This window comes from Conger conger, chromosome 9 (genome assembly GCF_963514075.1).
Source record: "Conger conger chromosome 9, fConCon1.1, whole genome shotgun sequence".
Lineage (NCBI taxonomy): Eukaryota > Metazoa > Chordata > Actinopteri > Anguilliformes > Congridae > Conger > Conger conger.
Window position 1 is genome coordinate 12596652 of NC_083768.1, and position 144179 is coordinate 12740830.

The 144179-nt window shown below is 45.2% G+C and overlaps 5 protein-coding genes across 11 annotated transcripts; 1 reads left to right on the plus strand and 4 right to left on the minus strand.

Moving 5' to 3' along the window:
* Nucleotides 1-18438: 18438 nt before the first annotated feature.
* On the minus strand, nt 18439-24151 carry ttc19 (tetratricopeptide repeat domain 19). 2 transcript variants are annotated; one of them, XM_061255433.1, is made up of 10 exons: nt 23635-24134; nt 23212-23297; nt 22748-22858; nt 22428-22466; nt 22288-22344; nt 21445-21506; nt 20521-20615; nt 19777-19931; nt 19272-19434; nt 18439-18887 (listed from the first exon to the last, which is right to left on the minus strand). In XM_061255433.1, the coding sequence occupies exons 1-10, from the start codon at nt 23915-23917 to the stop codon at nt 18739-18741; spliced, it is 1200 nt and encodes a 399-aa protein (XP_061111417.1). In that variant the 5' UTR covers nt 23918-24134; the 3' UTR covers nt 18439-18738. The 2 variants fall into 2 exon arrangements, with proteins under 2 accessions (XP_061111417.1, XP_061111418.1); XM_061255434.1 differs by lacking the exons at nt 18439-18887; nt 19272-19434; nt 19777-19931 and adding an exon at nt 19944-20272 and having other exon boundaries at nt 23635-24151.
* A 1104-nt stretch (nt 24152-25255) lies between these two features.
* Nucleotides 25256-39284, minus strand: abcf2a (ATP-binding cassette, sub-family F (GCN20), member 2a). Its single transcript, XM_061255165.1, has 15 exons — nt 39168-39284; nt 37139-37317; nt 36189-36401; nt 34438-34620; nt 33448-33619; nt 31846-31941; nt 31137-31239; nt 29862-29957; nt 29508-29627; nt 28548-28637; nt 28307-28417; nt 27984-28046; nt 27736-27864; nt 26621-26824; nt 25256-25820 (listed from the first exon to the last, which is right to left on the minus strand). Exons 2-15 carry the CDS (start codon nt 37272-37274, stop codon nt 25704-25706), a joined length of 1833 nt encoding a protein of 610 aa, XP_061111149.1. The 5' UTR covers nt 37275-37317; nt 39168-39284; the 3' UTR covers nt 25256-25703.
* Nucleotides 39285-43146: 3862 nt separating this feature from the next.
* On the plus strand, nt 43147-57391 carry chpf2 (chondroitin polymerizing factor 2). The gene is made up of 5 exons (XM_061255918.1): nt 43147-44979; nt 47904-48204; nt 48712-48975; nt 52777-52959; nt 55527-57391. The coding sequence occupies exons 1-5, from the start codon at nt 44702-44704 to the stop codon at nt 56802-56804; spliced, it is 2304 nt and encodes a 767-aa protein (XP_061111902.1). The 5' UTR covers nt 43147-44701; the 3' UTR covers nt 56805-57391.
* Nucleotides 57392-58055: 664 nt separating this feature from the next.
* LOC133137588 (SWI/SNF-related matrix-associated actin-dependent regulator of chromatin subfamily D member 3-like) lies at nt 58056-121266 on the minus strand. 4 transcript variants are annotated; one of them, XM_061255928.1, is made up of 15 exons: nt 102653-102725; nt 98668-98826; nt 87176-87363; nt 85441-85530; nt 80833-80875; nt 78551-78673; nt 77531-77653; nt 75118-75213; nt 68067-68168; nt 66441-66602; nt 65695-65792; nt 65448-65583; nt 64750-64872; nt 64083-64184; nt 58056-63840 (listed from the first exon to the last, which is right to left on the minus strand). In XM_061255928.1, the coding sequence occupies exons 3-15, from the start codon at nt 87334-87336 to the stop codon at nt 63787-63789; spliced, it is 1413 nt and encodes a 470-aa protein (XP_061111912.1). In that variant the 5' UTR covers nt 87337-87363; nt 98668-98826; nt 102653-102725; the 3' UTR covers nt 58056-63786. The 4 variants fall into 4 exon arrangements, with proteins under 4 accessions (XP_061111912.1, XP_061111909.1, XP_061111908.1 ...); XM_061255925.1 differs by lacking the exons at nt 98668-98826; nt 102653-102725 and adding an exon at nt 121118-121266; XM_061255924.1 differs by lacking the exon at nt 98668-98826 and having other exon boundaries at nt 102653-102772.
* Nucleotides 121267-123445: 2179 nt separating this feature from the next.
* Nucleotides 123446-138412, minus strand: tmub1 (transmembrane and ubiquitin-like domain containing 1). Of its 3 annotated transcripts, none has more exons than XM_061255932.1 (3): nt 138300-138412; nt 129950-130576; nt 123446-124814 (listed from the first exon to the last, which is right to left on the minus strand). In XM_061255932.1, the coding sequence occupies exons 1-3, from the start codon at nt 138323-138325 to the stop codon at nt 124463-124465; spliced, it is 1005 nt and encodes a 334-aa protein (XP_061111916.1). In that variant the 5' UTR covers nt 138326-138412; the 3' UTR covers nt 123446-124462. The 3 variants fall into 3 exon arrangements, with proteins under 3 accessions (XP_061111916.1, XP_061111918.1, XP_061111917.1); XM_061255934.1 differs by lacking the exon at nt 138300-138412 and adding an exon at nt 137875-138254; XM_061255933.1 differs by lacking the exon at nt 138300-138412 and adding an exon at nt 137415-137568.
* Nucleotides 138413-144179: the final 5767 nt, after the last annotated feature.

The following is a 144179-nucleotide window of genomic DNA, read 5'->3' on the forward strand; positions in this document are numbered from 1 at the left end:
GAGCTTCCTCCTTTGTAAGACTAGGACCTGGGGACACGTAGGACTTTGTGGTGGTCAGTGAGTTGCAGGGAAGGGTCTTGGGCCGGTAGCAGGCGTAATAGTCTCCATCTTCCTTCTTCCTGTACTCACAAAGGGGTCTGTCTGAGCTCAGCCGAAAGGCACACTTAGACGTCTCCATTTTTTCCCCACTGATAAAGGTTCCCATGTGCGTGGCCTTACTGTAGTCAAGCATCCAGTCTCTCTGGAGGATCTTAACTGACTCAGATGAGTGGATCAGCCGCACAGAGACTTGCACCTCTCCGGACCAAAACAAGCGGAAACGCACGCGGTAGGAGCCATTGAAGAAGTCGGTGACATCTCCCGATGCGCCTGCCTTGAGGTTTGGAGAGTAGATCCGGGCCAGGATGAAATCACCGCCATAGGCTTTTGGATGGCCTGCATAGTTCCTCATCTCCACCAGCACATTCAATGTATCCCCCACACAGTAGTGAGCCCTGGGCTGCTCTAGTCTGACCACACTGTGCTCAGCACTGGAAGAGTTATTGAAAGAGCTGAAGTTGGAGGTTGAGGGAGCCCATACTAATGACAATATGACTTCATCAACTGTCATTTCTTTGTGAGGGGTTTTAAATTGTTCCTGCAATGACATTACAAGGGAGATTTAATTCATAGTCGTCATTTCCATATCTAGTAATTTCCAGCACACACTGTCATTATGAAAACACACTCACATTCCTGCCACAGATTTAAAAAAATTCAGTTAAATATTAATTCATTTTTTTTATGGAAGTTATGAAGGCTATGTCGTTTTCCCCATGATAATATTAATTACATAGATGTTCATAAAAACATCTTCATGAACATGACTCTGTACTTGGCCAAACTGATAAAATCACAGATAACAAATAATAAATAATGAATACAATTAATAAAATGTACTGCAAAAAGTAATATACGAACACAATTTATTTCATTTTTATGGAATATACCTGTTCCATACCTGTGGCTTCATTCCCATCACAATTGCCACAATCCATCTAAATAAAGCTATAGTTAAAATAAACAGAGCTCTTCCATGTTTCACTTTGTGCAGTTATCGTAGCTCTGTATCCCTGATTCGGGGAGCAGGCCACGTGTTGACCAACACATGTTGTAGTCCAACAATTTTCACAAATATTATTTATTTTTATTTTTAGTTAATGTCCCTTGTAGTGCAGGTTTCAGCATAGTAGAATATATGGTTCTTGAGAGTAAGACCAGATATAGGGGACAAAAATTGATTACTTGGCGGTTAAAGTAACCATGAGTGCACACAGATATCACTGGGGCTGCATCTGTCAGTCAGGATGCTCTGCACTCACAGACTGTGGCACCAGTAACTACAGGGCTTTGCCGCTCAGTGCATCAGAACAGGAGCAGTTAGTCAGAATTGCATGGTACGGTATGGTACTGCAGTATGAGTGGTATGGTATGGTACACAAAATGTACAAATCCTTGTCGCTGGGGTGGTACCATATAGGTATAAAATTGTACCCATAGCTAGCAATATATAATTAATTTGCTTGGAAAACATACTCATTTGCACCCAAAGAGAACATTACTGTATTTTCAGGGTACATTTGTGAAATTTGATACTTTTTTTTCAGTGACACCCAAACTCTGTGTGAAAACAATGCACCATATACATCAGATTTAGTGCAGCTGTGCACAATGGTGTGCAGAAGCCTACATTAAACCATGGTGATGAAAATGTTTGCAGATCAGCAGCCTGGGCAGTCAGGCATAGCCTTCCAGTAAAAGGCTATCAACAGCCAGGAAGGCAACAGCAGCAACAGCCACAGGAAGTGACACCTTTCCTCAGTGTCTCCACACAAAGGAGACAAGTCAAGCCCCATCACATACCAAGTCAGTCATCCAGGACGACTGAAAAATACAACTCTGTTATTGAAAAGCCTTTTTGAGATTTTACTGTGTTGGCTGTTCAAAGCAGATACTTATCTTGAAAGGAAACTGAAACATAAATACCCCACCCCAATATAAATATAAATATAAGACTTATCCTAAAAATCCCTTTCATAAGTGATAGTATTAAACGAGTAACATGGTGGTTGGTCACACTTTCTTGGTTTTATATGCAATTTGCACAAGAGGACATTGAAGAAACACGACGAAAGTATTAAATATGTCCGCTCTTTAGTTTTGAAGAAGCGGGCGTTTTTTTAAATATATCGTTCTATTTTCAAACCGGTGATAATGTTCTCATCGTTGTGTGACTCGAGGATAACCACTTCCCTATCCACGCAGTTTGCTCCCCTGGCCTCCAGGCAAGACGATGCAAATGTTTGACAAACGTTTATGTTCACTTAAATTAGAGTTCCTTTTAAGGACTCAGACTATTTCTGGTTATATTGATTTCGCTAGCTAGCTAACGTTATCTAGCTAGATAGCTTGCTTTCATAAGGTGACGTTATCGATAACGTTAGCTAGCTAGTTTGCTTTCATAAGGATGTTATAGTTGTGCTTTTATCTTAACTTTGCTAGCAAAAATTATCATTGGATAAGTTAGCTATCGATAGCTGATATACTAAATTAGCTAGCTTGTGCTAAATTCAGTCTCCCAAGAAGAGCGCGTATCATGGAAATAAGTGGTAACAAACGACAATGTGTGGAAAGTGGGAGAACGGTCTGTCAATCATAGCTCAGACAGTTTGTGCGAACTTAGTTTTATTGTGGGAAAATTAGGCTTGAAAAAAACGTTTTAAAATACCTTTAAATGACTGAATAAAATTCTGTACATTTGTTTTGAGTCGTCTAAAGAGAACTGGCTTGTGTCACATTCAACCACCATGTTACTCCTTTAATTCATGCAGATTGAATGCCCTTGTATTTCTCTCTCCTTCTCTATTAGGTTCCAATACAATTTTGAATGAGTCATATCATCTCATGTAATTGCATAAACTTTTAATGAATACAAGGTGTATGTCGTAAACAGTGCCCTCTACTGCTCTGCTGGTAACCATTTGTATTACTTATGATTCCTTCACATTACAGCAAGAGAACAGCTGGTTTCTCAGCTACAGATGTTTTGCATTGGAACTTTATCAAATGTTTTGACATTATCTGTTTTTTGTTGTTGTTGTTTTTTTTCTGTTCATGTTTAGTACTTGTACACCCTTATGCACCGTACCTACCTTCAGATATAAAAATGTTTGCTGACAGAATATCCCAATTTTACTGATGGTGACCTACATTGGCATGGTTGCCCCTCGTCTATCAAATTTCCATTTGACCAACAGGACTTCTACAAGTAATGGGTGTGCAACAATCTTTTAAAAATCTTTTTTAGCCATTTAACGAGTTGCTGCCACATGATTGGCTGATTTTTGCATCATCAAGCGAGTGTACAGGTGTACGCCACTGAGTATATATAATATAGCCTGTCCTACATGCATGACACATACTCTTTGTATGGCCCCACCTCCCTCAAAATGGGCCCCCGCACATAAGAAAGGGATACTGCACATGGACACAATCTTCCCTCCCAAACAAACCCGTACCCCCGAGTCCACCATTGCAGTCTCTCCCTGATGCGCATTTGCACCTCGAGGAGAGAATGCAATGGTGGACTCGGGGGTACGGGCACCCCTCATGGTGACTACATACAAACCATAACACTGGCACAAAATGCTTTGGAAATAATGAATAAACTTGAATTGCGAAATCCTAACATGGACAGTGAACTGCTTAAAATCCATGAGAAATGAAATTTCCATTACCCATATTGATGTCCATATGTATAGTTTGGAAAAATACATGGAGAAAGAAAATATTGCACAAATGAATAGAAATTTCTGTCTTGAATATTTGCATGCCCATTTTGTAACACGATGCATATGAACTGATGGAAGGTCTGGTGATGTGCTCTGTAAGGCAAATGAAGAAAATTGATATTATTATACACTTTATAGACATTATAGACTCAATAAGTGCTGGAAATATAGTATTTGTGCCCTGACATCCTGTCTCTATGGTGAAGCAGCGGGATGAGAATATATGGGCAGCAATGAGTCAGAAGAAGTAGTATTAGTCGTGGTCTTTCCCACTCACAGCAAACTCTCACATGGTGTGAATTAACCCTTAAGCGTGATTCATACTTTGTCACACACACTTGCGACAAATGTGATCCGTGTATGTCTTGTATTTATGTGTATTTGTCTAGAAAATGGCTAAGACATCGTGGACAGGTGTTTCACTTGCAATACAGTAAAGCGCAGAGACAAATAAGAAACGGGCAACGGCTGGGTTATCAGTCAATTGTAATATTATTGTGTCCCGATTGATTTTCTAAATATTCCGTTTTAACGCTTTCATGCATTAACTCCATTCTGGGTTGGTTTACTATGGTTATTTTCTTCAAACCACTTGAGGGCAGTGTCAGTAGATTGATCGCAGTATTGTTTGTTTTTGGTTTAATTTTTTAAATTTTTTATTTTTTTTATTATTATTATTATTATTATTATATTTTTTTCGTGGGGGGGGGTTACTTAGCCATTTTATCAGTATTATTTTTATTTATTATTATTATTCATCAAAAAATAAATGTACAAGCTGTCATTACATTCAACATTTGTACAAAACCATGTGTAAAAAGAAAGCGGTAAAGAAAAAAATTATAATATAAGAGAAAATAAAGACATGTTTCTCTTTTCTTTTCACTCTTGATAAGTGAAAAAAAAACCCTCCCTATTAAATAACTTATCCACTAATATAATATTATTATGAAACCAATATTCCAAGAAGAGAGACTTATGTTTATACAAAACATTACTTTCCAGTTTTAGGACTACGGTGTCCAACAAAACCAAGAAAGAACTATGGTTAAACATCGCTCCAGCACACAGCGAGAGTGGGAAAACGTCAGTTTATGAATATAATTTAAAAGGCAATTAGGCAACATGTTCAATAAAGTGCAACATGCATCCTTTCAGAGGCTTGTGGTCGTAACAGTGGTGGCCACTAGCGGAGTGAGCTGACAACATCGCTAAGGTATAGCTAAGAGTGGTCCAGACCAACCTTAACGAAAGTACGACGTACAAAAGTTATACATAGCTAAGAACATTTCGGGAAACACGCTGAAACGTTAAGTTAGAGCTTAAGGAACAATTTACGAACGACGTAGCGTTAAGAAGGCTTCGGGAAACGCACCCCTGGGCTTTTTTGTGATAACGTGGTAAGCCCAATGATTATATTTGGCTCTTCCTCTCTTCTGGATTTGGCTCTGAGACTACCAGATTTTCTCAAGAATTTTCCAACCTCAAATTTGAAGGGTTCCCAGTTAATTCCTTTAGACCTAAAGTATAAGTTCTGTGACTTCTTTTTTAACTTCATCAATTAGAAATAAAGAGTTTCCAGTATACTGCTTGAGTAGAACAATTTTCAAGGGTGGTTAGTTTTATCTTAATATATATGGCCTGTAAGAGGAGCGACCCATATATCCACATCAATATCATTTTATTTTTGTTAAAACTCTGGAGTTATCCTTGATTGCTTTGAACCCAATTTATTGCTCCATGTAAATGAATTATTATTGGGATATTTAACTCTCCATATATCCTCAAGGCTAAATCTATTAATAAAGGCTTTAAGGTAATTATTGGTTCTATTTGTTTGAGGCCATTTACCCATATTGCCATCCATAATGTTTTTGAAATCCCCCCCACCCCTCAACAATAAAGTAGCATTTGGGAATTTATTGAAACAGTTTATCAATATGTTTTCAATAGACAGTATACGATTATCGTTTTCCATTTTTGTGTTGTACCCATAAACATGAGTTATTATGAGTCAAGTCAAGCCCCATCACATACCAAGTCAGTCATCCAGGACGACTGAAAAATACAACTCTGTTATTGAAAAGCCTTTTTGAGATTTTACTGTGTTGGCTGTTCAAAGCAGATACTTATCTTGAAAGGAAACTGAAACATAAATACCCCACCCCAATATAAATATAAATATAAGACTTATCCTAAAAATCCCTTTCATAAGTGATAGTATTAAACGAGTAACATGGTGGTTGGTCACACTTTCTTGGTTTTATATGCAATTTGCACAAGAGGACATTGAAGAAACACGACGAAAGTATTAAATATGTCCGCTCTTTAGTTTTGAAGAAGCGGGCGTTTTTTTAAATATATCGTTCTATTTTCAAACCGGTGATAATGTTCTCATCGTTGTGTGACTCGAGGATAACCACTTCCCTATCCACGCAGTTTGCTCCCCTGGCCTCCAGGCAAGACGATGCAAATGTTTGACAAACGTTTATGTTCACTTAAATTAGAGTTCCTTTTAAGGACTCAGACTATTTCTGGTTATATTGATTTCGCTAGCTAGCTAACGTTATCTAGCTAGATAGCTTGCTTTCATAAGGTGACGTTATCGATAACGTTAGCTAGCTAGTTTGCTTTCATAAGGATGTTATAGTTGTGCTTTTATCTTAACTTTGCTAGCAAAAATTATCATTGGATAAGTTAGCTATCGATAGCTGATATACTAAATTAGCTAGCTTGTGCTAAATTCAGTCTCCCAAGAAGAGCGCGTATCATGGAAATAAGTGGTAACAAACGACAATGTGTGGAAAGTGGGAGAACGGTCTGTCAATCATAGCTCAGACAGTTTGTGCGAACTTAGTTTTATTGTGGGAAAATTAGGCTTGAAAAAAACGTTTTAAAATACCTTTAAATGACTGAATAAAATTCTGTACATTTGTTTTGAGTCGTCTAAAGAGAACTGGCTTGTGTCACATTCAACCACCATGTTACTCCTTTAATTCATGCAGATTGAATGCCCTTGTATTTCTCTCTCCTTCTCTATTAGGTTCCAATACAATTTTGAATGAGTCATATCATCTCATGTAATTGCATAAACTTTTAATGAATACAAGGTGTATGTCGTAAACAGTGCCCTCTACTGCTCTGCTGGTAACCATTTGTATTACTTATGATTCCTTCACATTACAGCAAGAGAACAGCTGGTTTCTCAGCTACAGATGTTTTGCATTGGAACTTTATCAAATGTTTTGACATTATCTGTTTTTTGTTGTTGTTGTTTTTTTTCTGTTCATGTTTAGTACTTGTACACCCTTATGCACCGTACCTACCTTCAGATATAAAAATGTTTGCTGACAGAATATCCCAATTTTACTGATGGTGACCTACATTGGCATGGTTGCCCCTCGTCTATCAAATTTCCATTTGACCAACAGGACTTCTACAAGTAATGGGTGTGCAACAATCTTTTAAAAATCTTTTTTAGCCATTTAACGAGTTGCTGCCACATGATTGGCTGATTTTTGCATCATCAAGCGAGTGTACAGGTGTACGCCACTGAGTATATATAATATAGCCTGTCCTACATGCATGACACATACTCTTTGTATGGCCCCACCTCCCTCAAAATGGGCCCCCGCACATAAGAAAGGGATACTGCACATGGACACAATCTTCCCTCCCAAACAAACCCGTACCCCCGAGTCCACCATTGCAGTCTCTCCCTGATGCGCATTTGCACCTCGAGGAGAGAATGCAATGGTGGACTCGGGGGTACGGGCACCCCTCATGGTGACTACATACAAACCATAACACTGGCACAAAATGCTTTGGAAATAATGAATAAACTTGAATTGCGAAATCCTAACATGGACAGTGAACTGCTTAAAATCCATGAGAAATGAAATTTCCATTACCCATATTGATGTCCATATGTATAGTTTGGAAAAATACATGGAGAAAGAAAATATTGCACAAATGAATAGAAATTTCTGTCTTGAATATTTGCATGCCCATTTTGTAACACGATGCATATGAACTGATGGAAGGTCTGGTGATGTGCTCTGTAAGGCAAATGAAGAAAATTGATATTATTATACACTTTATAGACATTATAGACTCAATAAGTGCTGGAAATATAGTATTTGTGCCCTGACATCCTGTCTCTATGGTGAAGCAGCGGGATGAGAATATATGGGCAGCAATGAGTCAGAAGAAGTAGTATTAGTCGTGGTCTTTCCCACTCACAGCAAACTCTCACATGGTGTGAATTAACCCTTAAGCATGATTCATACTTTGTCACACACACTTGCGACAAATGTGATCCGTGTATGTCTTGTATTTATGTGTATTTGTCTAGAAAATGGCTAAGACATCGTGGACAGGTGTTTCACTTGCAATACAGTAAAGCGCAGAGACAAATAAGAAACGGGCAACGGCTGGGTTATCAGTCAATTGTAATATTATTGTGTCCCGATTGATTTTCTAAATATTCCGTTTTAACGCTTTCATGCATTAACTCCATTCTGGGTTGGTTTACTATGGTTATTTTCTTCAAACCACTTGAGGGCAGTGTCAGTAGATTGATCGCAGTATTGTTTGTTTTTGGTTTAATTTTTTAAATTTTTTATTTTTTTTATTATTATTATTATTATTATTATATTTTTTTCGTGGGGGGGGGTTACTTAGCCATTTTATCAGTATTATTTTTATTTATTATTATTATTCATCAAAAAATAAATGTACAAGCTGTCATTACATTCAACATTTGTACAAAACCATGTGTAAAAAGAAAGCGGTAAAGAAAAAAATTATAATATAAGAGAAAATAAAGACATGTTTCTCTTTTCTTTTCACTCTTGATAAGTGAAAAAAAAACCCTCCCTATTAAATAACTTATCCACTAATATAATATTATTATGAAACCAATATTCCAAGAAGAGAGACTTATGTTTATACAAAACATTACTTTCCAGTTTTAGGACTACGGTGTCCAACAAAACCAAGAAAGAACTATGGTTAAACATCGCTCCAGCACACAGCGAGAGTGGGAAAACGTCAGTTTATGAATATAATTTAAAAGGCAATTAGGCAACATGTTCAATAAAGTGCAACATGCATCCTTTCAGAGGCTTGTGGTCGTAACAGTGGTGGCCACTAGCGGAGTGAGCTGACAACATCGCTAAGGTATAGCTAAGAGTGGTCCAGACCAACCTTAACGAAAGTACGACGTACAAAAGTTATACATAGCTAAGAACATTTCGGGAAACACGCTGAAACGTTAAGTTAGAGCTTAAGGAACAATTTACGAACGACGTAGCGTTAAGAAGGCTTCGGGAAACGCACCCCTGGGCTTTTTTGTGATAACGTGGTAAGCCCAATGATTATATTTGGCTCTTCCTCTCTTCTGGATTTGGCTCTGAGACTACCAGATTTTCTCAAGAATTTTCCAACCTCAAATTTGAAGGGTTCCCAGTTAATTCCTTTAGACCTAAAGTATAAGTTCTGTGACTTCTTTTTTAACTTCATCAATTAGAAATAAAGAGTTTCCAGTATACTGCTTGAGTAGAACAATTTTCAAGGGTGGTTAGTTTTATCTTAATATATATGGCCTGTAAGAGGAGCGACCCATATATCCACATCAATATCATTTTATTTTTGTTAAAACTCTGGAGTTATCCTTGATTGCTTTGAACCCAATTTATTGCTCCATGTAAATGAATTATTATTGGGATATTTAACTCTCCATATATCCTCAAGGCTAAATCTATTAATAAAGGCTTTAAGGTAATTATTGGTTCTATTTGTTTGAGGCCATTTACCCATATTGCCATCCATAATGTTTTTGAAATCCCCCCCACCCCTCAACAATAAAGTAGCATTTGGGAATTTATTGAAACAGTTTATCAATATGTTTTCAATAGACAGTATACGATTATCGTTTTCCATTTTTGTGTTGTACCCATAAACATGAGTTATTATGAATATTTGGTTGTTGTATTTAACTGCTTGGCAAATAAAGTGACCATCACATTCATTAAAAAGGACATCTCCATCAAACCTGTTTTTTTTTTTTGAAGAAGCGATCTCCAAAAGTTGGCATCATCTAAGGTAGAATGAGATTCTTGTAGAAAAAAAAAATGACCTGAACTGCTTAAAAGAAATAAAGCTTTACATTTAACATTGTTTTGTAGCACCCTAGCGTTAAGTGATACAAGAGATAAAGTTGACAGATTAATATGAACAATAATAAACAAATGTAAAAGTTATTTAAGTACTCTTAGGTAAACTGAAATCCCTCTCTACGTGCACCCGGCGGTCGAGCTGCATGTTCACGCCTGTTTTCCGTTCTGGTTCCTCAGTGGTGGAACGACTTGCCTACCACTGTCAGGACAGCAGAATCCCTCCCCCTATTTCGACACAGACTCAAAACACACCTTTTCAAACTCTACCTTAGTCCTCCCTCCTGATTTCCCCCCGCCCCCCCAAAAAAAATTCTTTTTTATGATGACAACTCTATGTTTAGAACAGCATTCAAGGTGTATTTTCCTAGTTCTGGATGTGATGCTTTGACTTGTGGTAGAACCTATGCACTTGTAAGTCGCTTTGGATTAAAAGCGTCTGCCAAATGACAAAAATGTAAAAAATGTAAATGAACTTGTCTCGAAAATTGACTGAACATCTTATTATAAGTAAAGTGTTTCTTAATAAAAGGCTTTAAACATCCTAAACATAAATTGAGCCTGAGAAGTGAAAAAAAAAAGAAAAGAAAAAGAAATTCCAAATATTCACTGCTTGATGACAACATCAATCCAAGATGGCCAACAGTGATAGCCATGTGCAAAATGCCTCAGCCATATCTATAAATAACTTTTATTCAGGTCAATTGAGGTAAAAAAATATATATTAGTATGTGCAGTAAAGTGTGATGAACGTTTATGTTTTGTAAACCAACATTTAGAGTAAAATGTAGTGTTTATACACCAAAAACCAACTGTCCACATATGTGGATGTCATGCAACAGTGGAGTCAGATTGCATGAAGTCTGATTTGTGTAACCTGCAAATCTCTCTATTGTTTTTTTCAAAGATGATTTGAATTCTCTTATATTGTAATTAAACAGACATTTAACAAATATATCAATATAAATAACCATACGAAATGACATATTCTGCTATTAAATGACAACTTTACACATACATATGTCTCCTAAAGTAAATATCTACTCCCTAATCCGGAGCCGTCTGTATTACGTGTTAGTCTATGTGCATCCAGTCCACGTTTTCATTTCCCCCTTGTTATTGTATCATTACCCTATTATGTTCTCCACCTGTTGTTAATTTGTTTAGCCCACCTCACTCCTGTGCCCCACATAGTTTGTCAACCTCCCTCATGTATTTAAACCCCAGTCTCTGCATTGTCATTTGTCAGAACGTTGATCAATATCCAGTCATAGTAAGCATGTATATTTGAGATTCAAGAATGACACCCTTTGCCATTGACACCGAGTTTGCCTTATCCTTCTGTTTTGCTTGCTATTTTGGATTATTTTGATTTCGATTTTTTCTCCTGCCTTCATCAACTTTTTTTGCCTCGCCCTTTTTGGTACCTCAGCCCTGACTTCACGGATTTTTGACCTCTGCTTTGTTTATCCTTATTCTTTTGCATCTTGATTCTGGCATTGTCGATTCTCTGATTACCTGGCTTGATTTGGACTAAATAAAGATTTTTTTGCATTTTTTGCATACTCCTGGTCTGCGCCTGGGTCCTCTGAACTGTGCCTCAAACAAGCCATGACACTTCCTCCATTATGCTTCACAGATGAGCTTGTATGTAATGGATCATGAGCAGGTCTCCTCTTTCTCCACACTTTGGCCTTTCCATCACTTTGGGAGAAGTTAATCTGGTAAAAGCTTCCTTCACCCCTGCCCTGTGGAAATTGTTTGTCATGTCACTGACTACCGTTTTCCTTGGTCGACCTGTTCAATGTCTGTTCCTAAGTACGCCAGCAGTTTCTTTCTTTTCCGGGACATTCCAAGTTATTGTCCAAGCTATCCCCAATGCATGTGCAATGGTTAATTGATTTTCCATTTCTAAGCTTCAAAATGGCTTGCCTATCTCCCAAAGGCAGCTCTCTGGTCTTTATGTTGGTTTATATTTTCTAACACAAATGCAGTCTTCACAGGAAAAAACCAAGAGTAGACATTCAGTACTATTTATTGTTTAACCAATCAATTTAACAGGACTCATCCGGGCAACAAGAAACACCTGTCAGTCACATGTTCCAATACTTTTGTTGGGTGGTCTGATACAAAAGGTGATATCTTCTAAGTTGTTTAACAAATCTAGATAAAAATACCAGCAAATAATCATCTTTTCAAAGCAACTCAACTCAATAGTCTTCAGTGTATAGCAAAAACTAAGGAATTGTCCATGCTATACCAATACTTTTGGACGGGAATGTGAATCATGCTTTAGAAAAGTGCTAAATAATTTGGGCTCAATATTATGGCGATGTGATCCTTAAGGGTCAACAACAATAACAACAATTCACTGAAAACACTTACAGCAGATAATAATCTAAATTTTATACCAATAATATTCAGCAAATAGCAAAAGTTTTGGCATTGTTAGATTCATGTGAAAACCTTGATAAAAACTTGGCACAAAAAATCTCAGACATAATACAGGAGTACTCACCTGCCCTGGGCTTTCCATGGATTTCATAACTTCCATCTGAAATAGAATGGGTTATTGCACTTAACAATAATCATAGAATTAGGCTATTCTGATCAACAGAGTTTGCTGGGAGTGGTTCAATAGAAAGTCTATAAAAGTAATACACTCACTTCCAAGTAGGTGCAATACAAAAAAATAGGAGAAAGATTAAATGAGAATTTACAAATTGTAAATCATTGCGCAGAGCTAACTAGCTAACACACACACACACACACACACACACACACACACACATCACCTCCAAATGCTTCTTCAAATCAGATGTTGAATCTTCTGAAGCAGAACTGTGACACTGCAGGCAGAGCATACAGTATAATGTCCCCATTGAAGGCAATAAATGTGAGATGGAGAATGACGGAGCTAGACACGCCTTGTGTGACTGACCTTTGTCATCAAATGCCAGAAAATGATAAAAAGATTTTACCTTTTAAAAAAAAGTTGGCATTCAAACCTTACCGCTTCAGGGAGGAGTTTAGATTCCTTGCTCAATGGCACAACTCAAAGTACTTAGAAATAACAAAGAACACAATCAAAAGGCAATTAAAAGTCTGGAACCATTTTAGTTCCATTGAAACAGCCAATGAAAGTTGCGCCAATGAAATCCTCCTGGGATTTTCACGCACACTAGTCTGTAGAGTGTGCAAAGTATTGTGCAAAAAACAAAAACAAAAATTCAGTGACCAGTCTAAAAAAATAAATCTAATAAATACCTAATAAAGGCTCACTGAGTGTAAATTTTTTGCGACACACACTTTGTCACACACATAATATAAAAATAAAGGGAAGACATTACTGGAGACGTGTCACGGCGAAAACCGGGAGGTCAGTCCAGATAAGGCAAAAGTACAAGAGCTGATCCAAAAGAAGAGTCCAAAAAGCAGGCAGGGGTCAAGAACAAGAAAGACAGAAAACCAAGGTGCAGCAAGGTGCAATGAGTGCAAACTAGGAGTGAGGGCGGTCTAACAAATAAACATCAGGTGAGACACATGAAAGGCTAATAGCACAATAACGAGGGGGATTATTTCTATTGATTAGAATTACAATTAACTAACAATAATAATAATAATAATAATAATAATAATAATAATAATAATAATAATGTATAGACCACCACAGGAATATCTAAATAGCACTTGATGATGATGGTGGACACAAGGGAGCCTGGGTTAGTTTGGAATTTTTGGGACACATCAATCCTATTCGGTTACATCCCTACTTTATAAGTAGGCCACTTTGTGTGTGCCTGGCTTTGTTTGGTCTCCCGAGTAGCTGGGTACATAACATTGTCGGGTTAATAAGACTGTCCAGCCCATTTTACTCATTACATTACATTAATGGCATTTGGCATCTTATTCAGAGCGACATACAGTTAATTAGACTAAGCAGAGGATAATCCTCCCCTCGAGCAATGCAGGGTTAATGGCCTTGCTCAAGGGCCCAACGGCTGTGTGGATCTTATTGTGGCTACACCGGGGATCGAACCACCGACCTTGCAGGTCCCAGTCATGTACCGTAACCACTATGCTACAAGCCTCTACAGGCCATATACTGTGGTAGCTCAGGGTGGGTCCTGAGGTGCAGCAGGCGTGCACAGCCGAAAACCAGACATGGGAGTCAGCAATTATCAGAAAAAATGAATCTTTACTTTTTCTGTTCCTTCATCTTTTTTTCTTTTCTTCCTGGGGTATTGGTGATAGCGTCCCCCAACAGGGCGCCACGGTACATTCAATTATAACTCAAGATAAAAGAGTTAGGGGTCACTTCCAGCTACCTTGTTAGTGGTCCAGCACTGAATACTGAACCCAGGATAACTGGAGACTACCCAGTTTATTAACCTTAAAACGTGATATTATTTTTATAGGGAATTCTCCCTCCACATTTATGAATTCAGATGTCTCTAATTAACTTTGTTGGTGGATCTGTCAGGTGTTTTGTTTCTCACAAATACAAAACATTACAGTGCCTTAAAGATAACTTCAACCTTAGTTTTTTTAACAGGTATCATCACATCAGTGAGGCATGAATGGTTCATTTGCCAAACATATCAAACCATGTTCCACACCACGTCCGTCTCCTTCCTGTGTCCCACTCCTGGCTCTGTGAAGGTTTCTGGGGTTTGCTCATTTTTACCGTAGGTTCATTCACAACTTCAGTGCCTTTGTGGCTCCCATCACCGCACTCACCCGGAACACATCTTCTTAGTTCCAATGGAACCCCAAAAGCGCAAGTGTCGTTCTGTCCCAGCGGTCACCTCTCGGCAGGAGGGTACACCCATGTGCCTCGTTTTTCTCTGACTGAAGTTATTTCTCAGGTCAATTATCCAATATTTCTGTAGGAACACATACACGCATCACCTACAAATGTTTCTTGAAATCATATGTGGAATCTTTTGAAGCAGAGTTCTGTCACTGCAGGGAAAGCATACAGTATAATGTTCCCTTTTAAAAGCCGTTTGTGTTACCATGCATTTTGATGTTGACACATCATACTAAGCAATATTTGTGAGATGGAGAATAACATGCATATTAACTAGACGGGCCTAGACACATGTGTGACTACCTTGCAATCTTTGTCATCAAATGCCAAAAAAGATAACAATACATTTGGAGGCTGTTATTGGCATGTGTCAACAAGACAAAAATGTAATGCATGTAATACAGCTGTCCTCAAGCAAGTGTAGTCTCCCTCTGATGATCTTTACAATCCTTCTCTGACTTTTAAATACAGTAAAATGCAGTAACTCAATCTCCGTCTCAAACAAATATTTAAAAAATATAAAATTCTGGTTGGCTGATGCATTCATGTCATCTCTTTCAACACAGGGTGCAGGGGTAAAATTTCTTATTAAGTCTTCTGCTGCTGTAGCCTATCCACTTAGATGTTTGACGCATTGTGTGTTCAGAGATGCTCTTCTGCATACCACTGTTGTGATGCATGGTTATTTGTGTTACTGTCACCTTTATTTCAGGTTCGACCATTCTGGCCATTCTTCATTGACCTCTCTCATCAACAAGACGTTTCTGTCCACAGAATTTGTCGCTTACTGGATGTTTTTTATGTGACATGATTTGCGGATTAGATAATCGCATGAATAAGTAATTGTGTCACCAACTCCCAAAGTATCATACAGTATACAAGTGTACACCTCTGCGCATTATCACTTAAATGTCAAATTATTCAAAATTGTATCACCTGACAATAATTTCATTACTTCCAAGTTGAACAGTCGGGTATTTGCTCTTATGTAAAATTAAAAACTAACAATTTACATTTACTATATAAAAAATATGGGCCATATAGTGTTTCTAAAGTATTTGTTTTTGATTGTTCATAAGAGGAAATTGTAGTTGTAAACTTATAAATAATGCAATTATTGAGAGGTGATGAATATTGAATCATTTGATATTTAAATGATATTGCACAGGGATGTACTCACTTCAGTTGCATACTGTATATCCTATCATATATCCTTATAACTCATCATCTATATATCAAATAATAAATTATGTAATAATACCTTTTACACTTCTCATATTCTCGAAAACAATCTTATAAATTGTGCTGTTAGAAGAATGTAAGGGATATTTCTAAGTTATAGAATAGGCTATTATATAGGCTATATAATCTCATATATTGACCATTAAACTAATTTAGATATATCGACTTAATGTAGTCGGTTCGTATCGCCATTTTGTGCTTGCACAATCCACAGCAGTGCTTCACAAGAGTCCCTGATTATTAACCTTATAAATAGATTGCATACCTAACGTGAACATTGGTTACATAGCTAGGTAATTGCTGTAAAGTTGCAACAGACAATGCTGACGATACCCTAGGGTGTGTGAGGGGTTGGACCCAAAATGCATGACTCAGACAAAGATGTGATAAAGTCCTGTCAGGGCTTTATTAGGGGAATGTCCAATGAGCATAGTCCAGTCGTTAGAATGTTAGCATTACCCAATCCTGATTTAACATTAGTAGTAAGTAGACATGGGCGGCACGGATGGTGCAGTGGGTAGCACTGCCGCCTCACAGCAAGGAGGTCCTGGGTTCGAATCCCCGTCAGCCGGCGCCTCTCTGTGTGGAGTTTGCATGTCCTCCCCCTGTTCACGTGGGTTTCCTCCGGGTACTCCGGTTTCCTCCCACAGTACGAAGACATGCAGGTTAGGCTGATTGGAGAGTCTAAATTGCCCGTACGTATGAGTGTGTGAGTGAATGGTGTGTGTGCCCTGCGATGGACTGGTGACCTGTCCAGGGTGTATTACTGCCTTTCGCCCAATGTATGCTGGGATAGGCTCCAGCCCCCAATGTATGCTGGGATAGGCTCCAGCCCCCCTGCGACCGTGTTCAGGATAAGCGGGTTAGGATAATGGATGAATGAATGAGTAAGTAGACACGGGAAAATGAAACAATTTGGGAAGCGTGAGCGATAGCAAGGGAGAGAGAGAAAGCATGAACGCAAGGTTTGCGGAAAGACGGAAAAGTGTATGCTAAACAATGAACAGGAAAACATAACTGGGCAAATGCATCTACCCCGCCTTCACTGGAAGCAGTTGTCTGATGCCACACAACAATGGCAGCACCCATGGAGGCACACATCGTAAACAGTGAACGTGATATAACATTCTCAGAACTTTTGGCAGACAGGAAATGTCACGAGCATTAACAGTTTGGCTTTACTGGAATGTTTTCCATCAGACACCACTTCCCCCACATAGATAATAGAAGCTATAGTTATAGACCAACCCATGTCTGTTTGAATACATGATTTTATATCCCTTTATGGCGTAACTCCACATTTCGCCACAAAAACTGAATGCGGTATTTAGTCTATTTCTCATCCCTAAGTAATCTGAATTTACACTAGCTTTATTGCAATATAGCTTGCTTTTGCACTGCAAAGGATTCATGCTCTTAGTTTGGCAGAGGCTGGTGGAAGAGTGCAGCCAGCCTCAGGTGAGCCGGTCAACTGTGGCGTCCTTACATTTTGGTCCGGTACTATACATTCTATACTATTACAGGTACTGTAAATACTGCACACCCATGCACACCTAAAATGCTAAACAAATATTACCCCTTGTACTCACTGTCTACATCGTTGAGTATTGTAAAATAGGTTGTTACGCTGTATATTTAGTGTAGGGATGTATTGTCATCTTCACTGTTGTAACATCTGAAATGGCAGGCTACTGAACATTACGAATAATGTAGTTATTTTGTATACGGACATGATTAGCAACATTCTTCATTGGCAGAGTTGACCCACTCACCCCACAGTGGTGGAAGAGCGCGGATGTTTACACCAGGGCAAGAAATTGGGAGTACGAAAACTGGTGAGGGCAGACAATGTCCATAACACTTTGGGAAATCCAGTATGCTGTTGAGGAGGACAACAGTACTTTCAGGAACAAGGTTCCAATCTGAACGCAACACCGAAAGTGCTCAGACATCTTCCAGTACTGTGCAAAAGTCTTAGGCACCTGTATAACATTCTGTACAGATAAGATTCTTAAGGTCCTAAATAAACGTACTATACATTACATTTAAATTTATTTATTTTTTTGTGACCACCCTTCGGCGTTAAAACTGCATCACTTCTCTGAGATAGCCAGTGCTGTCCTACAGTTCTATAAGACAATCAGCAGGGAGGTTGTTCCAAGCATATTGGAGAACTTGCCACAGTTCTTCTGCAGACTTTGGTTGGCTCCTTGCTTCTGATCTCAAGTTCTGATCTAAGTTTTTATGTAAAAAGTAGTCATGGAAGTTCCACGATCCATATTGTTACGTTTTCCTATGGCAATATATTGCGTCACAATATTTTGTCCCACCCCTAGTAACAAAAAGGAAATAATATACAGACACTGTAGACACATTTATTCCAATATTTGAACCTGGGTTTACAGCACATTGATGACAACATTTTAGGAAAGTCACGCACAGGGATACACCAGTACTGTGTCTTTTGTGCGGTAAGACCTGGGTCACTAAGCCAACACCACCAAATAGGTACTGGGCACAGCACTTCCTGTTACGCCTCCCTCACACACACGAACACTTTCCTGTGTGGGTTTCCAGAGAAGAGAGGAGAATAAACTCCAGTGGGCAGTTAATGGTGAGGGTGCCGCAGTGCGGTGGGCTCTCCCTAACACGTGGTTTCCCACCCGTTGGCCAGCTCTCAGGCCGAGTCCTCCTGCCCGTTCTTCTTCTTCTTAGTTTCCAGCTCCTTCAGGCCTTCCTGGATCTGCTCCACCGCCTCGCTGTCCCCGGTGGCCTGAGCCATGGCCAGAGCCTCCTGATACATCCGGCCAGACTCCTCCAACTGACCTGTCCACCAAGAAGTGTCAACACCATCAGTGACTGCAAACATCTTCCCTTTACTTTCCCTTTTACAGCACCTTTTGGGATTCTAATGATTATAAATAATTAGTAATTTAGCTGACGCTTTTATGGTTGATTAGACTAAGCGGGGGGACAATCCTCCCTGGAGCAATGTGGGGTTAAGGGCCTTGCTCAAGGGCCCAACAGCTGTGCGGATCTTCTCGTGGCTACACCGGGGCTTGAACCACCGACCTTCTGGGTCGCAGTCATGTGCCTTAGCCACTAGGCTACAGGCTGCCCCGGGTCTAAACAAGTGGTCAAACCATCATTCCTCATCCTTCCCAAAATCCCTGCCTCCTCCTCTGCAGAGCCACTCCCCCAGCCTCTCACCCTGGTGCAGCAAGATGCCCGCCATGTTTCCCAGCAGCACGTGCTGGTCGGGGTGGCCTGCCTCCTTGCCCAGCTCCACGGCCCTCTTCACCTGCCCCAGGGCCTCCTGATGCTGCCCCTGCATGTCCAGCACTGTCGCCAGGTCGTTCATCAGCACCAAAGTCTGAACACAGACGCCCAGCTAAATGCACTTTACACTTTACCACCACATGAACTGAAATGCACCTTAACTGCTATGGTAAGAATGTAAAAAGTCAAATCATGTCAGATAAACTTCTTTGCCCATTTACAGTCACCCCATATGAGATCACAAGTAAATGATTAGAACGCCATTAGAGGATTAACAATGGTGTGCTAGAACACGTTCTATTCCTATCTTGACGTACTTTCCATTCGATTTGCTTCAGAGGAATACAATTACGGTACGGTTTCAATTACATTACATTACATGAATAGCATTTGGCAGACACTCCCCTCCCCTCCCTGTGCACCCATGTCCCCCCACCTGCGGGTGTGCCTCCCCCTGCTCCTCGCGGCATATCTGCAGGGCGCGTCGGTAATCGCCCTGGGCCTGCTCCAGGCGGTGCATGGCGGTCCGGTAACGAGCCCGGGAGTCCAGGGTCAACCCGAGAAGCAGCCTGGTGTCCTTCCGCTCCTCATCTGTAGGGGGCAGCAGAGAGCTGTTCGCGCAGGACAAACTGGCTTCACATTTGTTCACGATCACACCTTTCTTGACTGAATAACTTCATGAATTTGTTCACTGGAGTCTCAGTTCCTTTCGTGACTGGCAAATAGATCATTGTTGTGCGTTATCCTATGTCCACTTTGAATATTTGAGTCAACACAATTACGATTTAAGAGGCTTAAGAGTAAATTCTTTAGAACAGAATAAAATCGACTACAGCTTGTGGCCACCATCCTCTGCTGATTTGCAATACAACATCTGTATCTTGTCATTCCCCGCACCATCTTGGAAGGCACTCTGAGATGGCCTACAGTTCCTATAGGGAGGTAAAGTGGATGTATCGGGAACGATACTTCCGGTAAACTGCTTCCTAGTAAATAGAGCGCAAGCTAAATATAAGCAAACTACGTAAGGTATGTATGTAAGTATGTTTTTCATGGTTTAAACACATAGCTATATACTGAATACGATGGGATTAAACAAAACCGAAGTATTAAACTACACCAAATGATAGTATACACGTATAGTGAGTAGCATTTGATTTTGGACACAGCCTCTGTGTACCTGGCAGAGCATCTTCTGGTAGGTCCTTTTGATTCTCAATCTTGGCCTCCAGGGACTCTATGCAAAACCGGAACCCATGATCAGCTAGCTCATGCCTGGGGCAGGGCAGGAAAAAAGGCATGACACATAAACCAGCAAAACAGACAACATTAGCTCAGGCGGTAAGAGCAGTCGGCTGGCAGTCGGAGGGTTAGTTGGTACCTTGCATGGCAGCCAATCGACGTTGGTGTGTGAGTCCGTGTATGAATGGGTGAGTGAGAAGCAGTAATTGTACAGCGATTTGGATAAAGGCACTATATTTACCATGTACCATGTACCTGCACTATACAACATCCTGTTCAGCATACTGACGAAAGCATCACTAAAAGGTACAATAGTTAATTTCGGACTTCTAATAGTCAAGAGAGGAATAGCAGCAACAAACCACCTTCAAACCAGAACACTGTTTATCCCTCCCCCTTCTCTATAAACGCGCTGAAGTCGGCTGTGGCAATTAAAACCAATTTTCAATGAGCTTGAATTATTGTTCAGCAATACAATGTTTTGGTATAAACCATAAACACAGGCAGAGGGTGAGTCAACATGTCACTGAGCCTTTTTCAATGATAGGAAGAGGTTTACAATGTTCTTGTAACAATGATTTAAGACAAACATCTTACCTATTGTACCTTTAACGCCTGTCACTTAATTACACTGCGCACAAAGAAAATGCTGATGCTAGCGCTAACCGTCAATCCTCCTACAAACACCGGGTATAGTCAACGTCACTGTCACTATGTACGACCTGCAGCCCAGGAAACACACACTCCTATGGAATGACATCACTTCCTGGGGCAGGAATGCTCGCTCAGGCTCCTGACCTATGTCACGCTTCACCCGATGTGTGTCCATCCCTCCCCACGGACTAACAGAGCAGCAGCTCACCTTTTCTGCGTGGCGTATATGGTGGCCAGCTTCAGGGACATCTCAATGACAGCATTGTCATCCTGCCAAGAAAGACAAAAAAGTGGCCAAGCTTAAAGACATCAATGTCCCTCACTGGGACCCCAGGCATGTATTTTTCAAAAGGTGAGAAGTCCAGGGGTCAGAAAATAAAAGTCTTTACATTTGATTACATTAATGCCATTAAAATAGTCTAATGTTCGCTAGTGAGGCAGCGAGATATGGTTCTAATAATTATAAATAATTTGTTATTTGGCAGACGCTCTTATCCAGAGCGACGTACAGTTGATTAGACTAAGCAGGAGACAATCCTCCCCTGGAGCAATGCAGGGTTAAGGGCCTTGCTCAAGTGCCCAATGGCTGTGCAGATCTAATTGTGGCTACACTGGGGATCGAACCACCGGCCTTGCGTGCCCCAGTCATGTACCTGAACAACTACGCCATCTTGTCATACGTTTCCTCCACCCATGAACTCAGTCAGCTGATTTCACAAATTAATTGCACCTGGCAAAAGGTACTTTCCTTCCCTCAGTGACAACTGGGGAGGCAGCTGCTTTTAGAACTAGTCAACGAAAAGCGATGGACTAGCAAACTAGCTAGCTTAGTAATGTATCTACAGATAGAGTCTGCGGGCGGGTCTGTTTACAGTCTTGGAAGCAGCAGCTGCCCTCCAGTCCTCGCTGAGGGAAGGAATGTACCTTCAACCTCTGACCACCAGGTGACTGTGACAAAAATCCTCAGGAGGACTGTGGTTGATTTGGGAGCCTGGACTTTTCCGCCCGGATTTTTCTCCACAACGCCCCCTCTCCCCATCTCTCCCCTCACCTGAGAAGTGCCTCCGGACAGCAGGAAGCTCATGGCTGCCTTGAACAGTTTCTCGGCCTGCGGGAGACATTCGCACAGCGGTCACCAACGTGGCCCAGAAGCAAGGGCGCCGCGGTGGACCACCGTGCCCTCATACTCACATTGGTCAGCTGGCCCTGAACAAACGCGAGGTTGGCCATCTGGAAAAGAGAGAACAAGGGCTTGAATAACAGGAGCACAGCTGCATGGCAGCTTATAGCCAACTACAGATAAAGAAGATGATAGGTTTATGTTTTTTCAGCCTAATGAAAGCAATGGCCTAACTCCTTTCTGTAAAAAAAAAGAAAAGGAAAAAAAGTGCTTATTCAATTGCACAAAGTTTGTTCACACCGAGAGGTAATGGATCTAAAACATGCACACAACGCGAAAGACCCTGGGACACACCTGTAGTGAAAATGTAACTTAAACTAAAACACAATACCAGGCTGTATGTGTAGATGATGGCTTGATTGTTGTGGCTTTGGTGGGCTAGCCTGATAGCCTGGTGCAGGTACCCACTGGCAGCCTCCAGCTCATCCTGCATAATACTGAGCTGAAACACAATTCACCACATTAGTGCTGCAATGAGCTGCAATGCACTGTGCCAGGGATGACACAGGGTAGCAAATCAGGTTCCAAACAGTTCCTAGACACTATGATAAAGTATACAATTCTTTCTCCTATAACCTAAATCAATCATTCACCTAGATAATCTACCGAAATAGTAAAGCAGGACTTGACCATACATTGTGTAATGGGCCATAGAACTAACAAAGTGGACGCTTTACTTTATCGTCGTAAATTAAGAGTGTTGCTTCAACTTTAAATCGAACCACCAGAAAACTAAATAACTTCAGAAAATATTAAATAGAGCTCCACTCTAGGTAACTGCCAGAGGTCCTATACCTTGGCTCGCTTCAACAGCATAATAATCTCATCTTCTGTCTTCTTGGCTTCATCCTCCTCGTCAGATTTGCCGAAGAATGAAAATGCTAAAACGAGAGGAAGACGTGGATGTAGCGAACACCTTTTGGTTACTTATCTTGCTCTAATTTGATGGAACTATTGGCAGACTGCATCGCGTTTGTTGCTATGGGATGCGTTGCCATGTTTAAATCATGTGATGCCTCTAACCAGAAAGTATGATGTTGTTACATGAACTGAATTTGAACTACAGAAGCATTAGAGAGAACTATCAAAACAGAAATTCTCGAGAAAAGAGAAAACGAAAACATGCAATCGTAATATTTATCTTTAGTTACCTAGGGCCGATTAAGTAAGGGACTGTTAGCTAACTGATATATAGTATTTCAAAACTATTGTGCTTACCAAAAAAACTATACAATATGAAATGCTTGTTGATGCTGTCTGTGCGGCTGTCACCGCTGCCCTCGCCAGAGCACACAGCACTACGCAGTTTACATGACCTTCCGTGCCGGGCATGCTGTTCCTCCTCCACAGACCGGGAAGTCACGGCGTTCTCCCATTTCAGTGCTCGCATCTGTACATGTGCCAGGCTCCAGAGGCATTGCGTTCGGGTCCAATCCAGAACCACGGTCTGAAAGCGAGCCCTGTGCTTTAGAAGAAGACGGAAGACACTACAGAACGCCATGCTTGTGTTTTTTTAATGCGAGATGTAAGCTGCACCGGTTGCCAAGTTGGTCTGAAATCCCAAAACATTACGTAAAATGCGCACGCGAAAGACACCGAAATCTGAAAAGATCAGACAATTATACCGTTGATTTTTGGAAAAATAGAAAAACTTGCCAATTTTATAGAGATTGTTTTCCAATCCAAAAAAGTTGGTGACGGTGTGAGATCATTCACAAACTGTCAGTTATAGAAGCCAAGACTGGCAACACAAGACTGGCAACACTGTGCGACGCTACGTAGAAAACGTGACATAACATGACGCACTGGGTAGTTCGTCATCTTAAAGATGCATGGCTCAACAGAGAAAGCGAACAAGAGGAAGTTGTGTTCATCCAAGTAGCCGATTTGTCTTTTCTGTCTGCAACTAAATAAATAAAATGTCATACAGTAACCATTTTGTACGGTATTTGCATAAACTTGCAACTCCCATTCACCATTAGCAGGGGCATTCAACGTCGGTCCTGGGGGACCTCCGTGTACGCTGGGTTTCGTTACAGCCACTATTGCAATACTCCGAATTGGTCCGTTTAAGGCGAAGGTAAAACAATTAGCCTATAAAAGACCTTAAAACTCACGTTTGACGGCCTATTGATTCACCGCAGTCCTGAATTTGATCTTGAGATTTATTACTTTTCATTTTATGCAGTCGTTGGCCAAATAGCACAATAGGCACAATGTGAAGATGGAAAATGGGTCTCAATGGCATGCATAGCCATTTCTGGCAAAATGGCTTAAATGGGCAAATGACCCCTGGAAATATGAAAAGCACCAAATTAAGAAGACACCACCTGGTTTAATTCTTGGATTGCAAGTGCAATTGGAACAAAAACCAGCATACACAGTGGTCCCCTAGGGCAGACATTGAATACCCCTAACATTAGGATTACTGCAGAAACCATGAGGTAAAAACCCATACCTCAGCTTAGTCATAGCACAATAATCTTTAGTATTCTCAGTGGTAGCATTACCAATGAATGTAGGCTATATAGCGTACTTCAGAAAGGCTACCTCTGGGAACAATGCACTTTAATTCACATGCATTTTCATCATGCCTTTGACATATTAAACATAAAAGTGGTTAACCTTCTCTCCTTGGTCAATCTCGTTAGTCGTGCCCTTTTCCTTGGCCTCAAAACTCATGGATTGGCAAAAAATTTCAGGAGCTTATACATTTTATTAGTTTCATTTTTAACAACTTAACTCGGTGGCAATAGACATCTGACAGACAAATCCTGCCAGCATTACTGTTCTGGGAGAGAATACAATGAATCAAATGAATTCACTCGGGAAGCAAGTATTCAGTTTACTCGTTTATTCAGACAAACCCATTATTGCAAATACAACATTAAATAAATGACAAAATAAAAGTTCTTTCAGAATGAGAAAGAAAACTTGATCCATTTGAAGGTTATTACGTTCCTAAGATTTGTACTGCTGTAGATATGGACATTAAAATGAATAAACTGTTAAGTGCAGAGTTGCAGTTTAACTTTTTTTTTTTTGTTTTTTTTTTTTGTTGTCATTGTTGTTTGGACAAACCGAGGTGAAAAGCACAAGGTATCCTTGCAGTCAGGTGGTTCAGGTCACCAGCCAATCAGGATGCAGTGTGAACTGGGAAGGCGGGATGGGGAACCTTTAGGCCATTTCTGCATGCTCTTGAAAAATAGCTATGAGACTGAGGGGGCAGTACGTGGATGGTAATGGATGAGTCCAGAGTTCTGGGGTGGCGTGGCGTCTGGAAGATCTTAGAAGTCATGCGTCTGCTTGTCGATTTTGGATTTCAAGTGCTCCTTGTATGCCAGGATGTCTCTGTTCCATTTGGTGATGGTCTGCTTCTCACAAACCCAGATCTCCTTCGCCACCTAGGAGGGAAAGGGGAGGAATAGCAACAGTTTTACTTTCAGGGGATTCAGATTCGAGAAGCTTGAGAGCACATGATTTCTGGGATACTTAATTAATCATTAGGCGATAGAGCAGGGGTGCACAACCCCGTTCCTGGAGATCTAGCGTCCTGTGGGTTACAACTCGAACCCTAAACAGCCACACCTCATTCAACAGCTAGAGGTTTTGTTGAGTTGCTAATCAGTAGAACGAGGCATGCCAAACTAGGGCTGGCATGAAAATAGAACTGGTAGAGCTGTAGAAACAGCCCTGCTAGAGGTAATGGAAGGATTAAATGATCACTTAACATAACATTTGCAGTTGATTTAAATGCCTTCATATAAAGTTTTTATTTTATTTTTATTTTTTAAAGATATTTTTTAGGCCTTTTTCAGCTTTATTGGACAGTATATAGTATAGAGAGACAGGAAGAATGGGAGCGAGAGAGAGGGGAAGACATGCGACAAATGTCGGACGGTCGGATTCGAACCAGCGACGTCGCGGCTCGCAATGAGCATGCGGTCAGTGCTCTACAGGCTGCGCCACCGAGACACCCTCCTTCATATAAAGTTAACTACACCTGAAAAGAACACCCCTGGGCTTTTGACCCGGGAGGCTGAGACCAGGGAGGCTGAGACCAGGGAGGCTGAGACCAGGGAGGCTGAGACCAGGGAGGCTGAGACCAGGGGGGCTGAGACCAGGGGGGCTGAGACCCGGGAGGCTGAGACCAGGGGGGCTGAGACCCGGGGGCTGAGACCCGGGAGGCGGAGAGGGGACCCACCTGCTGGATGAGCCTGAAGTCGTGGCTGACCAGCATCATGCCGCCCTCGTAGTCGTTGATGGCGTCGGCGAGGGCGTCGATGGTCTCGATGTCCAGGTGATTGGTGGGCTCGTCCAGGAAGAGCATGTGGGCGTTCTGCCAGGCCAGCCAGGCGAAACAGACCCGGCACTTCTGCCCGTCGGAGAGGTTCCTGATGGGGCTCACCTGGGGGGAGGGGGGGGAAGCAAGGCAGGAGTCAGGGGGGCAAGAAAAAAAACATCATCCCCTAGCACTCAGAGAAAGCAGCATTAAATATAGTTAATGTACTTGATTGAGTGAGATTTCTACAAACTAAATATGATCAAAAGCAAGTTTGGAAATTTAGATGCATCTAAAAGTACCAGATACAAAGTTTTAGCTTCCAGAAACACAAGTTTGCAGTTACTCTTTCAGTATGATCAGTGGATGCCCTCTCAGTGTAAAAGCTCTGCTCTCGGGCGGGGGTCGTGCCGTACGATCAGTTAAACGCTTCGGTCCAGTCTTTGTCAAGGCGCCACACTGAGAACATGTGCTCGCAGCGACGCTACAATTCGGCCTTTTGTTTACATCATGTCACCACGGCAACCCCACAGACTTTATAATTGATTAATTTATCCAATCAGGGCTGCACTAGCACAGTTCCTTCACTGCCAGGACTCATCCTGTATAGCAGCACTTGTCAAATTTGGCCCTGGTTCCCTTTTCTCCTGGGTAATTAACTGGACAATTAGTGCCATCCATTGGCCACAGACTGTCTTCACAACGGACTCCAAGGTAAAGGCAGAGTGGAAAACCAGCAGTTCAGACCTCGAGGACCGTGATTTAATGAGTTTGAGTTATTTCTAAGTTGAGCTGGTGGTCAGTTTTTTTCTCTTTTTCTTAGAGACAGAAGATACTTTACAGTGGAACGTAGCAAACATTTTTTATAACAGGCATGAACCCCAAAAGAGCACACACACACACTTTAGTGTGAAGAAACTTTCAGCAGTTCCGTAGGTAGCAGGGAGGCTGTCGTACCACTCGGCACCAGATCTGCAAACAACATTAGGGGGAAGGGGCTGGGGAAGGGGCACCCCCAGAAGCACATTCGGCCTCACCTGCTGCTTTCCCGTCAGGCCGTAGCGGCCGATGATCTTGCGCATCTCCTCCTTCTCCTTGATCTCGGGGTAGCACTTCATCATGTACTCCAGAGGGGACAGGTCCAGCTCCAGCTGCTCTGTCAGGTGCTGCGGGGGAAGGAGGGGGGAGAGGGGGGCTTCAATACAGAGCGTGTGGGGGTGGGGGGGTCCACAGGTGCCGGAGGGATATTAAACACTTCTGGCTTGCGTTAGGGGTGGCATGTTACCTGGTGATATCTGCCGATCTTCACGTGGGAGTGCTTCCTGATCATGCCGTCTGTGGGGAGTAACTGAGGAGCGGAAACAGGAGGGTTAGGACCGAAAAAGAAAAAAAAGCCTAATGAATTTTGAACTGATCTATTGACTCGTGGTCCACATTTAAAACACCATCATGGATGAGTTAGAGATGGATTAGAAGTTAGGTGGCCGTAAAACACTTGAAACCGTAGCAAACATCTCTCAGGATACAGTAATGGTGTAAACGGCTGTAGGGGAGAGCGGGGGGGGGGGGGGGGTTAATGGCTCAAGTAATTTGGGGGCCCGGCCGTACCTCTCCCGTGAGGAGCTTGAGCAGCGTGGACTTCCCGGCCCCGTTGGGCCCCACCAGGGCGACCCGGGTGTCCAGGTCGATCCCGAACTCCAGGTTCTTGTATATGTGAGGCTGGAGAAAGACGGCAAAGTCAGTCCCGATGCGCGGCACAAATGCCGTCGACCCCCCCATTCAATTATCAAAAGAGCAGCTCCGAGCAGAACCACGGGTGCTCTCCACAGGCCGGAGCGGGGAAACTCACCGCGTCGTCAGAGTATTTGAAGCTGACGTTCTGGACCATGATTACCGGAGGGGGAATCTTCCCACAGGGAGGAAAAACAAATGACAGGGTCTACCAGGAGAGAGAGAGAGAGAGAGAGAGAGAGAGAAAGAGAAAAGTCCTTTAAATCACAAATTATTATACAATTCATACACTTACAATGTTTGTACGTTACATGCTAAAAGGAGATCTGCGTCTTTAAGATGCACCTTTATGAAAAATGAAATTAACCACATTTTCAAGCTATACACAACTCTGCAAAAGTGGACACACAAATTCTTTAAGGGAGATGCAAATTCTTGATTGAGTGACATTTTTTCCTAATTAAATATGGTTCAAACCATGCTGGGGGGGGGGGGGCTTACATTGGGGGGGACCAAGATACAAAGTTTTAGCCGAAACACAAGTTTGCAGTTACTCTTTCAGTATGATCAGTGGATGCCCTCTCTCAGTGTAAAAGCTCTGCTCTTGGGCGGGGGTCGTGCCGTAGGATCAGTTAAACGCTTCGGTCGAGTCTTTGTCAAGGCGCCACACTGAGAACATGTGCTCGCAGCGACGCTACAATTCGGCCTTTTGTTTACATCATGTCACCACGGCAACCCCACATCATTTATTTTATTTATCCAATCAGGGCTGCCCTTGGCAAGTACAGTTCCTTCACTGCCTGGACTCAGTTACAGCAGCAACACATCAAATCTGTCCCTCTGATCAAAATCCGGCCCCGGTTCCGTTTTCTCCTGGGTAATTAACTGGACAATTAGTGCTATCGATTGGCCAGACTCTTCACAACTGACTCCAAGGTAAAGGCGGTGGAAAACCTGCAGTTCAGACCTCGAGGACCGTGATTTAACGCCCTCCCGCTATAGTAATTCTAAGTTGGAGCCGGTGGAATCGGGTTTTCCTGAACAGCATGCCAAGTGGCTCTGGCGGTAGTGCGCTTACCTTGTCATTTACAACACGCTCGGTCAAGCCCGATGCTACCATCTTCTGCAGGGTCTTCTCTTTGCTCTGGGCCTGTCGGGCCAGCTTCGCCGAGCCGTGCCCGAACCGTGCGATGTAGTTCTACACAGGACGGACGGACAGACCATCAGCATGCATGTGTGCGTCAGACAACACCGGTAATGGTCACACTGCGTTTTCCCCCACATAGCCTCAGGAGCTTCGACAAAGGACTGAAACTTCAGCACATCAGAACAAACCTGTGGCAACAAAGTTAATCCGCCAAGCGGGGAAACTGAGGAAAGCAGAGGAAAGCAGAGGAAATTCCATCTTTGGCCACACGGGGGCGGCGCTCACCTTCATGTGCGTGATCTGGTCCTGTTCCCAGTTGTATCGCTTCATCTGATTCTCCTCCAGCTCCTCCCTGGTCTTCACGTACTGGTCGTAGTTACCCTTCATTAAAAATAGACAGCTGTTACGACGCTGGTAACACAAACCTTTAGAACGGAATACCATCCCTTCAAGAACCGGGATCCAGCGCAGAACTGGCATCGAGGATAAAGCCCTAAAATAAGTCCTGAACAGGCCTGACCCGTTATAATACAGAGGCCATAAGGGATCCACACTCTCCAAACTGTACTCGGGGAGTGCAGATTTCACCAGAGTTGGGCAACACGACCACAGTACAGTGCGTATCGCGGTGTAAAAGCTCAGCTCTGGGGCGGGGGTCGTGCCGTAGGATCAGTTAAACGCTTCGGTCCAGTCTTTGTCAAGGCGCCGCCACACTGAGAACATGCTGCTCGGGGCGACGCTACAATTCGGCCTTTTGTTTACATCATGTCACCACGGCAACCCCAGATGAAAAATAAACAAATAAATAAGCAGGCAGAAGGCAGAAGCTCCGCCCTCACAATACCGTTTCGTCCAATCAGGAGTGCCCTCAGTAAGTACAGTTCGTTCTCAAACTAGGATTCATCCTACATATCATTCCCCATTGAAACTGGTGGAATTGCTAGTCAGTGATGGGGTTTCCTGTGTAGCCAGTTAACTGCCTCGCATATAAATTGGGCCCACTAGCTACATCTCTCCAAACAGTGCTTTACACAAGCATAAGAGATAACGGGTGCTGCACCTTATATCATTTAATCTTTCCCAAAGTTAACGCAGTAGCATTACGTTAAGGACAAGGTGGTGTATCAGGTATAGGTGGTATATACACAAGGAGGTATACAAGTTTCCTACTTGATGCCGATACTTGACTACACAGGAAAATGGTCTAACTAAAATCGTAAAATTGTGAATATTGCTGCCCTGGTTCTGCGATGCTCAGGCCTCAAGCATACAAGAGATCAGCAAATTGGGTTTTTACATGTTGAGGACGGCATATGGACACCAAAGCCTACAGGATTCATCAAGCAGGAAAGAGACACCTTGCCGTGAGCACTCCAAACACTCGAGCTGTATAAACACCCGTCACTACATATCACACTATTAGATGATTAGTGAATCATTTCAGCATTAGATAACTAGTCTAATTACTGTGTGGAGATCTACTGGAGACAGGATACCAATAACATCCCTGTATGGAGACCCGTCTTTTTTACTGGTTGTAGACTTTGAGGGTGGCCTTACCGTGTAGTACTTGAGCTTCCGTTGGTGCAGGTGGATGATGTTGGTGCACACGCCGTTCAAGAAGTCTTGCGAGTGAGAGATGAGGACCAGGATTCGCTTAAACCTGAGCACCGTACACGAAAGGCAATCAGTAGGTAAAACCGAGCAGTGTACAAACAAGACCAGCAACACATTAAACCTGAGCAAGGCACACAAGACAATCAGAAGCCCAGTTTAGCAATGAGCTGTCCACATGTTAGACACGGTATACCACACCGCATCACATTAATATGCTGCCAGTCAGCATGCAAACTGTACCACTCGCCAAAGTAATCCAGCAGCACACAGGGACAGTGTCTTTCATCCTGTACCTCCCTACGTGCTATAAAGACAGTCTATACGTGACAGACTAATCAGGAATCACTTGAGGGGGGAAGGTAAATATTGTTTGTGCAGAATTACAGAACCAGGGCGATTTTACATTTGTGTACAGGTTTGACTACCAACTGATCTTTGGCCACCGAGCAATCTTTGTACCAGTACAAATGGCGACAGTTTATCAAAGGGATGTCAAACTCAAGTCCTGGAGGGCCGCAGTTTCTGCTTGTTTTTGGGGCGTTCCAGCACAAGAGACGCATTTCAAAGTCTTTCACTGGCTAAAGAGTCCATTACCGGCTCGGCGGAAGGCGTGAAAGTGGGCGTGATGCTTGTCACAAAATGGCGGACTCACTGTCGAAGCTCCTCCTCCAGCCACACGCAGGCATCCAGATCCAGGTGGTTAGTGGGCTCGTCCAGCAGCAACATGAACGGCTTGATGAACAGGGCCCTGCAACAGAGAGGAGAGGACAGAACGGGGTCAGCTCCCAAACCTAGAAACCTACACCACACACATGGGGCGACATTGGCCCAGGGGGGGGTAAGAGCAGCCCTTTCATTGGCTCAGGGGGGGTAGGTAAGAGCAGTCGTCTGGCAGTCAGAGGGTTGCCGGTTTGCATGGCAGCCAACTTCCGTTGGTGTGCGAGTGCGTCTATGAACGGGTGAATGAGAAGCATCACAATTGCGTTGTGGATAAAAGGCGCTAAATAAATTCCCACTATTTCCCCCCCCCCCCCCCCCCCATCTACAGACATTGCTACGGCAGGAACCGGGCAGCTGCTCCGATCAGAAGAACGCTTCGGTCCGTTTTTGTCACGGCGCTGCAGCGCTGTGGACGTACTGCACGGCTGCAGCGCTATCATTCGGCCTTTCATTACATCACCTCAGAGCAGCTCCGCTAAACGGGTGGCATTTGTATTAGCGCCTTTATCCAAAGCGCTGTACAACTGATTACATTACAAGCATTTGGCAGACGCTCTTATCCAGAGCGACGTACAGTTGATTAGACTAAGCAGGAGACAATCCTCCCCTGGAGCAATGCAGGGTTAAGGGCCTTGCTCAAGGGCCCGATGGCTGTGCGGATCTCATTGTGGCTACACTGGGATTAGAGCCATCGACCTTGTGTCCCAGTCCTTTACCTTAACCACTACGCTACAGGCCGCCCCCTGATGCTGATGCTTCTCATTCACCCATTCACAGGCGCACGCCATGCAAGGCACCAACCAGCTTTGTCTGGAGCAATTCGGGGTTAGGCGTCTTTCTCAGGGGCACTTCGACACACCCAGGGCGAGATCAAACCGGCAACGGCTCTACCGGCTGAGCCAATATCACCCCCACACCCTAAGCACAGGCATCACCCTCGAGTGCATTTATGCATTGTGTGTGAGGGCCTCAATGTATGCACAAAGAATTCCTGAAATTCCTCCCCCCCGATTTATTAATCTTTACTTATGCAGGCTAGGTTGACTTGAGCATGACCATTTTTACAGCACCATCTTATTAACACCCCACTACTGACCCTATAAGGCATGTTGGGATTGTGTTCGGAAAAGGCAGTCGGGCTGTTCTTAGTAAGTCATGTTATCCGACTAAATGCTTTCCTGCGCTAACACAGCCAGAGGTTAAAGCAGGGTACTGTCCCAGAGAGGAGCCCTACCTGGCCAGCCAGTGGTTAAAGCAGGGTACTGTCCCAGAGAGGAGGTCTACCTGGCCAGCCAGAGGTTAAAGCAGGGTACTGTCCCAGAGAGGAGGTCTACCTGGCCAGCCAGAGGTTAAAGCACGGTAGTGTCCGAGAGAGGAGGTCTACCTGGCCAGCCAGTGGTTAAAGCAGGGTACTGTCCCAGAGAGGAGGTCTACCTGGCCAGCCAGAGGTTAAAGCACGGTAGTGTCCGAGAGAGGAGGTCTACCTGGCCAGCCAGTGGTTAAAGCAGGGTACTGTCCCAGAGAGGAGGTCTACCTGGCCAGCGCGACACGCATCCTCCACCCTCCGCTGAAGTCCTTGAGCTTCTTGCGCTGCATGGCGGCGGTGAAGCCCAGGCCGTGGAGAATTCGGCAGGCGCGCACCTCCGCCTTGTCAGCGTCCAGCTCCTCCAGGCGCTCGTACATCTCCATCAGCTTCTCGCACTCGGCTGCGGGGGGGGAGGGGGGAGACGAGAGGTGAGCGGGCAACGCCGAGATCAACTTCACCCCGGCACAACTGCAAACGCACACTGCGTGTAGGGCGGCAGTGTAGCCAAGAACAAATCGTCCCTCACAAATATGGCTCAAATTCAACTCGAACAGCTAATGTGGAGTTAGCTCAAGAACATATTTTTGGCAAGGATTCAATCTGCCGAAGGGGAAAGGCACAAATACAGAGCAGGTCTGTAACGGCACTCGCATGAATAGCAGGAGAATAGCCGTTTTTCTGGTTGCTATGGTTTCTTCTCATTGTTCCTCACTCCAATAAGTCATCACATGACCAGCACACGTGACGCTGAGGATATTGGAGTGAGGGATTGCTATGCCACGCCTAGGAAGGGAGTCTGCCACCATCAACACAGCTCCCATGGTAACGTGGACAACAGACAGGACCGGAACTACAGCCAATGGGGATCCAGCATGGGTTCTTACGGGAGGTGAAGGGGACAGAATATAGGATTCAATTCACGCATCACCCCTTTCCTCCAGTAAGGACATCCCTACAGCTCAATCTCTGAAACCATGACATCCAGACCAGTGATTCCCAAACCTGTTCCAGCAGGCCTACAGCAAGTTTTCATTTCGACCTGAATTCGGCACACCAGAATCTACCAATTAAGAGGCTAAACGAGGCCTCTAGCTGTTGAAAGGAGATGCGCTTCGTCAGGGTTGAGTGAAAACCTGCAGGACGGCAGATCTCCAGGAACAGGGTCGGGGGACCGCTGACCTGGACGGACAGTGCGAGTGCGCGTGTGCGTGTACTCACAGTCCTCGTGGGCGAGGCGCTCGGCCTCCTTCTCCAGTTTGATCCTCTCCTCGTCCACCTCCATCACGCACTGCAGCGCCGTCTTGTCGCTGGGCGCCATCTCGCGCGTCAGGTGGTAGATGTCGATGTGCTCGGGCACGGGAATCTCGCGGTAGCCGATCGCAGAGAGTAGCATGGACTTGCCTGCAAGACGTCGATGCCACGCATTAGACGGATGCTTTTACCCGAAAGCTACTTAGTCGATTTAGACCAAGCAGGAGACAATCCCCCTGGAGCAATGGAGGGTTAAGGGCCTTGCTCAAGGGCCCAGCATCTATGTGGATCTTATTGTGGTAACACCGGTCATGTACCTAAACGACCACACTAGACCGCCCCCACTACAAGCCAACGCATGAGAAAGGAACCCCTCCAACATGGTCACGCAATTCACAGTGAGCTTCAATCTCACCACCTCATCACAGCCACATCTCATAGGCCCAGCCCTACCACAGTACGCCTCGCAACCAATCATAAGCAAGCATGATGAGAAAAGTCAAACTCCCAACCCTACAGACTGATCGGAACGGCCCTTATTCCTAGGAAGTCTTCCTTTTCAGCAGCTGCTCTCGAAAACATGCCTCAGTGACACGGGGGTGCCGGGGGTCACATATAAATAGCCTTAACATGACAGCAGCTTATTAGCGCAGGAAAATACACTGCACAGCTCACAGGAGAGGGCTGGAATTTCAAAAGAGACAGACAGCCCAGCTGAAACCCAAGATTTGGCAACATGGATTTGGCAACTCATTATGGCTGTCTTCTTAAGCGTCTGTTACTCTGCAAAGTGTCTTTGTGACAGTCTTGTGTAAAAAGCACTGTACAAATGAATTGAATACTGGGAGAAGGGCAAGCTAGAGCTCAGGAACTAGCACGCAGTTTGGCCAGCAGCCCGCACGACCTTTCCACTGCAAGTTTTACAGGTAGAGCGTTGGCCATCGCAGGATTAGTTACGAGTGTCAATTATCCTTTTCAGTATTACTGCTCATCTTAATCTATTGAAATACACTTATGTTCTTAGGAATTAAGTTGCCCTACATGGGTGCCACAGTTATTTAGGAGTGGTAGAAGAGGTGGTTACAAGTGGCCAAAACTGGCCTTGGTTTTTTTTTTAAGCTTATTCCCCAGTCTTGAGACGTTGCTCACTACCACCACTAAGGTTAGCTCAGGTGGTTGTTTATCACCCCTTTCAATGCAAGTCAACAGTAACAACTAAACACAGAATTTCTCCCCCACAAGAAAACGCAGCCACAATCTGAATTTTACATTAATCTAATGTGTCCCTGTGTCAATGTTTTTACATTACATCATATGTCATTTGGCTGACGGTTTTATCCAAAGCGACAGAGTTGATTAGACTAAGCAGCAGCCAATCCGTCCCTAGAGCAATGCAGGGTTAAGGGCCTTGCTCAAGGGGCCAACGGCTGTGCGGATCTTATTGTGGCTACACCGTACTTTGTTGTACGTCGCTCGGGATAAGAGCGTCTGCCAAATGCCATTAATGTAACGTAATGGGTCCCAGTCAAGTATCTTAACCACTACATTACAGGCCACCCTGTAGCATAGTGGTTTGCGCAAAATTTGTCAAGTTATGCAATTACGACGACATAATACTGTGAACAAAGCCGGAAGCCGCTTGCATCACTGCTGAGTCACCATCTTGGGGAATCCATGCCCATATAAGGGCTTCCTGTTTCCCGTCGGCGGTCGGTTACCTGTGCCGTTGAGGCCGATCAGGCCGTAGCGCCTGCCGGAGTTGAGCTCCAGGCTGGTGTCGCTCAGCAGCTCCTGGCCGTGGAAGGTGAGGGAGAGGCTGCTGATGTGCACGTCGGTGCTGTTGGGATGGGACGCCAGCACGCCCGTCACCGCCCGCGCCTCCGTCTTCTTCAGCTCAAACTCGTCCAGCTCCTTGGTCAAGCTCTCCACCCCTGCCAGGAGAGAGAAATGGTTAAAAAAAAAAAAAAGGTTGGCATTTATATAGCGCCTTTATCCAAAGCGCTGTACAATTGATGCTTCTCATTCACCCATTCATTCATACACACACACACACACACACACACACAAATGGCAATTAGCTGCCATGCAAAGCACCAACCCGCTCGTCAGGAGCATTTAAGGGTTAGGTGTCTTGCTCAGGGACACTTCGACACAGCCTGGGCGGGGGATCGAACCGGCAACCCTCCGACTGCCAGATGACTGCTCTTACTGCCTGAGCCATGTCGCCCCATAAGAGAGAGAGGGAGAGAGGGAGGAAGTACAGAGTCATTCCCCCGTAACAGGAGCCCTTTCTGTACTCACTCGCACCGGTGAGAAGTGTAGAACGATTCAAAAGCAGTTCTCATTTTACTCAGCAGAGACAACCTACACCAGGGCTGCCTGAAGATCTACCATCCTGTCAGTGCGCTCATCCCAACCCTAATCTGGCATACCTGATTCGACAAATTAGCAGCTTAATGAGATCCCGAGCTGTTGAGTGAGGAGTGCGTTGAACCTGAAGTGGAAACCTACAGGAAGGTAGATCTCTAGGAACATGGTTGGCAGTCCCCAACCTCAAGACTCACACCAAATTGAGAATCATAACCACAGCCCATCACACACTCGGCCACAGGCTTCTTTTTTTGGGGGGGAGAAAGCGACAGCATCCATCGTATCATCAGCGACTCACCATTCTCCTCTCCGTTCTCCTGGCCCTCTGCCTGCTCCGCCTCGCCGTTGACCTCGTCGGGTTTCTTGGTGCGTTGGCGAGCCTTGGCGGCCTCCTTCTTCTTCGCCGCCTTCTTCTTGGCCAGATCAGACGGCATGGTCGCAGACCTCGGGTGTAGTTATGAACCAGAAGACCGCAACCTGTGGGGAAAAATTAGGCTCAATATCCACCCGTGTTAACGGAAACAGGTATACGGCAATGGACGGGGCACTAAGCCACATCAGTAGCACAGCTTAAAATAAAATACAAAAACAACCCCAGTACAGCACAGTGGCAACTTACAATCATCAGCTGCAATCATTGATGCTAGGACAGATGTGTCAAATCTCGAGAACGGGAAAGTAACAATTACGTGAACTGAAAACGGGTGCATTTACTTCGGGGTTTAGAAAAGAAAGGCTTTGTTCAAACGTCTTGCTTTGTTTAACTGTCTAACGTTGCTGGCCTATATAATAAACCAAAGGTACAAACGCAGAATGCTCTGTTGCCAGCTAGTAACGGGAACCCGCGTTACTGTATCCCAACAAGGAAAGGATGAGCCGTTGTCTGATCTAATTTCCTTCCTCCAGCCCACCGCCAATCCTTAACCGGCTATTGACGTTATACTAGCCAGGAAGCTACAGATTTCCACACCTCAAAATTCGCTTCCAAAAGAAACAGCGTTTCCGGATTAGCTATTTGCGTTAGATTTAATTTATACTTCAATCCTAATCCTCACATTTGCTTTGGAAATTCATAATCGGTCAAAAACGCCAAACTTCACTACCGCTAATTTACTAGCTAGCAGCACGTGTTTTTCTCTGCTAACGAAGCTAACCGGCTAGCATTACACATCCTTAGCGAGCAGAATAGCATCCCAAAGACGGTACTACGTAGCAAGCCGGCAAGCCGTTGATATCGTGACAAACTATAGTTTAATCTAACACCGAAAGGGTTTTAGAATTAGAATTCAGCTCTGAACTAAGCGCCCAATCATAATATCGTTACACCAAGATATGTCTAACGTTACCAACAGTCTCCATTGTCATTCGCTAATTTCAACATTTCTGGAACAGGCCTAACGTTATTGCCTAGCCAAGTCCCACTGTCCAGCCAAGTTAGCCGGTTAACAGTAGCTGCTCCGACTTGCCGTTTTGACAAGGCCACTAAACTTTAACTGGCTAACGTGCCCGGTCGTTAGCCCTGTAAAATATAATGGTAATGTACGTATTCACCATTACTTTCTAGGTCACCGATTTAACATTAGTTGGCAACATTCAGTTTGTCGATTGATCCCGAGGCCTAGCGAACTTGGACATCGTTAACGTCAGCTAAGGCTAGTAACAACGTTACAATTAAAGTACAGTATTTTTACTGTAACACATTGAAAGCGCAGTCAGTACTAAAATAATGTTGAATTACAATAGCGAATTCTGTTAGTAGGTTAAGAGTCCCGTCCAAAAATGTCCAACCCCGAGCAACGTCCACTATCCTTTTTGCTAACATTAGGCCCCACATCGGAAGCAGGCAGCAGTTAGGCTAACGAGTCAATTAGCTCATAAACAACATGTAATGTTAACCGCAATTTTGGAAATGTCTAGCCGACAGGCAAGTATAAAACTGCGGAGCTACGACAACTGCGACGATTTCAAAAGCCGGCAACAAACATTACGGTCATAACCATATTTTCAGGAAACATGTTGTACACCGTTAACGTTGGTTAGCTAGACGCTGAAGTAATCAGGGTACTTTCGGTTAGCTAGGTAGCCAAATTCTCTGCCTAAATCGAGTTCATGGGCCTCTCTGCCCAGCGTTATGTGCATCATGGTTTCGGCCCCGTTAGCTTGCCGCATTGCCACGATTTAGTCGATAGTTCACTTAATCGAGGCGCTTTCTTATAGCTACAATCGTAGAAATCTGGTAAATCACGCCACACAATTACTGCACCCATTTATAATATGAGATCCAAATACTTAAAAAGGTAATTAGCTAGCTCTTATTTTCTCCTTACCTTTCCCTTTAGTCACCGGCGACACTGAGGGACGGGGGGGAAACCAGGCAAGACAATCTCGCGTGTCCACAATACCGGTTCGACAACCAATCAAATGCCGAATATCATTGTCTTAAATATGGCGGGAGTTTGACTCCGCCTTTTCTACGGGGATGTTGGGTAAAGTAGTTTTAGGTCATCATGGTTGTTCGTCAGTACGTGGCTGATAGTAAGAAAGTACCGATTTATAACATCACGTTTAGGCACAATTCCATCAGAGTATCATTATTAGGCTACTTAAATAATGTGATCTCTAGTTCAGACTTTCAATAATAAATGTTAATTATGAAAAACGAAGAATCTTTATGAGTAAGACATGACTAGGGTTTAAAGGCTGCTTTGCCCATTTCTGTCTTAATTTTCAGTGCTTATAAAGTCTTAGACCTACATTGTTTAATTCTTATACCATCATTCAATTCGCAAGTAATGGGCACAAACATTATATATATATATATATATATATATATATATATATATATATAGAAAACTAATATTTCCTTAATTGCTTAACTTGCAAAAAGGTCCAGTTAGATCATTCAGCTCCAGATTTCAGGGGAGAATCCTCATTTCATCGGTACTCCAAAAGGTGATAATGTCATCGAAACACAAACCTGAGAAAGTGGCAACAGGAAATGTTTAAATATAGCAGCAAGCAGCGATGTTGGGGACCAAGGGGGAGCCACAGCACATTGTGACGTATGTTCTCATGGACTGCAAATCTAATCCAAATACCATTCATACCAACTTTAGTGCATATTGGATTTAAGGTACATATATATTAATTATGGCAATTTTGAAATGGTGCTGTATTTCCACCCAGGGTGGAACTGGCATGAAATTTGCTGCACATGACTGACTACAGGTCCCTCCTGAATTTGTACAAAATTTTAGTAGAGGCTGGATTTAAAAGTGGGGTCAAATATCTTTTCCACAATTTATGCAAATTTTCTGGGAGTTGGGGGCATGCTTCTCAGGACTGTTGCAAGGAAGCTGTCTGGTGGGGTTATTGTCCAATTTCATACAATTCAATCTTATGGAACAAATACAAATGAGTATTTTGGATGGTCACCTAGTATAATCAACCTTGCTCAATTAACAAGGGGGTTTAGAAACAAAGCCAAAGATAGACAACCACCTGGGTGAGGCCAGAGTGATCAATAGGTGAGAGACAGGAGTTGATTTGCATACCTCAGTGACAATGACCATTTGGTTTCCTTCCACACTACATACATATGTAAGGATGGCTATTTGTTTCCTTGTCACCCAATCAGGGACAGGGATTTTATTTCAGAATTTCCTGAATTTTATTTCAGTTGTGGGGCATAAAAACTTGTGCCCAGACAACACCACTTTGTAATTGTTCTGCACTGCTTTTACCTGGTAAGTTTCATTCTGTAAAGAAGAATGTTGCTACATTAATAAATTGCCATTGACCTAAATTTTGGAACTACAAGTTTACTTTGCAAAGGACCTACACCCTCTATAGGCCATTTTGCACTACTCATCAGCAGTATGGGTTTTATTCATCATTATATTACATGTAATTTGGCAGATGCTTTTTATCCAAAGTGACTTACAGTTGATTTTAGACTAAGCAGGAGACTCGGAGCAATGCAGGGTTATTGTTTATTGTTATTGTTATTGTTTTTTAAACCTTATTGTTTTCCATTTACGTGGCACTCCCTCGGGCATATTATATGGAAGTACGGCATCAACTTTTATTTTTATGCTGAGGATACTCAGTTGTATAAACCCTTATTCCTCCTCCCAACCTTTATACCTAGAAACATGCCAAGTTAAAATTAAAACATGGCTGTCTGTGAATTGCTCTGAATTTTGAATGTGGTGTCCAAGCAATTAACACATATTCAACCAGAGTGGAGGGAACTAAATACTGAAGCGGTATATAGCAGGTAAAAGGATTTAAATTAAATGAAAATAAAATCTGCATATTCTTGGCCCGGCGGCACGGATGGTGCAGTGGGTAGCACTGCCGCCTCACAGCAAGGAGGTCCTGGGTTCGAATCCCCGTCAGCCGGGGCCTCTCTGTGCAGAGTTTGCATGTTCTCCCTGTGTCTGCGTGGGTTTCTTCCGGGTACTCCGGTTTCCTCCCACAGTCCAAAGACATGCACGTTAGGCTGATTGGAGAGTCTAAATTGCCCGCAGGTATGAGTGTGTGAGTGAATGGTGTGCCCTGCGATAGACTGGCGACCTGTCCAGGGTGTATTCCTGCCTTTCGCCCAATGTATGCTGGGATAGGCTCCAGCCCCCCTGCAACCCTGATCAGGATAAGCGGGTTAAGATAATGGATGGATGGATGGATACTCTTGGCCCACCATGGCACATGATTTGGCACAACTGTTTTAACTGCTGATGAAACTGAGCTTCTAATAGTTAGACAGGATTGTTTGAATTGTATGAGGTGACACTGAGGGAGATGGCTCAGGCAATAAGAGCAGTCGTCTGGCAGTTGGAGGGTTTGCCGGTTCGATCTCGCCCTGGGTGCGAAGTGTCCCTGAGCAAGACACCTAACCCCTAAATGCTCCTGATGGGCTGGTCGGTGCCTTGCATGGATGCCTTGCATTGCTGTTGGTGTGTGAGTGTGTGTATGAATGGGTGAATGAGAAGCATCAATTGTACAGCCCTTTGGATAAAGGCGCTATATAAATGCCAACCATTTACCATGAATTGTTCCTTGTTAGACAGGTATCTGTCTCAACATTTGACCACCACCCTTAATGGTTGTAAGATATCACAGAGCCCTACAGTGAAATAATCTTGGTATGATCTTTGATTTGTCCCTCTCATTTCACTCACGTTAAGGCTAGGACAGCATGTTTTAAAGATCACTGAACCATATATATAAAGAGGAATCGAATCATGCTAATGCTAACGCTTGGCCTTCTAAACTTTACAAAATAATTTCCAAAGTCAAAGGCTGTGGTGCTCGGTTCCAGTAATAGGAACGCTGCGATTGACAGCTCATTGGATATGAGTCACAGCCGTTTCAGCGCTGTGAGGAGACCTGAAACTAGACTGAAAAAAAAAAAAAAAGATTGTTATTTGAATTAGAAAGTTAACGATTCTGATCAGTTAATCTGATCAGTTAATAAATTAATCTGATCATGTCCCTTTTTATTTTCCATTTTATTTTCATGCTGAGGAAACCCTTATACCGTTATACCTGGAAACATGCCAAGAAACATGCCAGGATCCTTTCCAGTATTTTGGATATAAAATGAATGAAATTACTGAATTTTGGATCCAAAAATGAAGGTTCTTCTATCGAAAATAATTGGTTTTGCACGTTCACGCCTGTTTTCCGTTCTGGTCCCTCAGTGGTGGAATGACTGGCCACTGTCAGGACAGCAGAATCCCTCCCCCTATTTCGACGCAGACGAACCTTTTGAGACTATACCTTTGTCCTCCCTCTTGATTCCCCATTCTAATATCCCTCTTGTCTAACCCTAAACCTTAATAAAAAAATGAAATAAAATGTTTAAAAAATTGCACTTACGATGACTATTGTTTTTTTTTCCTGATTTGATGCTTTTAACTTGTGGAAGAACCTATGCACTTGTAAATCGCTTTGGATTAAAAGCGTCCGCCAAATGACAAAAACGTAAATGTAATGTCTGTAATTATTAAGAACTTCCTCTTTAGATATTTTTTCAAGCAATGGTTGAGTTTTAAAGGCAGAAGCGGTGTAATTCGACTGGTTAATGATGTTGACCATTGCCATTGGCGTAGCTAAGACTAAGTAGTAGGCTACAGTATATGTATTTGTAGGGATAACAGCATTGATGCGTGTAGTAGATTTAGAGGCGTTTGTGAAGGTCTGAAAGCAGACTCCAAATTCCATAGCAAAAACGGCAAGCAATAGGACCGATTAGTTTGTGGAACTTAATGTTTGAATATTTTGTTTCCCGTGGGTCCGCCGCTGCACATGACGTGTAGCTTGTGCCTTTCTTAAAATCCGTTCACTGTGTTCAACTATTTGGAATGTCAAATATGTCCTTCAGAAAGACAACGTTAATACATTCAGTAACTGCGCACTAATACGTTTTGATGAGATAATCCAGTAAAGGGTTGAACTCCGACATTAAACAACGGGGAAACGACTACTTCACTGAGATGCAGAAAACCCACTACAGCCAATGAAAACGGGACATCGCCGAGCTCTCTTGGTGAGGAAGACGACAACGCGTTGTCACTCGCATTGTCTCAAAACATTGCGCAACGCGCAGCCTGCCAGCAAATTGTAAAGATAGCAATCTGTTTTTGTGACAGCGACAATCTGCGTGCGCGTTTCCTGCTGTAGAATGCAGAGAGTATCTGACTTTGAATGAAGATGTTCCCTTCCGTTTCTAAAAAAAATGTAACAGGATATTTTTTGTTGGATTTTTAGCTATACTAGCTCATTTAGCTTGGAGGGAAGCTTACTAATATGATGCTGTTTTTGGATAACCACAGCCGTCGTTTCAAGGGGTGAAATGACGAAAAGATGATATTGTCAAGGTTGACCTTTCATTGACTCAGGAACGGAATAGTTTTTGATTTTGACGAGGAGGACGATCTGCAAATGAAAATAATTAGAGCTATGGCAAACTGAATTTCATGTGTTCAAGAACGGTTCTATCAAAATATAGTTAATATAACGCTCCTCAGCTATGCAAACGATTTTTGTGCGACCAAATGACTTGCAGTGACAGAAGAAAAGCATGCCAAGTTAAAGGGATATAAATGCCCGTTTCACTTGAAATTGACGGTGGTTTCAATTTTAACCAGTGTGCATTACATGCTGATAAAGATTGAATGCACTTTTAACAAGCTATGTTTTTAATTTCAGGTAGCTAAATGAATGTCATTCATAAAAATGTCGATTAGAGACTGCCTTGTAGTGAGTTAGTACTGAACGCGGTAGTCACGTTAATGTAACATTTCATATTGAACATAAGCTATGATTCTTGAGAATTACATCAAAACCATTGTGTTTAAACGGTCGTGCAACTACTAATTGAACATTATCTTAGGGATCGAAGTTGTTTTCGACTTGGCATCACAGCGATACAGTAATTTGTTTTAAAGCTATTTTGACTCAAGGAAATTATCTTGGCTAGCTAGCTAACCTCTTCCGACGCAAATGTTCTGAAGGCACGCTAACGGTATCTCACCTCGTGCTAAAATGCGGAACAATCAGGACCGTAGAAGAATTGCTTAATTATTATTACTTGTATATATTTTTGACTTGGTCCAAGGCATAACAACGGATATTTAATATTTTGCCCAATCTGACGGGACGTGCAGCGATATGCAGATGACAACACAACAAAAAGAAGACCTGCTGTTTTCACCACCGACTGTAGACATTGGAATGTAGCATGACTGCCATTTGTTGACAGCTGTTGAGCAAGGATTTTACCCGGTCTTGAATCGCAAGAGGAACTGCCGTTTTTAAAGTTTCTACTTGACGTTGAGCCTGAACAGCGGGAGCCATGCGTTTGTCCTCGTTCCTTGCGCTGTTCCGGCCTGCGCTACCTCTGATCCTGGGGCTTTCGCTCGGATGCAGCCTGAGTCTGCTCATGGTGTCCTGGACTCAGGGAGACACGGAGGAACCATGTGGAGACGACTTTGCAAATGGGGGACTGTTCCCAGGCAGTCTTGGGGGGGACTCCCAAGGAGGTCTTGGAGGCGATGCCGCGAACGAAGACTTTCAACCTCGCATAGTGCCCTACCACAAGGACCCCAATAAACCGCACAAGAAAGTCCTCAGGTAAATATGCGCGATTGCACCGACATTGAATTGTTTGTGATTGTTACGCAGCACTTAGTACTTCAATTCAGTACCTCGTCAGATGTGTAATTTTAAAGTTGCTTTAGGTTGTTCTGTGGAACACCCCTTATAGTTGAGAGCCCACATTGTTGGTCTGGTCAATACAAATGACCTAGATTAGTGTTGAACCTGAGTAAGGGACTGGGGATATTACATATGCCTCCCTGGCCTAGCTAGTGAATAAGTTGCCTGACAGACTGATACCATGAGAATAAATTATGATAGCCTGAATATTTAGCCTTTTTTTAAAAATGGCCATTACTGCCTGGAGACTCTTTGTACTGTAAGTTTTTGTTAACCTGTGTTTGCATTTAACTTTTTGTCATTTTCAAAATGATTGATGTAGGTACCGGAGAAAGCATATGTGTGTCTGCTTTGCTCATTTTTTTTTCTTTGGAGCCATGTTAGGAGCAACCTTAATGGGACAGAGCCTGCCTGTGTGCTCTTGCTTGAAGGGGTGTGTGTGTGTGTGTGCTAAGCCACAGCCTTCTTCCAGCCTGGGACTCAAGTGTTGTTTTTGTGGGACTCCTCTGAAATCCTCCTTACCCAGCGAAATTCTGCATAGATTTGTGAAGACTGGGAGCCTACTTGCATTAGTGGGGGATTTTCTGGCCCATTGTACTTAACTTTGAGCAAGGATATATATTTTTTAAGTGTTAAATTTTGCATATCATGGGAGTAAACAGGATGTGGACTGTATTCAAGGTAATGGGCAGTGCTTACTGCACACCCCTCCCGTAATTAGACATACAGGGTGTAGAATGTGTCACTGTATACCTTGCACGCGCAGACCTCCTGATATCAATGTGCTTCTTTGTGTGTGAGAAGCACTCTTCGTCTCAGCAGCTTTCAGAGAGGAAAAAGATGTCTTCACGCCTGGGCTGTAATGTTTTCCTGTAGCAGCTTGTTTTTGGTCCTGCGTTCAAGCGCCAAAAATGCTCAAATTAATGCTAAATTGCACTTCTAGGCTTCCCATGTAGTGCATCCAGTAGTGAAAGTTACACAGCCCTCGGATGCAGTTAATATGCAGCATAGCTAGGGGATAGCACACTGATTGGAAATGCCAATTTTGAGACGGTCTTGTGTACTAGAATATGCCCTCTTAATGTGGGGAAAATATTGTAGCAATGGGATGAATACATACAGATACGGTTGACCATGCCCAATTGGGGAGTACAATGGGGAATTCTGGAAAAGACATTTGGCCAAGCCTTCTTTTATGAGTTTAAACATCTGTTGGTTGTTATACGGTTTTTTTCCCCCAAAAGTATGCATGTATGCAGCCCAGAATAATCCCAAAAGTAAGAAAATGGTAATGTAGATGATTATTAAAGATGCTCATTCATATCAGTGTGGTGACATGCATCTTTGCCACTTTGTGTTGGATGGTTTTACTTTAAAAAAAACCTTTCCTCTTCCTATATTCTATGGTTTTCAGGGTTTTTATTCCTTTAATTGGCTAACCCTCAATCTACTTATCTTGCTACTAACCCTCACAAGAATTTGTCTTATGCCGAAATTGGGCTAGATCTGGAACTACAGTCCCATTAGTCTACTCACAGTTGATTTGGAATCTGCAGGATTTATGTGTGCTAAGCCTGCTAGTTCAAGATATCCGCTTTACAACAGAGACTGGTAACACAGGTTCGCTTGGGACTGCTGTGTACCCGCCATCTAAGCTTGGCATTGGTCCTGTAAGCTGATTACATGCTTAGATCATTGAAACGAACACTTTTAAAGGCTGGTGCCCTTTAATGCACTTAGACACTTGGACTCAAAGGTCTGCCAACTATGTCAGGTTTAGTACACACATCCAGAAATGAGTCGTTTTAGATTTTGTTCTTGTCTGCTGGTTTGTGCTTGTGAACTTGGGGCGGCCTGTAGTGTATTGGTTAAGGTACATGACTGGGATCCGCATGGTCGGTGATTTGATCCCCGGTGTAGCCACAATAAGATCCACACCCTTAACCCTGCATTGCTCCAGGGAATCCTGCTTAGTCTAAATCAACTGTAAGTTGCTTTGGATGCAAGCCTCAGCCAAATTACATGTAATGTAATTTAATGTAATGGACTCAGCCATCTGTACTCGGTGGAAATTTAGTGATTAGTGTGGGATGTATGAGGGCTTTGATGTAATCCCATCATCCCCACTCTGTGGGTCTGTCTTAGAGTTATGATTGAAAATCTTAAAGAGAGGTATTCTGCCCACACCATTGTATGGCAAAGATTATGAGGAAAATGTTGATAAGAATCAATGTGAAAATGTATAACGTCTCATCAGATCAACAAGTATTTTTGCACACATTTTAGTTTGGGGCCGATCAAATATTTTAGATTTCTGATAATCCTCTACTGGCCAGCAAGGTGTAAAGTAAAGGTAGAATGGATATCGCTGAAATGTCACAAGCGATCCATCGCAGCATCAGCAACTCAAATGGGTTTGTTAAAACCTCTCCCCATCCCCACCTCTCCCCATCCCTCCCTACCTCCCTACCTCCCTACCTCCCTATGATCCTTAATTGTTGTCTTTGTGAATTACGTAGTGTTTCGGTATTTTTAGTTGGCTAGGTAAGCAGTATTTGGATAGTTAAGTTTGGTCACTTTTGCTTTGTTGTTTGTTTATTTGTTGTTTAAAAAAAAAATAAATAAAATACGTCTTTGTTGTACGGGTAGCAATTTGAAATTGTACTTCCCTCTAGGGTCTTTCAGCGCACTTAGCCCTGGTTATGGGTATGCACTTTGTTGTACGTCGCTCTGGATAAGAGCGTCTGTCAAATGACAATAATTTAATGTAATGTAATGTAAAACAGGTTACAGTTAAAGGTTAAAGGTTAAAGGTAGCCTAACGCCCGCCATCCCCGCAGGACCCGCTACATCCACACGGAGCTGGGGATTCGAGAGCGCCTCCTGGTGGGGGTGCTGACGTCGCGGCTGACCCTCGGCACGCTGGCCGTGGCGGTGAACCGCACCGTGGCCCACCACTTCCACCGCACGTTCTTCTTCACGGGCCTGCGCAGCCCCAAGGTGCCCCACGGGATGGCGGTGGTCGCCCACGGCGACGACCGGCCCGTCTGGCTCATGTACGAGACGGTGCGCCACCTGCACCAGCACTTCGGCAACGACTACGACTGGTTCTACCTGGTGCAGGACGACACGTACACGCAGGTGAGGGAAGGGACCGGACGTTTAACGTGGGCCAAAATGATCTCGATGGTGGCTACATTGTGATAGCTTCCATTGTGAGATTCTTAAGCAGCTTTATGGTATTATCTCTGTACAGTTAAGATGTGCTGAAAATGTTTTTAAAAAGTACCCAAACGTACTGCGGTCATTTCACCACATATCAGCGAAATCTAGAAGTCTCAGTTTGGCATAGCCTACCAGTCTGTTTGGAAACTTCCCATTTTTGAACCAAGCCTACATTGAAAAGACAGGTTCTTGAGGAAACATATTGGCGAATGTCTCAGCAACTGCCAACACTCACAAAGATATACCGTTGGGATCAGGGAAGAGGTTTTCACGAGCAGTTTGTAAATCCCAAGCTCAGACGTATCAGGAGGCGTCAGCTGTCGCCGTGGCGTTTGCGGTAACAACCGTTTGGCGCGGCGCCGTCGTGGGTCAGTGTAGAGATACGGTGACAGCGGTAACCGTCCCGTTCCCCCCTGCGCGCAGGCCGAGCGGCTGTCGGAGCTGGTGGGCCACCTCAGCGCGGGGCAGGACCTCTACATGGGCCGGGCCGAGGAGTTCATTGGCGGGGAGGAGCGCGCGCGGTACTGCTACGGCGGCTACGGCTACCTGCTGTCCCGCAGCCTGCTGGCCCGGCTGCAGCCCCACCTGGACGTCTGCCGCAACGACATCCTGAGCGTCAGGCCTGACGAGTGGCTCGGCCGCTGCATCATCGACTACCTGGGTCTGAGCTGCGTGGAGATGCACCAGGTAAGCCTCTTTATTGCTTATTTTCACCTTTAAAGGGACAATAGGTAAGATTTTTGTGTTACGACATTGTTACAGAACCATTGTAAATCCTTTCCTGGCATTGAAAAAGGCTCACCCTGTGTTTACAGTCATTTAATCCGGGTTTCAAAGTATGCAGTTGACGGCCCGACCAAAACGTTGTATTGTGCAATAATTCAAGCTTATTGGTTGAAAATTGGTTCTAATTGCCACGGCCAATGACGTTTCAACGTCAGCACACTGACAGGGAAGGGATAAACAGTGTTGTGGTTTGAAGGTGTTTATTGCTGTTATTCCTCTCTTGACCGTTGATCCCCTGGTAGTGGTTCGTAACTTTCCTTCTAACTGATGTGTGGGTTATTTCCATAAACCAACTTAAACAGGCTTCACAGACCCTCTTAAAAAAAACGGCCCCAGTGTATTCGGTGCTCAGACATGATCTAATCCCCCCCCCCACCTGCCACCTCAGTGCGGGGCAGGCTTGTCTGAAACGTGCTGTCAGCCGAGGTAGCGCTAACTGGTCTGATCTGTCATCTCTGGAAACGTGTTTATGTTCACGTTTCTCATGTGTAACACATACCTGTGCTGAGTTCATTATTTTGTAGTATACTGTAATTAGCCTGCTTAATAAGCTGGCATTTATTCTTTGAAATTTTGGTTATATCGAGGGCCTATTTCTGAAACTATAGTTCACTACTATGACCGTAATTATCAAACTTTGTGAACTAGCTCGTTAAATTGATAGTCGTGTGACTGGTGGTAGCTGAGTCCGTTCCATTTCAGCTCATCACAGCGTGGCCACATGTAGCAAGCGTAGCAGGCTGAACAGGAAGCCTGTGTGATGTTGTGGGTCGATCTGATGAAGATTGTGACACAGGAAGTACCCAGAATTTCCACCCTGCCATTTTGCGCCATTTTCCGCTGAAGCCGTTCCCTCTCGTCCCTCTCGTCATCCCCCCCCCCACCCCCCCACCCCCCCTCTCGGTTATGCAACAAACCGCAGAGCAGGCCTGCAGCACAGAGAGGCACCTCGAGCCTCGCAAACCTCACTGTTGATGTCAAACCACCTTTTTCTGGGCCTGCGGCTTGTCTGCAGGACATTTGGAAGAACATTCTGTCCCATTTTAGGGAGAATAAAGTTTTTATTATTGGGATGCTATTATGCATTTACCATTTACCATTTTTATTATAGCAAATTCTGTTGGCTGTTATGAGGCATTGGGCCCCAAGATATAAAAAAAATAATAATAATTTTATCAGATTTTTTCCATTTTTTTCCCCCCAATTTGGTAGCGAACTGGACCCCGTCTGATTCAATTAGAGCTAGTATTAGATACGCCGCCCACACCCCGTCCCTCGGCGGCCGGCAGGAGAGCGACACGCCTTCTTCAAGCCGTCTCGTCTCACAAGTCGTGACCGTGATTCCGAGGCACTCGAGGTGCTTGTTTGTGCGGCGATCTACTAACCCTGCCAAGTCCCTCCCTCTGGAGCAGCGAGCCAATTATTGCTGCTCCACGTGAGCCGGCCAAACTTCGCTTTTTGGCAGGACCGAACTGCAGCAAACTGCAACCGCAAGTCTGCTGCGTCTTAGCCTGTTGCGCCACCTCGGCCAAGATAGTTTTTTTTTATACAAAAGGGGTCACGCACATATCTTGCAAGCAGGTCCTGAGCATGCCACATCCTGCCACATTTTGCTCTAAATTCAGTAGGATGGTTTGAAAGACACAAACCAGTGGCATTGGGTGAGTGCATAATACCGTCAGTAGGCTTTACATGTAGAGAGAGAATTATATCGTGCCTCAAACAGTATTTTTCTTTTTTGTTACCAAGCATCTGGCAATGATTAAGTAGCTTAAGTAGGCTTTCGTTTGAAAGAAATGTCCTGATTGAAAAGCGCTTTACAGTTCAGTTAGATTTATATTGAAAGTGTATGACATTCCCTGTCCGTTTCTGTTCTGTTACAGTCTGTGTAGTCAAGGACCCAAGGTTTTCCATAGCAGAAGTGTTAAGTGACAGAAATGGTTGAATTACAGTTGGACAGCATTCTGTGATCACATCGCAAAACCTAAAAAGAACAGTTTCGACATTTGACATCTGATTCGTTTCTTTTTATATTGCTTCAATTATTTCTGTTTGATGTCCAATATGTCTAATGCAGTTCACATATTGAACCACAGTCAATATACAAACACTGCACTAAGAATCTCATAATTCCATCAGGCAGGAGAAAGTATAGCCCAGGAGTGCACAATTCCAACCTCAGTTTTTGTTCTCTGACAGCTGTATAAACTACATTGCTTCACTCCTGTACTTGAGCGCAGTAAAATCTTTAGGATACACTTGCAGTCTGCAGCTGGTTGCTTATATGAATGTCAGATCAAGATATGATTGAGCTACTGTAAGTAAACAATAATTAACTGAAATGGATCCATTATTGTTGTGCACCACTGTTATAGAAGTATGCATTTCTAGCAGTTCCCTAAGGAAAAAAAGAAATTTTTTCTTGAAGTTTCAGAGGATTTCTAACATCACTCACCACATGCTGTGAGAAGCTTGGACAATTGTGCCAGCATATACGGCAGTGTATTCTACCCAGAATGCAACTGCCTTAGAGTTTGTTTGCCCATAGTCCTCCCGAAGACGGGAGAGGAATTGAAATGTCCTTCCGTTCCCTTTGGTTTCACACTGAGCCCAGTTTCCTCAGTCCCGAGTGCATTTGAATGCGGCTGGTGTCTGCGAATGTGCAAGTGTTCGGGTGGAAGCCATTGAGGTTTTGGTTTGTGACGTGCTATTGTGTTAATACTATAAGTACAACCTGAATTCTCTCTATGTCAATAAGCGGCTTTGGTGTCGTGCGAGAAGTAGGCAGCGTGAGGCAAAAGGTAGCCATTAGTAGAGCTTTCTGGGTTGAAAGTTTCATTTTGTCATGGGCAGCCTGTGGCGTAGTGGTTAAGTTTCATAACTGGGACCTGGAAGGTTGGTAGTTCAAGCCCAGGTGTGGCCAGGATAAGATTTGCACAGCCCTTGTTGGGCCCTTGAGCAAGGCCCTTAACCCCACGTTGCTCTAGGGATTGTCCCCTACTTAGTCTTATCAACCTTAAGTCGCTTTGGATAAAAGCATCAGCTGAATAACAGATCATTTAATTAAATGTTTTCATCTGATTTCATAAGCAGCCTTACCGGCAAATACCAATATTATCATTAGCCCACACATGTAAATTACCTTTATGGATGTTTACCACTTTCTTAGACTTTGTTGTAACTCACAGATATAGGTCTTCACATCAGCTTTGTCCTGATCTTGATTTGATAAAAATAAATAATAATTTGTTACTTAGCTGACGCTTTTATTCAAAGTGACTTAGATTAGACTAAACAGGGGACAATCCCCCCTGGAGCAATGCGGGGTTAAGGACCACGCTCAAGGGCCTAACGGCTGTGCAGATCTTATCGTGGCTACACCGGGACTTGAACCACCAACCTTCCAGGTCCCTGTTATATACCTTAGCCACTAGGCTACATGCTGAACAGTATCATTGAAAGGAGAACCTGTAGAGTAGATATCCTTAGGACAAATGCAAAGGGAAAATTAGGAGTTCATATAAAATTACGTCCAAAATGTCAGTTGCGGTTATTACTTCAAGGTTGAAGATTCAACTAACTTACTTGTCATGTTTTGAACTCTGGGAATTTCTTATTTTCTGTGTGTGTGTGTGTGTGTGTGTGTGTGTGTGTGTGTCTGTGTCTGTGTCTGTGTCTGTGTGTCTGTGTGTGGTCTTTCAGGAGATGACGTATCGCTACTTTGAGCTGGAGAAGAACGCGGACCCCGAGCGCGAGGAGAGCCCGCAGTTTAAGAACGCCTTCACCGTGCACCCGGTCTCCGAGCCCGACCTCATGTACCGCCTGCACAAGCGCTTCAGCCAGATCGAGCTGGACCGCACCTACCAGCAGATCCATCAGCTGCAGGTGGGCGCCCCTCCTGTCCTTAGCTAAGCTTGTATGTACACTCCCTGAGTACGTTATGTGGCAGGGCGACATGGCTCAGGCAGTAAGAGCAGTTGTCTGGCAGTCGGAGGGTTGCCGGTTCGATCCCCTGCCCGGGCTGTGTCGAAGTGTCCCTGAGCAAGACACCTAACCCCTGAATGCTCTTGACGAGCTGGTCAGCGCCTTGCCTGGCAGCCAATCGCCGTTGGTGTGTGAGTGTGTGTATGAATGGGTGAATGAGAAGCATTAATTGTACAGCGCTTTGGATAAAGGCGCTATATAAATGCCATCCATTTACCATTATTAGGAACACCTGTACACCTACTTATTCATGTGATTATCTAATAAGCTGATTGTGTGGTAGCAGTGCAATGGAATACAATCATGTGGATAGGGGTGAGGAGCTCCAGTTCATGTTCACATCAACCACCAGAATGTGGGGAAAATGTGATCTAAGTGACTTTGACCGTGGAATGATTGTTGGTGCCAGACAGGGTGGTATCTCAGAAACTGCTGATCTCCTGGGATTTTCACGTACAACAGTCTGTAGAGCATCTATGAACACACAATGCGTCAAACCTCTAAGTGGATAGGCTTCAGCACCAGAAGACCAATAAGTCTAAAAATAAGTATAATAAATACCTGAGTCTAAGTGCTTACTCGTATGCTAGCTTGTTTCTCAGTTTTAGGGACATTCGAAATCTCTACAGTCCATTACTGCCATTGATTGAAGGTCATGATGCCTGTGTCCATGGGTTTGGTTCCCCCTGTTCAGGTGATGCTGTGGTGGCGTTGACACAGGTAACATGGTCTGCCACTGCAGCCTGTGCTGCTGTAAAGACAACACGGTGCAATGTGTTCACACCAGTGGTCATCAAGCTGTAACAACAACGGAATATGGTGGGGTAGTCACTTTTAATTCATGACCCCAACGTTAAATGAGTTTTGTCAAAGGACAGCTGCACGGGGGATTTTTGCGAGAACGAACGGCCTCATTTTCTTATGACTCAGCAGTTTTATAATGCATGCCAGAGCTTGCTATTGCCTGCAGCAGACCCCTTCTCTTACATGTGTTTCAGCTTAGGAACGATGAGTTCAAAGGTAAATTCCCAAGTAATCTATCTCCATGCAGTTCTAAGCCTTCATTGTGCAAATGAAAATGACAAACTGAAGTGCTTGGAGCAGAACGCATCTGCTCCTTAAACCTGACTCCATTTTTTCAGTTTTTTCAGCAGTCTGAAAATAGCCAGTGGCATCTGTCCTTAGGATTGCAAGATGGTACAAGTGGAGCGACTTCCGTTCTGGCCACTCGCGGTCCAAGGCCAAGATATAGTCTTTGTACCTAGGGAACCACTGTGAATTTAATCGGGAAGCCTCTTTTAGGAAAGGTCACGCATGTTTCCATGAAGCGTTACGACAGCTGGAGAGGCAGATGGTCTGCACTTTCTCACAGGCATACCCTCACAAATCACCAGTTTCGTCAACACTTGTAGTCATCTCTCTGTTTTTGGATACCAGATCAGTTCTGTTCCTGAATTTAAGTTTCACAATTTAAAACAGTTCCTGGAGTTTTCTCTAGATCAGAAAAAAATGTGTCTAACAAAAAGATGATGTCTGGAATGGAACTGTCTCCAACTACATCATTGGACAAATATAGCGTGCCAGAATGATGGTCTTTAGGGTTGCAAAAGTGGGAAAATGTTTCCTGGAAATTCCTGAGAGTTTAGGATTCTAAATTAAGTGATAGGATATTTTAACCTGTTTTACTTGGTGGACCAATGAGATGATTGTTCAGTTTTAAGATTCAAACATATAATTGAAAACGGTCCATAAAATTTGCTCTAAAATATACCAAATGTTCTGTTCTAGTCACGGTATGGCACTGAAGATTAACTGTAAATCTATGTTTATGTTTATCAACATGTGTTTAGAGCGACTCCTAAATTTGTTCCAGCCCTTATGAAGAATGTTTATATTCCCGATTCGGCACTTGTGTATGACTCAGACATGCAATGTTTTTGTTTTAATTTCGAAAGTAAAGAATGGTTGCGCATGAATACACGTTGAGATTTAGCATAAAACCGTACCCCTCACTAGCCATATTTACTATAAACAGAGGTTAATGTCTTTCAATTTGAGGTATTTATCAGAGAGAAAGAAATACCATTCTCTGAAATGGAATTGCATCTGAGGAGGGAAAGGAAATTTAATTTTATGACTTGGGGTATTGTGTTTAATTCTGGGATGTCTGGACTGGCGTGTACAGTGCTATGGAGATTCAAACTGTGGAAGAAAACTGCGGCAGGTCCAGATCAGTAACTCTGAATGTGTCCTTGTGTCTCCAGGTCCAGATCAGTAACTCTGAATGTGTCCTTGTGTCTCCAGGTCCAGATCAGTAACTCTGAACGTGTTCTTGTGTCTGGCAGGTCCAGATCAGTAACTCTGCACGTGTCCTTGTGTCTGGCAGGTCCAGATCAGTAACTCTGAACGTGTCCTTGTGTCTGGCAGGTCCAGATCAGTAACTCTGCACGTGTCCTTGTGTCTGGCAGGTCCAGATCAGCAACCTGAGCGAGCTCACTCCGGAGGGGAAGGAGGGCGCCACCTGGCCCATCGGGATCAACCCGCCCTTCCGGCCCAAGACGCGCTTCGAGGTCATCAACTGGGACTACTTCACGGAGGAGCACATGTACTCGTGCGCCGACGGGTCGCCCAAGTGCGAGCTCCGCGGGGCGGACCGGGCCGACGTGCTCTCGGTGCTGGAGACGGCCGTGGAGCGTCTGAACGAGCGGTACCAGCCCCAGCTGCGCTTCCGCAAGCGCCGCCTCCTCAACGGCTACCGGCGCTTCGACCCCACCCGCGGCATGGAGTACACGCTGGACCTGGCCCTGGAGGTCTTCACGCAGAAGGGCCACAGCCAGGTCATCGCCAAGCGGGTGGGGCTGCTGCGGCCGCTCAGCTCCATCGAGATCATCCCCATGCCCTACGTGACGGAGGCCACCCGCGTGCAGATCATCCTGCCCGTCACGGCCCGCGAGCAGGACTACGTGGGCAACTTCCTGGACACGTACGCCATGAACGCGCTCGACACCCACGACAACGTGCTGCTCACCTTCCTCTTCATCTACGAGCCCTTCGACGCCCAGCGGGTCAGCGAGACCGACGTCTTCGCCGGCGTCAAGGCCATGATCGGCGAGGTGGAGAAGCGGTACGGCGACACCAAGATCCCCTGGATCAGCGTGAAGACCGAAGTGCCCTCGCAGGTGAAGCTCATGGACATCATCTCCAAGAAGCACCCGGTGGACACGCTCTTCTTCCTGTCCAGCGTCTGGACGGAGGTCAACGGCGACTTCCTCAACCGCTGCCGCATGAACGCCATCAGCAACTGGCAGGTCTTCTTCCCCATACACTTCCAGGAGTACAGCCCCGCCATCGTGTACCGCGACCAGCAGCCCTCGGCGGCCGCGGCCTCCTCCTCCTTCTCAGAAGGCCTTCGCGACGGCCGCTTCGACCGGCACGTCTTCGACGAGGCCTGCTTCTACAACGCCGACTACATGAGCGCCCGCACCAAGATGGCCGCCGACATCCTGGACAACGACGAGCTGCTGGAGAGCATGGACGTCTACGAGATCTTCGTGCGCTACTCCGGGCTGCACGTCTTCCGGGCCGTGGAGCCGGCACTCGTCCAGAAGTACGTCCAGCGGGTGTGCAACGCTCGGTTCAGTGAGGACATCTACCACCGCTGCATCCTCAGCAACCTGGAGGGACTGGCCTCCCGCTCACACCTGGCCATGGCACTGTTCGAGCAGGAGCAGGCCAACAGCACTTAGGAACTACAGGACTCTTGAGTGAGTGAGTGAGCGAGCGAGTGGTGGGAATACACCCTGGACAGGACCAATCCATCACACAAGGGCACACACACCATTTGCTGGTGGGATTTACTGTTACAAATGCTGCATTAGCAGAGGGACTTGGACTCTGTGCAGCCTCACCTCATAGGACATAGGAGAGACTGTCGGGGGAGAGGCTGGATTGGATGGACTGAAGACCCCACCTACTTGACTCGGACATACTTGACTCCGATAAACGGTTGAACTCTGAACTGTCCGGCTCTGGCTCTCCATTTTGTCACATTCAGTTGTGGAAACTTTGTCGCGTGAAAGGGTGGTAAGTGCAAAGCGGTGTTTCTGCTTCTGTCACCCAAGTTGTTTTTGGTTTCCCGGAGTTCTGAACGGGATTCTTTCATGGAATTAAAAAAAGAAAAGAATATGAATATGAAGTCCAAGTGGAAGTAGTACGTACGTGTTCTGTTTACTGTAACTTTTGTCTCTGAAAGTGGCCGTCCGGATCGCCCTGACCATTCTGAGCCATTGACCTCAGGCTGATTGTATCTTTACATTAAAAAGCTTCCAGTGTTCGTGTGGGTCTTTCTGACGTTTCTTCTGGCACATTCTCATTAGGTCCAGTGAATGCAGAGTAGACTCAGTTCATTAGTGTCAATCATGTCCCTGCCTGTAAAATAAAGGTCTGCCTTTTTCTGTTTTTTTTTTTTAACCCCTTCTCAACTCAAAGACCTTTCCTTTAAACCGCTTGCAAATACATCTTTTCACACATTGCATATTTGGATGCAGGGTGGTAATATAATACAGAATTTTATTTAAATCATGCCAATTGATTTGAGGGTCAATGGTACTGAAAGAAATTTCAATTTTACCCTTGGGGTGGGAGTTACTCTTCTGTTGTGTATGTCCCACTTAAAGAGTATAGTGAGATACATGTTGGCATACCATTGGCCAGGGATCTCTGTAAAAGCCCTTTGAGGGTTCACAAGGGTGGACCAATACAGTTTTCTACTCCTCACCCAGTAAATTTTACAATTGGAATATTCCTAATGAATCATGAAACAGTCCATCCAATGAGATATTGCTTCACGATGACAAATTAGATCTATGCCTTCGAGTTAACCGAATGAGCAAAACCACTCTAGAAATCTCTGGTGTTGGCCAGTGTAGACTGCGCCTATCTTGGACGGCCCCAAGAGGACGAATGGAATGGACATCACTCACGAACAGCCGAGCCACTGCATATTTAGAAATGTTTTATTACATGTTCTGTACAGCCAGCAGGACAAAGTTACAGGCCACTGTTCGATCTGCAGCGGCGGCCAAACGGAAAAGAATTAATGGACGAAAAGGATCACTTTCCTAAAACAACGGTGAGGACGGGACGCCCCGTCACGCTACTCAGCTGGGCTCTGAGAAACGCCCAAATAAAACACAATGGTGGTTCTTTATGTGGTTCTGAGGCGCCCTGTGTTTCTATGTACAAGGTGGAACTAGACTTGACCTACAGCACGAATAAAAGGAACAGCATGCAGCTCTACGAGTTGTTGCAAGGGGTAGGACATGGATATGCCAGGTTAGTGACTACATTTCCCATCATCCCAAGGGAACAAGGCCAAGAAGATGATTTTTATTTTTTTTTGCTGATGTTGTCGTTTTGCTTCTTTTTGGTCTGTTAGTCCTACAATACACACCAGTCCTCCCTGTCTAGAAGGAAAGCTGTCTGTACTAAATGAACAGATAACATGGATGTTAAAAAAAGTCCACCCTACACTCCCACATTCCTAGTCTTTACCTTCAGAAGGCATTTCAACCTCAGCCCGAGTTCATCAAAACGAGCTTGGGCATATTCCCAAGGTTATTTGTCTCTGACAACATTTATTTTACTTTTGAAGTTACCACATTAAAAACAATCTTGAAACAAGTATTTGCAAGTCGTGATACAACACCACAGTTCTTTTGTGTTAAAACATTTCTTTGTCGACATCTTTCAGAGTAACAGTAATGTCCTTACTGATACACTCATAAGGTCATTAACCCCTCAAAGAGGTTTTTTTTTTTGGTTAGACATTAGCCAACATTTTTTTTTCTTGTGACTTACCTAGTTTAGCCTGTGAGGCTGGCCATTCTTTAGATTTTTCGCACAGGAGAGAACCCAGATATGAACGTCATAATTGGCTGGGCGGCAGAAACCAAACCAGGAACTGAAACCAGTCCAGACCAGCCCGACTGACGTCACACGGACACACCCTCTAACATGACAGCCTCGCAGGCACAAACTTTGGCAAATGCTACTGTCCTTCACACACAAGTCTAAAAAACAAAACCACAGTCACATTTTAATTTACCCCCCCCCGCACAAACACCAAGTGCCATTACATTAAATATAGATCTCTATAGTGCCTCCTAGAGGCCAGGCACTGTACTGTACAGATTGTGAATTCTGGATCCCTGTTTGGGGAAGGGGGTTTGTCTGAGCTCCAGGAGCAGTCAGGAAAGGGGCAGCTTGGAGTGAGATGGGCACAGGAAGGGTGGAGTGAGTCTGAAGCGTATTTCAGTTCTCTGACAGTGTTGCTGAACAGTTGTTTCGGGCCCCAACAGGCGACAACGTTGGAACGGATTCTGGTCCTCATTTTTTGTCGCACAGGAAGTCATTACAGACCGATCTGAGCGCCACTCAACTCCCAAATCACAGGGGCCCAAACGTGTACTTGTCTCACAGTCAGAATTCAGTGTTCATGGTTACGTCTTCATGCCAAAAAGCATCCTTTAAAAAATATAAACTGTAATGTCCATGCGGCATGCATCAGTTTAGAAAACAAAGCAAAGCAGATCTTTTTAGAGGCAATGGGTTTCTTTGTCTTTTTTTCACAGGCATTTTCACAAAGTACAAAAAAAAAAAAAAAAAAAGCGCTCCATTTTTTTCCCATGGGTACCATGATGAGACGGACAGCTATGACATCCAATCGGGAGCTGAAGATGCAAATTCAGTGACAGGCAGTGCTACATGATGATCTTCATAAATTCTGTGGGTATTAGTGGACTTAAAATATATTGCCCCCCCTCCCCATGTCAATAGAAGCAAAGCATAACAGCCTCCCATTTCATTGCACTTTCATAGTCCCTTATGAAACATGTAATTGAGAGGAACCTGATGAGATCAGCTAGTTCAGATCCAGATGCTGGATCCTTAAAAGGCTGAAGCCCTTCTGTGTCTGTTGATTACTGAAGTCCACTGAATGGAGGTATTGGTTAAATTCAGGCAAATTATGAAACTGGGAATTAAGGATCTATCTGTGTTTCGAGTCGCTTCAAAGCTTTCACATCCTAAAACAGCAAAACTGAAACACAGGGCAGTTCTTCACAGATTAAAATAACATGCACCCTAAAAGTACCCAGAATGTACAAAATCCTATGAAATGAATTGCCCTATGAACAACATATTTATGACACTAACTCATTTTCGTCAAATATTTCAGTTGGAACCGAGAAGGTCTCACAATGCTTATGTGATTAACACTTTCCATTTTTAAGAGCACAGACATCTGTGTGTAGGGAGCTATTTAGGGAATACTTCACTTCCTGTGTTATACTTTGTAACGTATACAGATGAATCACCTTTTGCTTTTGAGCACTGGAAAATTTACCACTGCCATTTACAAGCAGCCTGACTGCATATTTATGACCATGTTTGTTTCCTGTGAAAACATGCCATTACATCATGTTTCTGCGGCAGCCCTGTGACACGTTCTGCTGCCATTGGCTCCTGCACATTTCCAGCTGAGAAGTGGCCACTCCAGTACAGAGACGGAAATTGCTAGAATGGTTCTCATTAAGAAGCCCAGGCAGTCACTTCCAACAGGGCCGAATCCAAACATTATTCTTTATGGGACCGAAAAAAAAACCAAAAAAAAAAAACGTCCCTTCAGGGAGGAAAATTGGAGGGGAATGTTTTCATGTTTAAGTTTTTTTTTTTTTTTAACAATTCCAATAAATCTAGTCAGTGGCAACCCAACCCAATTCTGGTCAAGCCCAACTGTCCTGCCTGTCAAATGTTCCTCGGCTGTTATGTCCTTTTGCTGTACAACACATGAAACTCCTGAAAATAACTATTAAAACAAAAACAAAAAACTTGCGCAGGTGTACCACAAAACAATGCTATGCTATGGCACTTTAAAATGTGAATGCTTGACATTTTCAAATCAACACTGTGTGCGGCTTGTACCCTATCACTCTTGAGATAAGGACTGGTAGCTGCTGGCATTGAAGGGGAGTTTAAGAAATGCAGGCCTTTTTTTTCTCCACTTTCAGAACTAGAGACTAGACAGGCACTGCCGTGGAGTTCAGAAATGGGCAGTGTAAAAACACCCTGCCATTTAGAAGTGGGTGTTTCTCCACTTGTAATGTAAAACTAAGCGATTCGGCTACCACACAGTGTTATAAGCACTGCCTTGCTAACATGCTTTGTTAAATTCACCTGTTGGATTTGGCAGGAAGTAATTATTTTCCTTCATGTAAACCTGGGGGTTGCTGTCGGTTTCTGGCTGCAGATTAACACTGATCATATTTCACTCACATACACTCAAAACACTGACAACTGCAGACAACTGCATTTGTGTCCAGAGTGGACCAGCAATTTGATAAAAATTCACATCTGAGGTTTCTCTTGCTCTGACGTTGATTTAACATAATAAAACTCCCATCAACTTTCTATTAGCGCTGTGAAAATGTTATTGTTCACCTGGGTGGATTATGGCCCATATTTACAGTATTTGAATCCTGCTTGAAAATGGGTCACGGCACTCTGGTTCCATATTATGCACAGTAATGGAACTGGACACTTACATATATACACCGATCGGTTTTCCATATGCTTTGGAAACATTTAAGATTTTCTGTCCAGTTAATGTGACAAGCTGTCAAACGATTACAACCCAGTCCAAAGACACATAGTACAGTGAGCGACACCTCAAGGCTGTCAGCTTAAGTAAACAGTACATTTTCACCTGCAACAGTGAGAGGGCTCTGAACACCTGTTTGATAAGGTACACTGTGACAGCTGTAAGGGATATGATCACAAACATGTGAGTAGAATGTTCTTAACCCAACATTCTAATGCTGATGATCACTATTGGTAATTGAAACCAATGGAGTTCTAGAACACTGACTTAGAATATTGAAAAAAAAAAAAAACATTCTAGAAAGCCCACTCTTAAAAGGGTTAAGAGTGCCCTAATCCTAGTACCACTTGTTGGGATTTTGAAAGACATAAGTGTCCTTTGACATTTCTCTAGATTTACTTTTTTGTGACAGCTATGATTCCCAGATATGGATGACCAACACCGTCAGTGATTTCTATGACATCAAACAAATTTCATGTAAAATCAGATTGCTCTGACTGAACTGAAGAGATGTGGGGTTTAATCTTTGGTTTGTGGTACACAGTCCTATGAATTGACAACCATAGGACAGGATGTTCTCAATTAAAGTTTTAGGATTGGGTTTTACCACATAAAAATGTCACTAAATATAACTTCACGGTATGTGTGGGATCTTAGTTTACTTACTTTACTGGCAAATAGCTGTGCGTACTGTGCAGCACCAGCTCAGGGAAAGAACACAAAGCCCCTACAGATGAAGGGAGCATGGACGCACAAGCGCCCCCCTGTGGTCTACAGCAAGTACTGCACTCTCTGCACACACATTGTCATATCGCACCTCTACTCACAGAATGGAGCAAAAACGTCTCTCTGTGTCACTGGTTCCCAACCCTGTTCCCAGAGATCTACCGCCTGGTAGGTTTTCACTCCAACCCTGACAAAGCACACCTCATTCAACAGCTAGAGATCCTGTTGAGCTGGTAATGAGTAGAATCAGGTGTGCCACATTCGGGTTGAAATTAAAACCTACGGGACAGAAGATGTCCAGGAACAATGTTGGAAACCACTGCTCTCTCTATTTTCTAATACAGGCAGTGTGACTCTGTGGTCTATGGTTTAAGGTGATATACCCACCAGTGTGTATGCTTCCAAGGGAGGACGTGAAACTGGAACGTGCAAGCTTTTAGCTTAGGTTCTTCAGCTTAGGCTAAAAAAATAATGTGAGACTACATAAAATTAACAGCATCCGTCTTGTGTCGGGTTACAAATGTGTGGCGAGTAGAACAGGGCATTTTGTTTTGCACATCTGTTCAGGAGCTCTGAGAAAATCCAAAGACGCAACAGGATAGGCTCAACCCCGACACCAAAGTGGAAAACGGACGATTTCAGGCCCCAGACTGACACTGTGAAATTAATACTGATGATTAACAACCAATGCTGCGGTTGAACACTGAAAATCTTGACTGAAAAAACACTGGGCCCGTGTGGAGCCCCCTAGTCCTTCCCTCCGTTTCTTCCACCTCCTTCTCCTCCTTTCGACCTCCTTTCGACAACCTTTTCCTGCGTTCCTGACCATGTTTCAGCTCCGTCTTTAGTTCAGTGTGGAGATGCATCAACCCACTTCACGGGGGAATGAGGGAACTGAAAGTCTGGACCCCCGGGACACCGAGGAAACCCCACAGCATATACAGGGGCTGCACTGGGGTAGTTAGTGACATCCATTGTGGCTCCACTGACAATACAGGCAGCTGGTTTTTAAAAAAAAACATCCAGATGTGCACTGCTTAGAAATTCAGGACATGCTGAAGGGTGGGGGGGGATGGGGGTCAGAGGTCAGACAGTGTTCTGTTGTCCTGTGAGTTGGAGAGATTGGGTTTGACGGCCTTGATGTGGCACTTGCGTGTAACAGGTAACAGCTTGATTCCAGAACTGGGCTCAACGTGTAGGGCGTGTGCAATTGGTCACCAGTCACAGGTCAGAGGTCAAAGGTCACAATAACAAATGAGTATGACATCAAATTAACATCACAGACGAGGCGCGGGCATCTCATTGACTCAGGAGCGTTGAAAGGAAGGGAGGTGGGGAAGGATTTAGGTGTTGCGCACAGCCAGAGCCTGCTCCAGCTCTTGTCTTCGTTGCTGGATCTGTGGGGACAGAAATTGATTGACCGTCACGGGACAAACCACCCGATTCTGCTAATCAGCCAGCAAAGACCCCGGTCAGGAGAATCGGTTGTGTTACCGCTTTGGTGGAACAAAAGCCTGCAAGCTCTCAAATTCATCAAAACTTTAGCTAAGAACAAACAAACCCGTCAACCCTATAGCTCTAAGCACAAGTGTAGTGGAAAGACCTAGAGCCACAAACAACCAAGCCGTTGTTTTCTCACCTTACAGTAGAAGTAGCGACTGACGGCCTCCTGGGACCAAGGCTGGTGGTAGAACTCCGCCCTCCTCTCCTCCTCCGGGTTTCCCACCATATCTGTCATCATCTGCAGCACAGACCATCGATTAACCCGGCTCGCAATGGGCCTGACCCACCTCACGACGGGACTGCACCTGCTCATCGTGGGTCTGATCCTTGCAATTAATCATTCACACACGTCAGAGAAGTAGAGAGGTTGTTTTAAGCACCAAACAGTCCGCTGGTGCTCGTTTGAGAAATATTTAGCTGGCTAAAATGCCCAGCTGTGGAACCTAACTGGCTGGGAGGAGCACCAGAGGAGTGTATTAGCGAGTGAAACCTCACACTGTTTGACAGACTGTTGACGAGTGAACGCATGGATGACCCCAATCCAGGCCCTGCTTAGGAACATTAGCTACAGTGCATCTGAATTCATGCATACACAGTAAAAGGTTCAGTGTTAATTAAACTCAAACAGAGGGTACATATGAGTCCAATAGAGACCACATGTAATAGTTGACATTTTGCTCTGTACAATTCTTGTGACACTGTAGACTCCAGGTAAGTCTGTGTTGCAGTGTTGCAAGAGAGATGCAGTACAATGTCAGGTTCCCTCCTGATCTTGGCTGGCGTGCAATGTTCTCCTGACTCACCTTCAGGTCTCGGGTCTGGGATTTGAGCCAGTCCTGGATGTAGCCTTTGGGGTCCTTGGAGAAGCTCAGCATGAAGTCTCTCTGGATCTTCAGCTGGTTGATGGACTCGATGGTCTCATGGATCTAATAGAGGCCAGGATGAAGGGATGAAGGGTGAAGGCTCAAAGCAAGTGAACCAGATCAGGCAGGCCCATTACCTTTCTGAAATCTAGTGTGATAAAGAATCTACTAATCTATCGCAGAGCAGATCAACAGAAAACCTCACACATAGCTCAGAGCTTTCAAATGCAGTCCTGTTGACCATTGTATAAGCTATTTTGTGCCTCTATGGGGCCTTTAATGGAGTTGTAGACTTCAAAGCAGCAATATTAATGTAAATATTAATATAATATTATGTCAATATAATATAAATCAATGATTATAGCTCATTGATTGACTTGACTAATTTATTTACTGACTGACAGGCAAAATCATATTAGAATTTCAAATGCTGATGGTGTAGACAACTGGTGACTTGCCAAGCAAAGGAAATGCTTGGATGGAAGGATTGGCTTGAACAGAAAAGCTAACACCTGGCTTTTCCTGAAAAGCGTGCACAATTGCATTTCGTGCCCATTGGTTCTTCTTCAGAGTGGTACAGTGAGTGTGCCACTGTGATTGGCTGTGCCGGTTACAGTCCGCAGCTGCGATTGGCTCACCTTATTGTCCAGGGATGCAATCTCCTGCTGATTGGCCGTGGAGAGCAGGAAGCTGCTCATCTGGCCCTTCAGAGGGTCCTCCACCTCCACGTCGATGTCGTAGCAGGCTGTCTTCTTCTGGTCGTTAGGGTCCACACTGTCAATGCCCAACATTGAGGTTCAAAAAGATGTTCCAAGCCCAGCCCCCCCCCCCCTTACACCAGGGGTGTTTACCCCTCACACACAGGCCCCCCCTGACCCTGTTCACCTGATGACGTGGTTAATGACGATGGGGTCTGGGGGCAGGAGCAGGTTGGTGAGCCTCTGGGGAATCTCTGAGAACTTCAGCCGGGGGCAGTCGAAAATCTAGGAGGGGGGAGAGAATTAGCGCACATAGGCACACACACAAAGCCAAACAAATCCATGGTCTACCTCACCTCACACTCACTCCCACTCATCACTCTGAACTCACGTCGAGGCCCCCAGAATACATGGCTTCCCTTCCACAGATAACTATGGCCGCCAGAACCAGTCCTGAACTACTTAAATACTGTTTCTCTGAATAAGCAAACAACAAAACTGCCTGTTCTTCTAAAGCAAATGGCAGTATCGCTAATATTAAAACTACTTAAGTAAAATGACAGCATGGGAAACTTCTACTTATGTTATCAAAGTAGTATGACAATGTCATAATAGTACTAATTATAATGCTAGTTATGATGGTGCTAATGATAATATAAATTATAGTAACAATAGCAGCATAGCAACTATACAGTACAGCCTGTAATTACAATCAGTGTACGTCTTGAAACAATAATTATCATCATCAAGGTTGCATTGAAATGACTGACATTTATTGGCGGTAATGGGATGGAGACAGCGATGATCATCAGAGAACTATCTGCTAGAAATACTGATCACGGTTGACGTAACTCTTCTAACGCAGCTTACACCGATCGTGATGCTCACGATGGAGATGACGACGATGACGGCGGTCAGAGGCGGTGGCTCTACCTGCTGGAAGTACTTGTCACAGTTGATGTACTCCTTGTCGTGGGCGTCCTGAAGCTTGTTGGTCTTCACGTACTGCCAGAGGGCCTGGATGATGGCTGAGCGGGTCTGGGTATGGATGCCCAGTAGCCGGGCCAGGCGGGGGTCCAGCTTGAACTGGGGGGGCTATGGTGGGGGGGGGGGGGGACACACACACATTTCAACTGAGCACCTCCTAAATGTGTTTTTACTGCATTTATCCTGCTCTTTTACCTCACAGAGAAGTCCAAGTTCCAGCTCTTTTTCTCATTGTTAAATGCGCTGCACTTGAATGAGGTTTTGTTTACGCTGTAGTCACACATTACGTATGTCTTTTGAATCTCCTGAGCATCTTCTCACCGTATTGAGTTGTTTAGATTTTTACCAGAGCCTGGACAACAACAAATGCTGGCAACCAATGTCATTTAGCGTTTTAGCAATTAAAGCATTTTCTGTTGCTTTTCTGTTGATGATACAAGGTTGTTGTTGCATGGATACAAAGAATGTTGTTTTCATTGTCCAAAACCGTTCAACAAAAACACTGAAAATGTAGTGTTGCCACAATGTTCACAATGATTCTGTCCTGGAATTGTCTTTTGCGAAACCAATGCACTGACATCAAGCGCAAGCAATAATCCTATGGCTTCAAGGCATCAGATGAGAATGACAGCAGCAGCCTTGGGCGTTTTTTCCCCCCCCCCCCTTCGAAAGCCAATTCAAAGCCCAAGGCAAACCAGCCCAGCCTTTCAAACCTCAACATTCCAACGGACTCAGGAAACGGGGATGAGGAGGGGTGGGGGGGGCGATTCCAGAACATTCTGTGAGCTCAACAGAACAATTCTTAGCTCATTTACTGTTGTTCTCTTGGTTGGAAAAATATTCCCTCCTCATTAGGGAGAGGGGATCTTTGTGAACTCCGGGGTCTGTTGTTGGGGGCAGCAACACCTCGGAGGTGACGCCCGGCCTTACTCTCATAAAGGCCATTATCACGGATCAGAACGGTGAGGTATTTTGCCTGCAGTCAGAAATAAAGGCATCCCTGATAAAGGCCCCTAGAACAGAACACCGACTGCGTTGGAAAAAACACTGGCACTTTTTCAAACTAATGCTAGACCATTGGAGTTTGCCTGCCTGACAGACACATACATATACACTCAGTGAGCACTTTATTAGGTATACCTGCACACCAGCTTAATGCGTTAATGCAAATATTTCCAAATATCAGCCAATCATGTAGCAGCAACTAAACGTATAAAGGCATGCAGGCATGGTCAAGAGGTTCAGCTGTTTTTCAGACCAGATGTCAGAATTGGGAAGAAATGTGATCTAAGTGGAACGATTGTAGGTGCCAGACAGGGAAGTTTGAGTATCTCAGAAACTGCTGATCTCCTGGGATGCTCACGCACGACAAGTCTCTAGAGTTTGCAGAGAATGGCGCAAAAAAAAACATCTAGCGAGTAGCAGTTCAGCTGAAACGCCGTGTCAATGAGAGAGGTCCGAGGAGAATGGGCAGACTTGGTCAAAGGTGACAGGAAGGTGCCGGTAAAGCAAATCAACCACACACTACAACAGTGGTATGCTGTGGCCCTGCAGGCTCTCTGGCGCCCTCACCTGGTAGTCCAGCATGAGCAGCAGGGTGCAGCGCACACTCACATCTCCGGGCCTCTTTACCTGGAAGCCGTCCGTCTCCTGGGTGGTCGGGGTGCGGTGCCACTGCGGAAGGCATACAAAACTTAACGGGGTGTGGCACGCACTATATCAGCACTTTATGCCCTACTTGTCAGCGATCGTATAGCGCAGGGGTACTCAATCTTTCCCAGAAAGGGCTGGTGTGGTTGCTGGCTTTTGTTCCAACCGAGCAGTTACACACCTGATTGTACTAATCAACCATTTGTGTCTTTTCGAAAGAACATTAATCGGAGCAGGGGTGTAACTGCTTGATCGGAGTGGCAAGATTGAGTACCCTTGATATAGAGAATAACTCCATTGGCACTCTATATGAGGGCTGTCCGACCCTATTCCTGGAGATCTACCGGCCTGTAGGTTTTCACTCTGACCCTAACAAAGCACACCTCACTCAACAGCAAGAGATCTTGTTGGACTGCAAATGAGCAGAATCAGGTGTGCCAAATTAGGTTTGGAGTGAAAATGTACAGTACAGTATATCTCCAGGAACAGGGTTGGGCAGCCCTGATATAGATAATAAGTGCACAGGCACTATATCTACACCGTGTCGTAGCCTTTTCAGTACATAAAGCATAGGTGCTCATTTATCCCTCCCCACATTTACCAGGCCCCAATAGACTCAGGAGTATACAGGCATTGTACAGACACTCCATTCCTCCATTACAATAAACACGCACTTGCTCCATCTCTCCCCTTACTTATGCAAAGCTCCCTTAGCTTCATTTAGCACATTTATACCTGGCTCACTCCCTCAATTCTTCTCCCACACATACACACACACGCACACACCCATACACAACTCACAACCCACAACCCACACACACACATAAACACACAATCACACAACCTGTTACCATTCATGGCCAGTGCTTCTAGTCCTTTAGGGCTAAACAGGAATATATGAGAGGAATAAAGCATTCTGGGTAAAAATGACGCATTTGTCAGGGTAAAAGAAGACGCTCTTTGAGACGATCATCGTCAATCATTTTTTCATTTAGGGAGTAATGTCCTGCACCATTACCCTCCCAAAAAATAAGGTAATAAACCCAAAGATTATGTGAAATGAATGGGATATTAAACAAAAAACAGGACAGAGTGGACTTGACACAGATTGGACGCTGACTGGATTCCAGGTGAGTATGCCTGCATTCTCCTCAGAATGGGGACTGCTACAAAAACACGCTGACCTTGTTCCTTTTCACAGAATCACGCGTGCTTCTCGTGATTGAATTTCCTTCTCTAAATGAATTTCTTTCAGCTTCAAAAGGATGCCATTTTAGAACAACTTCCAATGTCAGGAAAAGTATTTAAAGACAACGAACGAGCAAAAAAACGAGGAGGGGACTGACTGCAAGAGAAAGGCAGCCATTAGAAGAGCCGCATTTTCATTGGTCAACAGCCGTCCTTGTCCGCATTTCCCCTCCGCTTGGAATCACCGCATTATCCGCGGGGTGTTTAATTGCCACTCATTACTATCGCTCTTGAATTGCACTTGACCAAGTTGAAATTCTCTGCGCCAGCGCGTGCAGCACATCAAATTGTTACATGGTACAAATATAACTTGGAGGTTAAGAGTGTGACTTTGAGTGAATATGAATTTCAGCTGGTGTGAATGCGACTTGAAGAGTTTATGATCATGATGGATTTTGAGATTGACTATATATATATATATATATATATATATATATAGTCAATCTCAAAAAAATCTTTTTTTCTTTTCTTTTTTTGTCCTTGACTAATTTCATGATTTTATTCAAAGATAACCCACCTTCCTATTTCCGGTCCTCTTGTGATCTTTTCATTGAAAATCTTTGTACAAGATTGAGGGAAAACCATTGATGTTGTGGCTTTCAAAACAATAGAGATAAATAAATAAAATTAAGTAAGCTGTCAGAAGGCTGAATGCAAGTGGAGAAAAGGCAAATGGCAGATTCAATTAAAAGTAAATATAATAAAATATTCATTCAAAACCTCCAGGTAAGCTTGATCTGCAAAAACGAAGATGATCCTCACTTCCATCATTTAATTTCTCCTCATCCTCCTGTGGATCATGAGCTATTCTCTACTCTCAAAAGTGATGATTTTGCAGTGTTTTTCAGAGGCAAGATAGCAAATATTAGGCATATCCAGGAAATGTAAGAGAGCATATTTTAACCAGTGGCACTTTTTCGACTCAGGTCACCCTATGCACCCTTCAGTGCTATAGATGCTGATCAGCTATTTAGAGTATTATCTAAACTAAAGCCATCATACTGTGCCCTGGATCCCAGCCCTCACAGTATTTAAAGACTGCTAACCGGCTAGCCGATGAATAACTATATATTATTCATCTCAGTAACTTCAGACCCATCTCCAAATTGATGTTCATGAGTAAAGTGGTCAAGAACTGCAACTGCATATTCAAGAAATTCCAGTCTGGCTTCCGTGCCAAGCACAGCACCAAGACTGCTCTGACCAAGGTTGAGAATGGTCTCAGGCTTGATCTCGATGCCAAGAAACCAATTCTTGGTACTCCAATATCTGAGGGCCACCTTTGATATGGTTGATCACAATATCCTAATTGACAGGCTGAATAAGTGGGTTGGTCTCTCTGGCATGGCCCTGAAATGGTTTCAGTCTTACTTGACTGGACATTACTTTGTCTCTGTAGTGAATACTCCTATCAAAGAGTAAATACCACATGTGGTGTGCACCATGGGTCAATTCTCAGACCTGTACAGTTCAGTCTTGACATGCTGGATTTTCAAAAAACATGACTTAAGGCTTAATTCATGATCTTTAATAGCTAACTCCTCAGGCCAAAAACTTGGGTGATATTTTTTACAGTAATTTAAATTTTGAGACACTTGCCACCAAATCTTGATTTTATCATCTTAGAAATGTAACCAAGGCCAGCATTGTCCTCAAAGGATGATGCTGAAAACCTAATGCATGCATTTCTTGCTAGTTGCCTGGATTGTAATACCCAACTTTCTGGCCTCCCAAAGACTGGTCAGCTACAACATATGCAAAATACTGCTGCCAGGGTGCCAACTAAAACAAAGAAGAGCACACATATTACTTTTACAATATTAAAATCTGCGAGATGGGACAGACACATGCCATACAATAATTAAATCAGTGAAGTATTTGTACCTGTTGTTGGCTTCACATACGGTAACTTCCTAGGGAACTAATGGGTTGTAACGGGAAACAACTGGGGAGTGGTCAGCTTGCTGGACAGGAACGGGTTAGGGCCTGGACCGCCAACCCTAGCCCACGGAGGTGGGATGGGTGGAGATTATGGTTCTGGTTATGGTTCCCCCTTTCACACAAACCCCCTTTCAAAGAAGTCTGGCATCCACTGTCTATTAATGACTGAGCAACTGCTTGTTGATAATATATTAGATATATTAGCACCCACTTGGGTGATGCATGTCTGCCACATTGCACTAGAACACTCACCACACACCAGCTGAGGTGGAGAGGTAGAGAACAAGGTTTTTGCCCATTGAATCAGGGGATTAGCAGTTTGAAAGGGCCAGGGTTGGGAATTTAGCCAGGACACCTAGGAACCTACTACTTGACATGAGTGTCATGGGATATTTTTAAGGACCACATGTGAGTCAGGACCTAGGTTTAACGTCTCATCTGGAAGACGGGGTCTCCTACAACACAGTGTCCCCATCACTGCGCTGGGGCAATGGGGATAATTTGACCAGAGGAAAGATCGTCCCCTACTGGCCCAGCAACACCACTCCCAGCAGCAACTTAGTTTCCCCATCTAAGTATTAACCAATCCCACACCTGCTTAGCTGGGTGCATGATGGTATGGCTGCTCATAGAATATAACATAATGTAGCAAGTAGGGGCGACATGGCTCAGGCAGAAAGAGCAGTCGTCTGGCAGTCGGAGGGTTGCCGGTTCGATCCCCTGCCCGGGCAGTGTCGAAGTGTCCCTGAGCAAGACACCTAACCCCCAAATGCTCCTGACGAGCTGGTTGGGGCCTTGCATGGCAGCCAATTGCCGTCAGTGTGTGAGTGTGTGTATGAATGGGTGAATGGAGAAGCATCAAATTGTACAGCGCTTTGGATAAAGGTGCTATATAAATGCCTGCCATTTACCATAATAAAATTGTGGTTGAATCAGATTCTGTACGACCAATGGCAAACAAAGAGCGAAACAGTCCACCCGCTTAGATCATCCTTGATTTCTGGGCACTCGTCAATCAGAGGGTTGTCAAAGCAGTGATGCAATCCTCTTGCAGTTGTATGTGGGCACAACAGCCGAGCTGGTGCCATCACCAGCAATGCTCTGGTCACCGCGGGAATGAAACGGCATTCAACAGATGGCCGCGCACCGTTTTCTTTGGACAAGCGCAAGCATTGAAGTCGCCGCTTTGTTCGAATAAACTTTTAGTTTTGCAGGTTTTGAGTGATGTTCCCAGCAGTCCTGTGCATCATGAATACAAAACAAACTCTAAGAGCTTCTATGCGAACCTTGACACGTCCTCCAGCAGACACTTTTGAGATGAAAAGTACTTCAAAGTGACAAGTGCTGGGTACACAAAAGCGACGTGCCTGGCTTAGCACTGGCTTTTCAGCGCTATGTTTTCATGAGTGAATTGGCCTCCTTTTTTAATGCCAGTCTCCATTTGTTTGTGTGACAGAAATGTGCCATCACCAAGGACGGCTTTCATAAGAAATTTGAATGCACACACACACACACACACACACACACACACACAGACACACACACACGTTTGCACACACACACACACACATTGGACACATACAAACAGGCACGTTCGCACATACATCCACACACACACACACACACACACACTGACTCACTCACACACACACACACACACAATGGACACATATACGCACACACACAGAACAGGGGAGAGGAGCATGGATGAGCAGAATGAGCCCAAGTACATGATAGTGTAAAAAGATTACTGCCAGATGTTGTGAGGCGAGCAGAAGGAACAGAGATCTTGTTCGGTGGAAATTCTACATGAGGCTTTATATGAGGCGGTTCCAGGTGCCTTTCTGCCTTATTTTCACACTGTCACGGTTCATAGTGGCAGGAACATCTTAGCCTGTGTCTGGCCAGAACACCACCTTGACCTGCAGATGCATTATACTACATTACATTACATTACAGTTATTTGGCAGATGCTCTGATGCAAAACAACGTAAAATAAGTGCATACCGAAGGTCACTGGAACAGAACATTGGTCTGGAGATGTAAAATTCTCAGTAGTACGACAGTACTACAGTAGAACCCTGCAAAAATAACTTTTTTTTGTCTTATACTTAGTCATAAAATCATAATATTATTACTTATTTTGCTAAATAAGACAAAAAGATTGCCGTTGAGATAGTTCGCCTCATTTCAAGATTTGCCAATGGTGTAAGACAATTTCACTTGACAAGCAAAAAGTTGAAACTTGAAACAAGCTATTTTCCACATGAGAGAAAAAAAGATTCTCAATATAAGACTAAAACACTTAAGACAGACTGTTTTACAACGAACCCTCTGCAGAGAATGCTGGCCCCACATCAGTTGCTGCTAGGACTGAAAAATGGAGCACTTATAGTACTACATAACACTAGGTTCTGAAGGGAAGTCTTAAAAGCCACCCACAGGCATAATCAAAGCAACATTTCGATTGGTTCCCATTGTAGAGATTTGCACAATGTTACACCATAGCTAATTGATAAATACCTCCATAAAGCTACACCAAAACATCGACCATACAAATTCACTATATTTACATTACTGTAAACATTTAAAAAGGTTTGTTCTTGGGATGGCTAAAGGTTTTTTTGAGAAAATGTGGCCACTGATATGCTTGTTTATTTCAGCGTGGCAGTTTTACGGTGACACTCAGTGGTAAGCCGCAGCTTCACATGCCGTTCCCCCCGGTGGAAACTCAGAGAGATCTGTAACGTAAACTCACCGTGTTCCTCACGCGAAGTTTGTTAGCTCACTATGTTCCGAACAGTGCAAATTTCATGACGAATAAATTAATAATTACTTCCACATCCGCTTCCGTTTTTGTGTGTTTGTAAAGTGCAATGCTTCCCGTTTTCATAAAAACCCGGTAGAAGTCACATACGCGACCCATTTCAGCATACAGTGACATGGTAATAGCAATCCACGGTGACATTGTGGTGGGGAAGCTGTTGCTAACCAGAGACTACGAACCGGGCAAGTGAATAGGTGTTTAGCATATCGTGAGTTAACACTGTCTTCCGTTCTGCAGTTATTTGGAATTTTCTCTATAGATATTGGTCCAATTAACATCAATCAAAACATTTTATTGTCTGGCATAGCCAATAAGCAACCATAATCATAAAACCACATTCCTCAGGAGAAAAAAATACTACTATACGTACATTAACTTCTGGTGGAAGCGGCCGCGTCCCCGTGCGTTTACGTTGCCTCACTCAGCACAGTGCTAACACACACTTCAGACTGGTGTAGGCTTGCAAGTGTTGCAGATCCCACAGATTGCCTCTATTAAATATTTGAGTTTCCGTTTACACCGTGGTACAAAGCAAGCACACCACCAGACTGGAGTGATCACGTTTTTCTGGCAACCTCCATCTTGTCTCTTTAAACGTTACTCGTCAAATCTGCTAACCAATAGGATCACACGTAACTTAGTAACAGTAATTTGATTTTAGGCAACGCTGTCTGTAGTACAATGGAATGCAAATAAACAGAGCCAGAGCTTATTGAAGATATGTCGTTTAAATGATCTCTTATGAATACATTAATACATGCACCACAGATATGATCCACAGATTACTTGGATGGTACTGAAATGGCACCAGTATTTATTTACCTACACTGTAGCCTATGGTATTACCAGATATTGGCCCAACCCTAATTTCCCAGTAGATCTGCTAAATAGCCATTGTGATATGGAGACTTAGTATAAAGCCTGAGGGATCTCGCAGCTGGGTCGGTGGATCCTCACCTCCACCAGGTGGTTGTCAGGTCCATACAGGTCCTTGTCCAGTTCGATCACCAGGCTCTTGAAGAAGGACGAGAACTTCCGTTTCTGTTTTCCAGGCTGAAGATGGACGGACGAAAAGTCAGTGCCCACACAAACACTCCAGTGCCCACACAAACCCCCACTCACACAAAAAACTCCCACTCACACCAACCCCCATTCACACAAACCCCCAATCACACAAAAAACTCCCAATCATATAAACCCCCATTCACACAAACTCCCAATCACACAAACTCCCACACATACAAACTCCCACTCACAAAAAACCCCCACTCATACATTACATTAATGACATTTGCCATTTATGTATTTGCCATTAATGTATCCCACAGGTTCTGATGGCACATTTGGCTTATCCAGAGTGACATGCAGTTGATTAGACTAAGCAGGAGACAGTCCTCCCCTGGAGCAAAGCAGGGTTAAGGGCCTTGCTCAAGGGCCCAACGGCTGTGCGGATCTTATTGTGGCTACACCGGGATTAGAACCACGACCTTGCGGGTCCCAGTCATTTACCTTAACCACTACAACACAGGCCGCCCTACATAAACCATCATTCACACAAACTCCAAATCAAACAAACCCCCCCCATTCACACAAACCCCCATTCAAAGAAACTCCCACCCGCATCCACACACTCCACTCCACACTCCCCATACATGAAACTCACTCACACTCTCAAAGTGCCTCTTGGCGCAGAGGAACTACCCTCATATAAGCAATGAGAAGGAAATGCTGGGTATTGCAGGAGATTATGCAACCACTTGTTAATAACAACTTTATTACAATCTATTCATCATTAATAGCTCATTAATTATGAACACAACAATTTTTAATAAATAAATAAAAACAATGGAATACTGAAATATAGGGTTATGATGTTCAGTAATATACAAGTAAGGCCACGGTAATAGTTTGCTTTTACAAAACATGATCTATCCCTAGAACTGGATATGCTCAGTATGTAATACCCCCAAGTGAAAGTATGATCAATTATGAACGTCAAGCTTGGCAAGCTAGCACAATCGCTCACTGTCCCAGAATTTCCCTTTCGTAGTCAGAGAGGTCCGTGTGAGACCAGAGTTCTGCTCTGCTGCCGGAGAGATGCCTTAACATAGCGGTTTCCAGAACCGGGGTCCAGGGGGTCTTCATTGAGATATTTTAAATTTTAAGAACGTTTAAAGTTCATGTTCCCATATTTCTGAATAACACATTCTTACAAATTCATATAAAGTATTCATATTATGCTCACACATTAAACCCAGATTGCAGTAAAAATCGACATATCCTTTGTGATGTTAGTATCACTGCATTGCACTACAAGCTAAAAGTTACTCAATACGGACTATGTGGCCAGTACAGTCTGCACGTACTGTGCCACAGGGTCTACCAGTGTCTGGGATTCTGTTGGAGGAATACACCACCATCTTCCTATGAGAAATTCTATCGACTGCTGCTTATCTGCTGAACATAAAGCATGCTAAAATATCAGGCAACGCGCCAGAATATGCCATAAATTCTTTACTGGGCTGAGATCCAGGGACTGAGAAAGCCTTGACATATGGATAATGCTGATCCTGTGCTCCTCAAACTATTGGACAACTGCTCATGCCTTGAGGACAGGGACATGTTCATCCTCAAAAACAGCCCTTTCTGCAGAAAATATACGTATAAATGTTTTGTGCATGAAAATAACTTGAAGAAAGATCGGTCTTCATTACATTACATTACATTACATTAACGGCATTTGGCAGACGCTCTTATCCAGAGTTGATTAGACTAAGGAGGAGACAATCCTCCCCTGGAGCAATGCAGGGGTTAAGGGCGTTGCTCAAGGGCCCAACGGCTGTTCGGATCTTATTGTGGCTATACCGGGATTAGAACCACCGTCCTTGGGTGTCCCAGTCCTTTACCTTAACCACTACGCTACAGGCCTTCATGACAACCGCGGTGGCACATGGCTAAGGCATCGGACTTTCGTTCGATGCAGTTGCACACCAAGGACCAGGGCTTGTGGCCCGGTCCTGCCAGATCGGAGTATGACCGGCAGATGAGGGAGCTGCATAATTGGGCCTCCGCTCTGAGGTTGGAAGGAGGGACCCAGGATTGCCCCGGAATCGCGGTTGAGCTGAATCCCAACCTTAACAGGCAAATTTATGAATATTTATATTGATTGAATGTTTGTTTGTTTGACGAACAATTTTGGAAGCTGATCAAAGAAAGGCTACGGGGAAGAGAAACAGACGCAGGTCCACAGGCTTTCAATGAGAGATGAGTCAAAGATACCGGGAAAATTTCATGGCAGACGTGTACGCAGAGGCAAACAGGGAGACTAATCGTATCGCTAATGTGACGCAAGAATTAACCGGATACTCACGTCATCCAGTAGTTTCCCCTCCACCCGCAGCTCCCATGATGCAATGCTGCCATCGGAGTCATCCGCATCAGGCTTGGCGGGGTTGAAGGTGTTGGAGATGTACAGCCGTAGTTTGCGCTTTTGCTAGGGGGGCGTGGATGGACACACATTCTTTGACCGTGACATCATATTCTACCTACCAATCAACTGCCTTGCTGCTGAGGTTCATTTGCATTGGCCCGGTATGAAAGGCAGTTGTCCGTTACCATGACGATTTTACACGTAGGCCAGATAATAAACCAGGCACCCATGACCTACAAAGGCCCGTGTATGTTATGTACGTATATATGCAAAGATGACAACAAATATCTGTTCACACTTGGACACACCCTTGCTTAGTAGCTACAGCAATGTAAGTTACAGTCACTTCATAGTCATTATATATCACCATCTATTTTATAAATATGACACAATTGTGGGTCACTTCTTGGACTGCTGTTCAGCTTTATCTACATTATTATTCCATTATATACAGCTATTATTATTATCGCCTCATATTCCTCAATGTGCGTGAAGTCAAGTGTTGTAAGGCCCCCACTGTTCAGTGACTAGGACTCTTTCTAGAGCTCTGTTCACACAGGGAAAGGAATGGCAAGAGAACACAGAACAACAGGAAGAAATTACATTTACATTACATTTACATTTTTGTCATTTAGCAGACGCTTTTAATCCAAAGCGACTTACAAGTGCATAGGTTCTTCCACAAGTTAAAGCATCACATCCATAACTAGTAAAATACACATGAAGTGTTGTTCTAAACATATAGTCGCTCTGGATAAGAGCGTCTGCTAAATGCCATGTAATGTAATGTAATGTAATGTAATAGTCATCATAAGTGCAATATATTTTTTTTCTTCCTTTTTTTTTGGGGGGGTTAGACAAGAGGGATAGGGATATCAGAAAGGGGGGCGGGGGAAATCCGGAGGGAGGACTAAGGTACAGTTTGAAAAGGTGAGATCAAGGAGGCACACACTACCACACCTTCATGGGTCTCTTCAGTGCCTCCTGAATGTCCACCCGTTTCCTCATTATGGTTTGGTCCAGTTTCCGCTCAAAGGCCAGGAGATCCATGTAGGCCTGTGACTCTGGGACCAGCTCACGGATCTGAAAGGGGGGGGGGGGGGGGGGGGGGGGCGGGGTTTGAGGTTGACTGGATAAATACATGCTCAAGCGCATATGCAACAATCACATTTTCTCTGACTTAACATGAATAAATATATTATTTCTCCCCTGCACAAAAGAAATGAGTGAAGGATCTCACCCAGGGCCCCTTACAACATTAGCCAACAGACAGTTTCATCACTCTGTGGTAACCAAGGTGGTGCCAAAACCCACCATGCTGTCTCACATGACATCTTTCCCACAGGTTCACTATCAGACCTACTGCATGTTGGTTTTCAGCACTCTACATCAGCCTCTCTCTGCAGAAGGAAGCTGCGTATTTTACTGTACCTTTCCGGCCATAGAAGTGGAGAGAGAAACCTCGCTGAAGAAAGTATTCATGAGCACATCTACAATTGAGCTTGGGTAATGAATGGGGTCTGAAGTCCTAGATATAGGGGTTAAGGCTGAATCGCTGTTCTGCTCAGGAGAAAGGTTTTACTGCAAGACAAAGATTTAACATCTGAATAGACGTCCACCTTTTACCTACTCAATACAACAGGCTAACAGCATAAATCATGCCCCAAGACACTGCCACAAAACACTCTTTTTGCAATAATAATAATGCATAATTATTTGCATTTATATAACACTTTCCTCACCAGCCGGCAAATCAAAGTGCTTTTCAGTGATGAGGGGGAAACTTGCCTCAACCACCACCGACCTTACAGGCTTCATAATATGGAGTGCTATTAGTGTACACAGTACAATATTCAATTAACACTGGAGGTACATTTATGTTCTTGAAGGATCAAATTTCCCAAATGTACCTTGAAAGTACCCTGAAAGTGAAACTGCCTTTGGGTACACTTTCCAAGAAAAAAGGTGGAAATTAATTATGTATCGCTGGACAATTCTCCGTACCTATGGGGGGCCACCCCAGCGACAAGCATTCATACCTTCTAAGGCACTTTTCTCTCCTTTATTTCTGAGAATGTGGAGGACATTGTTATTGTGTACCCACTTCTCAATCGCCACACCGTATTATCGGCATGTGAATTGAGAAAAGCCCGTGGTCCTGTGTGTACCCTTCCCCGTGTCCCTTCCCCGTCCGGCTGACGTCTTTGTAGCCGTGTCACCGGGGGATGAAGGGGGACCGTGGACGTGAGTTATGCGTGTTGACTGCTGTCCCCCCCCCGAGCCCCTGCATTAGCATGCAAGCCCCCAGCCGAGAGGCTCACCTCGGCTACCGGCCAAACTGGGCTACGACCCAGGGAATGTCACACTGTACCTTCCCCATCCCGCCTGCCCACTGCCTGCGCCTCTCTCTTTCTCTCCATCTCTCTCTCTCTCTCTCTCTCTCTCCATTTGTGTTTCTGTCTGTCACCCCCCCCCCCCCCCCCCCATTAACCTGCAAACCACCTCCGCTTCACCGTCTGTGGGCCCCAATTCAGAATTTTATTCTTAAATAAGCATAAAACCGCCCGTAGTGTAAGAGGCTGTTTTTTGGACCCTGGCAAGGAAGAGGGGGGGGTAATGAAAGCATAACGCCCACCAAATCACAATGTCTGCCCCCCCCCCCACCCACCCGAAACCAACAACAACATCCTGAATGCGCAGAGGAGGAAGCGGCCCTGAATAACGGCGGTAATGAGGGAGTCTGTCTGACACCCCCACCGCGATGCTGCGGCGTTTCCCAATCAGCCATGTCCGTCTGAAATGCCGGCAAACAAGCAGCCCTCGCCGTCCTCTCCCGAAAAACCCACCGACGATTTACCTCTAATGATCGATCCGATTTTTCGGCAAATTACCGCGCGACCGCCCCGTACCCCCCCCTCGCCGCCCAGGGACGGGTCCCTGGAACGCACCCCCAAATCTTCCCCCGCCGAAATTTCACCACCGTCGTCCCTCGCCTTCTACGACCATCGCAATCCACTGCTGGTATTTTAGCAGCTCTCTGATGTTTTGGAAACTGCCGCACTCTCCCGTCCCCAAAAACGCCCCTCCTCCCCCCCCACACCTGCATACCCCTCTCCTATCTTACCTTAAAACCCCCCACAATCACAAAACGCAATCCTAACGTTTCTTTTTGGCAAATGCGAAAGACAGACAAATAAACAGGACAAAGTAGGGTACACAAAAAACGGAACGAGGCACCTTACCCTCTGAGGGAGAATCTTGTCTGCCATTTTCCTTCTCTTGGCACTATGGAGAGGGGGGAAAAAGAGAGAGAAGGAAATAAAAAAAGAGCATGTTACTATGGTGACAGATAGTGGAGTACACAGGCCATCTGCTAAACGACTGGGACACATCCAGACATTGTTCCCAGCTGTTTTTGCGGGTATCCAGAGAAGGAGGAGAGGAGAGAGGGACGAGGGAAGAAGCGAGGGACCCACTCCGTCACGTGGTGGAGCCCAGACGCTGGGAGGGAACTCATTGCCACTTCTGCGAGGAGCTTCGTCAGTTTGCCGGGGGTTCTGACCTGGGGGGGGGTGGCGGGTATGTGTGAGGATGTGTTTTGCACTCTCTGCCCCCACCCCTTTCCCCCCCCCGCCTCTCTTTATCCATTTTTTCGGCACCTCTCCAGCTTTGCATTGTAGGTGCTTCATGATATTTTGAGTCCATGGTCCTTTTTTTTTGATACAATCCCAGTTCACCTTGGAAATTTTGGAACGCTTCTCTAGAACATTCCTCAGCGGCACGGGCAGTTCCAGCGGCACGGGCAGTGCTCCGTGTATTTGATCTGTAGCCGAAATTCACCTTTCTTCACCTTGAAACTGACCTCAGCCACACTGTTCCCGTAAAAAAAAAACGACATTCCAGTTTAGTGTGTTATGTCTGATCACCGCTGTGAATGCGGGAAGGTTCCCCGTGGCTGTAAACACGGTAGCACCGGTTCCCAGTCGTGGAGCAGAGTGTCGACGAAAAAGCTGGTTTGGGACTCGTTTCCAAAAAGTCATTGCCCTCTCCGTCGCATACCGTGACTGCACTGCAGTTCCGTCGCCTCTTTTAATCCAGCATCTCTGCGGTCTCTAAGTGATGCCGAATGAAGCCGTCTGAGGAAATCGCTGCTACCCTGAAGAGGGAGGCCCGGGCACGTCGCTGAATCAATAAACCATGAGCCATCTGGAGCAGGACGAGTCTACGCCCCACGCTCGCTGTTAACCTCTCCCATGATCCTCGGTTTCCCCCCGAACCCATAAGCCACAGCTCCTCTGGGACTCCTGGGGGTGGGGGGTGGGGAGTCCTATCTGAGGAGGGTCCTGCAGATGACCTTGAAACGACAGCGAGGAGGAACACCCGACCTTCTTCTCTGCCAGTTCACGGTCACTCGCGTGTTCCTTATCACCTAAACGCCGAGAGTGAATAATACATGAAACAAACACGACGCCTGGCCAGTGTACATCCGAGAGTTCTCAGACAGGAAGCAGGCCTCGGGTGTCCTCACAACGGCAGTGTGGAGGACCTCAGAGGGGCAGAGACAGGATGTGCAGGTGCCACTGGCTCCCACTGCAAGGATATCCCAGAGCGCTTCTTCCAAGGAAAAGGCAGTGAGTTCAAACATAAACTGCTCATGAAAATTTCCGTGGAATATTGCAGCTTCATTGGTAGAGAGGCGAAACTTTCAATGCTACAAACAAGCTGAACATCTACATGAACTTAGGTTGAACTTTGATGCAATTCCTGGGCCAGGAAATCACTTGCAGATGAAATTCAATCATTTCTGTGGAATATTTTGGCTTCATTGGTAGAGAGGCGAAACAGTCAGTGTTACAAGCAAGCAGCTGACGGTCTGCAGCAGGGTGAACCAAGGTGAACCCTAGATTCGGTAGATCAATGGTCTCCAACCCTGGTCATGAAAAGACTCCTGGGTTCTTTTCACCTTGAAATCTGCACCCAATTGAGACCCAAGTAGCCAAGTGAGGTCAGTTAACGGAGTACTCAACAGCTCTAAACTGACTAATCAAGTAACCATGAAAACCAGCAGACCACGTAGCTCTCCAGGACCAGGGTTGGAGACGACGTATCTACAGAATCTGGCGTTGAACTCGGATACACTGGTGAGGAAATCACTTGCAGCCCAAATTCATTCTTCCCAGAATTCGGCAAATCAGATGAAGAGCCTATGACCCAGCTCATATCCCATTTCAGTTTACAAGGATATCGCAGGAGATACTGACATGCCATTGTAAGGTAGCTTGAGATACTGGGCTTAGGTGAGGAAGACAAATGTGGAGATGTGCCTGACTGCTGCAACTGGATCTCACTCTGTGAAGTGAAGCTGCATCCCGATAATCTGAAACCATAGATTCCCCCAACACGCCGACCCTTCATTGTCCTAACACAGAGGCTCCAAGGCCATTTTCTTGCTCGACGAAGCACAGTGCAAGAGGTGAATTGCATGGTCACGTTGCTTTGCTCGTTGCAATTGTGGTAGCAGTGTTCGCGGGTGTTTGTGTGAGCGTGTGGCAGAGAAGCAGAGTATCCACAGCAAGCAACTACTACAGCTTCTGACACACAAAGACTGCCGGGGGTGACCTTCTGATGCAGCTGTGGTACAGAGGGAGTCAGAGTCTTGGCCTTGTGACACGACACAAAAGCGAGACTGCATGAATGTGAATGAACCCTTCACAGTGTGAGATCACGAATGTGAATGTTCTTAACTGATCATTTTAATGCCAATGTAACAATCACAACTGGTAATTGAAAGCAATGGTGTTCTTGAACACCGACTTGGATTTCTGAAGAAAGAAAAAGACATTCCAAAAAACCAGCTCTTCTAAGGATTAAATTTCATGGTCTCCCTCTAAACAGACAGTCAGGACGTTTCCGTGATGTTTTGACAATGGTCTGGCAATGTGGTGCTGGGCTTTGCTCAAATATTTATTGCACAACAAAAGTTGTTTGGAGAGGTCCCTGTAAATCCAAAACCTAGTTTTTCTATTGCCAACAAAACCACATTTTAAGGTCTGCTTTATTTTAGACAAAGGACAAGAGTTACAATATTTTTAGCGTAAGCCTACAGATTTTAATGGGGCACTCTAGCAGACAACATTACATAGTCCTCCTTTACACCATAACAAACCACCTGCATAGCTTTTGGCATGCGGTGGGGATTCGGAAAACGGGAAGATTAAAAACGAGCCGAAGCCCTAATAAGCTCATGCAGTCCCGACGCCCGTAGAGTTTGCGTACCGTAACAAGACATGCGACTTAGAACGGGGAGTGTGCTTGCAGCGGCTATTCAGCAGGCGGTGATGCACCTTGGTCAGGTGTGCCACAGTCCAACAAGACAGCGTGTGCTCCCCACAGCGCCCCCCTACTGCATGCTGTGGGACTTACACCTCAGGAGCCACCAGCTTCAGCATTCCCACATTTCCTCTGTCAACCCACACAAACAAGGCGGAGACCAGACGGTGACTGGGCACAGGGGGAGGGAAGGGGGGGTGGGTGGGTAGGGGGGCTAGGAACTGGCAAACCAGATCTCTTATGGTTGTACTAATGTGGGATCCATTGGTTTTCAAGCTGTCGTGGATCAGTTCAAGGCATCGCATTGAAACACTGCAAAAACTAGGCATTGAATGACATTGTCCTCTTTGTAGATTGCTCTTTAGGAATATGTGGTCCTTTGATTGGTTTTGAAGAAGCTTTTCTAAAAGTTGTTCTGGGGTGACTATCAATCTGATTTCTAGATTGGCAATGAACTTAGGACAGTGAAAAACTGGGCCCAGCAGCCAGAAGATTTTACTCCCAGAGAGGTTTTACTCCCAAGCAGCTGCCCTGCTCTTGTAAAAGTGCAGTGTACCATCCCTCACTGAAATTAATAGATAAATATCCAGGCGCAGAATAGGGCAATATGTAACAATAATAAAAACATTTATTCGTTTAGCACCTTTCATGCAATACATCGCAACTCTTGATCAATATAACTAAACCAACCACCTGATGTTTACCGAATCATTGCGTGGGTCATTATCAAACTAACGGATATTATGTATTTATGGTCCTGTTAATGTATCTGAATGCAGCAAGGCTTAAATGAGGAGGAATGTGTCCGCCACTGCATTAATGTGACCTTGCTTGAAGGATCTGAGGAGCACAATACCACCTTTCTAATACCTGTCACTTCTTGTGAGGGAACATAATGTGCAAAATGTCATGTAAAATAAGCAGTTTTAAAAGGGATAGTTCACTTTTCTTTAAAAAAATAAATAAATTCAGGTTTATTGTATATTTTTCTGATTGGCCCATGCTAGTGCTTTTTGACCACAATCTCCCCAAAGGCTGGAAGAAATACCGGTATCCAAAACATGCTTCACAGCATCCTTCTCTCCTTCATACTTAATTAAAATGCTATAACATTAAATGCTATGTTTTGAGGTTTGGAGTGATTGCATGCCTTAATTTCATACACAGACAATATTTAGAGAACATGCTGTACATTAGACAAGACATTCTCCTTATAGACAGAAGAACAAGAATGCAGTGATTGTAAGCTAAGGTAAACTATGTAATAACAAATTGCTACTATATATAGTACATTTACTCCATCGGTACTATTCTTTGGTCTACCTGATTAAGCTCTGTTTGAAATATAAGTACGGTTAATATCGCCCCAAATTGGGGAGAGTAGGAGGGACATGCGTGTGGTTTGTAAGCGTCCAGTGGTGAAGTGAGTGAGGGAAGAGGGGGAGGGGGTGGGGGGGGTCTTGGGCGGGGTAAATATAAACACGCGATAAAACTGACATGCATCAGAGGTAAAGTCCTACTTGGATCCAAGCGTGGGATCTGATTGGGCATCTCTCATGTCCATCTGCCTTGCGGCGATCTCATTGGCTCCAGGGAATCCCACTGGTTTCCTAGGGGTTGATGGGATTTGTGGTTCTGATTAGAAGGTGACGTGACATGACATGGCCAAGGCAAGCAGGAGGCTATACACTCAGGTGGAGAGAGGTTGTGTGTGTGTGTGTGTGTGTTTGTGCATGTGTGTGTGTGTGTGTGTATGTGGGGGGGGGGATGGGGGCTCTGTAAGAGTCCTTATTTGACGCATCATGCTTCACTTGTTTGGCCAGGGAAAACGTAAACAGACAGTCAGTCAGCCATGACAGATAGACAGACAAGTGTATGGGAACTCGAGGCCGGTGAACTGAAACAACCCAAAACCTTCTGAGCCGGACAGTAATGCTGAGAACGCAAGGGCGTCAGACAGATACGCACGCCAACGGAATAAGCAATCTACGGGTGGCAAAGGGCCATGATTGGGTCAACGTGTCGGGGGCATTGCCCATGGAAAATCTGACAGGCTGACTGAAGCTCTAGAGTCAAGACAGACGGTTAAGGCAAAGAATCACACATTTTCAGTGTTTGTTCATTTGACAGGCTGACAACAGAAAAGGCAAGTAACCTGCATATCACAGACAGATGAAAGACAGTTGGTCTCAGCCTGCAAATGGCAATCAAAATGCACATTTAGACTAAGAAGATGCATTTTGTCCATGTATAAAGCTTTTGTGAAGCTTTTTAAATTCTTTATTAAGTTTGAAGCATCCATCCAGGCTGCTTACTTTACATGCAGGACGGCGCTTTACAAAGATATCCTACGCCCCCATTAACAAAATGGCCACTTTACCAAAATTGAACATGTTTATGGGGAATATAATAGTGGCCAGTGCTCTTCTCTGAGAGGCAAATTCTTTCTCTCCTGTACCTTGTTTACAGAGCTCATTTTCAATGTCCAAAAACTGGGCATTCGGTCGATGCCCCAATAATGTAGGTGTGTGTGGGCGCTTGGCCTCAGTCGAGGGATGCCAGGGGTCGAGGAGGTGCCGGGTAGCACTTGACCCCTCTGGTCTAACACGGCGGGTTGGCGGTTTGGGGGATCGATACCGCGGCTCGGTGCGGTCGGAGGTGAGAGGGGGAGCTGCTTCAGCGGCGCGCTATCGATCCGCTCGGCAGTTATCTGGCAGCCTCAACACGACCGGCTCGGAGCGCACAAACTGAATGAGGAACGCGCTCCGGGAAAAACCCGAGACGGACTGGAGTCTTGAGGAGAGGCGCGTTAGTGACCTCAGTAGTGTGCAAGGAGGGGGGTATTCAGTTGGTCCCGGCCGGCCCAAACTGTAGCGCCCCCACGGGTCGATCGAGGGCCTGCAGCACGACGGTCTCCCCCAGTGCAGGAACTGCAGTCCTCAGGACAACGGACTGCAGAAGTGGCAGCGGGTTTTTTGGGTGCCACGTGTGCCGTGCTAGCCTGCACCGCTCCGATCGGATAACGGATGTGACAGCGGTGGGAGAGGCTCGGGAATTTGATTGGAAGTTCCAAATCGGCGATTGATGATGATGTCACAGAGGCTGGGAAAGTTGTCAAGGGAGGGAGCCAGACACAAGCACAGGGGACCCAGACCGGGGCTTGGTAATTCGGACCAATGACAAGACAGGCGTGGGGAATGACAGGCAGGCATCGGGGCCACTCAGAGCCCGGCGGGCGGGGTCAGGCAGACTCACTTTCGGGCCCGGTTCTGGACGGACTGCTGCTGGACCTGCTGGGAGGTGGCGGGCCTCTTCCGGCTGGCCTCCATCACCGGGTTGGGGATGCCGGGCCGGACCGAGGGGCTTCCTCCGTACGGCGGCCCGGGGGGGCCCATCGGCGCCCCCTGATGTGGCATCCGTGCTCCAGAGGGTATTCCCGGACGCTGGAGAGACGGGAGGGAATTCTGGGTCAGGAATACTGGGTCAGGAATACTGGGGCAATGAATCACACACACGCAATGTACAGTACTGTGCAGAAGCCTTAGGCACCCTAGACTTTATTATATATATGTTTATTTTTTGGTGTGTGTTAGTATAAAAGAATACATTTGAGATTTCCAAATTTTTTATTTTACAGAGACACTTTTGTATTTAATTTTTAAAAGTAACATATTACTGTAAGCAATTGACTACTTTTTACATCAAAACTTGATCAAGGCTGCCTGAGATCAGAAGCAAGGAGCCAACCAAGGTCTGCAGAGGAACTGTGGCAAGTCCTTCAACATGATTGGAACAACCTCCCTGCTGATTGTCTTATAGAACTGCAAATGTATAGTAGGTTTATTTAGGACCTTTCATTGAATTATTTCTGAAAGAATCTTGTCTGTACAGAATTATATACAGGTGCCTCAGACTTTTGCACAGTGCTGTATACACAGTAATACATGCAGTAGGATATATATATATAATATTTCAAATGCAAAGCGCAGCTGACAGGACTAACAACGACAAAGCGCTTATCCTCAACTGAACTTGCGCGACTGTCGGGCCCACAAAAATCACACCGCGGGCCCGGAAGAGAAAGGGAAGAAAAAGGCGTCGTGTTCCATGCAATCTTATAAATGCGGTACAGCACAAGGCCAGCTTCTCCGCCGCACACTGTACAGAAATTTCACAGACGCTGCCGAGCAAAGCGGCCCCCGAGATGACCGAGCAACAAAAAGGGAAACTCGTCCAGTCATCGGGGACTATTCGGCCCTTTACCCGTCCAGTCATCCCAGACTATTCGGCCCTTTACTCGTCCAGTCATCCCAGACTATTCGGCCCTTTACTCGTCCAGTCATTGCAGACTATTCAGCCCTTTACTCGTCCAGTCATTGCAGACTATTCAGCCCTTTCCAAACAGCTCGTTCTACTGGTGAATAATGCTGACATTGTTCACCGTGACCACAATCGGTGAGCGAAGCATCGTGGGATACACAGAGCATAACAAGGCCGTAACATTTCTGGCGGAGAAAACCGCAGAATAGCAGCCCCGCTTCTCCATCAGCTCTTTGGGTTGCTGGAAGCAAACGGCCATTCGTAGTTACCCTTGCCCCCGCAAACACCAGGACATTTCCTAGCTCTATCTTGTTGGATGAGAGCTTCTGTGTGTGTGTGTGTGTGTGTGTGTGTGTGCTTGCATGCATGTTTTTGTTGCGCATGATGCCCCACCCATGATGACCATGTGTAACTTGAGGAATGTAAAAAAAAAAACTAAAAAAAAAAAAACTAAGACATCACGCCTGACAGGCCTGGCCACTCCCTCATCCCCCCCGGCAACCCCCAATGCCCCCGCTTTCATCGCTATGGGAACAGCTGCTCACACCTGTGTCTGTCACTCCTGAGTGCTTGGAGTGGGCAGCCAATGATCAGCCTGCTAAGCTCCTATTGGTCGGTGGCAAGGAGCAGCAGAAAGCCACATTGGGCATGGTAGCAGTTACACCGGTCCTTTGGAGCCTTATTTTGGTGGCACACGCCTTGGGTATAATATGAGGCATCTGTTCTCCCTCTCGTTCTCCCCATGGCCATTCTGTGTGGTTTTGTACATGGCTAATCCACCTCTCGCCCACGCTCAATTAAATGTACCCCTCAAAGACCCCCTGAGTGTCCCTGGACTCCCATCTAAGAGCCGTAGATATAAAAGTATGTGGACAATCAGGGTCTAAACATGACTCACATACTATTCCAGTGGGTATGGCAATATGTAGCCTATTTTGGTAGAAGATGGTACAGTGTGTATCTACATTTTGTCCATTTATGTATTTATCCATTTTAAATTTGTCATATCCAATCCCACCCTCATCTGGGATGGCCAAACTACACTCCCTGAGCGCTTTATTAGGAACACGTGTACACCTACTTATTCATGCGATTATCTAATCAGTCAATCGCGTGGCAGCAGTGCAATGCATAAAATCATGCAGATATGGGTCAGGAGCTTCAGTTAATGTTCACGTCAACCATCACAATTGGGAAAAATTGTGATCTAAGTGACTTTGACAATGGAATGATTGTTGGTGCGAGACAGGGTGGTTTGAGTATCTCAGAAACTGGTGATCTCCGGGGATTTTCATGCACAACAGTCTCTAGAGCTTGCAGAGCATGGTGCGAAAAACAAAAAACATCCAGTGAGCGGCCTTATTAATGAGAGAGGTAGAGGAGAAGGCCTGGTCAAAGCTGACAGGAAGGTGACAGTAACGCAAATAACCACACATTACAACAGTGGTATGCAGAAGAGCATCTCTTACTACCCAATGCGTCAAACCTCTAAGTGATTATACTACAGCAGCAGATAAAAAAATAATAATAAAATAAAAAAAGTCTAATAAATACTAAATAAAGAATTCACTGAGTGAATATGCACACACGCTTATACACAGGCCCTGCTTCCAATACTATTGAGAGAGTTCTCCTCCTAAACATGCGCCTGCCAGCCAGCTGCTGTTTTTCCACACAGCAGCTGAAAGCAGTGCACGTGCAGACTAGGGGCGGAGGACACCTGTTCATACGTGTGCGCAGACATCGATCCACAGGTATCCGTCCGGGATGAGTCGCGTGACGACGAGCCCTCCCGTATTCCCGAGTGACACCGAGCCAATTATGTGCCGCTCTTGTGGGGCTACCAGCAACAGTGGGCATAGGCACGGGTCGACATAGCACACAGCGCTTTTACAGAGTGAGCCACCCGGCAGCCCACCGTGTATCTAAACTGAGCAGTACAATGGCTCAGTGGCAAATATATTGCTGAATTATCGGTTCCATATGTTTCAAAGTATAATTACTGCTGAAAAATATACGACGGAGAACGATGCATTGTGCTTCAATTTCTGTATTTCACAGCATAAAGGCCAATGGACCATATTATCTTGAAAGGCGTTCGTTTTTTTACAGTGGAAGGAAGCCGTAACTAATGTAATTTACAACAATGTCCTTGTAGGAGATCATAGCAGAAAGCCTGTGCCAAATATAATAAAGCTAATTAAAAGGAATATTGACTGAGTTTTCTATAAGTCGGTATGGTAGAATCAGGCAGGGATTATTTCAGTCCTTATAAAGAGCAGGCTGCTCCTATTGCAGTTATAAGTTTGAGTTGAGTTACACTGAACAAAGGTCAGCACAGCGATGTGTAATAAGCCACGTAAACATGCTATAAATTAAGACCAAGTGGCCAAGAAAGCCATTTTATTATGCTTGTGGCATTTCAAAAAACACCACACGCTTCACAAAAACTTCCTGACAACCCGAAAACTTTCTATCGGTGAACTAAGTACCAGGAGCTGTTCCTTATATGGGCACGCAACAATATTAAAACGTCTAACCATAGTTTTCAATGGATGAGACATTTCTAATTCGTCCGGTATAATTCGTACCGTCTCGTACGTCGAAAGCGCGCAGCCCTGATGATTCGAGAGCCCTTTCTGTGGTTCACGAAGAGCATGCCATGATGTCACCCGATAAGCGGTTTCATCAAACCAGCTCCACTGTTGAGCCGACTAAAGGTCTGCTCTCCAGGGGGAACTGCTGTAAATTCTGGCCCCATGCTGAGTCGGACCTCGGACGGAGGAGAGCTTTCCATTAGCACCCGTGGAAGGCGCGGAGACAGATGTTTAATACCACAGAGCGGGTCCTTTCTCGCTCAGATTAGGAAAACTCGCTGGCGTCAACGCTAACGCTGAAACTGGAGGAGGGGGAACAACGAGAGATGACCCGTGCCAAAATAAGAGCGCACATTTCGCCAATGTTTATGTCAGTTAGCAGTTCTTTTTCAAATTGATTTTTACGTAGTTTTACCTGCATTTAAAGCCCTTTAAGAATCAGCACCTTCAGGATCTGCAGAAGCAAAGTACTTTCGTGTTCCAATTGTGAATTATTTACAAGGATTATTTACAAGGATTTCTGTGAACACGCCACAGTTATAGAACAGTTTAGCCCATCACTAATTTTTCGTCTCCATGAAGAAAAACAAAAATACGCACACACACACACACACACACACTGATTGAGTGCACACATTTTACCAGTCATAACACACTATAAGATTGCATAAGAATGAAGTCCTATCTATGTATACAAGTCAGCTCATAGAGTTAGGAAACAGAAGTACACTGAAGAGACTACTGCAGTGGGAATGGGAGCCACTGTGACAGCCTGAAAAAATACTGGCCGCCAATAGGTCAATAACACTGCAGTTTCCATGATAAAGCCAGGCGACTTCAAATGAGCAAACAGACGTACACCACAGAGACTTATTCGCGGCTTTCCTCCGCAATGTCTAACCTGGACCCGTGGGCTAATGGGTGGCATTTTCTGAAATTATAGGCTTCCGGAAAAGCACCATAAACAGATTACGTCATGAGTTCTCGCACCCTATCCCGGGGCCCGTGAGCACGCCGGTCCGGTTCCAACCACAGTTGCAACCCCCGCAAATTGTAACAAGCCACTAATTGTTTCTAATGAGACATTTTAATGTCTATTGAGAGTTGATTTACCCTCTTAAGGCTACATTATAATTAGCTGCACGTGTCACCATGATACAGTCCCCATACTCACAGCCCAGGACTTGTAATCACTCAGACATGACAATAAATTCCTTTAGAAACATTTTTAACGCATTAAATTATAGAATAAAAGTGGAAATTGGTTGCGCCCAAACCGCTGTGTAGACCTCTGATACTACACCGTTAGTGAAAATAAAGAAACAGAGAAAATAGCCATGAGGCAAACCTGCATCGTGAAGAAAATTTTTAAGGAAAATTAAGGAAACTTAATAATGTTTTTGACACCCGTAATTGAGGAATAAATGACCACCCTCAGTTATGTTATTCAAATAAAAGAAAAACATTCATGTTACAATATTAAGCAAATCTGCCATTTCAGATCATTTGCAACTCCCTTAACTTCTTAACTGAACATTCTAATGCTGATGTAACACTACCGGAGTTCTAGAGCACGGATAAATAATTTTGAACAAACAAAACAGCCTACTCTTCAAAGGGTTAAGTGTATTTGCATGCCCTGCACAGTGTTTTTAATGACTAATTTCAAATACCAGGGGATGCAGGCATTACGTTTATATGCGACATGCCTTGGGATGTTCTCCGTGATTCTGACACAAATTATGCGGAAGAATACATATGTTCTGAGACAGTCTGGGGAATGTTCTCATCACAAAGTTATCTCACAACCGACGAGACACGACAATCTAAACGCCGTGTTCCCTAACATCTGCTCCCCAAACAGTGTGTTCCTGAAACTTTTCATCATAGCTCGGCTCACAGAGATAGCCAACAAAGACATAATATTCTTTTTCAAAATCTTTATATACCGTATTACAAAGTGATCTGTTTTTGTCAAATTGCAAAGCATTAAAGGGTTTCCATTCACACTTTCTGGCAGGTGTTCCACAAAAGCTGTGAGGTGCTTTGAGCTGAACATCTGAAGCTGAGAGGAGAGGTTTAACTTTTCTTATCAATTATTCTTTGATCAGTTAGGGATCCAATGTGTTATGGGTCTGTGCATGTGTGTGAGTATGAGTGTGTGTATGTGTGTGTGTCTGTGCATTTGTGTGACAGTGTGCATGTTGTGTGAATTTGTGTGACAGTGTGCATGTTGTGTGAATTTGTGTGAGAGTGTGCGTGTGTGTGTGTACATGTGTGTATGTGTGTGTGTGTGTGCGTGTGTGTGAGAGTGTGCATGTGTGTGGGTATGAGTGTGTGTATGTGTGTGTGTCTGAGCATGTGTGTGCATGCATTTGTGTGAAAGTGTGCATGTGTGTGTGTCAGTGTGCATGTGTGTGTGTGTGTGTATGTGCGTGTGTGTGTGTGTGTGTGTGTGTGTGTGTGTGTGTGTATGTGCGTGTGTGTGTGCGTGTGTGTGTGTGTGTCTGTGTGTGTGTGTGTGTGTGTGTGTCACAGACAGTCCTGTCAGTCTCGTGGCTGTCTCCAGGCTCACACAGCCGTCCCGTCCCGCCCCCCCCCCCCGCCCCCTGCTGGGCGGGGCTCCCAGCGGCCCTGAAAGAGGCAGGGAGTCTGGTTACCTTGAGCAGACCCTGTCCTCTCCCCCAATGTCTGCTCCTATCTCCCAGCACAACAACTCACTCTGCCTGCACTCTGAGGCTCCGTCCGGCCACAGAGGGCCACACCAAAGGCAGCGGGATATACAGAGCCAATGCTGCTCATGTAGCAGCTACGGTGAGAATAATAACAATCATCTTCATCATCTTCATCATCACATCATTTTGTAGAAACATAATTGCACAAATGAAATCAGTTTGTGTTTAAGTCATAAATAAATACTGAACAATTAGCACTGAATAGTGTGCAATAATTAAATAACAGATGATGCCGTTATAGAAAGGTGAATGAACCCACAATTTAGTGTGATACAGTTACTGTACTACAGGTAGGGTGGACAGTCATAAACTGCTAAGAGAACTTTACAGCATGGCCCAGGTACTGTAGGTCTGTTCTGAAAAAGACACTAAGTTAGCCACAGAGGTGGGTACATCCTCTTAACTCTGCATTATTTTCCTTGCCCTTCCGGGAGTACACACTGAACTGAAGGCAGGGGATGGGCTTTTACCAGACGGCACCTTTCCCCCAAGAATCAGAGAACAAATGGAAATACTCCACGGAGGACTAACCAAGGCTTCAGTGGTGCTAACTGCACTGCACTTCTTCAGAGCCGCACCATAGAAGAAGAACTAACACTACAATCTACTGACCACCCTCCACAAGCCTGGACTACAGCCAGTATTCCAGACTGCAGCAGCTAGGGGCTAACACACCAAAGACTATTTGATATGCCTGATTTACAGATAAAGCCCCTTTATTTTCCTATTATTGTAGAAATAAATACATATGCACTCATCCGGATGAGCAGATAATATGCGCGGGCTGTAGGTTAAGAGCCAGTGAGTTAGATAATCAAACAGGGAAGTTGCAGAAAAACAGCCCTTCAGCCCTTCTGCGTTGACAGGGAAAGTATATTTGGGATTATAATTCTTTAACTCGCTTAATTAAAGTGTGCGACTCTCAGCCGAACTCCACCGCCGCCGCGAGTCATTTCAACGCCCGCCTCCCGCCCCCGCCCGCCTCGCGACGGGGCCGTGCAATTAGAGGCGAGGTACAGACGGCGCCCCAAGCGCTGATCTGGGATCCGCCATCGCAACCTCAACCCGAAAAAACCCGACTCCAATCGAGCCGAGACAGACCCAGGGGCGTAGCTCGGGGGGACCGTCTGCCTGCGCCCAATTAGCGCGCGCGAGAAACGGCTCGACGTTCGCTTTCCATTCAAACAAAGAACGCGCAAGCTCTCCGAGTCACGACGGCCCAAACCGCTGGAGACCTTCCGCGCCGGCTCTTTAAACGCCGGCTAATTAGAGAGGCTCTCCCCTGCTACACAGCGGTAGCCTTTGGCGATGAGACGCGCCGCGACAACCTTGGAGCTGCGAGTGTTTCAGTGATAATGGGGCGGAATCTCATTATTTCACATTCCTCCCGTCTATTGCGCCGTCTTTGACGCATAGTTTGTACTGTTCCTCTCGTATATAACCGCGCCTTTGCGCCGCACCCCCTGCGGAATACGATAAAGAACGAGGGTGGGTCGTTAATACGCCGTCGTGGGAGACAACAGGTACGCGACGACAATCCCGAAAATAATGGATCTGACAGAAACTAAGAGACTGTGCATTAAGACCACTGTACAACCCGCCCACCCACCCCAAAAAAGAAAAGAATACATCAAGCAACTGGGACAAAAGCAAACAGAAAACAGCACCACCTTAGATAAATTAAGATTGTAAAGTAGTCAGCCAGCCGGGTAGGGAGGCACTGAAGTTGAACAAATCATTGATCATATCTGACTACGTTACAATGACTTGAAATATACTCTATCCAGAGAGATCTACAGAAATAGAGATCATCACTGTAACTATCAGGATCGATTACAGATCAGGCCCATTAAAAATCAGTCAGTGTAACGTTAACCCAACAACACATTGCATTGTAATTAAGGAAAGTACCACAAGACATATAAACTATCTTTAGGCAGTTACAACGACTGTATAACATCCTTTTAACATGTGAGTGGGGCTCAAACGACTGCATTCATCCCAACTCGGCTGTGACAAGGACAGGCATACAAACAGTGAAAAACCGAGTTCTAGAACGGCTGCAGCAAGTCTTCGAAATGAAAAACTATTAAAAGTTTTCAGTTTAAACTAAAATGACCTCTGCTATTTTTTTCCACAATGCAACAGCGTCCTACTATTCAATTATCACACCGGGTTGCTGGGCTACGCAGGTACCCATTGCTGCCATGGCAGCCTGATTTTTGAGTGAGTGGCAGAGAGAGGATCACTGTTCAGGGATACAGCGGGACGCATACTGACGACCAGCAGTGCCAGCACAGTTAACACAGCCCTGAACACTGGGCTCACTCCTGAGTCTCCAACTGGGGCTCCAACTCATTTCACTGCCAATAAAATAACACTGGTTGCATACAGAGCGGACCAATCAGATTGCAGGACACACCTCATTCAGCAGCAAGTGTTGGGCTGCCCAACCCTGTTTCTGGAGATCTACCGTCCTGTAGGTTTTCACTCCAACCCTAACAAAGCACACCTCATTCAACAGCTAGAGCAGGCCTGCCCAACCCTGTTCCTGGAGATCCACCATCACTCCAGCCCTAACAAATCACACCTCATTTACCAGCTAGAGATCTCGTTGAGGTGCTAATTAGCACAATCAGCGGTGCCAAATTACAGTTGAAATGAAAAAGCTACAAGACGGTAGAGCTCCAGGAACAGGGTGAGGAGATGCTGGGCAGGGTGATTGGACTGACGGTGGGCCAGCATGTGAACACGCCCGTGGCCCCAGCAGGCTCCAGTGCACAAGGCTCTCCATCTCCCAGGAGCCCTCAGCGAATGGCGAGGGGTGCTGCCAGGAACGATAGTGGACCGGGGCTAACAGAACCTCTCATGGACCAGAGGGGGGGTGACTATCAAACAGGAGTTGTGGTTCAGTCGAGAATTCATTACAAACTAAGGCTAAATTATTTCAATCAATTACTCAGACTGGACATTGTATTGGTTCTGCTATTCTGTCCAGACAGGACCACATACCTGACCTGTACAAATTATTTAAAAACTGGACATTACGGTCAAATGGCAGGCATCTGGCCAACCTATACAATCAGCTCAGCCCCACTGTGGCCACAGCTGCCATTGGAACCGTCAGGGCTGAAATCCAGTGTTTCAGCAGCCACTCTGCACTCTACAAACCCAATATTACAGCCGCTATGCCAAACTGCACAGGCAACAGAGCGGGAGTCCTTCAGCACACATTATCTGGCTGCTTCTACTGTGCAGAAGAGAAGGGAACTACATTTCCCACAACCCCCCTCTGCACACACGGGTAACATCGCCCGACAAGGCCTGATTTACAAAGTTTGTAAATCAAATGTCCAACGAGACATCTTTGCGGGAATGCAGTACAATTGGCAGTAAAGTCATGGTCGGGCTTTTCAAGGGAGGAATGGAAATCAAAAGCCAAGTTGCAAAATAATCTAAGTGGCTTCTTTTTTAGACTGAGGAATGAGACAGGGAGAAAGTTACCCTAATAACCATGGCGATGACCCCTCCACCCCCCCCCCCCCAGTTGTGACTGAAGTATGGTCTTGTTCTGACATCATCACCTTCACTACGCTCTCCCACCATCATACTACCAGGGTATCAGCCGGTGAGTTTTAATCCAATCAGATGCCAGAGAGTTCCTTGCAGAGATACCGGCCTTAACCACACCACAAGAAGCACTCAGGCCCTCTGTGTGGGCTGAATAAAGAGGCCATTCCATTGTGAGAATGGTCTTCACCTTTACAGCACTGCTGGACACAATACCCAGTCTCACACAGCCGATGATGAGAAGGACACACGCACACGCACACGCACACACACACACACACAACTAGAGACACATACACGCAGATGCACAAACAGAGACACACACACACACACACACAACCAGACACACAGACGCACAAACAGACACACACACAGACACACACACACACACAACCAGAGACACATACACGCAGATGCACAAACAGACACACACACACACACACACACACACACAACTAGAGACACATACACGCAGATGCACAAACAGACACACACACACACACACACACACAACCAGACACACATACACACAGACGCACAAACAGACACACACACAGACACACACACACACACACACAACCAGAAACACATACACACAGGCGCACAAACAGACACACACACAGACGCACACACACACACAACCAGAGACACAAACACACAGATGCACAAACAGACACACATACACACAGACACACACACACACACAACCAGAGACACATACACACAGTTGCACAAACAGACACACATACAAACACAGACGCGCACACGCACACGCCCACGCCCACGCCCACGCACACGCACACGCACACGCACACGCACACGCACACGCACACACACACACACACACACACACACACACAACCAGAGACACATACACACAGATAGGCCGGCCTGTAGCGTAGTGGTTAAGGTAAATGACTGGGACACACAAGGTCAGTGGTTCTAATCCTGGTGTAGCCACAATAAGATCCGCACAGTCGTTGGGCCCTTGAGCAAGGCCCTTAACCCTGCATTGCTCCAGGGGAGGATTGTTTCCTGCTAAGTCTCCTGCTCAACTGTATGTCGCTCTGGATAAGAGCGTCTGCTAAATGCCAATAATGTAATGTAATGTAGATGCACAAATAGATACACAGACGCACACACACAAACAACCAGAGACACATACACACAGATGCACACACACACACAACCAGAGACACATACACACACACACACACACACACACACACACAACCAGAGACACATACACAGACGCACCCACACACAACCAGAGACACATACACAGACGCACCCACACACAACCAGACACACATACACACAGACGCACACACACGCACAACCAGAGACTCATACACACAGATGCACAGACATACACACACAGACACACACACACACTCACACTTACAGATACACACACATGCCCATACAGACAAAGACACAGACACAGACACACACAGACACACACAGACTTCACGCTGGCAGCATTTTCATCAGCAGATGACTGCACCACCTGCTTGCTCGGTACCTAGAGCCAGGTGATGAGCATCTTTTCCCTGCGTATTTTAGCTCTTTGCTGGAGATGTCCGGGGTTCATTTCTCAGCTGAACGGTGCAAGAGCCATCCTCTCTAAAAGCCCGGCTCACAGCCATCTGGGTTCCGTGTCCGATGTCCGCCAGCACTCATCCTGGAGATTAAATCACGGAGGGGGTCAACGTTTCGTCCCCCCTGCTTAACGACAGGCAAAACTCCCATCTGTGCCTCCGTCAGCTACCTGCCCCCCCACACACCTCTCTCCCCCTCTGGGGGCTCCCAGCTGCCTCTGCCCCCTCTACCTGCCCCCCACACCCCTTTCCCCCTCTGGGGGCTCCCAGCTGCCTCTGCCCCCTCTACCTGCCGCCCACACTCCCCTTTCCCCCTCTGGGGGCTCCCAGCTGCCTCTGCCCCCTCTACCTGCCCCCCACACCCCCCTTTCCCCCTCTGGGGGCTCCCAGCTGCCTCTGCCCCCTCTACCTGCCCCCCACACCCCCCTTTCCCCCTCTGGGGGCTCCCAGCTGCCTGTGCCCCCGCTATCTGCCCCCCACATGCCGGGACGTCCAGTCAGAGGACACGCCACCAACACCCTTTATTTTAACGACGACCTTTTACGAGTGGCCGTTAAAAACAAAAAGCACCCTCTAATTAATGAAATGACAATATATTAAAAGAGCATGTGTGTGCAAATAGGCATATCTGCTTTGAGAGGAACTTTCTTTGATTAATCGCTCACCTTCACTCTCAGTGGAAAGAGCCAATGAGCGCACTCTGCTCTCCAGCACTGTTTCCAAGCAAAAGGTGTTTTCTAGTGGATCACGATTATTCAAAAAAAAAAACCCTCCCCAACTCCATTCAACTAATCGTACGTGCCAGCAGGGGGGCAAGACGGATTTTCTTCATGGGGCAGCCAGGTGGGGGGGTCACACTATGGCCTACAGTTATATTAGCCAATGATAATGCCATATTTTAGGTGGAAAACTTGGGGCGGCCAATCAAATTCCAGAGGTGGCCGGTGCCACCCTATTGGACACACCCCTGGTGCAGCTGTCCCGTGACAAATGTGAGCTCCTTACGGAAACAACATCACTTTTGTTTTAATCGATTACTTCCCACCAGGGGGGCAATAAAACATCTAAACCGTTTCAGTCAGAAGTGCATCACACTGTATCAGGCTTGACGACGCATCCTTCTCAGTGTTTACTAATTATAAACAGACGGTCGCTAATTGCACCCACCTGGTCACAATGGTCGTCTCCTGGTCACCGCCCCCCCCCCCCCCCACCTCCTGTTCAGCGTGGACTTTGTGGAGGCAACTCCCTCTATACCGGAGCCAGCTGACTTCACTAATTAACTCGACCTCCTGGATGAAGAATTGTGCTAATTAGTAAATCCAGGCAATTGGAACAAAATTCTGGGGTGGACTTTTATTTTCTGAAGCTGGACTCTCCACCTCTATAAGAAAACATTGGTGGTGTGTAAGGATACATCGGCGACGTCGGCCGAGATCGCACTGAACTTCACACGCTTGCACAGACTAATCAATCAAAGGAAATCGCAGGGAGGTGCCATCTATAAAACTTCAAACGCAGCTTCCAGAAAGCTGTCTGGTCCATATGCTCATTAAGTTGGGCTGACTGCTGTGCTGGTGAGGGGCTTCACTCACACAAAGAACTTTCTGGAAAAACAGCGGGCTATGTGGAATGACAGCCTTTCAGTCAGTCCGGATATCAAGTGCTTGCTCAGCTGTCATTTAAAATGGGCTCTGCCTTAACTATTTAACTCCACTGTAATGGGTGTGGGGCAGTGGGTGGAGTTACAGGACACCGAACCAATCAGAACTGTTCTCAGTCGAAGAAGGTCAATGATTGGTCAAAATCTGAGAACCATTGACAGCGAGTAGCTCCAGCCATTTCGGAGATCATGAAGCTCCTCACTCCCAGTGTTAATTACAAGACCTCAGTCAGCCGCGTTCACTGGCTCTCCAAGACCAAGCTCTTCTGCACGCAATGTAAATGACTCCATGAAAACATTTAACCATCCTGTAGTAAAGAAATGACTCTAGCATGAGTTTAAGAGCAGTGAGAACCCCCAGTTGAAATAATGTTTTTTTTCAGCCTGGATTTGATTACTTTTCCTGGAGTGACCGGAGGGGTACAAACCATCAGGGTAGAAAGATCTGTCTTATGAGTCTTTTCTACCCCTGCAGTTCTGAAATCAGAAGTCATAATTAAGCTCCATACATCTATTACAGTAAAAATTAAATCAATTTTGATGTGTTTGTAGTAAAAACGAGTAGACTAAAGAAACATAAAAGTCAGTTATTCTCTAATTTATGAATGAGTGACAGCTAGTTTCCACATGAAAAATATTGATTTGGGGTTTAAAATTCAACTAAGAGGCTTCACTACAGGGGACTCGGCGAGCAAAATATGAAGACAACCTGAGGGTGACAGCTTGGACGTGACGGCAGGAGTTACGCACGCAGATAAGCTACGGCTCCTGAACCAGGACCAGAACGGAGCGAGGCGCAGATAAAACAATCAGGAGAGCAGGGATTTCAGAGACGGAGCCAGTAATATCTCACTTAACATCAGCTGACCCGCGCCGGCGCCGGGAAACTCCCGAGGCCTTCGCTGGGAAGCCTCAGAGACTGGGAACGTCGGGAACGTCGCCTCTGCTCAAGAGGAGCGGGACGAATGTGTGACAGTCGCTGGGGAGACGGGAGGCGGCGCGGCGTTACCGGAAGAATCCGTCACTCTTTCGGTGCGGACGCAGGGGACCGGCTGGTCCCGCAGACAGGAACGAAACGGTTCACGTTCTACAGGGACGCCGGCGCTGTCCGATAGCGGAGAAGAACCTGTCTCTGTTCTGTGACTGACGAAACAATGGGGCCAGGGACCAAATTAAAAAGGCAAACCCCCCCCCCCCCCCACCCGTCCACCTCAGCCCTCCAGGTCCCCTCTCCTCGTGCTAACGTGCTACGTCCGTTTGGGGAACGCACGCCGTGTCCTTGTGTACCGGCACTCTGCCCCCCCCCCCCCCCGGGGGTGAACAGGTCTCCCCTGCTCCTCAAACCCCACGCCCTCCTCGGCCAGAGTCCGGGGGGAGGACACCCCGGTTCCTCTCCCTCCCTCCCGCCCTCCAAGGTGAGCGGAGCTCAGGGGGCTGTTGGCAGGCAGCTGCCCACATGGAGCCCGGCTGGCAGGCTCAGAGTGCACTAGAGCCCTCTCTGCTCTCTTCTCTTTAACCCCTCTCCCCTCTCCTCTCCTCTCAAAAAAGAGCTGCCCTACACCCCCCAACACCCCCCTGCCACACACACACACACACACACACACACCTTTAAAAAGAAACTGCTAGAGAATGAGGGGGGCTGGAAATAACCTTCACATGGCTGTCCCAGCTAGCTCATGCGTACAGCACTGTCTCGTACACACACACACACATACAGACACATATACACACACGCGCATACACACAGAGACACATACAGATACACAGACACACACACACACACACACACTCATACAGACACATATACACACACGTGCATACACACAGAGACACATACAGATACACAGACACACACAGACACACTCACACAGACACATATACACAAGCGCATACACACACATAGACACACACACACACACACACAAAAGTAGACATGTATATACACACACATACATACATAGACGCATATACACACATACATGCCCACACACTTGCGCACACAAGCAAGCAAGCAAGCAAGGAAGCAAGGAAGCACACACACGCACACATACACACACACCTACAAACACACATGCACACACATGTATACACACAAGCATGCAAGTAAGCACTCACACACACATACACACACACACACACATGCAGGCATGCAGGCACACACACACACACACACACACACACACACACGCAGGCACACACACACACACACAGTCCAGCTGTCCCCACAAAAGCCATCCCTTACTCACCACTCCATGCACCAGGAACTCAAACAGTTTGCTCTTGGTCGCCTTGCGGGCTCCCCCGCTCGTCTCCTCCTCCGAAGCCATCCGCTGAGCCCCCTTCCCCCCTTCGCTCCCGTTCTTTTGTTTTCCCCCTTTCCTCCTCTTTCTTTCTTTCTTTCTTTCTTTTCTCCCCTCGTGCCGGCTTCAAACCCCCCCCTCCCCTTCCCTGTACTCCACTTCTCTCCCTCCGCGAAAGCCTGCCTTTCAAACAGCCGTCCTTCGCTCTCTCCCTCTCCCTCCCTCTCTCTCTCTCTCTCTCTCTCTCTCTCCGGTACCCCCTCTCTGTCTCCCTCTCTCTCTCTCTCTCTACTGTGCAGCCCCAGCCAAATCTCTCTCTCTCCCTCTCTCTCTCTCCCTCTCCCTCTCTCTCTCTCTCGCACTTTCTCAGTTGCGCTGCCTTTCACAATCCCGCTGGAGGTGGGGGAGGGCGGGGGTCCGGCAGGGGGTTTCCGGCGGGCCCACGCTGGCAGCGCCCCGCGCAGCTGTTGCGTTCCATTGGCCGGCGAGGGCGTGCGATGCGCCGGGCGGTCGCCGGGCGCGCTGCGTTTGCGCGGCGCGCTGGGCGAAGTTTGCCTCGCTCCGAAAGCCCATCACGCCCGCCCGTCGCTGCTGGCCAGCGCGCGCCAGCCACAACCTCACCCAGGAGAAAGCCCTCATTCTGAAACGGGCTTAAAGGGACCACGTCACATTTTTACACTCCTGCCATCACAGCGCAATACCTGCCATCACAGCGCTGTTTATACGGCACACTTCCCCCCGCCAGTGGTTATGTTACGCGGTTCCACACAGCACGTCAGTTTAGACCAACTAATGGAATGTGTTCATTTGCAATTACTCTTTTAAAAAATAAAAATTTTTTTAAGGTCATCTAAGGCAGACGTTCAGCAATTAAAGAGCCCGGAACCAAGGTACACTGCAACTTAAATAGAGTAAATATCAGTAAAGACGCAGAACAACGCACTGAGTGCATCGCTGCCAAAAAAAAGGCAAAGTGCAAAGAAACACGACAAATTTCAAGTAAAAAAAAAAAAAGCGTTTGCTCGCAAACTCAAATCTTACGATTCTACAGTGATTTTGAAATGAAATTATCTAGGTCGTAGGCGTCCCGCTGCGCTCTCTCCGCGTCCCTTTGACGGCACTGTAAGCAGACGCTTGTTTCTCTCGGGGTCTGACAGTGCAGATCTCCCCTCTCTCACTCAGCGCGCCCGGGGTTTGATCCGGCATCAATCAACAGACAAAACAGGCGCTTCCGTCTGCGCGCGATTCCTACGTGTGTGAAAATTCAATCCGAGGCATTAGGGGAAAGGGGGGGCGGGAGGGGTTGGAGGCGCGGTCACACAGAGCCACTTCTGTAGCCGATAAATTAATATTCCCCGGAATATGAAATTTACACTCAAATGTCAAATGCTCCCTTGAACTCGCCCATCAGAATTTATACATGCGATAACCCACTCGGGAATCGGCGCAATTTCCATCGCATTACCTCAGCTCCGGAACCTTCCGACCGAACAATGCGCAGGGGAGAAAGACGAGTCCCCCCCCACCCCCCCGCCCCGCCGCCCTCCCCTGCCCTCCGCGCCCCCTCCTCAAATATTAATATGTCTGACTCCATCTGAATGACAAAAGGCTCCCCGGTGGTGGCAGATCAAAGAAGACGGCCTCTTGAGCAGGGCGATCGAGCACAAATCCTCTGCTCTCTCTCCGAGTCCAGGCCTTCCCACCGGCGGGAGGGACTCCTCCAGAACTTCATTCAACCCAACGCGCTTCCTGATGGCGGGTCTTTCTTTGGCCTAGGCCCTCGGTCTTACGCCAGAGCGAGAGGCTTGTTCTGGGGCGATACAGTGGCTTGATGGAGGGGGGGGTGCTGTACCCAAGCCAGTGGCTATCGGGTTCCTACTGCGGTTGGGTACGGGTGCTCTCTGTGTGCATGGAATCAGTTAGCCACCCGTCCTCGCCTTACGGTGTTCTTCATCCAGAGTGACATACCCAGCTAACGTTTTCACAATGTTGCTGCCACGTTACGGCAATGTTACAACATCGACAAAACATTCCAGCAACGTTGTGAGAACACGTTGTGCTAGCCGGGTAGGTAGTTCTTACCCATTCATTCCACTGAAGCAGCTGGGTGAAGTACACTATCCTTCTCAACGGGTGCAATGGCAAATGTGCGCCTTGGCTTTGGACCGAAATCTTTGTTCTCGTTCAAATGTTTTTACTCAAAAACCTTGGGTTGTTCGGATTTGAGCAAACCAATTCAGAACAGAACAACGAGTCTCACGCGGCTTCCAGTCAAAGCACATCAGGCCATATTCCCATCCCTGATCACATGACACCGACGGAGGAGTCCGCCCATCTATGACATCATCACAACCTTGAGCAGGTGTGGATCACTCACCGTGCCCGTGTAAGAGCTTGTTTTTCTCTTTTTCACACAATAACGGAAATTACTGGAAGGATGCGTGACACTATAAACAGTATTACTGAGTTATTACTCTTTGGAGAAAGTCCTGTGACATTAGATTGAATAGAAGTCTATATAGATTGAATACCAGTTTCATATCGTGATGCTGTGTGTCTGGTTTGGTTTGGGGAGGCTGTGGTAGGATTTCGGGCAGTAAAGGGGTGTCGGTGCAGTTTGGCATGGGCAGCATGTTTGCGTAAGGAGGCGGGCGGGGGGGGGAGCGGGGTACCCCTGGGTACTGAGTGGGGGGGACCTCGTTTTGTCGCTCCGCCAAGTCTGCAATCTGGGAAACTCTGGAACTCTGTGCCACTGGGTAATTTAATTACCACATGGAATTTTTCCAGAGAAAACATAAATGACTTAAGAAATATTGTGCAGCCATACATGCACTCGCATGTGCACGTGCACACACACACACACACACACACACAAAGGGGCCCACAAAGGCAGGGTCACAAGATTATGATCTAAACACAACTGCTAATGGAAAGCGTTGTGCTAAGTCTAAAGTGCTATCAGTTTATAAGAGCCATTCACATTTTGTGCAAAAAGGTAAAAACTGTACCTCTTACTGAGATTCCCAGATTATATAACGATCTGTTAAAATAAAGACAAACACAAGCCAGGGATGCTCAAAAACATCAATCCATGTGTTAACCAAACTCCTGGGGTTTCAGTGGGCGATTGTAAAGTTAGTCTGCCAAGGGTGAGTGTTGTTGACGTGCCCCCTGCTGTTCAAATCAGGTAAATTCAACATGAAAGAACTGGCTGTAATTTGGAAGACTTTCCACCAGAGGTCACTGCAGATCATCAAATAGGCACTGCCGTTCCAACAGTAGATTCAATCCAAGACTGAACACTTAATTGAAAATAATGTTGTGGTGCATTAGGCTTTCAAAAACATAAATTGCACATTGTAGTTCCATATTTTCTATAAAAGTAGCAGCAGCAATTAAGCTTTAAGTTTTATATATTAAATATAGCACACTTTTATAAACCAGTTATTCTTTTAGAAAAAGTATGCCTGATCCTACTTTTAGCCATTTCCTATGGCGCACGCAAGCTAAAACCACTGCAAATAAAAATATTATATTAAATAATTTTCTAAAACTCCAGAAACTTAATTGTGCCGCATGCAGTGAAATACTATTCTGCATGCTGATAAGGCCCAATGAGAAATACTGAGGCTTATCAGGAGTGACAACAATACAATTGTGTGTGCGCTCAAACCAAAACCGAAAGTTCAGACCGACCTGGGGCCTGCACCAGCACATAAGCTTATCAGTTTTACACAATGGAGGGGGGGGGGGGGGGGCAGCTGTGTAATCTGATCACAGATTAGCAAGACAAGTAACAATTCTCTTTTTTATTTTTACACAAGTACAGTTCTGTGTAACAGTTGTAGCTCTTAGTCTGTTACTGTATGCATGTCATTGTAATGTAAATCATATTACTATGTTATGTGCAAGCTACATTATCATATATCACTATTACGTGTATAGTATAGGAGTTTGCATGTTCTCCCCGTGTCTGCGTGGGTTTCCTTCGGGTACTCCGGTTTCCTCCCACAGTCCAGAGACATGCAGGTTAGGCTGATTGGAGAGTCTAAATTGCCCATAGGTATGAGTGTATGAGTGTGTGAGTGAATGGTGTGCCCTGCGATGAACTGGCGACCTGTCCAGGGTGTATTGCTGCCTTTCGCCCAATGTATGCTGGGATAGGCTCCAGCCCCCCTGCGACCCTGTTCAGGATAAGCGGGTTAAGATAATGGATGGATGGATGGATGTATAGTATATGTATTAGACACTCAGTGAGCACTTAGGCATTTATTAGACTTATTTTAGACTTCCGCTGCCATAGCCTATCCACTTAGAGGTTTGACGTGTTGTTTGACGTATTCTCTTCTGCATACCACTGTTGTAATGTCTGCTTATTTGCATTACTCTCACCTTCCTGTTAGCTTTGACCAGTCTGGCCCTTCTCCTCTCACGTCTCTCATTAACAAGCCGTTTTTTCGCCCGCAGAACTGCTGCTCACTGGATGTTTTTTGGTTTTCGCACCATTCTCTGCAAATTAGACTGCCGTGCATGAAAATCCCAGGAGATCAAACTACCCTGTGTGGCACCAACAATCATTCCACGGTCAAAGTAATTCAGATACGATTCTTCCCCATTTTGACATTTGGTCTGAAAAACAGCTGAATCTCTTGACCATGTCGGCATGCTTTCACGCATTTAGTTGCTGCCACATGATTGGCTCATTAAATATTTGCATTGACAAGCTGGTGTACAGGTCCACTTAATAAAGTGACGGTATGTATCACTATTATATACATTGTTTGCATTAATAATTCATAACTACCATGGTGTAATGCAGGGACCCTCAGTGCAGACAGGAGACAGAAAGGTGATCGCTCCGTTGGTCTGTGCCACAACAGAACATTGGCATTACAGGTGAAGCTCACACTGAGAAGCTTCTGAAACATAATCAGGACCTACTGATTGCCCATTCATTGAAACACAAACGATTATTTCTGTCTGTTGCTGGGTGGATTCCAGACTATATTAAATTAGCATAAAAACATATATTCTTGACAGGTTTTGACATGCTTGCTCACATTGCATGCACATTTGCTTACATCCAGATAAAAAGGCACTTTATCAAGAGTAGATGTACATTTAGAGGCTAAAATATATTTACATCCTCTGTTCATATCTTTAGCAGGATTTTAAAGGGAGCAAATGAGATAAGCCACAATGCTTTAGGGTACAGAACTCATGCACACAGAACCCAGAGTCTCCCACCGTTACTCAAAATACAGCAAATAAATCTATACAGTGAGTGGGCGGCCATTTTCTACAGGGAGACATCGAATTATTATGTCATTCTTCCAGTCTCACACTGAAATTGGGTTATGCATGCAGAAGCAGTTGATGAAACAGGAAGAACAAGGGCGGTTTTGATAACGGAGAGTTCAACTGCGCTGGGGAGGGCTGCACTGCCTTACTGTTTTCAATCACATTACAATGCCTGATGAGAAATTCAACCAATCAGTGGCGGCACTGCACTTTAACACAGTGTGCCAAAGAAACAGCGGGAGAGAGAAAAATAAATACTGGCCTCAGGTAACCGTGACAACTCCACATGGCAGAGCCGTGCCAACAAAAGGATTGGACAATGAGGGGTGGTGGGGGGAGGGGGGGGGGGGTGCTGTGTGTCGGAATCCCCCTTGTGGGAACCCGTGTCTCGTACTCCGACGCTAACAGCACCAATTGGCGATGCCCCAGTCAGTGAAAGGCGAGGGGGAGAGGCAGGGTTTCAAAGCCACCGGTGGCCAGAGGCGGTTTTCATCGGTGAACTGGCTGCTGTTCAGGCAGTGAGTTCCCAACCCTGTTCCTGGAGATCTACCACCCTGTAGGTTTTCACTCCCAACCCTAACAAAGCACACCTCATTCAACTGCTAGAGCAGGGCTGCCCAACCCTGTTCCTGTAGATCTACCATCCTGTAGGTTTTCACTCCCAACCCTAACAAAACACACGTCATTCAACTGCTTGAGCAGGGCCGCCCAACCCTGTTCCTGGAGCTCTACCATCCTGTAGGTTTTCACTCCCAACCCTAACAACAACACCTCATTCAACAGCTAGAGATCTTGATCTGCTAATTACTTGAACGAGGTGTGTCAATTTAGGGTTAAAATGCACAGGATGGTAGATCTCCAGGTTTGGGCCTGTACTGGGAGCAGAGCCTGGGTCTCTAGTGTGGCCTAGACCCATGGGAGGCACCCGGTCCCTGGCTAGTACAGGTAGAAGACCTTGGGGGTAGGAGGTGTAGATGTAAATCTCTTAGATCAGAGTCTAACATATGTATATATGTCTGTTCTGGATGAATAAGTGTGCTACTGTATGTCTGACACACATGTACTGTATGCTTGTGTGTCCGCTAATGTTTCCCGTGTTTTTATGACGTGTCCTTGTGTGCCTGTTTTTCTGACATTTAAAAATTACAGCCTAAACTAAACTGACAAAATTGAAATAAATGTAGTTTTACAAAGAGGCACATCTATGAACTTAATGGTCAACCTTGCTTATCGCTTTCATCAGTTTAATTCAATAAAAGTGAAACACAATTCAAAACGCACACAGAAACAACATTTAAAACGAGCATAGCATCAACGAATAGCATCAACCTTATTGTTTAGAAAATCACCTAAACAATACCAGATGGATTTAAGCAAGAATACAGATTTAATTCAGCAAGGTTTTCCAATACACTGTGACAAGGCCTAATATCCAATAACCTTCAACTCCTCTGTGAACAGAATTAATATGAATTGTATATGGAAAAACAACCAAGCCGACATCTGAAGGATTCTGCATTGAACCACAAACAAACTGCACCTTTCTGCAATTATCAGAAGGCATTTTCAAGGATACACCATTTCACCACGTACAAAGAAGTAATACAGAAACGTTGTACGGTATGTTTCACGATCCATACAGGTCACCTGTCCTCATGCCTTCTAATATTACACATCCCAACCAAAATGGCTGGTGAAAAACGGATGCAATCAAGAAAATTCAGCAAACTAGTGTTATCCAATTATCCAAGGACAGCTAACTCTCAGTGGTGGCTTGCACACTAAATGCAGAGAAGGCAACGATGCGAAAAATCACTAACTCTGATAGCAGGTTACCTTCCGTCACTGCATGGTCGACAACAGAGCTGCCCAATCCTGTTTCTGGAGACATAACCTGTCGTCACATTCCAACCCTGCTAATCAGGAGTGCCACGTTAGGATTGACATTACAACAAACAGGACGGTAGATCTCCAGAGGCAGGGTTGGGAAGAACTGGTCTACAAACCGGCCCAGGGTAACGGAACATAATTTCCGCAGGGATGCGGACGTCCGTTCGGTACGATGGGATCAGCGCTCAGATGTCGGGCCCCAAGCTAATCATCCTTAATGGGAGACCACACGTTATGTGCAGACAGGAGCCCTCAAGCAATCGCTTTGATTGGTCCGTGAGGACTTAACGGGCATCGGTCCTAGACAGGAGAAATTGGCCGGCGACTAACCCCCGCCGTTCCTGCAACAGGGAGAGCCAGGGCTGGGTAGAACAGCAGACTGTAATGGAATAAAGTACGTTATTATTAATTATGATATTAATGTTTTTTGAGTATGGCGTGGGGGGGGGGGGGGGGAAAGTGCCCTGCGTGGCCTCACGCTGCAGCCGGGCTCTCTGGCACACGCTGTACCCCTCCTGGTTGCCACGGCGCCCGCTCATGCTCAGTGACTCCCGACGGCTGGCTCCGGGCCAAGTGCCTGGAATCTCCCAGGCTCCGCCCCTGTCCCGTCTCATCCGACGCCACGGCAACGAGGACACACAGGGCCCGCGCTTTCACACACGCTCGGACAAAGATCGGAAGAAGTTAGGCCGAGCCCTTTTTATAAGGGCGTGTGGTAAACACTAAGAGGGACGTTAACGCTGTAGATCAGGAACTTACGAAAGCTTTGGGGAAGCAATTTCCTTTCTTTGCAGCGATGGTGTATTTTCTGATGTTACAATGAACAGGCTCTGTGCTGTTAATTCTGCATCCGTTTGCTGATACCTGCGTGGTCCAACGTAATATGAGAATACATTCCATTTCCCTACAGCAATAGACTGTAAGCTGTGGTAGTTTCATCCAAATTAAAGCTTTGAATATGCAAATTATACTTTCGCATTCAATTGATGTTAATGTACTGGCTTTTGGCTTTAAAAATCCGAGTAGAAATAATTTATTTTAGAGTTATCGGAAAAATCGCAATCAGTTACCTACAATTTCCTGCAGCTTCAGAATCAGGTAGAGGATCTGGTGAAAGCAGAATTCACAGAGAGGCTGGGATTGCTTTGGCAAGCTGCCCACGAGCGGTGAATAGAAACTTGGAGACAAGTGAAAAGATTGAATCGGGAGGGTTTAGAAAAGCCCTAAATCAGGATGCCTGTGTTCTGACCTGCTGTGAGCAGATGTGGACCACTCTGAATAAGGCGGGCGGCACACAATGGCGTGGGCCAGTGGGGTTCAGGCGAAGGAAAGTCATTTGCCGTCCATCACGCAGAGCTGCTGAATGAAGCCCAGACCATGGCAGAACGGACTGCTTGCGACTGTAAGGTCATTCTCACATCTGGCTCGGACTGGAGTTCGAACCTGAGAGCGTGCAAAATGATTTTTTTGTTGTCGCTAGTTTGGCTTCCCCCTCAACCGGTTCAGATAGTGTGTCACTAATGTCCTTCGTGCATGAGTCCACTGTCGCTTCCTGGAATTTGGGTGGATCGATGCCGATCGATTTTGACCATCTATGCAAACCAGCAAGCCAACCTTAGAACACTTTGGACAATCAAACTCCAGCAAACTCAAATTTGGAGACCAAATGTACTTGAATTCACACATGGCTCAGGCAGTAAGAGCAGTCGTCTGGCAGTCGGAGGGTTGCCGGTTCGATCCCCCGCCCGGGCTGTGTCGAAGTGTCCCTGAGCAAGACACCTAACCCCTAAATGCTCCTGATGAGCTGGTTGGTGCCTTGCATGGCAGCCAATTGCCGTCAGTGTGGTGTGTGAGTGTGTGTATGAATGGGAGAATGAGAAGCATCAATTGTACAGCGCTTTGGATAAAGGCACTATATAAATTCCAACCATTTACCATTTATTTGTGTTTAGAAAACAAGCCCAGTACGAAAGACTCAAAATGTGAAGTACTTTGTAGTTTCCAAAGGAAAAGAGAGATAATTCAGTTTTCCGTCAAGCCAGAGGTGGAAATGGGTTAGAAAAAAAAGATCCTGCCATGTGCTTCTTCCACACATGAACTTCCAGCTCATTTAGCCAATTAGTTGCACCTCATGGCTGGAGATTTGTGCTAAATCAGCAAATCCAGGTTTCAATTCCAAGACTTTTTCTTTCTGAACATGGATTTTCCAGGATAATGGAAACAAAACACATTTCATTCTGGCAGCATTGGTGTTGAGGTGCTTGGCTGGTTGCTTGGTTTCTCCCATGTTAAAGGAATCATTGCACAAACTCACGATCATGAGACTCACCACTGTGGCCATACAGTGGGTTAAGATTCCTCTTGCGTCCTGAATGGCAGATGCTTTTCAAGGCAGGTATATTTCCTGATTTCTGTAACCAATGGCGGCTGGATCTTTTCTCTGTGTCCCATCAAAACAACTGCGGGGGGGCGTAAGGGGAATCGTTCTGGAGAAAAAGTCAAGCGGAATCTCAGAGAGGTTACTGTACACGGCGGCCATGTTGGTGTCCCATCCCAAAGGTGCCAACTGAATTTAGCTCCTTTTCAAAGAAACCCGAAGACTCCTAATCCCAACGTATGTGTGCAATTCCAGTGCCTAGTCCTCAAATCTTTTTAGTCCTTCTCTTGAAGAGCCCCTTCTGGGCCCTGGGCCATAATAACAGCTGAAAAACACGTGGCGTAACTTTCAGAATTTCACCAGGGACCACTCAAGGAGGAATGAAAACACAGGCAAACTGCCCTGGCATTTTCACAAATCTGTCAACTGAAACGGTGGGAGTTGGGGGGAGGAACAGGGAGAGCGTATGTGCATATGAAAAGTATATTATCATAAATTGATATCCTGCAGTCACCCTCATTAGACAGTATCTCGACAGGTCAAGAGGCAGCATTAGGTAGGCTGTTCCCCTGTGTGGATTCATTCAGTACCTGGGGGCACTCATAGCAGCCATCTCTGAAGTGTCCGCTGTCATCTCCTGACCTACATTAGTTTGCGTCTCCTCTCCACCCTTGTCCTGACCCAGTACTCCAGCGCAAATGCTGTACCAGCATGACTAAGACAAAATCCTGGGTCAAAAACTGGAAACCACACCACAGATTAATTGCAACACCATGTAAAATCCCTTTGGAGTATTTGGGGTATGACGAAATGGTGGTTTATACGAAGACTGTGGCGTTTTTTTTAAACCAGTCATGGTTCACAAAGTTATGAAGGGTCACGGTTTTTAGGGTGGTCCCTGCTCCGGCTGTAGAAGGCTCAGTATATCACCCTGTGTAAACTTTGTATATTTTAAACTGAATAGCATGAACAGTATGAATGTACTGAGCTTGTTCATACCCAAAAAGATTAATTGGCAATTAAACCACAGCAAGCATCCTGCTAAAAAGTCCACATGACATCGCAAGCCTATCAAAAACCTGTCTAGTGTGGCCTTGACGGAAAATTCTCCAGACAGAAACATTTTATAGAGCTAAAACATTTTTTTAACAGATAAAATGTTGACATTTCACATACAGCACTCGAGACACTACTGAGTGCAAACAGACGACAAATCCTCCTGTTCTTTTTCCCACCAGAACCCTTGACATGGGCGATTTTCATAAAAGCACAGATTTAGCCTGATGGCTGACATGAACAGGTCTGTGGACATTCGACATTCCTGCTGCTTCTGAAGGACAGAGGAGCCTTCTGAGCATTCTGAAATTCCACCCCGACGTTTTCGCGAATTCGTCAATACCTTTGTCACTGAACGCAGGCGATTATGTTTGAGCGCTTCGCCTCTGTCTTTCAGGAAACAGTCGACAGAAACACATAATAAGGCCAGCATCTGAGTTAGAATAGACAGTAGCCAATCCCTTCCAAAGCAAAGAGAAAAACAAATGACAATCTGTTTTTCTACCAGCACGCTCCTGACCTAAGGACATGATGAACTCCTGTCTGGAAGAGAGTTCAAATCCTGGGTGAGACATCGCAGCCATTCTCAGGGGCCAACGTCCTTAACCTGATATTATTCAGGAAAGAACCCAACCTGAGTTAAATAAAGACCTCTGGGTACTAGCATATAAAGACAAAAGTGTGAATACAATTAGTGCACAAATACGATATGCCAGTAGACCTAAATCACGTGACCATTTTTGCCCAGTGACCGTGTGATGCGTCTGCCTTTAAGGGTGGGCTTGTCATATCACCCGAGAGATGACTGAAACTGGCTGCTGATTGGCCAAGAGGATGTACGTAGGTGAACAACGGGAAAACAATAGATTTGAAAGATAAGACGAGAGATCGAGCGTCTTGTTGAAAACGACCGGAAAACATGGAAATTAATCTGCAAATCCAATAAGTTTTATCAATTATGAATTCATATCGATATATCAATATACCGATATTAATGTATCAATTCCAAATTTCCCGCCTTTGAACCCACAGTTTGTCTGTTCATGCTCCACCTTCATCTGTCCATTTACCAGAGCACGGAGAAGCAGGTCCTCCCTGTTTAACCGGATGACTCTGCATTCCACCAGTTACGCTCCGACGGACATCGAGTCGAGGAAGGGCCCTTCCTCTGTAGCACACAGACGCCCGACATCTCTCCCCACCTGGTCGCTACGGCAACCTCACCATAGGGCCGCCAGTCGCTGCCTTAACTGGCCCGTCTCCAGACCATAATAATGCCTTAACAGCACAACTCCCGGAAGCCACAACATGCATAACTCCCCAGTGGTGACTGGGGAAAAAACTAAACAGGTCAAAGACTGATTTCATTTAGCTGCTTAAAACACATCAAAATATGTTTCATTACAAAACAATTAATGGTACTATTTAAAGGGCCCAAAAGCATATAAAAACTTTTTTTGTAAATATAAAATATTTTTAATATTTACGATATATATATTTACGTTTATATTACCAAACTTGCAAATAACTATTTATCTCAGCGACATTAAAGTTGGTAGAGAAGAATACCCGAAATAACATATTTAAAATGACGGATGGAACAACATGGGATCAATATTCAGTCAATCGATGGTGACTGAAGGTCAACCATTTTGTGCATTACAAAAGACCTGTTTTCAGGAAATCGTTCAAACACAACAAAGCATATTACGTATAGTACTTCTACATGTTTCATGCGAGAACGAGCACACGAACCCAGTTCCTTCAAAAAAAGCAAAAAAAAAAAGAACGGCGCGGGGCTTTGGGAAATTTCCGGAAAAACAAAGCGCAGCCATTTTTGCCGCCAGAAAATCTCTATCCCACCAAATAAGGAAGCGCTCCCATTGTTCCATTCTCGCTGCACGAAATACCACACACAAAGCAGTCCGCTCCACACTGGGGTGACCTAACACAGAGTCTTCATCTCCCTCCAGGTTGACTAAACTTCATGAAGCTCAAGTGCATATTCAAGGGACTCAGGACAAAGGTTTTTTTGGATGGGGGAATCTCCTCCAAACACGATGAACCACACTGTACGGTATCGACAGCACTCCATGCATAATTATAGAGTATAATTCTTCTTTAAGAAATCTTCCTAAGCTCATAAAAGCAGAATAAAGAATTCAAATAAAAATAGAATAACAACTCAAGGCTCTAAATTTCACTCCGAATTGATAATTACAGAGTGGTAGGATTACATTTTAGGGGCACTGCAGTGTGCCTTTAATTAAATGGTTCAGCTTCACTAAATCCAACTGCATATAATTTCTTATATAAGAAATAAGATGAGCAATTTGTTGTGTATAAAGAAATCAGGTAAATAAATTAATAATCTATCACATAATAGGCCTGATATAAAACAAAAGGAACACGGTTAACATGAATTTCTCAGAAAAACAACGTTCCTTCAGCTGCGTAACGGTAACGCGGCAACGCCGTGCGCTGCAGTAGAAATCATCAATTATACGATAACATTATTTTTCTTTTACACGAAATGAGTACGCCGGGCGCCAAAGTGAGTGAAGCGCGTTATGCAAGTTACAAAGAACACCTGCGCACTCGCATTAAATGCAAGGTAAGGACAGGCCCAACTGGGGGAGATTTCACTGCAGGAGGCTCTGTGATTTCTTTCCCTCCGCCGGCTCTGTGATATGTGGTGCTGTGCACTCCTTCTTTCTTCCTTTCTCTTTTCTTTCCTGCATTTCCTCTCACTCCCTTCTCTCCCGCTCTCTCTCTCTCTCTCTCTCTCTCTCCTGCTCTCTCTCTCTCTCTCTCTCCAGCAGGACCGGGGACTTCCTGCTCGTGGGCGGCGAGACGGCATCAGAATCGGTCCGTGGGGGTTCCCCCGCCGCTGTCGGGATGCGGGTTATCCGTCATGTATCTGCGCGGGAGGCGCGATAAAAGGCTTTCGGCGGTACAGGCGGATGAGAAGCAGGGGGGAGGGGGGAGGGGGGGGGGGGGGGGGGTTGTGCGCGCGGGGGATGAGATGAGAGTCTCTTTGTTGCTCACTCATCCCAGACGCGGCGGCTCAAGGCAGCGGGTGGAGGAGCCGCGGTTTCCCCCAGAGACGCCCGGGCCAAAGCGGGGCGGGCGAGGACAGCTCAGAGCTCACGCTTTTTCAGATGCGTCCATTCCCTTGGCGGGCCTCCCCACCGCGCGCTCGCGGTGACTGATGAGGTCGCACGGAACGGGGCCTCGGCCGCCGGGTTTCCGCGCACACAGCAGCTGTGCACCTGAGAATGAGGTCAGGCCAGGCGGGCAGGTGTGTAGATACAGGTGCTCCCGTTCCGCCGTGACTTACAGGGCTCTCAGCATCAGCGTGGACACTATTTTGGTTCACCTCAAACCACCCTGCAAATATGGGTCAAATATGTATTTGTTTTGAATTCAATTACTTTTCTGCACTCAACTGATCTTGTCTGGTGCCAACCGAGAGGACTTTTTTGAGAGTATTTCATAGGTTCCGGTACACCAGACAAGCTTAGTTAAGTGTAGAAAGGCTTTTGAATCCAAAACAATTATGCATTTGACCCAGGCCAATGCTCACAATGAAAAAGCCATTTTCAGGCAACAGTATTGCACTTGTTTGTTTGTTTCAATTTTTGTGAAAGTGCCACTATTATGAAAATTCACAGATTTTCCTTGAGGTGCTTTTTCCTTGTTAAACTACACAGAAGAAGCAAATAACGTTTATTATCTCGTAACAACGGAGCACGCCACGGTCTGCAATATATCAGACGGTAAGTGAACCGTTGGTTCTCGTCCTCAATGTGCGGATGCGGAGAGAAATGGGTCGGCAAAAAGACCTGAGCGACTCTGACAAGGGCCAAAATCGTTATGGCCAGACGACTGGGTCGGAGGATCTCCGAAACGGGGTGCTCCCGGTCAGCAGTGGCGAGTACCTACTGACAGGGGTCTGAAGACGGACAAACCATGAACCGGCGACAGGGTGTTAGGCGCCCAAGGCTCATCAAATGGTAAATGGTTGGCATTTATATAGCGGCTTTATCCAAAGCGCTGTACAATTTATGCTACTCATTCACCCATTCATACACACACTCACACACCGATGGCGATTGGCTGCCATGCAAGGCGCCGACCAGCTCGTTAGGAGCATTTAGGGGTTAGGTGTCTTGCTCAGGGACACTTCAACACAGCCCGGGCGGGGGATCGAACCGGCAACCCTCCAACTGCCAGACGACTGCTCTTACTGCCTGACCATGTGTGCCCTCATCAAAACTCGAGGTCAATGAAGGCTATCCCGTCTGGTCCGAATCGACAGAAGGGCTACTGTGGCACAAGTCACAGAAAATTATGAGAGGAACGTGTCACAACACACAGTGCACCGCACCCTGCTGCATATGGGGGCATGCTGAACCCTGTCCACCGCCGAAAGCGCCTACAATGGGCACGCAAGCGTCGGAACTGCACCTCGGAGCAATGGAAGAAGGTCGCCAGGTGTGATGAGTCCCATTTTGGTTTACATCACGTGGGCCGCCGTGTTCACCGTTCGCCTGGGGAAGAGATGGCACCAGGATGCAGTGTGGGAAGAAGACAAGCCGGTGGAGGGAGTGTGATGCTCTGGGCAATGTTCTGCCGGGCATTCATGTGGACGTCAACTTGACACCTGCCACCTACCTAAGCACCGTTGCAGACCAGGTACACCCCTTCAGGGCAACGGTATTCCCCGATAGCAGTGGCCTCTTTCAGCAGGATAATGCGCCCTGCCATACTGCACAAATTGTCCTGGAATAATTTGAGGAACATCACAAAGAGTTCAAGGTGTTGCCCTGGCCTCCAAATTCCCCAAATCTCAATCCAATCGAGCATCTGTGGGACGTGCTGGAACAACAAGTCCGATCCATGGCAGCTCCACCTCACAAATGACAGGACTTAAAGGATCTGCTGCTCATGTCTCAGTACCAGGTACCACAGGACACCTTCAGAGGTCTTGTAGAGTCCATGCCTCAGCGGGTCAGAGCTGTTTTGGTGGCATGCGATGGATCAACCGCATATTAGGCAGGTGGTCATAACGCTTTGGCTCATAGGTGTATACTCCATGGTTTTTCCCATGAGAGACCTGACCGCATCAAGTTTATCAAAATTATCAGTGAAAACCAAGGCCATTGTTTGCAAGGGAAAATGTGTAATACTGCATTTATGCAAAAAATCTGGACTCCTTTGTGTGGTTTAAAAAAAAAAAAGTAACACTTCTTGAAATATCTTCATCGTGCTGCCATCTGCAACCATTATCCAGCCTGCTTATTCCTGGTCAGGGTTGCGGGGGTGCTGGAGCATATCCCAGCATGCATTAGGCCAGAGATAGGACTACACCCTTTGACAGGTCGACGATCCATCACAGGGCTATACTAGGGCTTAACACGTTGCACTAGATAACAACCTTAATGTGATTACGAAAGAACATTTAAATAACATTTAGGAATAACTACAACTATACATTTCCAAGGGCGTACTGAGCATGTGCATCCCTTATCATCCTTATTGAGCTCCCTTTCACAGTTTTTTCATCACACTTAAGATATTACTAACAATGGCAATGACTAACACAGTCCTGAGCTCCACAGATGTATTTACATTATGCCTTGATAGCAGTAGCCGGGTTAAACACAGCACCTTAGCATCCACAACAAGGTACTATAGCCAGCCATTATTTGACTTTGTAAAAGCCACAGCAGCATTTTCCTGTCACCGCAAAAATAAATCACACTTGATTGTAAACAAATATGAGCTATGTTTTCCAAAGCACTGGTCATCTTAGAATAGCGCGGAAACTCATTAGAGTATGGTGAAGGATTTTTCCCAAAAGAGAGGATAACTAATAAAATACTTCAGTTTGTTTTCTCGTGAGTCATGTTTGTATTGGCCTACTTGAGCCTTGTAGAAACACGGCATAATACCCTGCCGCTCAAAGGAAGCAATATTATTAATTATTTGCTCCCTTTGGAGTAATGTGAACACTTTTCATTACCAAATGGGATCCAGAGCTTATTAATCCTTTGAAGAGCATGTTTTTTTTGGAATGTTCTTTTTTCTCAATTCTAAGTTAATGTTCTAGAACTTAAATGCTTTCAATTAGCAGTAATGGTTGTTACGTCAGCATTACGATATTCAGATCAGGCTATTTATGATCTCACACCTTAAAGGGTTAACCACATTGTGATAGGAGAGAGCAATTTGCAATCTTACTGTGCGACTGAACGAGGGGCAGAGGATAGGCGCGGGGAATAAAACCGTGCCAGCAGAAACACACAGACAGTAATACTGTATCTTCGCAGGCAGCGAGGCTACAGTATTTGATTGGGACATTACTGCTGAAGCGAAGCAGGGGAGCTATTGGATAAGAGCTAATGAGTTCATTCATCATAGGTGACATCAAGCTGCAATCCACATGATATGAAATGCCTTGCCATCCACAGACCAAGTTCCTGAGAAGAAGCGTGTATCATTTGGATATTATCGCCCGACTAGAACGGTTGATAGGTTTTTCAGTGCAGGAGGCAACTGAACGCGCACACAAGTCACAAATCACCAGCACAATGCCCGTTTAAAAATGTACGTTGAGACGGGGAAGGGCGTCTGACATGTTGAACATTTGGCACAGGCGGGGTGCAGAAAGCGTTTCGGCGGAAGGAAATCGCATGCCCCTTTGGAATTTTACCCGCGACACAGACATTTCTGCCTGCATAACCGCTGTGTTTTTTGGACGCCGTCTTGTTTTGCTCGGGGATTTGCGTCTATTGGATTTTCAAGGCCGTAAAAACATACCTACCCATTAAAAACAACACCACACGCACACCGAAACGCATCATGTCTGCTTTCACGCGCACACACCCGCGGCAGCCTACAAAGTTTATTTGTCTGATGTCTAGCCTATGTCACACACGGTAGACTCCCCGTGTATAATGATCCACTCAATCTGTTTAAAGAAGACGAGAAAAAAAACAAAAAACACATTTTGTTAGAACTGAATTTCTATATGTCAACAACAAGCCATATGCAGGCGATGCACATCCAAATGATGAAACAAACGCGACTGCTTAGTGGTGCATTGGTGTTGGAATCACAGCCGTCTGCTTGAGCATTAAATGCTAGGCTAGACAAGTAGGGGAGAGGGAGGGAGGCTGGGGTGATGACAGTGGAAGGTAACTACGGGTGGCGTGGTTGTTGTCTGGGGTATTTTGTTCATCAAGTGTCCGTTTCAGAGCAGTAAAAGTGGATAACACCTTATGTCGCCAGTGCTCCGATGAAAACGGGGAAAGATGTGGTGGGCAGTCTGGGGTTAAAAGGGGAAAAGGTGGGTGATTGTAGGCTACTACAGCGCAGTAGCCTACATTTTGCTAAGTGGGTACAAAATACACTAATACGAGTAAAGAAACTCGTTACATCATCATGATACTGACACAAAAATTCAGATAAAAATTCAAATTCAACGTTTGCTATGTCGGATAAATAAATATTCCAAAACTGACAGTTTCCCCTCATATGCATGTATTCACGCTGTACAATTTATTTTACTCCGTGCACAACACGCACAGCAAACATCCAGCCAGAAAACTCCCCGGTCTTATTCTGGCTGGCGGTCAGCCTGACTGTGCCAATGTGGGCTGGGCTGCGCAGCATGGTCTTCTAATGGTGGACAAAAAACAATTTGCGTTGGAGAGACCAAAATTATTGACGGGGAAACGGTTATTAACGCTCGGAATGCGGTGCCGCGGCAAAACTCCTACCTTTCTGTCCATCGCTGCAATGCAGTCTGCTGTCTCGATGTTGTGGCGAAAACCAAAAAAAAAAATGTAATTAAAGAGTCTCTGTCCGGCGCACTAGTTCTGAACTTCCTTGCGGCTCGAGATTGTGATTCTCTCACACTCCCCCCTGGATGTTAGCACGGGTAGACGGATGCCTGTTGGCTCGGAAGGGGCCGAGTCTGGAGGATGGAGCCGGGCTCTGACGAGGCTTAGTGCGGCTGAGGCAGCGGCGCAGGCGCGGGCACTTGGAAACCGATCAATTCAAAAGAGGATTAGAAGGGAGCGTCGTCAAATTACCCCGGGACTGTAAGTGCTGTATACTCACCACCAGAAAAATTCACAGTACGATGGAAAGATCTCTGTTTTTCGTAAAGTTCGCGTAGACTGGAAACAACATATACACAATTCCGCCGATAAACTCAAAACCTTTATGTCAAAAATAACGTGTTAGGGGGTGTGCACAAAGTACCCGGACGAATTAAACCGTTTCATGGAGGTCGCTGAGAGTGAGAAGCAAGTTGTCCTTTAAGCACTGCTGCACGAGTCAAATGGGAAGGAATGTTGTTGTGTTCAGTGGAACACAAAAACACAATGTCCACCGAACTCAGTCAAATGGAAAACCCCAAAATGGTAGATCCTTTTCAAGGAAAAAAGTACATTTGGGGGGGGGGGGGGGGGAGTCACAGGTCATACCCCACATATAGCACCAAGTCGGTTACTTAGGATTTGGACATTAAAATACATAAACTATAGGCTGCTTCTTCTGTCCTCCTTCATCTGATATAACACCGAGAAGACAAAGCAATGTGGCAGAAAACTGACCTAGTTAATCAGCAGTTTCCCCAAACCAGTGAAATAATGAACAGATTACAGCATCAATATGGCCCTTAACTTAAACTGGCAATATTCTGTCTGAGCATGTATGACAACACAGGCCCAACCTACCCTTTGTCAAGTTTAAATTGATCGAGGTATTAAGAGAAATTCGTTCCCATCTCATTGGTGCTGTCAAGCCCTTGGCACAGAACACAATCTTGGAGGAAAGTAACGATGCACAATACTGTATTGAACTGTGGAAAAAAGGAAAGTATGCCAGGAACGCAGACACACTCACGACAAAAGGTTATGGAAATCTTTTGCAACGGAGGCATCAGGATTTTCTCTGTGGATTCAAATACTTGTAAAAATAAACACATCGCAATACAGCTATAATTTTACATTTCCAATTGCTTTATTCTGATTTAAATAACATAAACCAGTCGGTCGATGAATGTTTTCAAAAACGGATATGTGTAAGGGTCTGCTTTCAATTCTAATTTTCATTTCTAATGTTTTGGCACGCTCATTCCTTAGGAGCTTAAGACATTGCCTGAAATGGGCATTGAGGCATTTTAAAAAGATTCATTTCATCCATATTTTAAGCAGTGAAACTAGTTTTTTTACATATTGGTGTTGGTCACAGAAAAGACATAATTTGCCAATTCGGTGAGCTGCAGTCTGTAATCATTTTACTGAAAACACACAGCAGAGTTTTGCTGGCCTAAATTGCACTAGTTTGCAGCAATTTTCCATTGTTGTGTTCTGCCAGTGCGCCATCTGCTGGACATAGCTTGATGGTACAGCAGGTGGTTCATACCAGTCGCTTACTCCCACAGTAGTCCATGCGAAGAGAATTCTGCAGGAGTGAATGTACAATGGCTCTCCAAACATGAATCACTAGAAATGAATGCGCTATAAATAGAGTATTAGTCCAGGACATTCATTTCTTCATTGTGCCGATTCTTGTTGAAGTAATGCTCGTCTGGCTGTCCGCCTGCCCACAAGATCAGTTGGTTAACGTAACCAATGAGAAGAGACGTCTCCTACTGTGCCAGAGAAAAGCCTTGTGTGTGTGAGGCACATGCGACACTGACCTTGTGGTGTGAGGTTCCTGCTGAGAGACGGATCGAATGTACCTTTGTGTCAGGATAAGAACATGGCCGAACATTATAGTGTAACCAGGCTGTTACACTGACAGATGGTGATTACGGCATTTTCCGTTTCATTTCATGGGTTTATTTACTACAAATTACTTGCATGTGCACTATAGTATTGTTAAGAGTTATTTTAAATAATGCTAACACCATACTGCATTTTAGATGTGAAACAGCAGCACAGGGACCCAAACCACACACTGGTCGTAGAAACCGGCGACTTAAGGATTTTAAAAGACCTGAAGAGGAGTTCCGCTGTGACAGAGGACATTTTGTGCGATACAGTCGGGGCGTTTAAGAAACGGCCTGCAAAGACAACGCGGGGACACGCCTCGGCTAAATAAAAGAATGATTTAATAGATTTTTTTCCTTTGTTTTTAAAAGCCGTATTTTACAGTCTATGCTTCAAGTCCAAGACATACAACAGCAGTAGTTCCTCCTCCACTGAGGAGAACGGAGAGCGAAACGTCTGGCCCTGCCCGTAGAGGGGGCGAGAGTTCCCGGAGACTATGCCCCGGGGCGATAAACCACGCCCCTGTCTGCTTGCGTACCCATACACAAGAAAAATAAAAAATAAAAAGTAGGACAGGCAGGAGGAGTCCACCAATTATTCTTATACATTTGTATATCTTATACATTGAAAAAAAAAAAAAATTATATAGCACATATCCATCTGCGTGACATTTTCTACAGGGACGCATTTTCTGATGAAAACAACACACCCTGTGAATAAAAAATACAAATAAACCAAAAAAATAAAGAAAATATCTTGCTTCTGAGATTACTTTACCACCCCCCCCCCCTTTGACTTCACCTTTTACAGTCACTGAAGGCTGATCCTTCCCAGAATGCAACAGAGGCCGGTGCTGAGTAATATGGAGGGAGGATGTGTCTTCCATTGTGTGTGTGTGTGTGTGTGTGTGTGTGTGTGTGTGTGTGTGTGTGTGTGTGTGTGTGTGTGTGCACGCGCGCATGTACATGGTTGTCTTGTGTGTGCGCACTGCTATGTCCACTGCTGTGCCCTGTGCGCCTGTGTTCGACGTATGTATGCGTGCGTCTCTGTGTATTTTCTATGCGCACGCGCGTGTGTGTGTGTGTGTATGTCTGTGTGTGTATGTGTGTGTGTTCTGCGCGCGCGTGCGTGTATCTGTGTGTGTTTATGTTCTGCACGCGCGCGCGAGTGTGTGTGTGTGTGTGTGTGTGTGTGTGTTTATGTTCTGCGCGCGTGTTTATGTTCTGCGTGTGTGTTGTGTGTTCATGTTCTGTATGTGTGTGTGTTTATGTTCTGTATGCGTGTTTATGTTCTGTATGTGTGTGTGTGCGTGTGTGTTTGCGTGGGCCCTCCCCCCCCCCCTTATCGGCGGTAGAGGCCGAACGCCACGAAGCTGAAGAAGATGGTGAGGCCCACCAGGGAGGCGGTGGCAGTGGCGGTGAAGAACTGGCGGTACTGGATCTGGAAGTACCAGAGCACGGCCAGCATGAGCAGGAAGAAGGGCACCATCAGGCTGCCCACGTTCAGCGCCACGTGCACCTGGTCGGCGGCTCGGGCGCCCGCGGGCACCTGGGGCGTGGCGTGCTGCGAGATGTGGCAGTGCAGGACGCAGTTGTCCGCCAGGTTGAGCGAGGCCAGCGTCTGGGCGTCGTCCCGCAGCAGCTGGCCCTGGTAGATCAGCCGCACCTGGTGCTCCTGCCCCGTGAAGTACGTCCTGCGCGGGGGGGCGGGGTGACGGGAAACACACAAAAAGACAAAAAAACAGGTGGGATCAATAACTTTAGCTACGACAGCACTACTCGTACGTTAATACCGGTGTACGTTCAGGGCCTCGTTTACTGTACTACGCACAGGCGAAACTCATAACACAACCAATGGTTGGTGCAAACCGACTTAACAGCATGAAAGCTCAGCAAATCTTATAGGGAATGCATTGCATTTGACTGATTCTGCAATTGTCTCCACTATTATACACTGAAGTGTTCTGCCGTAGCCTATCCAGATGTTTGACGCATTGTGTTCAGAGATGCTCTTCTGCATATCACTGTTGTAATGTGTGGTTATTTGCAAATTCTGGAGACTGTTGCGCTTGAAAATCCCAGGAGATCAGCAGTTTGAGATACTCAAACCATCTGGCACCAACAATCATTCCATGGTGAAATTAACTTAGACCACATTTCTTCCTCGTTCTAATATTTGGTCTGAAAAACAGCTGAACCTCTTGACCACGTCTGCATGCATTTATGCATTTAGTTGCTGCCACATGATTGGATTAAATATTTACATTAAGAAGCTGGTGTATAGGTCTACCTAATAAAGTGATCACTGAGTGTACATTAGATAAGTAGCCAGTAAAATCATAAAGCATTAATTATTAATAAAAGCACTCAAGATAATAACAGGTTCCCTAACTTTGCTTTAGCCAAGGTAGCCAACTAAAGCCTCACTAGCCATCAAAAATTATCATCATGAATTGACCTTCATTCATTTTCATAATCTTGGTAGTTAGTGTTAGCCAACACACTGAATAGAACACATTCAGCATAATTATTATTATTTTAATGTTTTATGAAGCTACTCTTCAGTGTGCTTCACATTAGTCACAATCTACCAACTATCCTGACGACGGAATTGGCGAGCAAGCTAACATTTAGAAGAGAAACACGGAGCTACGACGGAGAACACAGAGAATGCGGGACTAAGCCTCGAGTCGAGGCTTTGTTGCAAGCCAGATAAATTCACAAAAAAAAGGGTCACTAAAGAGCCGAAGGCACTTCGCAAAACCTGCTGCCAATTCAAGTAGTGTTAACGTGCAGCGTGCTTAGAATTGGGCTGTTGTTAAATGGGGTAAATTCATTCTCAAAATGCTTTGTCAGAAGCGGCGTTCTTCTGCAGAACCCCATACGAAGCCACCCAAGCTGGGTACACGAGTCGGCTGAGTGTGGAGCCTGCAGTTTCCAAAACTGTAATGGGGAAATCGATTTCGGCGGTGGGAAAACCACAGGGATAACGAGTGGGCCGTGGCAGACTCCATTTTATACCATTACTTGTTAAAAGAAAGCTGCACTGTGGCGGCAGCTGCGGCAGAATCACGAAGCGCAGCGACCCGACCCGGTCAAAGTTCTGGGGCGGCTGAACTGAGCGCGTGCAAGGGGCAGGAGAGGCCTGTACGCGTCAGAGCGGGACAGCGATTGAGGAAATGTATTAACCAGAAGCTGCTGAATCATTCTGGAGACTCAGTGCTGGGGCCAGCGCCTCCCCACACTCCCAGCACTGACCACCCTTCACTGGGAACGGAGAAGCCTCATTTCACTCAAAGTGTAGAGGAAATATGGACCAAAGGCTGATGGTCCACGGGCTGGCTGGGGAAGAGCGGTTTTGAAGCAGTGGAAGTGAGGTTTCCGGGCACCGCCATGTTGGGCAATTCTGGGGGCCGTAGACGGCGCAGTAGGGAAAGGGGGAAGTCCTTACATGGGCATGAAGCCCACAGAGAGTGCGGTTCCTCCACTAAGCGTGTGCGACAGAGTGACTCAGCAGTGACGCAAACCGTTCTCGATTGTCCAGAACATTTTTTGATATATTACTCAGTAACTAAAATCGGCACATGGGGAGACATTAGATATAGGGGGGGAGAGACACTGTGAGCAACGACTCTCAAAAAGAGCAGGAAATGAGCTTAAAAAAAACAAAAAACTCTTGAGACTAGTGTACCTGAAAATCTCAGGAGATCAGCAGTTTCTGAGATACTCAAACCGCCCTGTCTGTCACCAACAATCAGACCATCAAAATCACTTGGATCACATTTTTTCCCCCATTCTGATGGTTGATGTGAACATTAACTGAAGCTCCTCACCCGTATCTGCATGATTGTATGCATTGCACTGCTGGAAACCTGCCACCCCAAATGGTAGCCATGGAGACCATGTGACATGCGTGACTGTCTCACGGAGGCTCCTCCCGTGGGGGTGTAAGACGCCCAGATCAGGCACCACGGGGCAGGTTCATCACCTCCCCTGGCGCTCCAGCCGAACACCCTCCATCGCCAGGCCCAGGAGTCAGGACCCGACTCCTCTTACAGCAGTGATGCAATCATTGCCACGGCAGAGTCAGAAAGTGCAATCGTGCCACCAAGGAAAGCAGAGGTCACAGAAGAAGGACTAATAACCTGGGAGTTGTGGGCTTGGGCTCAGGCTCAGGTCTGGCGTTTCCCCCCTGCATTCCCCTTCTGTGACTCTGCGTCTTTGCGAAAAGCGCTATTCCAATAAAATTTCTTTAATTAATGGACCCTGTTGAAGTCAATAATAACAAAGAAAATAATTTACTGACCAGATTCATTTTACCAGGCGTGATGACGTTCAGAAAGGACGGAGGCACGACACTGCGGTATTACCCACAAGCCACTGCCTGCTCAGTCGGTACCCAATCAAAGCACTGATGGGATTTTCTGGAACCACGCCCCCAAAAGTGCTTTTCAACTTCCATCACCTAAGCATGATTTTACTGACTTCATCCTGGAAAAGGGATGATGTAATCCACTCTCGGTATTCCAGAAACCACGAGACTCCATGCCAGGAAGCATACAGGCGTTAAGAGGCCCAATTCCCTATATCCCCATTTAAATCCTGTCTCCCTACCATCATTCACTACCATCGTCTATTGCATTCGCATAAGCCTTATGCAGTTCACTCATTACAATACACATGGTGCTGAATATGAAATTAATAAATAATGAATAATGAAATTAGTGGATATTATTACTTTTCTTGTAAGAACTGGTGACCTCAGAAAGAGACCTCTCCCACTCTCAACAGTCACAAACTTTTAAATGCCCAGAATGCCAACTTACAATGTAATAATGGAGCAAGAACATAGAACGATTTATCCAAAACAATTTTTTTTTTTAAAGATAAACAATTTCCAATTTGCACTTTTATGTTTTGCCTCTCACTTATATAAATGTCGTACAATCCAGTGCTGTGACATCCTCGATAATATGAAAGAGTTTGACACGCAGTATTGCACAGCCTTGTTCAAGGAAGTCACAGAAATCCAAGAAGAGAAATCCTCAGCAACGCATGCCTTTTGAAATGTTAAGTGGAGTTTGGTGGCTGTTCGGAGGTTTTTCTTTACACATCTAAAAACTAACGCCTTTGGCGGCGACTGTACAACATGAAAGGGGTATAGAGGGAGGGAGGGCGGGCACCGTGCTTCTTCTGCCAAAATCTGAGTGCCGAGCAAGATTAGCACTTAAGAGCCCAAATCCTGCCAGTAATGCGCCGTACACGTGCAACATTGAAATATTTACCCCAGCATTGAAAGCTTTAGTGCCTCTACCCCTGAAGCCCCGATCGGGTTCTCACTCCGGACACGTTCGCACAGGCACGCGTGTCTGGGGTATCAAAATTACTCGAGTTTGGTGAATCCCACTGGCCTTGAGCTTAAACGTGCAAAGTATCTGCTGTCAAGCTTGAGTATCATTCTGTATGTGTGTGTGACAGAGAAAGAGGTAAACAGTGTTCAACTCCAGCAGAGCAGTAATTTGAGGACTAGCATAGTACTTACAGTATAGCACAGCAGGCCTATTTCAAGACATGATGTTCACTACAGTCCACTCCAGTAGGTTTCCAGCCATACGTTTTTACTATTAGTATACCTAGTAGTATACCTATTTATCCATGCAATTATCTAATCAGCCAATTGCGTGGCAGCAGTGCAATGCATACAATCATGTAGATACGGGTGAGGAGCTTCGGTTAATGTTCACATCAACCATCAGAATGGGGAAAAAATGTGATCCAAGTGATTTTGACCATGGTCTGATTGTTGGTGACAGACAGGGTGGTTTGAGTATCTCAGAAACTGCTGATCTCCTGAGATTTTCATGTACACTAGTCTCAAGAGTTTGCAAAGAATGGTGCAAAAAAACAAACAAAAAAATCCAGTGAGTAGCAGTTCTACAGACAGAAACGCCTTGCTAATGATAGATGTCAGAGGAGAATGGCCAGACTGGTCAAAGCAGACAGGAAGGTGACAGTAATGCAAATAGTGGGTCGACAATGGCTCAGGTGGTAAGAGCAGTCGTCTGGCAGTCGGACGGTTGCCGGTTCGATCCCGCCCTGGGTGTGTTGAAGTGTTCTTGAGCAAGACACCTAACCCCCAAAATGCTCCTGACGAGCTGGTTGGCACCTTGCATGGCAGCCAATCGCTGTCGGTGTGTGAATGGGTTAATGAGAAGCATCAATTGTACAGCGCTTTGGATAAAGGCGTTATATAAAATGCCAACCAAATGACCACCCATTACAACAGAGGTATACACAAGAGCATCTCTGAACACACAACGCCTCATAATGCTAAGTGGATAGGCTACAGCAATAGAAGTCTACAAAACAAGTCTAATAAATACCTAGTAAAGTGCTTGGTAAGTGTGTATCAACAGAACAAACAAGCACATCCTTCAGCTATATGACCGGACTGAATGTGTGACAGCCTGAACCCTCCTCACCAGTTTGCCTCGAGGGCCAGGTGAACAGCAGGCTCACGGCTTAAATACACAAAGGGTAACATTCATGACACGCACGTTATCGATTCGAGGGAATCCGATAAGCAAGTGACTCCATCCTCGCCTGGCCTGGCCGAGGTCAGGTAACCTCAGGCACGTGGTATGCAAAGCACTATGCAGATTCCAGGGCCCGTCCCGGCAATCGCTACGCAGATCTGCGGGGTTTTCCCAACTGCAGGATATGTTGCAGGCCCCATGGATAGGGCATGAAGAGCCGCAAACTGAGAGGTTTGACAGACTGATTGACCGCTGTGACAGCGGTGGTCCGGCCCATCTCCGGGCGGCCTTACCGTTTGATGTAGCCGATGGTGTCCTCTGGCTTGACCTGGGCCACCCTCTCGGTGTCGTTGAGGAACTTCAGACGGAGGACCATGTTCCTCTGGGCGTCGTCCGCGGGGGCACTTTCGGCGCTGTCCGGCGGCGGCTGGGCGGGACCGGCGCCGGTCTGGGCGGCGCCCGCGGTCTCCCTGTGTCGCAGCCCGTCCGTCCCGAACCCCCCGTCCGTCCCGAGCCCCCCGTCCGACCCGAGCCCCCCGTCCGACGGGGCGCTACCCTGCACCTCCGCCCCTGCTTCCGCCTCCTCCCGCCCCTCGGCCCCCGCCTCCCGGGGGGGCTCGTCCTGCTTCCCCTCCTCCCCCAGGCCCCCGGGCGTCGGGGCGGTCTCCGGGGAGGGTGGCTCGGGCCCGGAGCTCTCCGGGGAGGAGGAGGAGGAGGAGGAGGAGGCGGTCCTGTGCGAGGCGGGGGCGGGGGTGAAGAGGTGCTCGGAGCGGTCGGCCGTGTGGGTGGAGGCCCACGCCAGCACCAGCACCAGAGCCAGGAACACCACCCCGAAGAGCAGGGTCACCTCGTCCCCCACGCCCTCGATCAGAGCCATCCTGGGGCCGGTCCCGGACCAAAGGCAACGTTCAGCTAGGCACCTTCAGCACAGGGAGAGAGCATGGTGTTAGGACCCTGCGTTAGGCACCTTCAGCACAGGGAGAGAGCACGGGGTTAGGACCCTGTGTTAGGCACCTTCAGCACAGGGAGAGAGCACGGTGTTAGGACCCTGTGTTAGGCACCTTCAGCACAGGGAGAGAGCACGGGGTTAGGACCCTGTGTTAGGGACCTTCAGCGCAGGGAGAGAGCATGGTGCTAGGACCCTGTGTTAGGGACCTTCAGCGCAGGGAGAGAGCATGGTGCTAGGACCCTGTGTTAGGGACCTTCAGCACAGGGAGAGAGCATGGTGTTAGGACCCTGTGTTAGGGACCTTCAGCACAGGGAGAGAGTACGGTGTTAGGACCCTGTGTTAGGCACCTTCAGCACAGGGAGAGAGTACGGTGTTAGGACCCTGCGTTAGGCACCTTCAGCACAGGGAGAGAGCATGGTGTTAGGACCCTGCGTTAGGCACCTTCAGCACAAGGAGAGAGCATGGTGTTAGGACCCTGTGTTAGGGACCTTCAGCACAGGGAGAGAGCATGGTGTTAGGACCCTGCGTTAGGCACCTTCAGCACAAGGAGAGAGCATGGTGTTAGGACCCTGTGTTAGGGACCTTCAGCACAGGGAGAGAGCATGGTGTTAGGACCCTGTGTTAGGGACCTTCAGCACAGGGAGAGAGTACGGTGTTAGGACCCTGTGCTAGGACCCCTATATGGACATAGGCTAAACACCATGGGGAGGCTGTCACGCCTCACCATCTTGCCAACCGAAAGGTCTACTCTAGAGCCTCTGTTCTGGTCCACTCTAAAACCTCCGTCTTGGTCTACTCTACCGTTTCGGTTTTAGTCTACTCCACAGCCTGTTTTTGGTCTGCTCTACAACTTCTGCGTTGGAGTACAGTACCCCCGGTTTTTGTGAACTGCACAGTTTCTGTTTTGATCTACACTACAGCCTCCCTATTTCCACAAACTAGCTGAACATCTCTGCTTTCAAAACATTTCCCCTCACTATACTGTAAACATCATTAAGAGTACACCAGGGAAAGGTTTTCACTGGTTTGCATTAGTCCGATCAGATAAGGGAGAAGAAGGATGTGCGCACGGAACCGACGCTTATATAAACTTGACATGACAAACCGCCATTGGCATACTATCTGCACACATGGAGCAAGGCTCCACAGGTATTACCACCCTGCACCCAGTGGAAATGAGGGAGGGAGGAGAGAGGGGGTGAATTTCACCTCCTAACTGGCTTCTGGCATCTCCAGACCAGCGTCACGAGCAGCCTGTGTACCAGCAGATGCTTACCCATGGACACTTCACACTCCAATCAGCAGCTTAATGCAGCCGTCAAGGCAATTCTTTTGATTAGACTAAGCAGGAGAGAATCCTCCCCTGGGGCAATGCAGGGTTCAGGGCCTTGCTCAAGGGCCCAACGGCTGTGCGGATCTTATGGCTACACCGGGATTAGAACCACCGAGCTTGCGGGTCCGAGTCATGTACCGTAACCACTACGCTACAGGCCACCCCTTTATTCTTATAGCAGTATTCATTATTTGCATTTGGCAGATGCTCTTATCCAGAGCAACGAACAGTTGATTAGACTAAGTAGGAGACAATCCTCCCCTGGAGCAATGCAGGGTTAAGGGCCTTGCTCAAGGGCTGTGCGGATCTTATTGTGGCTACACTGGGATTAGAACCACCGACCTTGCGTGTCCCAGTCATTTACCTTAACCACTACGCCACAGGCCGCCCCGTATTCCTACTGCGTTTCAGAATTTCATACGTGTATTGTTGTGTATCACTCTACTTTATGCACTACACTGTTAAACTGCTTTAGTACAGCATGTAAGCTGCAATGCTGCTCATATTGCCAAGTAGCTCTCTTAAAACAGCGTTTAATATCCATGAGTATAAACACTGGCATAGGCTAATCCAACACATAACAAAGGGCAGCTGCAGCGGGCACACTAATACAGTATTGTAATGCCATCGCCTCAGTGCTGAGGCTTGATTTGTTAGAGGTCCCCCTCTTGCAGTTTACACCAACCCGCAGTGAGAACTACTGAACATTCCGCCCAGAACACATTTACCACAAAATCCTTCCACCAGTCGGGTACACTGATTCTGAGTGCAAACTGAGGCGCGATTAAGTTCTGATGTACGGAGCATATACGTATGCAGACATCAGCCCGAGCCTGTGGGACCAGGGTACGAGTCTATATGACAGACAAATAACTATGTCAAGTGAACCGTGGAAAATTTGGTCCCTCTTACAGAATGTGCTGCTCTGGCAAAAAAAACACTTAAAAAATTACAGGCTGGATCAGAGAAGCACAGAGCGTCTTGCCTCAGCACCCCCTATAATCATCTCCAAAGATTTTTGGAGCTTCTGAAAAGGGATGAAGCACAACTGCCTTTTGATTTGCCTTAAAAGGCCGCCCACATATAGCGCGGCGGTTTACATCTCAACCGTTTCCGTCTCTAAGCGTCGCGTTCAGCCTGCAGAAGAGCAGCTGATGACAGAGACTGCGTTGTGCCATTTTGTCTCCAGGCAACACCAACAGTGCAACACTCAGCCGCCGACTGCAACCTGAACTCTGAAATGCAATTACGGACGGACGAACGCGGTGCGATAAGGATTCTTACACAGGGAAACGGTAAGCTATCATTTCCTCCGGTCCATTAGTGACGGCTGTGCACTTAGCGTTGCGGTAACGAGACGGGCGCAAGGGCAGAGATCTCGCCAACGTAGCGGGTCCATTTGCTAATTTATTGCTAAGACTTTTTTTTTTTTTTTAAACCCCCAATAGAAGTTATGAATTATAGGTCCTTGTGCAGAACTGCAGCAGAAAAACAAAACTGCGTGTTCTTTCATCCAGGCACTTCAATTGAGTGATAGAGTGGCTACAATAAAGCCAAAATCATAGGTCAGTAGCCTAAATTCACAAAGTCTGAGAGCTTTGAATCGTAAACCGTAGAACGGTTTTGTTCAGAATTTTCATGTGAGACATCAACTAAATTAGTTTTAACATGTCGTGATTCCAGGTGTTTATTTCAGGTCTGTTTGATAGGCATCAAAAATAGCATTCCCATATTCACAACATATTAAAAAAATAAAAAAACCCCGGATAAAACAGTCTAATTAAAGCACCTCTCTAACAGCAGCTGACAGAAGGTAATTTAGTCCGCTTCCCGTTAATATTCAAAGATGAGTGACCCTTTCTTTCAGCTCACAAGTCCCAATTTAGCAATCAGTTTGGTTAGCGAAATCACTTGCACTAATGCCTTAGTGATGTGGCACCAACACCCTGGTCAGGCTGTTAGCCAGGCCTGGTAAAACTGGCCATTTTAATCACATTAGTGCTCTCCTACACTGCAAATAGGCAGCCTTTATTCAGATTGAAAGGCTACTGAAACAATAAAATGGCATAAATAAAGTTTTGGTTGGCATCATATGGCATCAAATTTAAAAAATGTATTTAGCAGATGCGCTTATCCAGAGCATTACATTAATGGCATCTGGCAGACGCTCTTATCCTGAGCGACGTACAGTTGATTAGACTAAGCAGGAGACAATCCTCCCCTGGTGCAACGCAGGGTTAAGGGCCTTGCTCAAGGGCCCAACGGCTGTGCGGATGTTATTGTGGCTACACCGGGGATCAAACCACCAACCTTGCAGGTCCCAGTCATGTACCTTAACCACTACACTACAGGCCGCCCCACAGACTTGCACACCTTTTTACATAGGACCCATTTATAAATCCGGACATTTTTTACTGAAGCTGCTCCTGGCTCGAGGGTACAACGGTAGTGGCCCCACAAGGGAATTCAACCCACAACCTCAGAGTTGCAGCCCCTGAGATGTAAAGGATGCCAAGATGGAAGCAGGAATTAGTGGGCAGTGCAAGAAGTGTCCTTACCCTGCAACTACATTTGCGGTGAAAGCCAATAGGAGGCTATTATCAACGAATGCACTTACAAACCTCAATCCTTGCCCCACATCTAGCCCACATCTTATTGCCCAGTTCAGAATGTAATTTGGGGAGTTTCTGCTGCCACATCATTTAGCGGAATCCCAGAATGAATCTTGTGTGCAGCTACTGAAAGTTCCAAACTTAATGTGAAACCAAAAAAATGTTTTTATGTCCTATTCAGAACAATATTATGGCGGGTGAAAAAAAAAAAAAGGGGGGAAGTTTCTTCATCTATCAGCTACGATTTCGCTGAATCACAAAAACATTTTCAAGTTGCAAGCATCTTTCAAAAATGTCATGGAAGAATTAAAGGTACAATACGTAGTTTTGGCCTTCTAACAGCCAAGAGAGGAATTGCAGCAACAAACACCCTTAAACTACAACACTGTTTACCCCTCCCACTTCACTGTGAAAGTTCTGATGTTTAACCCGCCCCCACTTCATCAGCTGTGGCAATTAGAACCAATTTCCAACCAATGAGCTTGAATTATTGTGCAGCTATACAATGTTTTGATGTCAGTCCGTCAACTGTATATTTTGAAACCCGAATTTAAAGACTATAAACGCAGGCAGAAGGCGATGTCAGTGAGCCTTTTTCAATGACAAGAAGGGATTTAAAATGGTCTACTCACAATGTTAACACGAAGATCTTACCTATCGTACCTTCAATAATGTGGGGGAGGGGTGACTAGCCCGCAGCTGTGGGCATGACTACAGTAGGTGGGATTACCTATGAAGGAGGGCTAATCCACTGCACAACTGTTCTAATCCACCAGTACAGATTTCCCTGGTGAATTACACCATCACACAGCTCATTAACATCACAGCACAAGAGAGTCAGTGTGTACCCCACATAAGAAGATTAGGGTCCCTCAATGAGACAGCCTAACAACCTCCGGAGAGAGGACCAAACTGGGGGACTAAAACTGGGGAAAGAATGAAGTGCTTCCCCACCTGTTATTTCTCAGTTCAGAGGTCGCCAGGTCAACCCCACCGCAACCAGGAAACACAGTGGCTGTTACCGTTCCATCAGGCTTACTGATGGAACATTAACCATGGTGAATGCTGGGGGTGAGAACTCGCCCATGTTCACACATGGAACCACATTAAAGGACAACACCTCGGAAAAAGAGAGACGTTTCCCTCTCTGAGGTCATGGAAGTTCTGACTACAGTTCAGTGAGGCCACGCTTCCCCCTCAAACCAGTAACGCTTGCTCAACTCCTTACAGCTGGTGCTATAGGATTCCATATGTGCAGGAGGTATAAAACAAGCCCAGATTGGCGTGGCTACGCTGCTAAAACAGACACAGAAAAAAAAAAAAACCATTGGGGCAGCTCGCTGAAACTCGTGAAAAAGGGAAAAACAGCAGAGAAATGTGGGCGAGAAATGTGTTCTTGTGTGGGGCTAGCTCTCCCACACAAGAACAGAGAGACTCTAGGCCCTTTCTGAGGCCTCTTAAGAAGCAACGGTTGGGCGAGCAACGGGCTTTCTACACAGGAAACGAGGCCGTCGGCAGGTGCCAAGGCCCTTGATATTGTCACACAACAGGGGCTTAACCTGTTTGTCCCAGCTGAAAAGACCTGAAAACCCCCTGGTGGAAACACGGCCGCCGCCCCCCCCCCCCCCCCCCGGCTGCCAGTTTGTCCACGGTCGCCTTGGTTTCCCGCCAGTTTTTAAGGCTCGGGACTCAGCCACAGGCGGGCCCAACGCCAGCCTGCAGTTTCCCGGAAGGCCGCTCTGGTTGGGTGACAAAAAAAAGCCCGGCGTTAACCTGTTCTAGCGGTTTCAGGTGCTCGTTCTGGCATTGCGATCTGGATAGACGCCACAGAGCCTCCACAGGTAAACAAAGTAGGACACATATGCAAGTCGCGGGGCGGAGGCTTCTGTTCAGACCTTAAATATATACACCTTCAGGGCAGCCTGATGACAAAGGACCAGCTAAATCCTAGAGTTAGCAGCTGCTTGGATGTGCCAAGCATTTAAAGTAACCTTGTGAAAAGGGCCAATAAAATTGCACACATTTTATATTCAGTCACTTAGGACTCACTAAGTTAAATTTCTATTTCCATGCAAGCGTGTTAAATCATACATGGTATTTCACTTTATTAATCTTTTCTTTTCTTTTCCCCCCCCAAGCCAAGTGCCTTCAATTTCAATCTGTGTTTCTCATACAAGCCTGGCGGTACTGGGCCAGTACCTGAAGGGAATACCCATATTCCAACACAAGATATGACGGTGCAAATCAATAATCTGCAAATGGATCACACAATTAGGAACTCAATACGTCCACGTCGCACAGACAGCATACTTACCGCTCAGCACTTTTATATTCACTATATTGCCCGAAGCATTCATTTTGGCAGCCCAACTAAAGATGAAATACTGCCTAGTTTTCAACGTGGAATGCGGTTTGAATAATAAACGGTAATGAATGCAGGCTACTGCTGCTACATAAGGCCTGCGAACTCCATGAGGCCTATAGGATGATTGGTTGGTAGCATAGGGTGGCGGTACCCAGTGCCAGACTCGCCCCATGGAGAGCAGTGTGCGGCTTTGTTTTCTCTCAAAACGGTGCTACGGGAGACGGAGCTTTTTCAGACGTGGATCTAGGTCAGCAGAAATTCTTTCAAGTTAATCTTCTCCAGTCATGCAAAAATCTTCCCAACCTTTGAACAGAGAGTCGCCGAAGAAACCGGCATTTTTGCATTTGATTTGTGCTCCAAGTTGCACGTTTCGCGGGTATTGTGTTGATTACACTATGAATCATACTTTTTAGTTAGTTTAATTATCAATTAGGCTCGGTTAAACACTGCCCATAAGGAAAACACACCACCCCAGAGCAAAATACAGCTAGTCGTTTACCTCGTCTTCGACCAACGTTTTGAACTTTACCGCTTCATGTAGACAAGAGTGTGCTGTTGGATCTGGACTAATTACACAACACCATCAAAATAGCGTTCAGGCCCCTTCTCTTTACTGGGAGCAATGGGATGCGAGCATTTCTTTACAGTTCCAACCAACGTGACTATAGTTAACAATTGCCATTCTGAAAACGGCTCGACTAAATCCAACCATCTCTCCAGCGTACAATGCCCGTTAACGTGCATTCACAAAATATAAAGGATGAATACATGCAAATGTTCAGTCACTGCGTCTGATCCGTGGAGCAACTGACTAATCAGCAAAGACTAAAATCTAAAAAACAAAATAAAAAACATTTACGTTAACCATATCTTAGCTCAATTTTGCTGGCAAACAACCAATACAGCTGATAATGATTCTGTTTTTTTCAGAGGCGTTTTACGAATCATCATTGCATTACCTTTAATATGAACAGCCGCCAAGCGAAGGAAAGGCATATTAGCTACTTAGCTAGCAATCTCAAGTACAACGAAGGAAAAGCTAGTTAGCTAATTTATATTTGTCTGAAACGCCGATGTGAATGCACATCGCGAAACGGTTACATAACAATGACCCTAGCTACCGAACATGCTAAGAACGGTTAGCCGTTGCTGTCGCTGGCAAGCTACAAATTTCAATAAAGACTAAAAGCAACTTCCATATGTCCCCAAAATAGCAAGCTAGCGTTAGCTAATATTAGCTGGCTAGCGAGCAAGATGTTTCAAACGCAACAAAAAGTGACCAAGACTCACTCTACAATTTACATATAAAAACGTGCTGATTAACCAGGCCCAGAAATCGCGGTACATAACCACCTAGTTACATATTTTTTTTATATTAACTTACTGGTAATGTTTTGGACTGCATGGCATATAATTCTCACTCCGCTCCACTTCTCACTTCCTGACTGAGAGTCCGACCGGATGTGACTGATTCTTTCTATGACTGGGGTCTGGGAGATGTAGTTCATTGAGTGAGTTGAATATCACGTTACAAATTAAAATAGCATGTAATTGTTGCCGCATCATTGACGAGAATGTAGGATCAATATAAAAAATGGGCTTGAAACATGTCATCTTTCTGTGTACCTTATTCAACATTTTAGCGGGCTGTGGGTGTTGATTGAGGATCACTTCACCCATTTTAAATTATCTTTCGGTTTTAGTGTTATCATTACGACTGTCACCCAGAGGGATTATGCATGCCCTACTTGGTAATTCGGTTTTATGTCCTTGGTGACAAACTCATTTCCCCTGGGAATAAAAAAAAAAAGCAATTATCTTTCTTATCTATTTAACAAGTGACTTGAAACTCAGCTCTAGTTCGTATTTTGTTTACATGAGAATTCGAAATGACACAGTAGTTCAGCCTGTACTATTCAAACGCACTGGAATCAGGTCCCTTCTTCATTACACCTGGTATTATTCAATTGGTATATAGGGTAAATGGAACCCAAGGTTTTTTATGCTTAACCTGTCTCATTAAGAAATGTGTAACCATTGTGTTCATAATCTATCTATCTATCTATCTATCTATCTATCTATCTATCTATCTATCTATCTCATCTTTATGAGACATTGAAAGCAAATGCCTTGTAATCAGCTGCTTTTGACATGCATTGTGGAACAGAAAAGCTGCCATAAACATCTGACCCATCTAGTTACAGCATTAACCTGCCGCCACTGAGAGCAAATTAAATCCCAGGAGAATGTCTGACATTACAGCAGTCCAATCAAAACCCCGCTGTTAAGGAAAGAGAATGCACCAGTGTGTATCAGAGTGTGTACCCTGTTTTTTTTTTTTATTAGCCTATAAGCCTATTTTATGCACAGCAGCAGTAATGGAAGTGGTTAGTCACTGTTATTATGGCAATATTAGCGACATCTAGTGTTCAATTATAGCATAACAACACAGTGTTCCAGCTTGCTGGTGTAGGTTGCTCAATAATACTGTAAAATGGTAAATGGTTGGCATTTATATAGCGCGTTTGTCCAAAGCGCTGTACAGTTGATGCTACTCATTTACCCATTCATATATACACTCACACACCAACGGTGATTGGCTGTCATGCAAGGCACCAACCAGCTCGTCAGGAGCATTTGGGCGTTAGGTTTAAATAAATGATTTTATATTTTCATGAAAAGGACTTATTTTTGCTCATGCTTTCTGGTTCATAGTTCCTTGAGGTTTTCAAGTCCCATCTTGATTGTTTTTGAATGGATATTAAGACTGGGGGGAGTGATTAATTTGGTTAAAATAAAGGAGTCATTAACTGAATAAAGCCCACGGGGGGTCATGGCAACAGTAAACCTGCTGGCCTGGAGACCTCTGGGACTAGGGTTCAGCACTGGAGTCTCATTTCCAATGGGCCATTGGCTCTCATTTTCAGATGACAGGACCCACAATTAATGGACACAACAGAGTCCGCCTGCTTTCAAAAGCAGCTTTTCCACAGATCACTGTAAAGGCGCATCACGTAAACATATAAATTTGCATTCTGTGTGTGCTCTACATGATGTGCGAGATTGTGCTGTAAATTATATGCTAAAAAAAGAAATAAATGCCAATACATTATTGAGTTTTTGCCAAAATGAGAGAACACCAAGAAGCAAAATATAATGGCGGTCCAAGATTTCCTCACTATGATATAAAATATCATTTGAATTCAGGTCAAGGCCCAAAAATAATTAAGTATTCTATAAATATCGCCCTACCTCTTGTAGGTAAATGAAAATCGTTAAAGATATTGCACAACACTGTAAACAAGCCCGGCATGACAGCAACCTTGCTTTACATCTTTAATAAAAGATTTTGTCATGATTAAATATATGAAACGAGGTTGCTGAACACCTGAGCCTAATTCATTTAATAAGAAATGTCTGTTCCCTGTTTATTTGTCCAAAGGGAGGGAGGGCAACCTTAATAGAAGACATCACTGATATGGGATTCACACCACGGATGTTGCTAGCTTTTTTCTGTGATATTGACAACAACAAATATTTTCATATGCCTTATAGAAATGTAATTTCACTACCAAGAGAAAAGCAATAAAGCAGCCAGGTTTGTCCTCCACAGTGTAATTTCCACTTATTTTTTGTTAAATAAATGGTTGCTGGATTTCATATTTGGCACAAGTATATACACGGATGTATTGTAGGCTAATAGGTTAATTAAACATACGCCTATTTGGACATTTCAATTATTTGACATATTCATGCCGTACACATGATTACATATTTATTAATTCTTTGGCATGATTTGTCTTCTGCAAACATGTAAAAAATGTCTAATAACTCATTAATAACTTGCAGTTAGCAAACAATAAATTGAAACACTGATGTACATTAATTGAATAGGGTGTTGGACCAACATGTGTGGCCAATCCAGCCTGTATAAGCAATTGCATACAATTTTACTTCACCATGAAAAGGTCAATCGAATTACCTGGTGAAAGTGTAAAACTCAGTCTCAGGTGTCATTGCAGACTATCGCTTCTTTGATTGGGCTCTGATGGGGACAATGTCAGAAAACTCAAATTAACTGGTTGGAACAAAAACCAGCATGCAGATCGGCCCTCCAGGACTGGAGTTGTGCATCCCTGCATTAAGGGTATTACGTGCACTTAAATAATTCCAATAAATGTGGCCCACACCTTTACAGAAGCAACAGAATATATCACTGTTGAAAAACTGTTGTGTTTCTTTATTTTTACTTCTGTATGTGTACAGTACACCCACAAAGGAAGTGAAACGTTCAAGTGTATATTCCCGAATTGGCCACCAGATGGCTCTCCCATCAACACAAACGTCAAATTATTTTCTTTTCTTAATGAAACCCACTGTAATTTAGTGGTGTGATAATATTTTAAACATTTATATCAAGTGGTCTAGCTATATTATATGTATTTGAACTGTGATGAAAGTGGGAATTTAATTTTTTTTTAATCTCTAAAAGGTCTCTAGTGTTAGTTTTTCTGCTGTAAACTCAAACAAAATAGTTTTATGGTTTTGGAATTTTTGGATGAAGTTACACTGCATTACATTATAGGCATTTGGCAGACGCTCTTATCCAGAGGGAAGTACAACAAAGTGCATAACCATAACCAGGGACAAGAGCGCTAAAAGACCATAAAGGGAAGTACAGTTTAAGTGCTAGGAATGACCACAAAGATAAAGACTTGGGCTTTGTAGCTTAATCTGAAAACAGATTATATATTATATCTATAAAACGGTTTTAGGGAACACAACACTCTGAATAATAAAGTATATATTTATGCACGTACAACAATAAACAGGTTACGGTCTGCCAAATGACTAAAATGTAAATGTAAATGTAAACGTAGCCAAAGGAAAGTAGTAATAAAACCATCTAAGTGAATAATGAAACACATATGCACAATTGTGGGAACTACAATAACAGCCAACATAGTTGATTAGAAATTACAGGGAGGTACAGTAGAGAGGGGTGGGGAGATGTGCAGCTTGAAGGGGTGTGTCTTCAATCTGCATAAATGACTGGATACAACTGCTTTGAGATATCTCCTCAAAAAGATAAATATATAAATTCATGTTTCCATCCAGGTGAGTGGTAAAAAGGGGCACACATAGCAGAATTATTATGCAACCAACACACATGCCCTTCTAAAGAGATGAAGAAGTGTCACATCTTGAGATAGAGTTGAGAACAGGAACTAAAGAATGTGAAGATAAAGAAATTCAATAGGTTTATGTTGTATTTTTATTTTTGTGCAGAACAGATTATTTGGTTTGAAGTCAACCAGAGTGGTATAGCCTTATGGTATAGTTTTATGGGAGTGGATTCATGACATCCATGTCTTAATAAGAACCCTTTCTATGGACACTTTATGTTTTGAGGCGAAACCTTTTCTGGGAAATTTCAGGTTGGGAGATTTTTACCACACACCAGTGGAGGAGTCAGTGGAGTGTACCCTCATCTCTATTTGTTTTTTAAGTTTGCTTTCCCTAAAATACACTGACTGCTGTAAACAGTGGAAAACATTAAACCACAGCCTTGGAGGCTGACTTGAAAGACAAGTTTCGATGACTGGGGGAGTCCTCCTTATTCCATGTTTTTGTTCATAAAATGTTGTTCATGTCTTGCCATTCTTTGGGCTAAGCTCTTTGTATATTGAAAACAAACACGCCCTTGTTAGAGGGCGTGTTTTGTATTTAGTGACCACATCTTTGAGGGGCATGTCTAAAGGGAGGGCCACAACAATGCTCATTGTTCACACAATTACATTTCCAAAACTTGCAAATGATATATGAAGTGATTTCCTGCTATAAGATGCTTGTTGGGTCCAGTAGCTCTTCCATACACAAATCACACAGAAATCTATCAGAAATCATGACAGGAGCATTTCATGGTAAAAATATCTCAGTCAATCAAAATGTTACACATTTCCCGACATTCACAACATCACAGGTTCTAATCACACGTGTATCTCTGCCCCGTGCCGTGCACTACATCCAGAAGCACGCGGGTGTGCCTGGGTAAATAAGTTCACTTTAGCCGCTATTGATCCCTCTGCATCCATTTTGATATTAGAGTCCATTAGAGATTTCAGCTGGACAGGACACTGGGGCTGTGGACCTTGTTTATGCTTGCGGTTCAACATGCGTCTCACAACTTAGGTTGATATGTGCATACAAATAAATATAATGTGGTTGTGTAGTAACATAGCAAAGTATTTTTTCCCCCAGTTGAGTCAGGATGCTTCTCTGTACAGTATTATTCTCTCCTTTTACCTAACAACAAACAGGAACTGAAACATGGACATGCAACTCGACATCATTACATCTCAATATCCTGTACACTCTCCTGACACTGTGGATGGCAAGCCTGGCTACTTTATTGGCAGTGGAACTACAGTTGTATAAAGCATATGAACATATTTTTTGTTGTCAACATCACAGAGAAAAGCCAGCAACATTATTTGTGGTGCGAATCCCATATTAGTGACGTCTTCTATTAAGGTTGCCCTCCCTCCCCTTTGAAAAATAAACAGGGAATAGACATCCACTTCTCCTCACTATAATCCCTTGGTTTTTAAATAAATCATTATCTACGTATGCTTCAGGAGATTTAACCAGACTGCCCTACTGCTTACGTCTTATGAGCCAAGACTGTAGAACTGGTAGTAAGATACCACAGACTGTGTGACTCTAGCTATACGATTAGGCAATTTCCCCAAATCCTTGTTTAATTCTCCTCCTGCACACAGCTGTCTTTGTTTGCCTGGCCAAGGAGAGCTCAGCGTAATTAAGAAGAATACTCGCTGTTGTAGACGAATGCTTTGATGTGCGCAAGAACGCATTCCTTTGGGCAATTAAGGAGACGTTTTGCCAATAAAAATAATAAAAAATAATCAATTGAGTGCTGCTTCACAGCAGTAGGACAGGAGGCAGCTAATCAATATCGGAATCTTCCGGAATTTACCGTGACCAAAATACCCCACCACCATTATTAGGCCAAGAAAAATGACCATCAGCCCACTGACTCACCAGTCATCAAGTAAACACTCACCTTGTTTTGTTTTTGAATTACCCTCAATTATTTTTTATTTTTTAAAATCAGCAATCAAATGTTATTATTCAAATGCACAGATTAGACAATGCTTCAATACATTCCCAAAAACATTCATTAATTACTGGGACTGTATGTAAGCGAATACAATTATCCGATTTTACAGAGTATTAATGACAT

Coding starts and splice junctions, on each gene's coding strand:
- chpf2 (XM_061255918.1), top strand. CDS start 44,702: ATGCGTTTGTCCTCGTTCCTTGCGCTGTTCCGGCCTGCGCTACCTCTG. Junction 44,980..47,903: donor CCGCACAAGAAAGTCCTCAG/GTAAATATGCGC, acceptor CCATCCCCGCAG/GACCCGCTACATCCACACGG. Junction 48,205..48,711: donor AGGACGACACGTACACGCAG/GTGAGGGAAGGG, acceptor CCCTGCGCGCAG/GCCGAGCGGCTGTCGGAGCT.
- LOC133137588 (XM_061255924.1), bottom strand. CDS start 102,733: ATGGCTTCGGAGGAGGAGACGAGCGGGGGAGCCCGCAAGGCGACCAAG. Junction 77,654..78,550: donor CACTGAAGAGACCCATGAAG/GTGTGGTAGTGT, acceptor ACGCCCCCCTAG/CAAAAGCGCAAACTACGGCT. Junction 75,214..77,530: donor AGGGGAAACTACTGGATGAC/GTGAGTATCCGG, acceptor GTCCATCTTCAG/CCTGGAAAACAGAAACGGAA.
- ttc19 (XM_061255433.1), bottom strand. CDS start 23,917: ATGGCGTTCTGTAGTGTCTTCCGTCTTCTTCTAAAGCACAGGGCTCGC. Junction 23,298..23,634: donor CATATTGTATAGTTTTTTTG/GTAAGCACAATA, acceptor CTCTCGTTTTAG/CATTTTCATTCTTCGGCAAA. Junction 19,435..19,776: donor AGGGGGAGGCACACCCGCAG/GTGGGGGGACAT, acceptor GTCTGTGTTCAG/ACTTTGGTGCTGATGAACGA.
- abcf2a (XM_061255165.1), bottom strand. CDS start 37,274: ATGCCGTCTGATCTGGCCAAGAAGAAGGCGGCGAAGAAGAAGGAGGCC. Junction 34,621..36,188: donor GATCGGCCTCAACGGCACAG/GTAACCGACCGC, acceptor GACGTCTTGCAG/GCAAGTCCATGCTACTCTCT. Junction 29,958..31,136: donor GGAAGCTCAAGTACTACACG/GTAAGGCCACCC, acceptor TTTTTAATGAAG/GGTAACTACGACCAGTACGT.
- tmub1 (XM_061255932.1), bottom strand. CDS start 138,325: ATGCCATGCAGTCCAAAACATTACCA. Junction 130,577..138,299: donor TGCAGTCCAAAACATTACCA/GTAAGTTAATAT, acceptor CCTGTGCTGAAG/GTGCCTAGCTGAACGTTGCC. Junction 124,815..129,949: donor ACCATCGGCTACATCAAACG/GTAAGGCCGCCC, acceptor CCCCCCGCGCAG/GACGTACTTCACGGGGCAGG.